At 39.3% G+C, this 144179-nt stretch overlaps 4 protein-coding genes across 4 annotated transcripts in view; 2 read left to right on the forward strand and 2 right to left on the reverse strand.

Moving 5' to 3' along the window:
* Positions 1-19196: 19196 nt before the first annotated feature.
* KLHL42 (kelch like family member 42) lies at positions 19197-31918 on the reverse strand. The gene is made up of 3 exons (XM_068402261.1): positions 31011-31918; positions 23596-23789; positions 19197-19648 (listed from the first exon to the last, which is right to left on the reverse strand). Exons 1-3 carry the CDS (start codon positions 31916-31918, stop codon positions 19197-19199), a joined length of 1554 nt encoding a protein of 517 aa, XP_068258362.1.
* A 10654-nt stretch (positions 31919-42572) lies between these two features.
* MANSC4 (MANSC domain containing 4) lies at positions 42573-49210 on the forward strand. The gene is made up of 3 exons (XM_068402386.1): positions 42573-42801; positions 47423-47557; positions 48522-49210. The coding sequence occupies exons 1-3, from the start codon at positions 42573-42575 to the stop codon at positions 49208-49210; spliced, it is 1053 nt and encodes a 350-aa protein (XP_068258487.1).
* A 9640-nt stretch (positions 49211-58850) lies between these two features.
* Positions 58851-84413, reverse strand: MRPS35 (mitochondrial ribosomal protein S35). The gene is made up of 8 exons (XM_068401600.1): positions 84200-84413; positions 82155-82198; positions 80780-80947; positions 80308-80368; positions 77268-77407; positions 72510-72619; positions 70673-70742; positions 58851-59360 (listed from the first exon to the last, which is right to left on the reverse strand). Exons 1-8 carry the CDS (start codon positions 84351-84353, stop codon positions 59082-59084), a joined length of 1026 nt encoding a protein of 341 aa, XP_068257701.1. The 5' UTR covers positions 84354-84413; the 3' UTR covers positions 58851-59081.
* A 13577-nt stretch (positions 84414-97990) lies between these two features.
* LOC137663876 (potassium voltage-gated channel subfamily KQT member 1-like) overlaps positions 97991-144179 on the forward strand; it is a 526688-nt gene continuing 480499 nt past the window's right edge. Inside the window, exons 1-2 of the mRNA XM_068401506.1 lie at positions 97991-98373; positions 125300-125390. Of these exons, the coding sequence (XP_068257607.1) occupies positions 97991-98373; positions 125300-125390 (474 nt within the window). The remainder of the gene's footprint in view (positions 98374-125299; positions 125391-144179) is intronic.

The following is a 144179-nucleotide window of genomic DNA, read 5'->3' on the forward strand; positions in this document are numbered from 1 at the left end:
TTTGACTAAAAAAGATTAAAATGTAGGTAAGCTGACATGTTTTGCACTGACACTAACTGAAACATTTCAAAGATTTATTTCAAAACAACCTTTTTCACTTTTAAAAAAGATAGAATTTGATAAAAAGAAGTTAAAAGTAAAAATTTCAGGCAGACCTAAAACTGGATCCCATTTTTAATATCACAGCATACCAAAACACCGTTATTTGTATAGCTTAACATGCACATACGTTTTCTTTTTTTAGCTATCAGGATGTCAACCATAACAAAACAGCATCAGACTGCTTCATACTAGTATACTGATTGCCATCTCAGTGAATCTCACACCAAGTAATCACCATCCACAGTAACAAAGACACTCGGAAATTAGTACAGTATACTTATAAACCAATACGCTGATGAGACACTATTGAAAAACACTCTGCGTTCAACATCAGCAGGAACTGCACAGCAGAGGAAAGGGGAGTCAGGGGGGAAAAAAAACCAAGAAAAGTAGAAACAAAAAAAACCCACCAAAATTTTCTTTTATAGTGATACAGGACAATAGGTCACTCAGTCATTGACATCCTCCATATGTGGTGACTTTTACCTCTACACCCTCAAGTGCTTTACTGGGAGAGGGGCTGTCACAAATAGGGCCTCCAAGGCTCAGCAACTTTCTTAACCCCACACAGCCACTCAGATTGAGAACCTACAAGAGAACCCAGCTCAGCCAGTTCCAAGTCTGGTCCCTCATCAATGGACCTATTATCTACACAATGCAGTGTTTAACATCTTATATGAAAGACCCATACATATTAAGACGCATGGCACTCAATTTATTTACCTCAAAAAGGTGAAGAGATTCAAAAATTCTGACTAGTGAGTAATTTGTGCCAAAGTAAGGAAATAAATGTGAGCTTTTCTTCCTTCTAGGTTATCTTGTTACTTTTACTGACAGCATGCACAGTTACTGACAGAAGAAAATTTCAGTGTGACTCTGCAAAATATCAAAAAATATTTGAGACACTGCTCTCATGACCTGAACTGTAAAAGAGGCCATGTCTAACACAAAGCGTATATTTAGCAGATCATTGCTTATGCGTTGTAAATTAAGTGAATTCTTTCTTTACTTCACCGTTTCATTGTAAAAGCACCGGAGTTGCAGAGAAATCATGACAAGCTTTCCTTCACGTCTGTGTTGAGAAATCAAGAAGGGGCTACGCTCACTGGACCCTCTCTTATGAAGGAGCAGGGCAGGAGTGCATGAGCACCCATGGGGGAAACTCTCCCTGCTTTGGGACACCAAAAGCTCAGAGAAACATGAGTTTCTCTGTCTCCACTTAGCTACAATCATCCTTGCACACAACCCAGCTACCCCAACATGGGTAAAGCTGACCTAGAAGACGCAGTGGGCAATGAAAGCCTCTGCTACCATTTCTTCTATTCGTCACTTTTTACTTTTGGGAGGTTTCCATAAGATCTATTATCTTTCAGCATAAGTCACACTCCTCTCACACAAGAGAAGAAAAACATGTAAATGTAGGTACACCCCCAACAGTCCTGTTAGTTTAGCAGAGTGACTCCATTAGACATAAGATCTAGTAGCCAAATTCATTGCAGTGAACCAGGATAGGCTTGCGAACTCTTGGCTTTACGTAGGTGTTGGACTGATTTTACTCCACAGGTAATGGGCATAGGCTATTTAAGAATGCCTGCACAGGCTCAAAACTTTGTTTAATATTCCATTAGCACTGAAAAAAAAAAGAGTGAGGAGCATTTTCAAAACTATTTCCAAGGTTAACATTTCCAAGGTGGTGCAATTTACTATCAGCTGTGTGTGGCTTAAGAACAGGCTGATACCTGAGTGGTATTAGAAGCATAAGCAGCATCAACTGAACTGGTTACTTGCTTTTTGTACTGCCCTTTTATTTCTCTGATCCTTCCTCTCTTTTTTCCTTCTTTTTTCCCCCCTCTCTTTTTCTCTTTCTTTTTTTTTTTTTTCTCTGATTACCTTGGTAATCAAAAAACACTGCTCATCTATTTCTCCCTCCTTCCCTTCCTGGACAGTCGTTGTGCCCTCTCAGTGCATACTTCAGAACTCAGAAGAAATCTATAGTTTACTCAGACCAGTAAGTTTGAGATGTGTAGGTTGTCCATCATGCAATCGTATCCTGAAGAAATCATTGACTGCCAAAGAGGAGCAGCCTTCAGTAGACAGCAGAGTTAACAGCACACTGAACACACAGACGCCATAGCTTGGATGTGGACCATCCATCAAGCAATACCAAATGTTATTGATGCAAATGTTAATACAGGTTGACAGTAATTTGCCAGAAGTTTTGGTTCTGTATTATTGGAGTTGACTGTACACAACTCTGAAAACTATTTGAAACAGAAATCTAGATATACATTACAGGTTTAAAACAAAGTCAACAGTTTATGAGGCAATGCTCTGCATTAAGGAGCTTTCAGAGACATTAAAGAAAGGCTTTTGTCTCAAATTTCTATGGAGAAGCTAGGGATATATTTTTTTAATAAGTTGTTTTCTATAAATTTTGTATGCGATATCCCTAAAAATCCCAAATGACCGCGAACTTCTAAAGATTTCAATCAAGACAGAGGTGGGGACAGAGAAAAAAATACATGCCCACAGCCATGCACACTAAAAAATCCATACCAGATCAGCTCATCTAGTGTTAATGAAACTAAAGCACATCAAGATTTATTATTTGATTAAAAGCATGCAGGGACCAAATGCTTGTATCTAATATTACGTTTCTCAATTACTCTGATATATTTGATATTTATAAAAATGAAATAATTCCACATACAGTGAGAATAGAGGTAAATATAGGCTAATATAATACCTGCTGTCGATTCTGATTGACAGCTGTGAAGTAAGGCCACATATGGTGGTTGAAGTTTAAAAGGATTTTAAAATTAGAAGTAGCGTTTCTGAGCCTAGTGCTGAAAAACCCTGACATTTGCAGTGCTGGGAGCAGGCTGTGAGAGGGATTTCTATCCTGGTTTCCCACCCAGAAGAATATATTTACTGTTCAAACATTTTGAGGCAGGCACCCATGGAAATCAATGGGAACTCTGCCATTGGTTTTAATGGGAGCAGAATCTGTCCCTATGTGTAAATATGCAGTAATATTTTTTTTCCTCTGACTGTTAAAAACCACCATCACAACTGGATGGAACCTGGTTTTAAACACTCAAATATGGGGCCTCTTTACCGCAGGAGTCTCCAATGATGTTCATCCTTAACACCACACCAGCTGCCAGCTGAAGGCTCTGAAATGCTGATTTTAATCAAAATCTTTCCTTTCAAATCTAGCTTACAGTTTACTCATAGCGCAAAAGTGCTTCTCAGCACTGGAATTTTCAGGATGCGATGCTGAGCCAAATACTGCAGGCACAGCTTGCTCATAAGACAGCAATCTTGTGGCCCACCTTGGAGGCTGTAATAAGGGCTACTGTACTCAGCCTCCCACCCTTGGTGAAGCCCACTAATAACATCTGTTTTATAGCATTCACTCCTGCAACCTGCTAGTTCCTTGGCTCTACTGCTGTCATAGAGAGGATGTGCTTTACTATGCTGCAGGTCTGGTGGAAAGTTGTCAGACTTCAAGCCAAATGTAAAAGCAGCCAGTGCTGAATAAATGACTTGAAGTGCTTTCTCCAGGGACTCCTTCCAGGTCCCAGATAGGCAGATTTGGCCAGTGTTTGTAGACAGTCTTGCTCAGAGGCAAATTAAAAATCAAAATACAGACACCGTTTGAAAAACATCGAAAGCTAGACTCAAACATCCACCATGTATTAAGACATTCTTATATAAAAATAACCACAAGGTTGCAAATTCATACTTTCCTACTTGGTGGGACCAACTGCAACCAGGAATAAACCTGGAAATGTGTGGGGCAGACTGCGGCACTGCCTTCAGAGAAAGCATAAAACTGGAGGTGGAAAGATGGAGTGAGAAAAACAAGGCACTGTGAACCAGGCAATTGAATCAAGCAGTGGGTGGCACAAGGGGTAGGACCCTCACCTGTACCAGCGCTGCCCATGGGAGCTGCCCCACTCAAGTCAATGGAAGCAAAGCAGGACACTCGCCAACTAAATACCCAAGCTTTAACTGGGTAAGTCTCTGGTGTACTCAATACCTGACTCACAAACACAAACTAAGCACACCCCTCACCTGGTGCATTGGCTCCGCTGTGACTGAAGCCCCCCCTGAAGTTTAGGAATCTGGATACCAGCCCTCAGTACCATGACAGCAGCAAGCTGTCTTGCTTCTGCTGTGCGGGGGTGAGGAACAGGAGGGGAAGGTTTCCAGCAGGCTGGCAGGATCCCGAGACTCAAGTCATGAGCAGATGCAAGGTAGGGCTTCTCTGCACAGTCCAAACCAACAGGACAAAGATCTCAAATTGTCATGTGGTTTGACAGGAGAGACCATCTTTTGTTCCGATGGGGAGCCATTAACAAATGTCAGCTCTCTCATTTCATTATTGTTTTTGTACATCTAGAGCATTAAGAAAGCCTGCATTCCAGCTGGCAGGCTTGGCTGCAGGATGGCTGTGCTGACACAGCCAAGGGGACAGGGGACCACAGAACTAGTATGAAGAGTAGTAAGGTGGGAAAAGTGGAGAAGTGAAAAAGTTCAAGCTAGTTTTGCTGCCAGACTTTATCTCAGAGAGCTACAACCTCAGACAAAACTAGCTAGCCATCTTTGAAATCATCAACCCCTTCACATGCCCCTTTTTCTTCGCAGTATTTTTTTAAGATTCTCTGACCAGGTTCATAGCACGGCTATGCAAGTGATTTATCAGCACAACCGAGAGGGTTGTGCGCTGTGGCACAGAGGCAGGAATATGCAGTGAGGGCTGTAAGCCAGGACTGCCGCCAAAATATTGATACGGTCAGATCACAGGCTGTGGTTGCACACACATGATTTTGGCAGCAACCCTGGCTTCTGCAGACCACACTCTCGAGCACCCAGTCATGCCCCAGCGTCACATCCTTCCTTGTGCTGGTAGCCTGGCACTTGCAGATCCAAACTGTCTCATGACAACATGTGAATGGTGGCAGTTAGGGATGACTTTGAAGCAACCATGCAATCCTTACTGCGGAAGCATGTTTATAGCTATCACTTTCCACAACACAGAAAGAGTAAGCTCAGCATATATCTCCATGAACCTCCTTTTACAACCTGCTCTCCTTCACCAGTCATCCCACCCTGTAACAGGATCATATATCACAAGTCATCTCTCTTCTCACGAACCCAGTTATCATTGGAAATATTTAGATTTCCAGGAATTGATAATTCTGCCTCTTCATGTTACTCCTCTTGCTATATGAGACTCCTTTTGCTATATGGGACAGCCAGAATCATTACAGGGCTCCCATAAGTGCCACTTATGACAGTACCACTGTCTTGATGCTGACTGTGGTTTGGGCATAGCTTGGTCATCGGCTTACCATTGCAAATCCATGCCACAATCGAAAGAGAACATCCTGACAGTCAGCACTCTATCAGCAAAACCATTCAATTCTTCTTAAGCAACTTATTCTCTATTTGACCCCAGTTCTGGTGATTACTTTCAGCCACATCTCGCTAATTCTTTTCCTGCGCAAAAGTACCATGATGTCCTTGCTTAGTTACAGAAACACCCAAAGAGCCTCTCTAATGAAGCTGCTGCTACCTTCTCAGTGTGCTGGCTTCCACTGTACATACTAGAGCTATGCATCTACTTGAGAATCTACTATCATGATGACACTTGGGATACCTTTCATTTTGTCTGCACGGTTCTTCAATATTTTCATCCATTCATCAATCTTTTTTTTTGTATGTGTTACTGTCCCAATGACACAGAAGCAGCAAAACAAAGAGCCTATGCCTCCATTAAAATAAAGTCCATCCTTACATCCATATCTTAACAGAATCTCTCTAAAACACTTTATACCTCAAGGTTAAAATCTTAAATAGGTTATTTCAGGATGTACTGTTTGTACAGTTATCATAAATGCTCACGTATTATATGGATTTGAGAATAATTTAAAATGTGTTAAAAATGCCAGTGAGGAAAAAAAAATCCCCTAAGCAGTAAGGAGATCAGAATCTGGGGCGTGTTTCCAAATCGATATTTAACATAATCTTCAGCCAGCTCACACTCCGGTGTGAGACAATATTTACCTGCTTTAAAATGTTTGCTTACGTCCCAAAAGTTAAATTCTGCCAAACAACATCACAGCTTCACTACAATGTAGTGGTGGCAGGAGATGTTGTTAGCAGCAACTTATTTTAACTATCGTCTTCATAAGAAAACTGTGAAAACATGAGCTAGGAGACAAAAGGAAGAAGTAGCCTAGAATTAACCACATTCTCCATCTGTTTAAGCACCACAGAGTTTTCAAGGGTAGGCAAGCCCTTTGAGCTGTTTAGGAGCCAATTTCTACTTTAGAAAAATAACGCCAATCTTGATTCATTTATATTTGTTAGGCATTGATAGTGCTCTTCATACTGTATCTGAGTGTTTTTGTCAGTGGGTGAGTTAAGACTAAATTTCCGTAACCATTGGGGAAAGAGATGGAAAGAAATAATCTCTTTTAAAATTAAAGCAAGAAATTGAAGATACTTTTCCTGTGCTGCCTCAGTTAACAATACACTGTTACTAGACATCAAATAATTAGTCAAAGTGGTGGTATTTTAACCCTTCTTGAAAGTTTTTCTATATTTGAAAAAAATAAAGCAAAGCTTCTCAAGCCCTTTAATGCATAAAAGAGCCTGAGAGCTCCAGAAGATGCAAGGAGAATTTCTTAATGTGCTCACTCATGGACAAATTGCTTTAAGAGGTTACACATGAAAGTCCTTCCTTCAAGAAACTGATAGGACTTCGTGTCAGTTCTGGGATAGCTTTATTATTGAAAAGAGCTGCCAATGTTTATTATTTCACATCCAATTTGTTGTCATAAACAGTTCAAAAGAACATGATTAACTTCACATTAAAGGCACTCCACCAGCAAGCCAGCAAGGGAACACAGAGCGGCAGGGACGCCAGAGCCCGGGGCTTTGCTCTTGGCCCATTGGGAACGCGTTCAAACCATGCAACATCAGACAGAAGCAGTGCTAGAGGCAAAAGCAGAATAAACTTAAAAGTTAAACAGTGTGACCGTGCATATGTGTGGTGTTATTGTGTCTTGCTGGGGTGCTGTTATCGCAAGCCTATAATGACATCATGATAAAACTGCCGGCAAATGCACCATATTTTTGTAAGTGATCTCTCATCTCTGGAATATTTTGACCAGAGAGGAGAGCAAAGTTGATCTCCCATCTTCCACAGCTAACAAGAACTGACCTTCTCTGAATTTCCTTTGAAGACTGTACAGTCCAGCAATAAACATGTTTCATGTAATATGTGTATCTTTAGTTGAGGAAGATCAGAGTCCTACCTTTAAATATAAGAGGTGAAATGGAAGCATAAGACAGGGAGAACAGACACACAGTTAAACCCAGGGTACAGTCACAACATTGCTAACACAAGTGCCAAAAATGCCAATAACATATTGCCCCGAGAACACGGGATTTGGGAGGCCAGGTCACAAATCGCCTTCCAACCCTGCTGGTGTGTTTTAATACAATTTGGTTCTCTCCTTAAACAGGGATTTATTACTGTTACTGAAAAGCTTAAGAAAAGAGATTTCCATAATGATCAAGAGCTGCATAAACATACAATTAAAATAAGCCTCCACTCATTGGAACTTTTTATTTCATACAAATAAGCTTTTAACAGAGTCAAACCCATGTATTTATTCTAGATAATAGATGCACCACTATTGCAAAAGCAGGTTGTACACTTAGTATAGCACTTAGTATAGCAACACCTAGCAATATCTTCTCCCCCCACTCATGGGGAAGTCTACATCTGTGTTGGAATAGGTTAGATAGCTACTTAAATATTTACTAAAGGAAATGTATTAAATGATAAATGTTTATAGAATGCATGGTATGCTTCTCAAAAGCAGTACACTACAACAGTGGAATAAGTGCATTGGGTTTATCCTAGGTGTATAAGTTTTACTTTTTGAAATGCTCTTAAACAATGCAAGGCATGACATTTTTATAACATCTGACAAATGGGAGTTTGTGTCAAAACCACATTTGGAATTTTAAGATTGTATGGGGCAGAGTACATACATCATTAAGAAGTCACTAAATCCATCTTACCTAGGGTGTAGATCCATATAAAATTTGAGAATTTATAAGTTTTTTATATTTCAAATGGTAAGATTATTTTAGTTTCTCTGTATTTTTATGGGCTGGAAGTGTTAAGCTTGTAATTAGGCATTCAAAATCAGCTCGAGTGAGAGCAGCTATATGGAAACGGGAATTCCAGATCTCTTTTAGATTAAATTTCCTTTAAAGTTAAAGGAAAATCTTTGAAGAGATAACAGTGTAAGAAAGATTTTTGGAGCAAGGGCCTGGATGAATGTATACACAGATTCATTTATACACATACACAGAGACCAAATCAACCATTAATGAAGCTACAATCTTCCTCCAGACTCTCACCAGCTGGAGAGCTGAAGGTATCACAGACTGACACAAAATGTAGCCTGGTGCCACAGCCACGCAGAGCTGGTTGAAACACATGCAGAAAAGAGAAATTTCACTCCTAATTTCACTGGTCTGCTTCCACCAAGGCAGGTTAATTCCTATCTGAACCCACTGAGTAACATTTCTTCATATCAAAAAAATCTGAACGTTATGCAACATATTTGACCCAGGACAGATTAAATTGTCAACTACCTGGAACAATTTCACTGTGAAACACTTGTAGGGTTATAGAAAAGGAATAGATCTTTGCCTTCCCCACCCAGCCACCTCTTACTGCTTCAAAAAAACACTTTGTGGTGCAAATCAATATGGTTCAGCCTGAGACTTCTGCTGTGAGTACTCTGTACTGGCTCCTTATTCATATAGCTCACCTGCAAACCGTGGAGACTTGTGATGGCAAAGCCTTGGAAATGGCTCTTCTGAGGTCACCAAAAAAAATACTCAATATTCTACAAGCCTGCCAGGTCTTGGTAGCAAACCATCTGGTAAATAATTTTCACAGTTATTGGCAGTTCTGGGATTCCGTCAGCATCATAACACATGACATCAAAACTGATACTTGTTCTGCAGATTTGAGTCACGAGTTCATATATTATTCCTTTCAAAAGAATGGCAGTTTTATGTGAATAATGCTAAGAGGTGCAGTAAAGAACTTTGGGTCCCAAATATTCCCTAATGGCTACCGCGTCAGAAAATAATGGAGAGACAGAAGTGCACGGCTGCCCCTTTTCCCAAAATCATCTATAACATGCAAGGAATTTCCCTGCCACAGAAAACACAGGAGATGGGAGAGGAAAACGAAGGGAGAAAAAAGAAAAGACATCTCTCAGAATTTGATAAAACTCTGTCTTAAAGGAAGTTCAAAAATGGGTGGATGGGTAGACAGACATGTGCACAAAAGGGAGTTTGCATCCAAAACCAAAAGTCTGTTTATCACTTTGTTGTACAGATATAGACCCTTTATTTCCAAGTATTTCCGTTTCTCTGTCTGTCTCTTCCTTTGAATATGCACTCCCTCTCTGTTGCTTAGCTTAATGCTTAACTAAATCAACACTGAGTGGTTTTCCTGCATCATGCTGTTCTTGTTTACTGATCACTGTTCAATAGCTCTTAATGGACAGTACAAATATGATATATTTTGCAGTCTCTTAGGAAAAATACATTGTACAAAAGCTACGGAGATGTGAACTGAAAGAACTGCATGCACTTCCACACTGGAAGTGAGGCAAGTTCCTCACTATTTCTGTTCAGATAACATGGCTGGAGGGAAGCCTACGCAATTTAATTTGTTCCATTGAGCAAACAGTGCTTTCAAAGTTGCAAAGAATTCAGAAGAGGAAGATACAGAGAGCTGCTTAGTAAAATTTACAGAAACGGCTCAGAGCAATTGACTATAACTTCTAGATGTCTATTTAGAAACACTTTAAGAAAGCACTTAGGCGCTGAACTTACAAAACATCAGAGTCCATTCTAAGGTCCCTGAAATTTAATGCCCCGATGCTTAAGGCATTGTAGACCATGCTGGAAAAACCTTTGCCCCTTTTTTCTAAGTCTGCACCTGTGTCTATTGAGTTGTCGTTGCTGTACATACCTGCGAACACTGCAATTACTGGTGTACTCTGTACCTCAATTCACATTTTTTTAACCTTTGCCTTCATTTGCTTTTAAAGCACAAGTGCATTTTAATGCTGATAAAAAGACAGATTTGAGTATTACTATGCACGGTCCATGCTTGCTACAGAGGGTGGAACTCAAATCCCGAAATTGCTGCCTCTGAAGAAAATCTTCAACTTCTGTTAAGACCTCCCACAGAAATCAGGAAAGAATTAACGGGCTGCTGAGTTCCTAATATGTCCCACCCTACAGCACCTGAAGGAAGTAGGTGTTAGACTGGCAGGGAAGAGCTTGACAGGCTGAGTATCCAGCTATTAACGGTGACTAATTGAGAGGCCTGAAGCCAAGGGAGACTGTTCCCAATTAAAGCCTCCCTTTGGTGAAGAAGGCCTGGCAGAAAATGAGTGATTTTTTTCTGGCTGCCAGTGACTTAGGAGTCCCTGATCCCAGGTGGGATGGAAGTAGTTGCTTTTTTTTTTTTTTTTTTTTTTTAACTTCTACTGACCTATGGAGGGGTGAGGAGTCTGCTGAGTGGTGGGACCAGAAAGGGTGAAAGAGTTTATGTTCCTGTATGTTTATTTTGGACTTCAGGGGCCATATAGAGAGTGGAACTTTCTATGCAACACAGCTAGCAGAAGAAGATCACTCTGATTTGAAGATATTGGAGTGTAGATGGATCAACCAAAAATCCAGAAGGAAACAATGTCAGAGTTACTATTGCATTATGCTACATGGACAGGGGATTTTCTAGGGGCATTATGGCCACACTGGTCAACAAAAATCACTCCTCAAAATCGCAGACAGTCTTTACAACTAATCTGGAACAGTACGTTCAAGACACTGACCAACTGCCCTAATGAAACCAGAGTGCCAGTAAAGCCCATGCCCAGTTCCCCATAGATAGGTACAATCATACCAGATTGATGGACACAGAGACACTCTTGTTTCATGGGCTGCGTTGCAAATACTCAGAGAACACAGCATTAATTTGAATACTCTAGTAACTGAAACAGATCTAGGGAAAACAAGGGAATTAATACATAGGAAATGCAAGCTTGAACATCTTAATTTGGGGGTGTTATATGTAGATAGCTTTGGGTAAGTATTTTATTTTCTGAAAAAATACAGTTTGATTATCCCAAATAAAGCCTGCAAAAATTTTTGGCTTAAGCAAATAACAAAAACCAGTTACACATACAAACTGAACAGAGAAAGGACTCTGTTTACCTGGAAATTTGCCAAGATGTAAGAGATTTGGGTTCAAGTCTATCCTCTTCTTGAAGGATTTCAACTTACTACTTGGGACACACCCTTATCTTTCCTATAAAGGTGTAGCCCTGAGGTGGTTTGCTCTCAAACAGTTTCTAAAGCTGTTTCACCTTGCATGCAATATCAGCCAAAGTTCCAATCCTTATGCAAATAAATCTTTCGTATTTGTATATATTGACAATGTAAAACTGGAATGATGCCTGTCTGTTCCATGTGACTATACTCTGCATTTCTGGGGGGTATGTCATTATTATAGCATGTGAGAGAAGGATCCAAATGCCTATATACATTTTTTTTTTTTGAGGTGGCATTGTGGAAAGAAAGAAAAAACAAACAAAATCTCATAGCACCATGATCTAAAATAAAACATTTCAATCTCCCATACCACATTTCTTGGTACAAGAAAACATAGAGCAGGACACAAAACAGTGCTTTGCTGTTCGGTCATGAAGTATCAGCAATGTTTTCTTAGTAACTCCCCAACAGCGTAATTGCAGAGATGTTCACTTTTCCCCAGATATTCTTAGGAAAACCCCATTCTCCTGGCTACTTTAGAGCCACTACATTTGAAAGACTTGTGTTAATAGAGATGGACAACTTCACATTGAAATTCAACACAAAAAACACAGGTGGGGCATATCAAAGATCCCACTGTAACAATATTCTCCAAGTCTTCAGTCTATGCCTCTTCTTTCATCAGCCAATTGTACAGTTAACATCTCTTCAGATTCTTTTAGAATTAACTAATTCACTGAAATATGTGCTTAATTCAAAGCTAGTTCTTTTTATTAACATCAAAAGGGTTTGGATCAGGCCCTAATAAAAAAAAAAAAAGTCTCCCTCTACAAGCCTATTGTGCATTTGCTATTAGGTACACAATAGGGCTTCTGTGATTCCTCTCCCTGCCTCACCTATCATTATACATACATCAGCAGATAACATGTCATTAAAGAGTCATAAATGTCAGTCAGAGAGTCATCTAGAAAAGCTGAAGGAAGGTTTCTTGGTCTGCCAAGTAGTAGTTCTGACAAGGGATCACCTGCCCAAGCAGTGCATTCCTACCTCACCACTAACATTTTCTTCCAAATGCACAGATGCCTTGCCACAAATTATTGTGGTTGAAAGGGTTTGAGTTGCAGGGGGAGAGATGAGAAGAGGGAAAAACGAGCTGTTATTTTAAAACCAATTAAAACTTCTGCCTGCTTCTGCATTTGAAAATTGCTTATGCCTGGAGGTTAGATAATGGCTGTTCCTAAGCATCTGTCTTCTGACTTTATCTCCACCTGTACCACCCAAAATCATGTTTTTATGGGCTTCAGAGCAGTTATCATAAATTGATAATTTACAGCTGCAAAATACACATTGTCAGATGACACAGGTCTGGTCTTCACTGTAAATCAAGGCTCTACGTATAAAAGGCCAAAATTTCCCTTACAACCAACTAAAAAGGCAATACAATGTGACACGAGACATATATAATATCCCTAGTAGAAAAAGAAAATTGTAATAATATCCAAAGATGAAAACAGAGCCCTTCTAACATCACCTCCCAAAACACTGTTCAATTACAAGTTTTTAAACCTCAGTGAATAGTGTAAATCTTGAAATTAGTCTAAGTTCCAAAGGAGACTAAGCAATGCCACTTTTTACGTTTCAGACCTTGCATAGCTGAAGTAGCATCCTTGAAGAGCTACAGATAAGATTTCCCTACCCTCAGACTGTGTAAGTCCCTTATATTGTGTATACTCACTAAGTACAAGAAAGTACACAAAATTCTACAGAATAATTTTTTGAAGCATGACAAATAAAGCAAACCAGAAAGTTGATAGGCTAAGTAATTTTTAAGATGCAGGAACTTAAAATTAGGAAGATTCTTGGAAAGAAGATTTTAGGTTTTTCTAATTATAGGAGGTGAATGGAGAAAAAAAGATATCTTTCCTTGGAAAATATTATCTGAGGAAAAAACAGCACACAGAAGACATGGATGGGCCTATGTATCCTTGCAGAAGTTGATGGGGTATCACAAAGGTGAGGAATGGGAACATCAAAACATACAGAGCATTTAATTTTAATTTTGAAGTGTAAAATTGCCAAGAATTCCCTCAGTAGGGGTCTTTATCACTTGACTTGCACTTGTTAACAGGAATCTTGAACAAGAAGGGTTGGGTATAACTCCAAAAGAGACAGGCAGCTTCCAGCATAGAGGAGGTTGACAGTTGTGTCAGAAATCTGATTTCTGAAGTGATTTGTGGACTGACAGCATCTCATAAGTCAAAGTTGAGTTACTGTACAGTAGAAGCAGTGCATCAAAGGTTTGTCCCAGGAAAGGAATTTGGGACTTGCAGTGTAACATAGGCTATTATATGATCAGCTTAGCCTCATCCAAGAGTGCTACCAGTTTGGGGTGCTCATAGAGGATAATATGGTGATCAGGGCTAATGTGGGGCAGCATTCGAGCAGCACACTGGCAGAAAAATGATAGAGCTGTGGCTGGGTAAAAAATCTTCATAGGCAAAAGACGGTGAGTCAGAGCAAACTATTTTAATTTCTTAATATTATTTATAAAGGGTGCCTTATCATAATGCACACCCTTAAAAACATCTGGAAAATATCAGAGAGTGGAAAATCAACAACAGATCAAATAATCATAAATTTCAACGGAAAAATGGAGTGAGGGAAAGAGGATTCAGAGAGTTTGCATTCACTATTGAATCTTAAATAATAGCATGAGTACCAACAAACAGGAAATACCTTTGCTCAGGTGCTGAACATCTTTCTTTCCTACTGAAGCATATATGAGTTGAAGATATGCAGCATATCATTTAACTGGATACTCTAAAAGTGAACAGTGTCTAATCTACCTTCCACTAGAAAAATACAGTAATTGCAGTGATTTCTTTACAAGAGACAGTTTGTATTTCAGAAACGAAACGTGTTTTGCTCTTCTAATTACAATAAAGAAACTGAAACTTACTTTAGAAAATACAGATATTCATAGGATATTTATGTTTACTGGTAATGTCAATGCTTTTAGACAAAAATCCACATACCATATATAATTGGGGTAGCAATTTTAAAGCTGCAAATGCATGATCCCTACCAGTTCACAAAATCCAGACTCCTTTTCCAAACCTCACTCTCCTTTTGGGAAAAAAAAAAAAAGACAGAGATTACACTAAAATAGGCCCTAAGTTGATTAGATAGAAAACATACTCAGAGAATGGCAATGTTAATATTGTAGAGAAAGACAGTTAAACTTTCTGTATCTTACAGCATTTGTTCTAGTTCCTAAGAATTACTGTGGGGATGGGGAGCCACCCTTTGGTCATTACTGTAAATGCAAAATCAATATAATGTACCACAGATGCTGACAGTTCCTGCCCTCTGAGGAGGGTTCTTAGTAACCACTTATAAATTCATCCGTAATATTGACAGATACTCCAAGGATTGTCTCTGGTTTAATGCCATTTAGGGCATGTATCTTACCTTACAGGGACAACAGGGATGAAAAATCTCTGCTTGCGTAGGGCTTTGAGCATGTTACGTGCTAAATGTTGTCGTTACACTCTGTGCCTTTTGTCCTCTATCACATTACTGACGCAGATCAGTTTCACAAACTGAACATCTATAGCATCATATCTCACTAAAATGAGGATTAAATGAAACAAAACATTTCTAGCTTCATACAATTCTCTTCCAAGAGCCCAAAATTGAATAAATGAAAAGGTGCAACTTGAATTACAAATTACTTTACTTTTTCGTAACAGTGATTGACAGTCACAAATCAATGAGAAAAGCAGACTAACAAATAGAAAAGACCGACAAACTACTTCCATATAATCTCAGCAAAACAGGCTGGACACAGATGTAGAAAGACAAAATCCTCAAAGAATGGAAAACACAGATATTAACCCCAAGTAAGGTCAACTGACAGGGCAGAAATGGAAACCTATGGAAATCAGCCAGGGAGATTAAAGTTAAGCCCCACACAACTCTTATTTCACATTGAAACCCACAAACCATTCTCGGAAAAGAAGAAACTATTATGCTCTCTCTTAGCCTTGATGTGAGCAACCTTCTTAAACGCTTCTCTATTTTATGAGAAGGGACTGAGTTCCCAGAGTTTTCCATTTACTCCTCCCTCAGGACTTTGGAGGCTGTTGTTCTTTCTTTCGACTCGGGATCATCCTCTACCATAGTCAGCTTTTGCTTGTCAGTATCAAGAGGAATCAGTCCACAAGACAGAGAAGATGAATAGTAGATACGTAAGCACTGGATAACCCAGACACAGCAGGAAAGCAGCAGCTTTGAATTTTGATACAGACTTGAGAACACCAAGATTAAGAAACTTAGATTAACTACAGGCTATTAGGTGACTGGAAAAAAAAAAAGAAAGAAACAAACAGACTGGAAATAGCCATCAATTCAAAATAAAGGTAATTAGTAGAGACCACAAGTAGATTACTAGCTGACTTCTATCTTGCCACTTTCCATGAAGCAGGTTTAATAACCAAGTAAACAGTTACAACAGTGAAAATATACGTACTTCTTCATATGCTCAAGACATCTTACAAACACTACACTACTACACCAGACAAACCATTTGTGTTCCCACAAGACGAACATTCCTACTCACGTGTTACATTTGAGGATGAAGATGCAAGAACGTGGAGTCATCTCTCCAAGCCCACATGGTAAGTTAGAAGCAACATCAGGGTAACACTGAGGAACTTCCAGTCAATCAGACCACAACGTTCTACGCTTGTATCACTGTCATTCAAAAGAAGCTTACTCGTCCTTAAGTTAAGGATCTTTTTCCTCCCACCACCAAAGAAAAGAGAGCACACTCAATCACTGAACAACTGTTCCATCAGCTAAAAAAGCAGCTTTTTAATTATTCTCTGCTAGCGACTCTCAACCAGTTTTCCTTGCCCCAAAGGGCAAAAGTTGCCCAACAGTGCCTTATGTGAAATATTAAAGTGATAAAAAGAAAATGAAATGGGCATGGGACAGTCATTACAGTGTTTGGTTTTTTTCCTGAGGCATGAGGGCCACCCACATTACATACTTTTCTGTAATGAATTTTGTCTAAAAAAATTATATTTATTTCAGCCTGTAGTAACACAGTCTGTTTAGATTATTAGCCTGGTGCCACCACTAAATTCAACACCAGTTTTGATTTGTGATTGTAGTACTGTTAGATGTCAGTATATGAGGAATTTGCACCATGGGTTGACAAAAGGGTCTGACTGTATTTACTGTCTGAGCTGTCATTCTCTTCTACATTTGAGCAGGTTCTCCAGATTTTCAAGGTAGTCGCTTGATCACTGGAAGCTGAAACCAACACGTAGATAAACCCAGTGTAGAAAGGCCTTTGCGAAGAAGAGTAATCACACCTAAAAGATGATGTCATAGCTTTTGGAATGATGATTGCACTAAGAAACGAATGGGTTTGAAAGGACTATACCACACTGCAAATCTGGGAGTGACAGGTTTCCACAGTTAATTTGCTAGGCAAGAAAATGTCACAACTCAGACGTGACTCCCTCCATCAGTATCGATCTGAGTTGACTTACGGATGACTGTAGGGTACTGATTCTGGAACTGAAAAGAAATGAAGGAAAGCAAGTAACATAATGTGACTGAGATAATTTATCACTAGACACTGACTCACTGCTTATATTTATTCTAAAACACTTCTGAAAGAAGAACCATATGAAAGCCACCTTATTTCTTCATTGCGGAAGAGCCATTGTTTGGTCTGATATTGCTGTCAGGACACAGCAGCTGCTCAGCGTATTGTGTTTTCAAAGGAATAATCACAGGCTTAACTCATTAAATTCATGCATACAGCTGAATGGTAGACAGTAGTTTGGGTCTAAGTGTAACATACTCTGCCAGGCTGCAAAAATTCCACCCAAAAGGTAAATCTTGGATATCCAAAATACCTGTATCCTAGAAGTGGTCAAACTCAAATGCCTTTATTCTGGACCAAATAGTTTCCTGGGATTTTCTGTTTGGGTTGCTGTGCATGATCAGAAGCATCAAAATTATGCACCTAAGCACGGAATGTGTGAGAGGTAATTGGCAAGGCACTTCAAGTCTGATTGCTCTTTTAGCCAGTATTGATTTCATGCAAATCCATGGAGAAGCAGGGAGTTAAAAGAACCTTGAGGGAAACATTGCTGCCTCCTCCTCCTCTGTACAACAGGCACCTGTCTTCAAAAGATGATTCAGATTCCTGAATTCCAAGTTAAAAAAACGAAGGCAAGTCCACATACTAGGAATCTGTTCAGGTGAATTAAATCTCTTGTTTTCTCATGTGAGAAACAGCTGGTGCAGAACCAGCATCCCTGCGAGGTGTTCAGCACATGCCTAATCTGGTTATCTCTTCCCTAAAGGCAGCAGCAGTGAAACCTTCCCATGGTGACCAAGACCTTCTCCTTTTCCTGTTGCGAGGACACACATTCCACATCTGGGCAGGTCCCTTCAGAAGATGCTCATGAACTTGTCAGCTACAAAAAGAAAAGGGGCCAATCATGATTAGAATTCTCTCAGGCAATAGGCAGGAACTGGGAGAAGGTCCCAGAGTATCTATTCCTGAATCCCCACAAAGGATTATTCATGGTGACCATCTTACCGCGCTCTTTGTAGAAACTAACAACTTTGGGTGACAAACTTGAGGTAATCAGGCTCCTGGTAACACAGGAGAGAGCCAACATTCACATGCACCTGCTTTGGGTGGTGTTGGCAGGAAGTCATTTACACGAACGAACCCTTCCATACCAACTGATGGATGTTCTGGATGACTGTTATCAAGCAGCATGCGCCTGGTGCAGATCACCATTTGTATGTGCTCATGAACATTTTCCTAACATGCAGCTTCTTGCTAACTATAATTTGATCTTTAAACCTCAGTACTACAAAGTACAACAAGGTAACTAAAACTTAAAAGCTTTCTGAAGATGAGTAAATTTCCTCATTTGAATTTACAGCATTTTTTTCCTCCATGTTAATGGTAGCAATAAATGCTGCCAACTTCCATTGAAGGAGCATCTAGTATCCAACCAGCTACCTTCAGCCTCTAGGCAATTCCTCCCAGTCCCTGGCAAAGCATTTAATTACAGATAATTCAATGCAAGTCCTTATTTCGTGATGGCACCCCAATTGCTGTCACCTTTGAGAATCTCACTTGCTACTGTAGAAGAGATACAAATGTGAGAGTATAAACAATTTTAAGCACTGTGCATTTGACAGGACATGGTTTGAGTAAAAACTGCATTCAAAAGAAATAATTCCTTTTGTGATTTTTCTTAGACTGATTATTTATTTTATTGAATTATTTCCACTTTTGTCATGTATACTCCTTGCTTATCTTCTACACTGCCTGTTAAGATGGAGAATAAAACTAGACTGATCAGTTTTGCCTTTGGAATTCCTTTATCAGTTACCAACACAATCATTTTATGTTTAAATAGTAAACAATACCTGGTGAAGTTTAAATCCAAAACAATACAATTTTTAAACTGAAATCCTAAAACTGTTTCTGGAAGCATTTCTCTTAATACTGGATTTTGCAACTTTTTTGAAGAACAGAATCAGTATTTTATGCCTATGTTATGCAACCAGATTACATTGTGAAACTGGAATCCTTTAGAGGGAGCAATATTTCTCCCAACAATGATTAATGAGCTGAAAAGAAAAACCTGATGCTGCTACACTTCTTGCACATCAGGCAAATACATAGAACATATCAGCATGTTTTGTCCAAAGGCTGGAAAGCGTCTTAGTGACTCCCAACTGTCCGTAAATATATTATACTTAAGAAAAACACGGTGCTCCAAGCTTGTAGATAAAGTAATATCCCTACTCAATATATAGACTCCATCATTGTGGAGAGTGCAAGTCAAGTTAAGACCCGATTTTGATGTGTTCTCTTTGAGGTAGAGCCATTCTTTGGTAGCAATGTTGTAAGACTGCACAGTTAACACGTCCTCACTTTGGCTGGATTTTTGGTTTGGTCCAAGTTCATGAATACAACCCCCTACGAGGTATATAGTTTCTTCAACAGAGAGCATCTGTTGTTTGCGAACATGGACATCACAAAGTTCAAAGTTGGTCCAGGAATCAGAAGTGGGACAGTACTGCAAAATGTTCATATTCCTATCTGAAACAGAGGAGAGATATTTACAAATAAATAAATATATTAGAAGGTATTCATGGAGGAAGATTCTTCCTCCCCACAAACTGTAACAGCCATTATTACAGATTGCTAATGTATTACAGTGCAAAAGCATAGCAGACCAGGGAAGTCTTCAAGTCTTTGCCCTTGACAATAAAGTTTGAACATTCTGTTCCTTTGCAGAGGGAAAAATTAAGCTGCTTCTGGCACATTTATGTGATGCAAATAGCCTGAGGATGCAGATTTTAGCAGAATAATCCCTACATTTTAACTTATGCTTTTAATTTTGTCTCTGATTGATATGTAAGAATTTTTTATGAAAAGGGAAATGGGGCAGTACTCTGCTCTCTAACAGTGATCACAGATGAATCAAATTATCATGAAGACAGTATGCTTCATTAATGGCTGTCAAGTGATGATTAATCAGACAAGCTTAACTTTGATACTTTGCATTTCATTCCATAAATCAAAGTTTTATGGACTAGAATTCACAAAGCTAGTTACATTTCAGCAAGTGGCATGGATGACCTAAGGGAACATGTTTAGTACCTCATAAAGAGAGAAACACATATTGTCATAATCATTTAAGAACCAAGAATTCTGTGCTCGAGCACCAGACAGAGGCACAGTAAAAAGCTGAAGCTGTATCTACACTTCAGTTACAACTCAGTGGATGCATGCGTTTGCAATACTGTTATTCTATGAAATTGTTACAATACCACCCTGATTTATGGTGCCTGGCTGTGTCCAAGGCTTCACTAAATCAACACAGAATGCACAGGACTTGTTAGCTAGTAAATTCAGTTTCAATCTCTAGAGACCTGAGCTTAAATCCAAACTCAAGTGACAAGTGGCAACAGGTTTGCAGACTCCAGCCTGGTCTTTTAATAAAATCTGCTTTGTATTACAAGTCTATCCTGCATGATGATCTCCAGATGAGCACCCAAGTGGAACTGCAGACGGTGACATACTGACAACTTATGTAAGGGTACAGGTATAAATAGCCATAAATATAACTAGATTGTCATGAATGAAGTGCATTAGCAGCACAATTAGGGAGGTGCTGCTATAGCATTTGCTTGCACTCTGATGACTTTTAGCCATTGCTTATTATTTTACATTGCCTTCTTGAATACCTAATCCACATTAAATAAAGGAAAAAAGAGGAAAAATATCACGGCAATGCTTTATGAAATTGCTGATCAAAGCTCTACATATAGATGATCTGTTTACAAACAATGTATCATTCTCTGACTCAGTAAGGGGAAAAAGCCCTACATTTCTAGCAATGTCTATCCACAGCAGTAACCTTCCCAGGAAAAAAAGGTGCTATGGTTTGAGAGGGGGCATATGAAATGGAGATCTATTGTGATATGGCCCTCATTCACTCAGTCCAGAGCCTAGGTCTTTTATATCCACTGCAACAAACAAAAAAAACCAACACAAAACATGAACATTATAGCTCCTGACATGGAGTTTCTATTAGGATCTAGGTTCACAAGTGAGAGCTGAGAACTGAAAGGGAGCTCCATTCAAGAAGTGTCACTATAATTTACAGGGGGAAATTCCAGATCCTACCATCTTTTGGCAAGTGCAGTCTCAGAAGAAAGCTCTACACATATAAAAAAAATAATCCACATAACCTACCAAAACTACACCAAAACTACAGTCTTACTGAGGTATATGCAGAAATACTAAAAAAAAAAAGAAAACTACATAGTAATTGCTGCATGTGTTTTATTTAGTGAATATAATGAAACAGCAAATGAACTTCAGCGTCTCTCAGATAGTTAGTTATGCCTTAACTCTCTCCAACATCTGCATAACTTGGAAGGTGAATCACCAGTGTAATTGCAGCAATTCTGGTTTCTAAGTCTGACAGCTGTCCTAGGCCAAGGTGTCATAGAAAACCTGGTTCTAGACTCTTTTCAGGAAAGAATCTTTATTCCTAACAAGCACAGGTGTTTGTTGTCCTGAACTGTCCTGGATTTAAACATAAGCCTAAATGTGTTAGTTATCCACTGCTCACAATTTTATCCTGTTTTACTATCCCATTTCCATTAAAAATGGCCTTTAGGGAAAGACCTAAGAAAAGATCTAGGAAAAGACCTAAGAAAAGATCTAGGAAAAGACCTAAGAAAAGATCTAGGAAAAGACAGGGGCCTGAATGTCAGTGGCAATCCGCTGAGGTGTGGAAGAAGCAAGAGGTAACTCACTGATTGTTCTTCAATTGAAATCACAGATAATAAGTACTGAATGAGGAGCTTGACACAGGGCAGCAATCCTGACTACATACACTTTGTTAATGAATTTTAAGGGAATAGCGTCTGCATCAGCAAGATGCTGATCTTCCTATCCCTGGTACCAGGAGTAGGCGGCCTGAAGAAAGAACAGTGCAAGCACCGTGGAAAAGGAACTTGCAAAGTGCATGGGAAGTAAGGAGAAAAGCTGGCACTCCCATAACCTTGTAGCACTATTAACAAAATCACAGCTTTTTCTTATTGTGTCTTCTCTTTCTCTAGACAAAAATGACAAAACCTTAACTGCAGTCTGTAGAGACAAGTCTTTCCATTACTCTCTCTTTCAGTCCCTTCTCCTTGTTCTCTGCTCTCTTGTCTCAAAGGATGTTTCCCCTTGGGTTTGACTTTTCAGCACAGCAAGTGTTGTGTGCCGGACACTCTTTACTCCTAGTGCCAGACATCAGGGAACACAAGGCACCCCAACAGGTCCTTTAGTGGGGATGACCAGAGGGCTAGGACTGCAGAGCACTCTACAGCGTGGCCCTCCATATGGACACAGGCACACTGGTATCTTTGGTTTTCCTCAGTGAAGTCACCAGGTTCTTGGGTCAGAATGGACCGGACAAAATGCTTTTGAAGGTCATCATTGCCACAAGGATCATGAGGGGTGGAAGTCTGTCTTTTATAAACCTTATAAGAGTTCAGAGCTAAAATCAGCTCAGACACTAGAAAGGACAGCTTGTTCCAAAGACTGCAGCCTTTGCTTGCAGTACTCTCTGTAAAAGCTGATCTCTCTTGTAATTTTATGCTCAACTTGGAAAGAAGTTTAAAACTACTGTGGTCAAAAGAAGTGGGCAAAGGCCTAGAGATAGGAATTTAAATTTAGGAAATCCTGGTAAATACTGAACATTTGACATGGAAAAAAAAAGACTTCTAAAATGTTGAGAAAACAGTATTCCTCCCAAAGAACGGCACTATGTGCTTAAGGAATGAACAAATGGGAGCTCTTTTTAAGTGGCTTGCTTTTCTACCGGATAAAGAAAAAGAAATTGTCAAGACAGGATGCAACTTCAAATCCTTCCCCCTGTAGAGTATCCTCAGAAAATAAGGTATAGAAAGGAAGTAAAAAAATGTTGATTCTTGCTTAAGCTTTTGATTAATTATTCAATGAAGTTATTTCAGCACTGAAAATCTTACCTGTAGCTTGAATTTGCCTGTGAAACACTGAAATGCTATAGTGAAAGGGCCATGACATCTATTAATACATGAGAAAGACTAATGCAGGTAGATATTTTCTTCATATTTTTACTTCTGACAGTCTAAAACGGGTATTTAAAAAGTAAACAAAGTGTATCTGTTGAGATGTCTCTTTCTAGTGTGTGATCAAAACCTAAAAACAGGAGAGCTAAGCTGGCTGCTGAAGTACCCATCAGTCTGTTCCCTCAGTATAATAAAGCCCCAGATCCATGTAGGCCATGAAGAAAACAAAAATCTGATTCCTCTATGACAGAGCTAATTTTTTTTTTCATTTCTCAATTGTGTTCTACCAGTGATTTATTTCTACATGTTTTAATGAGTATTATGCAGCTTTCTACATCAGTTCAAATGATTTCCTGAAAAAGAGAAGAAAATTATCTGGGCCTTAAAAGCAATCAGGTTTATTAAAAAAAAAAGTAAAAGCAAGCTTTCTACCTCGAGCAGTGTATCCTCCGATAACGTAGATCTTGCCCTTGCACTCACAAGCTGAGAATTCTGCAAGAGGGTTTGGCATGGATGCTACGAAATTCCACCAGTCGTTTTCTGGGTTATAGCACTCCACGTTGGAAAGTGACTGACCACCGATCGCATAGAGCTTTCCATTTACAGCTAAAAGCTTAAAATTGGACCTGAAAGAAAAGATTGCAGCATTAAAATAGGTCGCATAGATGTATAGAAAAATACAGGAAAGAAAGTTCTTCCTACCCAGGCTCCAACATACTCATCATCACTTAAAAGTCATACCATCACTTCATATATTACAGCATCTGATCTTTTCTGTGCAAGGCCAAAATTCTGTAATTACACTGTAATTGCTTAGGACAACAGTAACATTCTGGATGTTAATGATGTTGATGTTGAGAGTGATGAATATTTTATTTTTTATTTCAATCTGTCACGGTTTGAGATCTAAAAGTTTAGCTAACTAATGTGTTCAGTAGATGTCTTGTTTTTACTAGGTTTTTAGTAAAGTACCTTTAGTAGAGAAAAACATATTATATATACACACAGCCAAGGGCATTATTTTAGTTAGAATTGCAGGAATTTCAAACAAGGCTTGATGAATGCCTAAGAATATGTACTCATCTCAGTCTATAATACAAAATCTCTTTAATAACTGTACTAAACAGAAATCTAAAGTGGTACACATTGCATCATGTTCTGCAAAAGAGGGAAGAGAGAATCTCCTGTATCTTATTCAGCATTAATTTAAACTACTAAACATGCTCTCCGTCCCACTGAAGCAAGATGCACCTGTAAATTAATGTTCCACCCATAGCTGAACAAAATACATTGCACTCCACAAGCAATGCCGTGTTCTTTTATTTCTTATTCTGTTCCATTATGCATGGCAAAGGGCAACTTTCTAACTACTGAAGCTCAAGAAGCCTTACATCTTACACTTTTAAGATAAAACAGGCAAAACCAAATCGTCTGTGGATGTTAAAGGTGCAAGTCTGGAGGAAGAAATTGGAGGGCTTGAAGTTAAAGGGCTTGCATGCTCAGTTATTCCTCCCAGCTATGAAAGCTGGTCTAGTAAAAGATGAGCTCTTCCTCTCTTCAGAAACAGTCTCATTGCCTAGAAGGGTTGGTCCTTCTCTACTGCTGGGCCAAATCGAGATTTTACCATGCAGTATCCCAATTAATGTGTTAAAGTCACTGGAGTGCACCAGCTCAGCATAAAGCCAAATGGGGAACTGCTTTCTCTGTAAAACTGAAGTGGTGATTTAGACTTGCACTGGCCTGCTGAGCAGCAGTGTGAGTTTCACCCTGCATGAATCCAAGATTCAAAACTTACCACTAAGTAGTTTTGCAGGGTTTTGTCTGGACAAAATGAACCATGCCTAGCAGCAGACTGCCCTGCAATTTCTTTTTATTAAATATATTTGGAAAAATAATTTGTTTCCAGATGGAATCATTTTGGTCTTGTCATCCTGATATAGCTTCGGAAACTCAAATGCTCCTTTGAAGGAATTAATTGCTTTTTATTCATTTTTTTTTTTTGCTGACATTTACCATTAGGTCACTCTGTTCATCTCCTCTCTACAGCAATTATGTTTTCCATCTTAGAAAATCCAGAAAACATGGCAATCAATAGTGGGTATGAAATGAGGATAATTACTTGCAAAACATTACGATTTTCAAAGCAATGTACCTGTTCTAAAAGTTATGGTGGGAAAAAAAAAATCCACAAATTAACAGAGCAGCAAAAACCACAAAATGTAAATGCATTTTCCAAGCAATCCTTTAAAATCTAAAGTATGTTAGAAAGTCTGTAGCTCTGGCCCTATGATGGAGATGGTGCAGGATTTTTGGCTTATAAAATGAGTTCACATGCACACAGATAGCGTTTCGCTATTCTAAGATCTTCTAGCCACTTTTTAAACATGAAAGTTCAGCCACAGAGGACATGAATTAACTAAACAAGTGTGCGGTGTCAGAACATTAAAGAATTCAGGTTTCCTAATTCACACGTGCTTCTCTAGTTACCCTGCAACTGTAGCTTCTTACTATTTTATCTGAATAGAGGTCATTTATAGTTTTTGCTTGATGGCCTTCGTATCACTGAGTTGCTTCTTGCAGCACAGGGAAGACCATCTGGTGAAAGATGTACAACACAACTTTCAACAATTATTCTAGAAGGAGGCCATGTATACTGCTGTCAGTCATTTAACCACCTCCAACACTTGTTAAAATGGATGACATTCAGTGCAAGTATCTCAGATTTATGGAACACATTAACTATAAGGCTCGTTTTACTCAGAAGTAGTCATAAGTATCCATCAGCACACTTTATATGAAAGTTTGCACAATGGCTCAATATGTTATGAAAAACTACTGCCACTCACCTTTCCATGCCAACAACAGCAGGTGTTTTTATGGAGAGTGAACACTAGGAAATATTTAGTGTATTTTTACACTCTTTTAATGCGTTGGAGCAGCTGGAAACAAGGAAAGCAAACACTGAGCAACCAGCCAGCTCTCCACAAGTAACAACTGTTCCATAGACTACAGCTTGGAAACAATGGAGCTGAACAGTCTGTCAGATTCAATTGTGATATAACTCCACTCACATCAGTGAGTTATCTAAATTTGGGGGATCAAAAGTAGTTTCCAAATGGCAGGCTTAGTGAGTACCCTGCTTGTTGGGACAAGACTGGGTATGAGCTGTCTCCTCATGTCCCTCGTTTCCTCTGAAAGGACCCCAAGAACACAAGCAAGAGCGAGGTCTGGGGTTTTACCACAGTTCAAAATACAACATTTTTCATTCAATAAAGACAAATGCAAAGCACAATATGCATGAAGGAAGAAAAATCTAACACACAAATGCAAAGGATCTGGGGGTCAGAGTGCATAGCATTCTGAATACAAGACAACATGCAACGACTTGTACATTATTCTGGATTGCATTAACAGCTGTAGATGTATCTGTAGGAGACCACTGTGAAAGTGGCTCTAAAGAGGTCCACAAGCATTCTTCTTGTTCACTGACAGATATTATTCATTTAGTACACAACAAGAAAAAGTTAGCATAGATTAAATTAGAGAGGACTTCTGGATCAGAGGGATAGCTAAACATGGGAACAAGTTACCTGGAAGGAAGGAGGTTTGAATCTACATTGCTGGAGGGTTTCAAGAACAAATTAGACATGTTTTTGCAAGGTAAGCTTGGTCCTGCTGTAGAACAGGAGGCTTGAACTAACTAACCTGTGGTTCCTTCTGGCCAAATGATCAACTTTAACCTTAAAATTTCTCACAAATCAGGTTACTTCTTTATTCTAGAGTTAAAGCATTTACAACAGAGATGAAGAATCATGAAAGCACAGTTACGAATGCAATTCCAAAGCATTTTACATTTTTTGCATGAATCACTTTTTTTACATTCCTTATACGAGTCTGCAAAGCACACTGCATCAACCTTTAGCTTTGGAAGCATGTGACACGTTTGTGATAAATGTGACATGAATATTTCTAACTTAAAAAATTTTTAAGTCTATTTTCCCCCAACACAGAGAAATTTTGACCGAAAAAAAATATTTAAAATGCAGAAAGGGAAGGTCTCATAAATCACTACTATTCTCCAGGAGCATCCTCTCCTAGATTCCTGTAAGACTCCTCAGTGTGGCAGCAGTTCAGGCACAGATTGCTCACAATAACCATGTTCCACTTGCACGTGTATAATCCCAGCCAGCGGTTTACAAGGGTCTTCCAAGCCTGGAAGATTTACCTGCCATGTGTAGGAAGGTTCTGAAGGAAAATAAAAGTGGAATACACAGCTGTAACTGGCACATGCAGTAGAAATCCTATATTATTTTTAAAATAGCAAATTTCAACTGACAGCATCAATTTAGAGAAAAGTATGGAAAGGTATTCAAGGGCATTACTTGAACAGTCCCCACTGCACTTTGTTACCTTCTTGTTTTCAAAGACCACAAGTGGTCTTAGGCAACCCTTACAGGAAGTTTCTTCCACAAAAAAGTCCAGGTTGTTCTCTGAAGACACTGTTCCATGTACAGCAATATCTCTAGAATTAAAATATCTAGAAAATGTGAACTGTTATGGACTATTTGTGACAGGCATGACATTTAGCCCTCAGATGATGAGAAATTTCAGGCTCAGTCACAGGCTTTCTATATGAGTCTGAGCAAATTATTTTATCTCCCTTGCATACGCATAAACAGGGAATAACACTTTCTCAGGCTTATGGGGGTATCACAAGAATAATATATATACGTTACCTATTGTGAACAAATTTGAAACTACAGTAGTAAGACCTCTACATCTAGAAAGAAAGCTAACAGCTATAACCTAAACCAGAATGACTGCTAAGTATTCAGTATACATCTGATGGCTTTTGTCTTCTACTTAGAAGTAAGCTGGGACTAGGTCATTTATGCATATGTAGAGAATCACAGAATCCTGGGATTCCATAACATAATAGTGCAAATAATTAAAGATATAAATACCACAAAATTTACAAGGTTTGTTGAGGGCAGAGAATTTCTTATATTAACAGCAAATCAGGACAATTATTTCCATAATTACATAGCCTTCTCTCGAGGCCAACATATGCATTCATTCATACAGGCTAAATCCAAATACTCTTATTGTCTTAAGTCAAGCCAACTTCAATGGGGACTAGAACCCTCCTTCAAGGCATGTAAAAAATTCATCCATTGGCTGTAATTATATCAGCTGACATAAATTCATTTGGCAGACAGTCACATGACTATAATTCCCAAGCAGGACACTGGGCAACTGCCCTGCTTCTTTTACTACAGCACAACAAACTACAAATACAATGTCGAGCAAAGTGCAGATCTAACTGCAGCACATCTGTGCGGTAGACAGGCATCAGTGTTGCTCCTGCTGAATGCAAACTCCCTGACCCTAAAAATCTCCCTGCTCTTGTCTCCTACTGCACAGGCCACCTCTTCCTGTGCTCTGGCCACTAAATATCAAGCCAGTCATCAGAGACCTGAGCTGTTATGATGTCAGATAGAAAAAAATAATAACTTCAGAGTCGAGACTCCATGAAGATGTTAAAGTCAAAAACATGTTTTGTGAAGCTTCCGTGAAAAAAACTTCCCCTAATTAACATTTGAGGAGCAACATACTCACTCGCTGCTACCTTGCAGTCTAGAGACAGATGTAATTCTGGGTCCTTTTAGATCTCCAATAGCTACCAGGAAACATAAGAATAGAGACTATTCCAAAAATATCCATTCGCATGCTACTTTTCTGCCATAAATTGCCAATGTTAAATTCTATGCTTAGGAATACTTTGCTGTCACCTGTGATGGGCCTAAAGATTAAATCAGCATGGCAGTGCAGTTGAGAATAGTAATATAAGGAGAAAATATCCATGTGTTTACTTCAAATATAATGAATGTATTTCCTAGAAAAAAAGGGAAAGTGTGGGAGGAAAAAGGCTGATCTAAAGTTTGAACAGCCAGGTCGTAAGGTGAAAAAAGGGCCTCAAAAAAAGCATTTTTTAAAAAAACCCTCATTTGCCATGCTGCAGAATCACTGCACGTAATAGCATCTCTCTTGCTATGCACATCACACAAACCAATGCCAAAACCGTGTAACTTGATCAACGTGGGACTTGTATGTTTAAGTTAATTTCCATAGGAGACGCTGTGTGGGCTGACCCCATCATCCTTTCCTACTGAAGCCAATGTGCTCTCAGTCATGCTCATGTAGGCAAGACTGACGAAGCGAGGCCGACTAAAACCTCTCAGTTCCCACAGGCGCCTCGGTGAAGACTGCTTACAGCTCAGGCTCTAAGAAATATGTCTGCAAGAAAAGGCATTTGCAGTGTTTAAAAGCTAAAACCTCATTTTACAGATGCTATTTTTCACACCGCCTTTCCAAGAAACCAGAAATATCCCGGGTTTCCGATCAATTCTGATGACTGATTATGGAGGCGATCATTTCAGTGAAACTCTCACACCACCACAGCAAGTTAAAAAAAAAAAAGCTGAAATGAGAAAGAACTAATTTTAGGTCAAAGCCCTGTTTTCAGGGGTTTTAGCTGGCAAGCTCACTGGAATAGACTGCAGTTTTACTCCCCAGACACAAAGCATTTATGCCAATGGTTGGGGTCTCTGGATGATCCTTGAATTTACTGGACGGAGAAGAGAATTTCCATTCTACAGTGAATTTTGGTCTCCTTACTTGTTTTAGTTCTGATTCAGGCAGAGAGGATAAAAATGTAAGCACTTTTTCTAAAATGGAAACAATGAGGAAGTTGACATTGGATAAACAGAAACATTTTGTTTCAATGAAGTAAAAGGCTTTGTTTTGATAACTCTGCAGTGTGATTAAGGTAGAGCAACCACAACTTTGGCCAGGGAGACAGCCTTTCTTCTTGGGTCTCCCTCAAGGCTAGCTCTCTATTATTCTTTCAAACATAAATTATAGGAGTGTTTCTGAATACTAACTTAAACATAAAGGTCAAACAAACAATTCAAAAGGATACAGGGAAAAGCAAAATGGTCAAAATGATGAAAGTTTCCCAGATCAACATATTCTCATAAAGTGAGAAATTTCTCACAATCTTCCTGCCATTTTTCTGGTGAATATTTCACTGAAATGCAGGCCTACAAAATATTCAGATTTTTTTGAAAGTACAAATCAATGGAAAACTGCTCCAGCTAGACTTTTTCAGCCACCTCTAGCTCTGATAGACTGTACATCCCCACGAATGTGACTTACACTACTGCAGTTAAAATATACCACAAAGGAAGTAGGAGAAGAATTTTATCTTTGGGATTTTTTTAATCTTTGTTATTTTAAGGAGAATTATTACTACCAGTGAGACAGCAGTTTGGAGAGACTGGATCCTTGTTGACTACAATTTAAAGGAAAAGTGGGAGCTTATCACCATTTCACACCGAGGTGAATGATCACACATGGTGGAGAGCTGTAGAACAGTCCTCCTCTGCTGATGCCTAGCTCATGTTCTCCCACAGCCGAGGCCTTAACCACCAGCATTTACACAACAAAGTCCTGTCCTGCTCACCCTTCCCTTGCCACAGCAGCTCCTTGTGCCATGCATAGGGGACCCCTAAGCTGGAGAGAGGCTGCAGCTTTGTGCTGCGGTGGGATGACTGTGCCAGTAAAGACAAGGTTTGCCAGGCCTGTCTGGTGGCATGCTGCCAAGCCATCAGCAAGTGCTGTGGTCCTTCTCACCACACGATGCAAGAGACACAGGTGACTCACGGCACAGAGACAGGTCTGAATCACTTCTCATAACGTTGAGTCCAGTCAACACCACATGACTCAACCAGGTCTATTTTGACAATATACATGGACACACGTGTATTTCAGGGAGCAGGGGTTACCTCTTCTGGTTCATTGAAGCCAGCTGACTCCATTCATTTAGGCAAGGGTTGTAACAATGGGCAGCTGAAATCTCCTGGCTGGTGATCCTGTAGCCCCCAACTATGAACAGGTAGTTGTCCAGCGTCGCCGACCCGTAGCCTCGGACGTTCACCAGATCAGGGGGCAGGTTGTTGGCCAGGGGCAGCCACCTCTGCGCTTCCTCATCAAACCTCAGCATAGACCAGGGGGCTTCCAGCTGAGGGTGACAGCCTGGAGGCAGGCCCAGGGAGCAGGCACCCATGAAGTCCCCGATGGCCACAAGGGTGGCGGTGCCCCTCATCCGCCTCTCCTTCAAGTGCTGCTGGAGCGCATGGGGCAGGAGGAGATGTGGCCGGGCATCAGGCCTCCGCAGCACCTGGTGGTAATGGGTGGCCATGAAGTCTAGACAGGCATCGTGCAAGTCCTGGAGACCATAGACCTGAGCCAGGCGGTGCAGCTCGAAGCAGTTGCCCAGCCTCACCTGGGAGAGGAGCAGGCGGAGCAAGGGGGTGACCTGCAGGTAGGAAGCGGCCTCCACCAGCTCCTCCAGCAAAGGGGGCTCCTCATCGCCCCCCTCCTCCTGCTCCAGCCTGGCCAGGCAGGAGGTGTTGATGAAGTCCAGCACCAGCTCCAGCCCCAGAGCGCTCAGCCCCCCGCGCAGCAGCTGCTCCTCCTGGCCCTGCCCGGCCTCCCGCATGCCCGAGCGGTAGAGGGCTCGGAAATAGTCACTCTGCTCGATCAGCTTCCTCTTGCACACCGGGTAGCACTTGTCCCCGAGCCGGATCTGCACCACCTCCTCCTCCTCCTCCTCCCCCGCACCGGCCCCATCCCCTTCTTCCCCTTCCCCCTCCTCTTCCTTCCGCCGCCGCCGCCGCTCCGCCAGCGACATCGCTCACCCCCTCCCCTGGCTGCACTTCAGCCCAGCCGCTGCCGGCTGCGGACAGGCTCCTCCTCCGCCCCGCCGGCAGCTGCCGGCCTGGGAGGAGCGGAGCGGCGCCGGGCCGGGCCGCGCCGAGCCGGGCCCCGCTGGGGGAGGCGGGCAGGGAGGGAGGGATGGGGGGAGGCGCTGCCCCAGCCCCGCCGGCCCCCGCCGCCGCCGATCCGTCCCTGCAAGGAGAGAAGAAGGAGAAGGGGAAAAACAAAACAAAACAAAACAAAACACGGAGAGGGCAGGAAAAAAAGCCCTAAAAAGGCAATGTTGAAGCGCTGAGGCGATGGCCAGGCCCCTCCGCGCTGCCCGGCTGCCCGCCGGGGCCGCCAGCTCCAAACGACATCGCAGGGCACCCACCCCCCGGCCGGGCCCTGTGCTGGGGAGGGGGCGGGGGTGGATTTTCAAGCTCATGTGCGCGTCAGCGAGCGATCAGAAAGGCCGAGGCCCGGCGGCGGGGTGCAGTCAGGGGCGAAACGTGCCGCCACCCCCCGCCTCCCCCTCCGGCGCTGCCCGAATTGGGCCGGGATCGCGGCTCCAGCCGGCGGTGCTGACCTCTTGCCATAAATGTACTTCTGCATCCCTGCAGAGGGGCAATATTCTCGAACCACACACGAAGGAAAAAAAAAATTATGGTATGTGTACATGTATTGGTGCATAGCCAGGGAGGCGGGGGGAGCGCTGCAGTCAGCCTGATGCCACGGCATCTTGACACTGGTGTTCACTAACAAAAAACACCAAAAAGGATCATCTTGCACATTCAGTGCAGAAGTAGGATTTAGGAATGGCAAGTACGATACATAATTCTGCTATGACCTTCCTGATTCCTCCTGCGCAACTCCCTCGGTGTCTCAGCTCTAGGTTGGCATATTAAGATACTATATAACCTGTTCTGCTACTCTATCTTTTCTATTAAAACTCAGTTCCTGGAATAGGACATACATGTTATTCATGAGAGTGACCTACATACCAGGGCCCTGAGTTTGTTTGACATGAACAAGGAAAGAGCAAATTTATAACTGAGTATCTTGGGCATGGATAAAGTGACTGTTTTGCTGTTTGCCTGGTTGCAGTCTTGAAACATAATGACAGTCCTTTTTTTTTTTAAAAAAAAAAAAAGAACAAACTGCTGAAACAAATGAGGAAGTCTGCCATAAAGACTTTAAAAATATTTTATATTTTTTATCTTTATAAATATATTTCTTTCACCCCATGTATTACAGACCATAGAAAATCTTTCCCTTTAGCAGTAATGTGAGTCATCTCCAGTTATTGCAGATTACTTAGTTTTCAGACAACTCCCTATTTCCACTACTCAGAGGGGATCATTTGACCCAACTGTTAAAACTTTTCAGAATGGTATTAAACTGTTCGCCTTCTTTCTTCCTTTCTTTTTTTTTTTTTTTTAATAGAAGACAGTGTGGTTTGCTTTTCAGCATTTCCTCTATGAAATTATCCTCTCTCTATTTTGTTAATCTTCAGCTTCTTCACTCTAGCCCATACAGATGACATGAATGCCAAACTCAGAGTTACAGGTGTTCTCTTCTGCTGACTTTTATAAAAGCAATTGTTGAGGTGCGGTAGATTTCTGTCCATTTTTGTTTTCCACCTCACTTCAAAGCATTTTCATCATCTTGCTTTTGAAGGGCCCATTTCGTGTTCTGAAATCCTTTTATATAGGATTTCAACCAGTTCCAAAGAGCTCTCTTCAGCAGCTTCAGTCTCTAGCTAGGTTGTTTTCTCTTTCTTACTAATGAGTTTCACTCTTTGCTTGTTTTGTGTTTCTCTTTCATTCTCCCTCAATATTTAACTAATTTTCAAATTCTGCTTTCCTGTCTTCTCTTCTTGATGAAGCACTGCACCTTTTGGCTCTTTGACTTTCTTACACCTAGCTGGAGCTTCAGTCTCAGCACTGGCTGTTGGGTTTTTTTTCTGCCTCAGGTTCAGCCTTGAAAAGATCATCACACACAAGTGTCTCACCACTTCACTAAGAGTCCAACCTGTATTTCCTTCTTGTACTTTAATTCCCATAGGCAGACATTTCAAGTAATTGCAATCATTCATACTTCAGAGGTAAACAGAGCTCGTGTTTGTCGTGGCCATTAAGCTCCCCTGTTGGAATATAGTATGATTGCCAACACGGTGGTATGATTGCCATCTTTAGACATCTGTTTTGAAGTCTCATATGTTTGATGTGTTGGTAAGTTAGCTTCTAATTGGTGAGTGATTTTTTTTCATGTAGTCAGTTATGGTAAGTTCTGTTCCCTCATAGTGTTGACACCACAGCCTGGATAGATGGAATGTTTCTTCTGCTGCCTGTGTGCCTGCACCTGCCACCCTGCCAAGGATTTCAAGTCCATCTTCCTCACAGTCCATGAGGGTTTTAATAAACTGGATCAGTTCTGTCATGTGCTAGTAAGTATTTTCCTCCTGCCAGCAAACTTTTGAGTGCACTGACTTCTGGAGCTTTCATCAGGAGCTGTCACACGCACAAGGGGTCAGCAGTACTCTTTGTTGAATGGCCACTTTTGCAAAAAGCCTAAATCTGTTTCCTTAACCAATTGTTTTTACTAGGCTGATTGTCAACTGTCTGTGCTTTATCCAGGCTTAGGACTGGGCAATTGCGTTAAGTCAGAGCATGCTGACAGGGCAGTTCCCTTGTGTTTTTACTACACTAATCAGTCAGTCTGTACGGTGTGCTGATATAGTACTTACACTGCAAATGCACCAAGGCAAGGACTACCTTTGTGTTCCATATTTGTACAGATAATTTCATCTGTCTCCCAATCCACAGTTATATTGTTTTATGCTAAGATCAATAATACATATTATTATAGTGGAATCAAAGAAAAGATCTTGCTGTTTCACCAGCAATCATCTTGGTTGATCTTAAGAGAGTAAGAAGTGTATTTTCCAGAGTTAAAAATGGAACTAGTGCTAGAGCTACAAAGTCAAAATCTGTAGTTAAAAGCCATAAAAGACTTGCATGATCTTTGAAACAAATATCAAAGACCATCTATCACTCTTTAAGAACATGCTGAAGCATGAAACAGCATGAAAACAAGTTTGCATCATGGTAGCTATTAAATGAGTGCATGATAAAAGAATATACCCTGAAGAACAAGACATTTACACAGAGAGGATGACAAGGGTAACTATGCTCAGCTTTTAAATACCTAGCTTTTAGAGTTTGGCTGCTGCAGTCAAATCTTCAAGCCTATTTTAGGTACTTCAGGTCTCACTCTACACTGTCTAAGAGACAAATTTAGCTCAAGGTAAAGGATTCTGAAGTGCCAACAAATTAGCAGGAAGGCACCAGAGAGTGTCAATAAGGGCTCTCTAGAGCTGAGATGGCCATTTCTTCTTGGGATTCACAGTCTAGACACTTTTTCCTGTGCTTGGTGCCTGAATTATTTCCAAGGCTGAAGAGAGATCACTCTTTTCTTTTAGAAAGACTTGGAAATGGAAGAAGCTCTTTTATACAGAAGTTACATTGTAAGAGACCATTCAACCATGATACAGAAAACCTAAGCTTCTGACCCTTTCTCTGCCTGGGCATATTTTTCTACAGCCCTCTGACTTTTCCAGCATAACAAAAGCAAGGAAACACAGATAGGAAAAGCAAAGCCAGAGATGACTAGACAGAAGTAGCACCCTTTCTGTTTTGCGTGGCGCTCAGCTCATGCTTCCTGACTGGGGAGGGATGTGTGTAGGGGTGGTGCAAGCCTGCTCTGTGTGCTAAGACTGAAGCCTGCTTAAGCTTTAGATTCACTGCAAGTATTTAACACTGCTTAGATTTACTTAGAAAACCATTGCCACTTGTTTTTCCTCAGTGAGCCACTCAATGGCTTTATGTGGTCAGCTGGATGGGTCTCCAGTCTGGTAAGGTCACAAGACACAGCAAAGCAGGGGGAACAGAACTGCCAGTGACTGGGAAATGACAAATGCTTTTCTTGGCAGGAAACCTGGTTTACGTGTACATGAAATATAGCCTGAATTTCTTTGTGGGTCTAACCCAAGATCACACAAAAAGTCTGCAGCAGAGGAGAACCAAACCCTTAAGCACCAGTACAGTGCCTGAAGGAAGACTGCAGTGGTTTTGTGTTTGTTTTAGGTAAACCTCTTGATTCAACACAGAGACACTGGATAACATGTGAGAACCAGGAAGTAACACCAACCCGATTGCTTTAAGCAAAGGACCACATCATAGAGGGCAAAAAGCAAAGGAAAAATCGAATTCCTTTCAGCCTTATTAGTCTAAAATGTGAACTGGAACAGAATCAGGGGATATCTAAAATATACATGCTATCTAATATAAAATATAAATTGCCACATTCTTCCCTCTGCGACGCCAGGGAACTGTACTGTACTGCCAGGGAACTGTGTATTGGGTAAAAGTGGAATTACTCAAGAGAGGAATTAGTCTTTTGGAAATGATTCACCAACTGCTGCCATTATTTAGTATTTTCCTTGTCACAGGATACAAAGTAAGGATCTGTGGAACATAGGAAATATCCTGCAGTATTTCAGCATTAAAAATATCAGTGTTCTGAAGGATCTTGGCATTTCTGAGAGGAACTGACTGGAGCATAATTTTATTTCAACTGAAATCTCTATCATTTGTGAAGGATCAGGTGCTAGATAAAGGTAATTTCTTTTTTCAGATTCGCAGCCAAACAAAGCACTTCTTACCCAATGCCATTAGCTATGGTATTAAAAAAAAAAAAGCACTCATATTTCTAATAGCACTTGTTTAGACTTTATTCCCTATTATTTTCTGTTTAATTTTTCTGCTTTTGATGTACTATTTAATATTTATTCCTTGCAGCAAATATATGTTGTAACACTATTGAAAAAATACTTGGAGCAGATTTTTTTTTGAATACTGATTATTTATTATCAAATACTTAACTTATGCCCGCTTTAGTCAAATTCAATGAGTGATTGATACTAAAGTACGTGCTACTGAGCTCTCTCTGGGCAGCAAAAAGGCTGTTCCAATAGTCTGTGAGCTAGTGGGCATTCTATGTGGATGATGAGAAGAGTTCGGTCACCAGGCAGCAGAATGGAGGCATGAGCATGCAAATCACCACATTGGCATTCATCTGTTGAGGTTTTTACACCAAAGATCCAGCAAGGAATTTCCTTGAAACTCTCAGGTGAAATAAGTGACGAAACCTGAATGGGGGGGTCAGGCTGCTGGAGTGCTCTGCCTGCTGCTGAACCTCCTGTTAGGGATGCTTGTTCTGCACAAATGCATCAAGCATCCCCAGCCAGAATTTTCTTGTGAAGCTCTGTGTAGATGAGAGTAAACTGGGTGCTTTTAAAACAGCATATATTTTTAAATCCTGGTGCAGACAGGCAGAGCTGAATTTTAGTACATAATAACTAGGTGAGATGAATGGTAACCCACATGGAAGACTTTCACTAAGTATGCAGCTGTATAAAATTAATCACAATATTGAAACTCCATCCCCTTTGCCCAGTTTCAAGTTCTGTCATAAATCAGCATTCATTCATTAGAGTGTTTGCTAAACATTGTGCCTTTTGTCATAAACCTTGGCTCAAGTTTATATGTATGCCAGTAGATTTATATTTGTATAAATCTAATCTGGCTAAGACTTCTGTTGCTCTTTGTTTGAACACACAGATTCCAGCCTTCATGGAGAGGTTTTACCAGAATTATTTTGAACCCAAGCTCCAAGAGAATCTCAGGGCCTGGCAGCCCTTTTGAAACAAGGGTTTAAAAAATGGGTTGCACAAACTCCCAGGAACTGAAACTGTAATATTTCACCTCTTTTTACCATGTTGCTGGGAAGGGGCTGAAACCAGAATCTTGGACCCAACTGTCCCAAACCTTGGAGAAGGTCAGATTCATTAAAAACTTGATATATAGCTCCAAACCAAACTCTGACCACTAATAGCTGTTTTTGACAAAACAGTTCTCTCAAAAAATGCTGTTTTGTTGGACTTAAGACATTTTGCAAGAATGTTTTGATTTCAAGGAAATTTTAAAGGAGAAAGAAAGTGAGCACAGTATTTCAATAATGTCAGAAAAATTTGCTTTGATATTTTTTCAAAGTACTTACATTTCATTACATGATTCATTACATTAGTATTTTATAACTTTTACACTATAGTAGAGTTACAGTGACATATCCTGGCATTATCAAAATACTTAACGTAGGTAAAATTTTGATCTTAACACTGCTGTAATAAAGGGAAAACACATGTACATATCTAAGAAAAAATAAGATAAAGATGATTTCAACACAGGCCTGCAATTCGATTTACTCACATGGAGCACAACACAGGCACAGAGCTCCACTGACTTCAGCAGTGATGATTAGGGCTGACAGTGCATGGGATTATGCCACATGTTTGATTAAATAAGCTTACTGATGTTCAAAGGAGGACATAGGCAGGTTCAAACCTCACCTGGGAAACTGCAGGCTTTGGTCTCACTTCTCAGCTGGTAGTTGTTATCTTTCAACTGCTCTGTCAGACAACCTAAAATATAGATGATTTAAGCTAACATGCTTGACTAAGTGTAGCAGAGAAGTGCTTTACGCAGTTAGCACCGGTCTCTTCCCATGCCTGAGACAGGCTAGCAGCAGTCATTCACTGTTTACTTCTGCATCATCATGGCAGCATCAAGGAGCATTGCTTTGCCACGTTTGGGCCTTAGGGAGTATCTCTCCCTTCTGTCCTATAATCTACTTGGGAAAGGGAAGACACAGACAGGAGGCCCAACTGTCCCCTCTTGTCTAGTCTGCATTTACATGAGGGATGTGTCCTTCTGTGATCATACTGACTTCAGAGCAGAAGAAAGGAGAAACTATCAGGGACAGGCACTAGCCTTGGCTGGGACATAGCAAGTAACACCACTGTCTCCCATAGCTGTTCAAACAGCATAAATGCCTAAGCTTCAGCTTGACTCAGGGCATTGACTGTCCTCCCCCATTAGGGCTGAGAGGGGACTTCAAGACGTTCAGCAGAGAAGCATGGGACAGTAACAGTGTGGACAACAGATGACCCATGAACAAAGCCAATGTGCAGTGTAGTTTTAGACAGGCTGATCTGACTACAGAACAAAAGCCTTGGCATTTTTAGTCCTTTTCAGGAATGCTTTCCTGTACTATACAGATCCTCTTTCTGGTCTTTACATATTCTGAGTACTAGAACCATATATTCCATATAAGCTAAATATATTTCCAAATATCAATATATACCTGTTATTTTATATGGAAAAAGTGTCTGCTTTTATATTTGGCAAAAAAAGAGTTAATGCCTGATGATGAATCTTTTGTGCTAGGAAGCTCTTGGATTGTGCCATTATCACTGCCAGCCCAGGTGGAAAACTTCAGGTACTGTTTCTGTTTATAAGAAGAATCATTAAAAAGATAATTCTCTTCCATTGTGACAGGTACATTTATATCTCTTTTACTGAAGGGTCTGCGAAGACATCCATGTTCTCACAGAGAACAGGCAATTGCCTTTTTGTTTTCCAGGAAGAAATTTGAGAAGACCGATGAAAAGAATTACTGAATAACATGAAGTGCTGGTCTGATACTGGCCAGAGACTCCTGACTAACAGTAAAAGTCTCTTGATCCCTCCTTGCAGAGCACATGGAACAGTCGGTCACTGGTTTGCAGGTAAGACTCGGGTATTTCCTTCTTGCAAAATGTTTGTGATTTAAGAGTTCAGCATTAAATTCTATATATACGCATTTCCCATAGAAAAGTCAAAGTGAAATTATGGGGAAGCTGGCGTTTAATAGACAAAACTTTTCAGTTTTTAAAGGAAATTGCCTAAAGCAGCCGTTTATTTAATTATTCAATCTCTTTATATTTCATTAAATAAAAAGTTTCCCTGCAGCTATTCCTGCTCTTATGATTTATTCAGAAATAGAGAAGGGAGAAAGAATGACAAATAATGAGAAGGAAAAAAGGCTGCTTGGTTGAAGCACGCAGCAGAACAGAATAAAAACGTGAAGGTACTAAGACTAGCAACGTGTCTCTTGGCAAACAGTGGCAAACAAAAAAAGATATTCTAAATATACATTGAAAACACATAGATCTGTATACAACAGGACTGCTTACCCAAGCTTATTTTTGCAAATACATAATTAAATACTATGCATAGTGAGTACTCTCACCCTGTTTGAGGATTGCCTGAATGGAAGTAACAGGTAATTGAGAATTTGTTACTTTATTCAAAACATGGTGCCAGAGAAAGACTTATTGAATGGTCTGAAAGATGCCTAGATGCTCAGGCATGTTCACATCCAGTCTTGCACTTTATCTTAATGGCTGGACAGAGTCCCACTGAAATCAAAGAACTTGTATGGTATTTCAGGTCCATGTAACTGAAATAGGTCACAAGGCTAGTCCTTTATTTTTTTTTTCTGAAAAGGAAGAAGTAAACATATTTGTTATCTACATATACATTTTGCAAGGCATCAAACATGCAAAACCAGAGGAACTGAGACAGTGTAATCTTTATGTAACTACAAATACATACACCATTAAAGCTACCTATTACATCTAATTTTTTTCTCATGCAAGTAATTCTTTTTATTTAAATGCACTAAAGACATATTCAGCTTTGCTCAATATAAATTTTTGTTTTGTATCAGTTTAATCTTCTGGTTGCATGTTTTCCCCAAGTTATCTAGAATCTCCTGGATTTCTCTTCTTGGAGATATGGGAAGAGTAGGAGTGAAGAAAGTAATCAGGAATCAACATTTTTGTATGCAAGTCTTAAAGAACAAAATAGATCCAAAATTCATACTAAATGCTGGAGGTAATGCCAAAATACAGGCATATATTTCAAAATTCTGACCGTGTCCCATATCAAGTGATGCCTTGGAATATTTGGAAAGCTGAAACAAAAATTTTAGAAAAATGCACTGTCAATAGTGCTTGTGGCAATGGTATATAAATGCCTAAAAACATCCCTGCACAGTCCACTGAATGCAAACTAACAGCTGTATTGAAATATATTTAAGGTTTTAAGTAGTGATTTTCACACAGAGATGAAAATAAAAATAAAGCACATCAAACTATCAAAACTAAACAAAACATGTACCAAGAGCTGGTTTTCAGGACAGAGGCTTAAAGAATTACCCACTTACGCTTTTTCTTACAATTGAATTCACATACTCCCCACAACAGACATGCAAACTGCATAAAAACAGACATTTATTTGGAATCCTCCTAATTATGGCCAGTAGTTCCACTGAATAAATAAATGCCTTGGTCTTGCTATTGGATCAACAGGAGTTAACCTGCTGTGAGCTCTGCTAGCTTCCAAGAAGCTCTGTAAGGAACAAAACTGTATACATGTCGGCTCATTTCCAAACTGAGGGCCTTGTTTTGCCAAACAAACACCAGCTATAATAACTAAAGAATTAAAATGAGTTTGAGGCTCCCTGCCCACTCTATGTCACTGATCTGTACTTCATGTAGGACTGAGGAAATTCCTTGATTCTAATCTTGAGGGAAAACAATGCCATCTAAAATATTTTTATATATTCAACACACAATTTTTATTGCAGACAACCATATTTCTACCTAACTCCCTCAACCTCACTATATAGTCCATTGAATTTAAATTAACTCACGTATGAAAGGCATACAGAAGCGGGTATCTTGCATACAGAAGTGGGAATCAGGGATCAGACTGAGTCCTTTTAAGAAACAAAACACTTGGGAGTTTCAAGTTTCAGACCAGGTGCTTGAAAAATTGCCTCCCTATATTCCAACTGTATTTTCTTTCACGCTCACAGGCCTTTTCCAAGCTTAAACATAAGCAGAAAATCCCATACAGACTGCTCAATAGTCTTAAGCATATTACAGGCAGGACTTTTGATTACCCGTCTGGTCCGGAGATGAGTGTAGGTTACAGCCTTCTCCAGTCTTATTCATCTATTCCTAGATCTTTACAAATAAAATCATATTATTCCAGCAACCAAAACAGAGTAGGGAAGAGGAACGAATTTCCACCTCTGGCTGGCAGACAGAATTAGATAGTTCAGTATGTTAGTAAAGAAGGAAACTGTATTTGCAGCCACCAAATTATTCAAAAAGTGTTAAGAAACTAAGCTGAGCTGTTTCTTCTGTGTTGAGTGTAATAGTGTGCCTGAACAAAGTGGGAGGCCTACCTGCTCTCAGGCGACTGTACTGCATACTTTCAGAACTGAGGTGAAACAATATGCTGAGCTTACCATTACTCGTGACATATTAAGGCTGTCTGCCTAGTTTGGTCTTAGAAGGACAAGAAACACAAACTTGGGACCACAGAAACAAGTTCTCTGAATGACTAAAAGCAACCTGTGCCTGTTGTCTCTCAAAAACTGTCTCCAAATAATTAAGTTAGAGAACAACAACAACTATTATAATTGTATGTAGCTCATAAAATGGCTGCTTCCTTCCAGCAGCTGCCCAAACAGCATCATGGGAATTGTTTGGAAAAAACATCCCCTGGCTCATGTTCCTGGCAGAACTGGCAGTATCCTCACCACCGAAGAGATTGTCTCTTAAAATGCTGGTCCAAACTTTAGTGCATCTGTGGAGGAGAAGGTGTGCTGACTAAGCCCATTACATTGAAGAGATGGTTCTGATGGTGGCAGTAGTGGAAGTGCTGTTGGTCCTGGGTTTGGCTGTGGAGTCAGACTCTCTCTGCTCACCCACTACGTTTTACAAAAACTGCTGGATCCGGCGCTTCCCAGGTCTTCTCATTGACCTGCAGGAATCACAGAAGAGAGGAGCCCAGGTGCTGAGGATTTATGCAGAAGTTTCGCCCCAACAGTGCAGCAGAACCTGCTGCCTTCTGAGGAATGGTGAGTGTTTATTATCGAGATTGTGGCATACATTAAAATTTGCATCATAACATATGAGGAAAAACATTTGGGGTAGTTTTTGTATAAACATTCCTTCATTTGAAGAAGAAATCATGCAAAAAATTGGGATATATGTATTTTTGAGCCAGGAAAGCAGAGGCACATTTTAACTTTTTCCCCATCTTCAGTCCCATAGAAAGGAATTTGATAATCTGAATTTTCTAGAAGACTACACTAGAAATACATGAAAATCTTAGGGTCTGCTTTGAAATTTTAGATCTCTGTTACAAAGTTTGTGGGCAATGCTAACATTAAAACAATAACTCTTCAGTATCCATCACCATCTACTCCTGTAGACAATGCCAGGTGACACTGATTCCAACAGGACTCTTCTTCATGGAGTACGATACTAGACTTGGACATGGTGAGGGGGAAAGGAACACACAATTTGGCCTTGTCTGAGATACAAGAATATTCATTTCCTTGGAGAGAGCACTCTCTTGTTCTTTGTTTACACCATGCTTCTGGTACAACACAGGTATAACATTAGGATGAGCAATAAAGTTATAGTAATAAATAATAGCAGGTATTCAGCTGGCAACGCCTTTTCCCTAGCCTTGTAAATTCAGATGTGCAATAAAAACAAAAAAAACACATTGCTTGTCTTAAACCCAAGACTACACTTTCTCTACATCACATTGCATTGGTACACTACAAGAGTATAATTATGGGTGTACATGAAGTGTGTGTCTGTGGTGCCTAAATTTAACTACAAAACTCACAAGACTTGAAAGGTTTTTGGATATGGAGAATGAAAGTGAGCTACCAGTTACTAGAACCAGTCAATATACATTTTGATGAAATTTTGAATTATGAGCAAAAATATGACCTTGACAACCTGACACTGAGATAACCAACGTAACTGCCAGCAGCATTCCTAGTAAGAGTCAACTTCTTTGTTAAATATTATAAGGAAAGAACAATTATATTCATTTCAGCAATGTTTTTCCTATTTGGAGAATAAACTTTTTCTCGTAGAATATGGGACTGGACACCTTTCAAAGATAAGTAATGGTAACTTGGAATCTTGTTTTTATAATGTTACATAGTCAAGCACAAATTTGTTACAATCTTAACTAAAATACAGAGACATTAGGTGGCATTTCAAAGGTACGCTTTAAATTAGCTTCTGGTTTCCTTATAATACCAAAGAGACAGATGTAGTCACTATCACTATTGCCAATAAATGTCCTAATTAATATTTCAAGAAATGTTGATAAGAAGTTTGATATGAGAATTTTCTTTGCTGCATTCTCAGTAATAGCACAGTTACTGAAAGCTAATCTTACAAGATAAAAAATTTTGAAATAATTTAAAAACCGGAAATAAAATATGTTGTTTTTATCTCCCCAAACTAATGCAAAATATCTTACAGCATGCTTTTAAAGTTTTCTTCCTGACCAGAGAACTATCCTTCCTTACCAAAAAAAAGCTTAGTGACTTATTTTTCTCACTCGATTTTATGCAATAATATCCATCACAGATCCCTAAGAGAATATATCCACAGAAGCCGAGTTCTTCAGATGAGATTTTTTCCTACTATTTAATATTTTCATAAAGCTTGCAAAGTAGTCATTAAAATGAAAAACATTTATAATTACGTTTTGCAAAAAAAAAAAAGTTTCTAATGACAACAGAACTTTGCACAAACTTGGAAAACTGGAAAGGTTTCAAAGATTTCACTCCTCCCTTCAAACAAATATAAGTATTTATAGGTGTTTTATATATTCTTAAATAAGATAATCTCTATATCAGAAACCTGCATAGTATTAAAAAAAAACCCCAAACATAAAGTATACTATTAGCACAAAACATCCATTATTTGACAAAATTCAGAACATTGTATACCTGGGTCTGAAGGCAAGGGTACATACTGCTACATGTGATGCAAGTGAAGAACAGTTTTCTGTTGGAAGAAAAATCACCAATGTGAACAAAGACCTGAAAATTGTGATTTTTCAAACAATGACTTCAATAATACCACATTGTTAGTGTTTGCAGAGTGTTTAAGAATCCCTGAACAAACCATATCATAGAAAAGCAAGTACTACGTAGATATTTCACAGAAATATTTGAAGGGCTTTGTCTTTTAAACTTAACTTATGCTAAAAATGATGCAAAATGTTTACTGATGCCTAGAAATATTTCTATATTCAGAATTATTTTCTTAAAAATAGTCACTGGATTTTAAATTCGTTTATCTGTAGAAGCCAATTTTTTTTTATATATCACCTGTAGAAATGCCTGTAGTCCTCAGGAAGTATATTAAAATAGTTATGTACTGGCTAAATATGCTTCTCTAACACTACAAAATGTTTCTAATTTTTAAAGAAAAATGTAAACCAATTGGTATATAATAAAGCCAACGCTTTCTGTAATCCCTGTAAGATTATCATTCTGTCTTCCACAAGTTATGTTCTTCCACTGTTTTGATAATCATAACCTTCTCTGTACCAGTCTTACTTTCATAAGTATCTGCTCTAAGCTCAAGTTCCTATGACACAGAACTGTAAACTGATGAAGCCTAACTAGAGGTAAATAGGGGACATGAAAATTACATCAGTGAAAGAAAAATTGCCAGTCATCATCTTGATTTAGCTTTGATGACAAATCGTATCTTAGCCTTGCTATCATTAGAATTTAGGATACCAGTTTCACTTGTAAATATTACTGGTTTTGTTTCAGCTAGGCAGACAACCTTAATCTTTTTATGTAAGTAGCTAAAAACCACAGGACAATATAAATTCTGTAACAGCACTTCTGCCATGATTTTTTCTTCCATAGAGCCGCTGAATTTGTATTGTTTAGACAAACAGAGTGCATTTTCGTTGCAAATTTGTATTCAATTAATCATATACATTTTTTGAAAATAATGCTTCTCTCTTAGGGCAGGTAAGTTCATTATGATGGAAAAAACATTTTCAAGGTGTGTGTTTACTGTGTTAAATCTATGATGCAGTATTGAGGCTACTAGATGAAAAAATACAAGTAATACAGAAAAGATAGTAAGCACAGGTTTAGTGTATTTTCTTCCTTTTCTCATTTGTAGATAGGTTAGGGATTTTTTTTTTTTTAGTTGCACATAAAAAGGAAAGAGTTGCATGACTTTTTCTGTTGTTCATTGCAGAAGTATTACAAATTATTTTCATTACTTACAAATGTGAGAAAAATGTTTGGAATAAATACCTAAGTAAATAGAATACATTTATGAAGCTAGGTAGTTTCCTAACAATTTATGTAAAATAAAGCTTTTTCATAAGGGTGTTACACAAATATACTAACTAAAATGCTTTTCCAATATTAAAAAAAAGTCACAGAATTATTTTACAATTGTTTGCCTGAAGCAACTCTTCAGCCCTGTTAATTCACATGTTCTAGACAGTTACATTGACAAACACAGATCTTATCTTAAAAGTTCATTTCATACACAAATTTTCCAATTTAGAGTCAGAAGGTATGCTACAATTTTCTGAAGTGCAAAGCTTGAGAGTCAGAATAAGTATCAGAAAAGTTCTCCTTATCTGTTTTAATAATTTACAGTATTTTCTGCTATTGAATGTGTCCCCTGCTCTGCCAATACTTTTTTTAATTGTAGGTAGCCATTCAGGTTATTAGTTCAGGTATGGAGGTTACATTCAACGCAGGTAAAATAAAATAAATAAACCCCCCAAAACTTCATACAACTGAAACAAAACCTATCATTAATCCTGCTCCAAACACATTGATATAAAATAAAATTAACTTTTGACTTGATATTTTGACTTCAGATTTTGATGTCCGGTGAGACTCTGAAAGAAGACTTTCTTGCTATTTATATAGTGTGACTCTAACCATAAGTATTGTAGCATATATTTTCAATCTGAATCTTAAACCACTAGGATTTGGGCATCTATATACTTTTGAAAATTGGGTTTCAGTGACAAGTTGTTCAGGCAGATTTCATTATTACTTTTACCTTGATTTCCAATGTGAGAACATAGAACTGAACCTCCAAACATAAATAAAGACTTGTCTAAACTACTCTATTCACAGAAATACAATAGCCCAAAGGCAAACAAGGAAAACAAATGGGAACTGGCAGCGGGGCAGGATGGCACTTACTTACTGTAGTTCAGGATGTTTTTTTAATAGTCTGGGTGAAATGAATGGTTGTGGTCCAGTTTTAGGTAGACAGGTATATTACACAAGAGCAAACATCTCAAAGATGTCTTCCTTGATAACTTTACTTTTAGAAATGGTCCACTCACTGCAGCTGAGATGTAAAGGAAGGCAACTGGTAGGACTACAAGCTAAAGCATACAATTTTATGTTATTAGAGGCACATTTAGAATTCAGGTGGCTATTCTATTCCTTCTTCTTAATATAAGAATATAGTTATAAGTAGTTCTACTTTACTGACTAGGTGCTTAATTAGTCTGCATGATAATGAGAGAAGCACAGATTTAAAGTACTATAGAGCTGCCCAGTATTAATGATCTTCTGATGTTAAATAATGTAATAACATGCAAAATGCAATGTTTATTATGCTGATAAGCTCAACTTTATTCTTTTTGCCTTATAGTTTCCTGCAATGTAGCAGTGTTCTACCACGTAGCTATTCATGAGAATATGAATTGCCTGCACATGTCTTGTCCAGCATTGGAAAGTTGCATACTAAAGGCTAGAATCAATGTCATTTTGTACAACATCACAACAGGTAACTAAGCATTTCGTTTATAAAAGCTTAAAACATAGCAGCTATAGGAAATGTTAAAATTATACTAGGTCAGTTGCTGTGCTAAAAATGTGTAAGACTTTTTTCCTTTTTCATTAATGTACCTACTTCTAAGAATACTTCCCCCCTTTCTTCCATTCAGTATTTGAGAAAGGACCTTGAAGATACACTCTGCTTTCAGGATTCATGCTCTGAGTACCTAATCAATACTATGCTTGGGGAAAATACCATACCAGATCTGAAAGACTAAGAGGCGAGACTGCCCACTGCTCCATGTCCCCAGATCCAACCAGTAGCAAGGCTGAAAATGTATTCCCATTAGGTACACGCACAAAGAGTACACATACATACCGCAAGTACAAACATACATACAGCCAGCCACACGGGTAACACAGACAAATGCATAAAGCAGACAGACAAACACAGGCAGCACCAAGAGCCTCATCCTGCTTTCTCTGGCTGTGCAGGATGGAGATCTGCTAGTGAAAAAACATATATACACGGATATGTACAATGCAGATCCCCCCAGCAGCTGGGCTCGTTCAGTCTGCCCAGTAGCTGCCCCTGGGCCTGTCTCCCCAGTTGCTGGCACCTGGATGTACGAGCCTCTGAGGGCGCAGCCCCCCTCCAGTTGCTGGAGCAGACTGTCACACACACACACAGAGCTGGCCAGGACTCCCTACACCCCAGTAGCCTAGATCCCTCCCTTTTCTCACCTTTGGTTCCTTCTCTAAGCATCCCATAGTAAGTCCTGTGCAATCCCAAAATGCACTTCTCTTGCAGCCCATAAGGTGCCCCATACCCCTAGGCAGTGACACCCCCAGTCCAAAAAGTGTCAATGGGTAGTATTTGGGCTCCCTGACCTGCCGTTGTCTATGTATGCTCCTGTGGTGGGTGTGCAGATGAGCTTTTAGCACATCAACTAACATTGTTTATTATTTAATAGGGATTGATCCAGATCTTCTTATATTTGAAAAACTGACATCCAAAGAGCCAAATAATCACTCCTCACCAAACAAATACAAAAGGCAAAACAGCACAAAGGCCACCGAGTGGGAAAGATGCCAGCATCATAACACCACGTCAAGTTCTCTTCTGCTCCAAGCTCCATCTTCTACTGTTAGCCATGACTTAACAGCAAACGCTTACACCTCCAGTACAAGCCTGACAGTCCAAAAAAATGAAGTTACTACTTATTCCAGGACAGAAGCTTTTCCACCAGATGATCATTTTGCTAAGAGGACAAGCACAACTTCAGTAAGAACTAGGTCAATCACCAGCTCAGACAAGAAGACTGCACACTCAACTTTGATATCCAAGTCTGCCGAGCTATTATCCCACATGCCCACTCCTCCTCGTCTGAACAGCAGTAAGCAACACTTGAATGAAACCAAAGGCTACAGTGGTAGGAATTATACTTCGGATAATGAGGCACCTGCTTGGGAAGCTGCAGCTTTGGGTGTCTGGTTGATTCCTGTTGTTCTTTGCTCTTCTCTCATCTTCCTTTGCTGTTGTACTGTTGCTTTCACAGCAGGGCGTTGCAGAAATAGGAGAGGTCAGTATAAGCCCATAAGGAGAAGAAGAACAATGTCGAGACAATTCATAAAATATACTACTGTCAAAGGTAATTTGTAAAATACTGCCACCATCCTTGTTTTGGAACAAATAGCTTTTTAAAAATGAATTGTATGTACCAGCTTATTTCTTTTACAGAATCAAAGATAATTTTTTCACTGATGGTTTCAGAATCTTTCAGTTGTAATTTAATTCTCAACAGATGACACAATCCCCTGTCTCTCTAGGTAAGAAATACATACTCATAGCTCCCAGTGCATTCTCAGGGGTTTTCGAGCACATTTTGGTTCATAATCTGACCCAGACTAATGCCTAACAAACAGTATACGCTGTCCCTAATTTAAGAGAGCAGATTCACTGCAGCTGTACTTATCCTTTCCCCTGATTTTGAACTAACCTGAGAAAATTAAGTGTAAGTGCAATCAGTAAAACTGACTGAAGCTTTATAGTATCATAAAATCACTTAACTCTAATCATCCTTGAATTGCTTCAGATCTAGTTGTTTCTATAAAAACTGTCATTTTTTCTCCAAGTTCTAGATTGCCCTTTTTTCCCCATTTATCCCTAACATCAAGAGAAAACAATTTAGCCAGCACTCTTTACCCCTCCAAAGAAAAACACCAAAACAACCCGCATCCCCAGAACTACTGAATAATTCCATTAACTCATGCCAAAACATCTGATCATTCAATCTTTATGCTTTACTTTCTCCCAGCTTTTCACTTCACTCTTCTGATAACAATCACTTCAAATGTTTTTCAAGCCCTCCCCGAAGCACCCTCAGACAACTGCTTTTGTAAAGTTACGTGCTCTGCAATGCATTGATAAACCCATTCTGTTATTGGCTAAGGAAAACACAAATGCAGCTAACATTTGTTCTTGCCTTGCAATTAGCATCGATCTGTGTTGTTCACCTTGACTTGCTTTTTCTTGCCTACTCATATTTATCATTTACATCATTAGCTTTTTAAAATAGGGACAGTCATTTAATGTATGTTGCACAGGACTATACAAAATGTTTTGAAAGCTCTATGTTAGCTTTATAATAAAACCCCCTTTTTTTGTTTCCTCGTCCTGTATAGTCTATTCATAAAAGTGCTCCTCCTGAACATAAACCAAGCAAGTAGATCAACAAGGTAGCAAGGTATTTCCTTGCCTTACCTTAACTCAGGAAGTTTGCTTAGCAAAGCAAACATTTTCAACAGTAACCAGGATTGTTGTTCTTTTAAAATTGTTGACCTTTCAAGAGTTTCTCACTGTCTTTACTTGCTGTAAGAAGTTTCTATTTCCCAGACAAGTGTAAATGTTATAAACAAAACAAAATAAAAAAAAATTAAAAAATAAACCTGATTGTCACATGTCTATGTGGCAGAAAATTATTTTAAAACTAGTAAAATTCATGCAATATTCAAAAACTACAGTGATGAGGTTGTAAGGCCACATGAATACCTAATTACAGTTCAGCAGGTTGGATTCAGAGGAAAACACCTGCCTAAAATTATATTTTAGCCCAGATTGATCAGCACCATAGCTTAGGAAACTGAAGGTTTAAAAAAAATTGTTTATAGCATTTGATTGACCTTTTATGCTAATTTTTACGTAATAGAAGAGGGACTGACACAGGACAAGAACAACATTTTAAAGGAGTGGGTTTTTTTAATCAGTTGAAATAACACGAAAGCAATTCCTTCTATTTTAGCTAGAAAAATTAGAGTTAGGTATGATTTGTTTTTAAGGGCAGTTCTATGCTTATATGTAAAGTGATACAAACTCTGGAGATGTACCCACTGCATGATGTACTTAAAATTTCAACAAGCTGACTGTCACTGTTTAAGGCTGGGGTGGCTATTACACTGGTGGCAGACGCTCTCTATTAACCCTCCTCCCCCTGCCAGAAGGGGAAGGGAAAGGGAAAAGGGAGAGAGACTTATGGGTTGGAAAGTTAAAACATTTAATAAACTATAATAATGAAAAGAGTATAATAATAATAATGGAAATAATTAAATATATACAAATATATACAAAACCAAGACCGAGCTCTCCCGATGTCAGTCACATCACCCCTGGCACTGCAGGGCAGGCTCTGGGAAGGCCCAGGCTGGGCCCAGCGACAGATGGGAACTGGATTCAGGGATGCACGGATCGGGATCGGGGGCAGCAGAAAAGTGGACAGAGTCCTCTTTGGACACCGGCCATAGAAGAAGGGCCGAGACCCTTGTGATCCCTCAGCTTTATACTGAGAATGACGTGTATGGGATGCAATACCTCAGTCAATTTTGGGTCACCTGTCCTGTCCGCTCCTCCCTGCAGGTCCGACCCTTCTACGGCTCCTCACTCGTAATTAGTGAGGAATTTAGCAGTGACCTTGGTTTCTCTAAGACCAAGTACAGCAAGAGCCTTTCTGCATAACATCCCTACCGGTGCCTCAGTGATAACTATAAACTTCGAGCGTTATCAGTGCTAGAAGCAGACACTGTCTGCAAAACAGGTAGTTAGTTTCAGAAAGTGCAGTTACTTAGAAGAGACTTAGCTGAAAGTAAAAATCACTGAAAGGAAAATTGGTCTGTTTTAGGCCAAACCAGGACACTGACTTTTATTATCAAATTCCACTCTTCTAAGTCATCATGTGTCTGAATCTAGCACATAGTTTAACAATCATAAAAATTTCAACTAACAGTGATGAGACCCCAGGGCTCTTCTGAGATAAAGGAAGTTGACAGGTATTCTTTTTGAGGTTTTTAACACCAAAAGAAAGTGAGTAGGAGAGAGACACCACGATACTCTATAATGTATCAAAGGATGAATGTGGTGACATTGTAAATAAAGAATGTATTTCTCATGTGCTCATCATCTTAGGGTAATCTTCATGGATCTGACCCCGAAATGGAAAATCCTCAGATCTGACTCATTTCATTAGGAAACAAAGGCACACATATGTCAGAGGAGGAACTCGGCTTCTCAACCTGTAGATTGCTGTGATGTGCTTTATATCCTTTCACCACAACTTGCGCTGAAAATGGTGATGTGCACAGAGATCATCAGTATGATCTTTTTTAGACTAGGAGCTGCAGACCAAGTGCTTCAGGAGTGTCTTTGTACAGTGCTCTACCAACCAAATTCTGAAGGAAATGTTCACAGCTCAGTGAAACACCTTTCTGTTAAAGACACAAGGAGGCATAACTGATTTTCATTTACAAAGTCTTAATCAGAAAATGAAAAGTTTGCAAAGTTCATGTTTTGATCTCTACCTCAGATAACATTCAGATGCTTCACACATCATGACAACCTGATCAAATACATTAAATAAACAAAATAATTAACCACATGCTCCAAGGCAAGTTGTGGTACTTTTCATCTCACTCAGTACTGATGACAAGCATGTTTTGTCATAGGATTCTCCCACAAAACACTTCAGCCAGCATTGTCATGTCAATTTGCAATGAAAGTGCTTTTAAAACTATTTTTTTCTCTCCATAATTTAAAAAATAACGTAACCAAGGAAAACACATTTTAAAACCAACTTACATCTAACATCTAAAGATACAACAAAAGCAGATCTAAAATCCAGCTAGTTAACTTTCTGCTTGTTTATTCACTACCACAGGAATAAATATCCAATGTAATGCAGTAATATGTAAGCGTCTTATTTAATTGTCTCTTTGTCTGAAATGGTCAAAACAATCGAAACTGTGAAGTGTATGTTTGCTGCCAAAGAAGGGCTCAGCAAAAAACGCACTTTGAAGAACATCGCATTTTTATGTAAGAGTTAAAAAGCCTAAACCTAGACCCAGAAAAATACTTTGTAAGAAACTAGATCTGCACCCTGTGGTGCCCTTCTTCAGGCTGAGTAGAGCCATTAAAATTCTGCTTGCGTTCACATTACAGTCTCAACAGCTCCCGAAGAGGTTACCTGAGAAATTAAGGCATTTTAAACTGCACGAACTTTCAAGACCTTGCAGCACTGAATTCCAAATATAATTTCTCCTGAAAATCAGGGAACATACTAAAATTATTACTGCTACATAATTGCATATAGTTTTTAGGATACAGAATCCACATGCAGGCAGTTTAGTCCAATTCAGGTAGAAAAATTATGTTGTTTACCTAAAAATTCGCCGCCCATAGTTTCAGCTGGATAACGTGTTTCAGCTTTCTTAGGCTAGTGTTTTGCCAAGCATTGCTGAATATGAGTTATCTTCGATTACAGAGGTATATGCATTTTGTGTTATATTTAGTTGTTTCATACTTTGAATATTTTTTTTTTTTTTTTTTTGAAGATAAGAGAGTGCACGACACCTCTTTCTCCCTACTTCACGTAGTGAGATTTGCAGAACTGTTAAACAGTTTGAGGCAGTAATATTGTAACACAGTGCCCTTTACTCATTAATTTAGCATATTGAGAAGAACGCATTTCTGATTTAACTCATTATTTAATCATGCATATGAAACAGGGAAAGACGCTTAAATATGTAATATAGATATTTATAATCTACTGCTGAACATGAAGCTACTAAAGGAAGATCATTGCATGTGTAAGGCAACGTAGTTCTTACAGTATCAATACGGGTAACATTCAAGACAGGAAAGAGAAGTAAACATGAACATGGGACATCCTCTGTCTCTTCTTCCTGTACAATTAAGGTATTACTGTTTGCAGATAAATATTATGCAATTCAGCTGAAAACTGACAGGTTCTAATGTATTGCAATACCTTCATTATACGAGACTTGCACTATTTTCATTGTCCTCAGATCCTTAATATCCATTCTTATCCTGACTCTTTCTATTCAGGCTGGGCTGCTACCTAAATGCCTGACAAAGCATCTGCTAAGAATCTGGAGTGGTGCAAAGTCAATAGTGCTAGGCTTCTTCCAGCTTGTTTAACTCTTCCTTTGCTATAAATGATCCTCCATAGCAGCTTGATTCAAGAACAAAGAAGAACACCAGTGTTAAGGGACAGATACTACTATTAGGCTTTTTTTTTAAAAAAGGAAATCAATTACTGAAAAAGTGAAAATTTGCTATTCTTAACACCAGGGATGTTGTATACCTACAAACGCAAAGACTAGCAAAGAAATCCTTTCACTAGACAGGATACATTCCAACATGCCAGAAACACAAATCTCTGCAAAAAGGCATTAGTTTTAATAGAAATAAGTCATAGGTAATATACTATTGGCTTTAAAACTGGTGTTTTTTTCACCTCCTTTTCCTCTCAGAAAAGTAACTTGCATCTGATCACTGATGAGTTGTGCCACCTGCAGCACGTCCCAGTCGTCCCTGGTGTCCATGGTATCTTCATCTCCAGATTAGTGACTGTATAGTGCACTTAATAGCACCTTGATGCTCCTTTGATACTTACCCTCAATATTATGTTCCATATAATGGAACTAGGACTTCAATACTCACCAGAAAAAGAAAATGAGACAGAAGTGAAAACTTATCTGTCCCATGCACAAATGCTTCTGGGGCAGGATGGAATGACTAGAATATATAAGATCACGTTCTGGACAGTCTTCCTGGTTTGTTGGCGTAGAGAGGAAAAATAGGCAGGAAAAGGGTTATGTAAAGCACAGCAGCAGGACTGTTTTATTACAGACTAGGACAGTCACAAGAAAATAAATACATACATTTTAAGTATGAGGGAAAACAAGAAATGGATAGAAAGATGGTTTGTCCAGACAGCACATCCCTTTTGAGGCAAATGTCCCTTTATCCCTTACTTGTGTTTGTAGCAATGCTATGCATGAAAACAGGGCAAAAAGTGTCAACTCCAGTCAGGAGTATAAATTAGTTCCCTGAAGACCATAAGATTATCTTAGGGGTTTACCAACTCTTCACATGCAGCCAGTCACATTCAGGTCTTAGGGCTTGGTGAAGTTACAAGTAGTTGTAACATCTACTCTCCTTGCCAAAGACTGAATTACGTTTCTGTACAGGCCTTCTTGTCTAATCTGAGCAAGAGATTATGCTTAGTGTCTGACAGCCCTTCTTTAAAGGGCAAAACTGCAATAGAACAGACAAACAGCCTCAGGAAACTATCTAGCGACACTCTAAATTTAGTTTCACTTCACAACTCTCAGCACACTGTTTACTAAAGACATCTTATGCCAGTGATTATAGTAGTTTCTAGATACAAAAAAGTTAGTCAGAATACTGACAAAGCAAGTTCTTTTCCAGTTTAACCAAGCGCTAGATCTCAACCTTTCTTTGGAATGTCTATAATGGAGACAAAAGAAAGGTTAGTCTCCTCAACAGCACCAGTGAAACTATGCATCACAACTATTCCAGATGGCCAAGAAGTTAATCCATGTGAGTTATTTTTCCACTGGAGACAGCTTATTTTGCCTTGCCCTAGGGAACTCACTTTTCCAGTTTGCGGGGGCAAGTGTTTGTATTTGAAATGAGACATCTGCTACTTGGAGGTTAGAACAGTGACCACAATGAAGCACGTAGAGTAGTTTCCCGCTCAAGTTTCAATCTGTGATGGATAGGCTTGCCTGAGGTCAGGGCTGTCACGAACTAGCTCCTGTTCCTCTTGGCCAGTAAATACCATTAAAAGAATTACCTATGGAGACAGCCAATGCCTCTAGATACTATATGTGGTTTTGTGCTCCTCCTCCCTTTCGAATTTATGTACCAGAGGGCCTAGCCTGCTTCTTGATTTAAGTGTTATCTATCTACATTTCTATTTAAAAGTAACAGGAGCACTTCCATGTAACAAGAATGTACATACACGCAGGTATGTATAGAGGGATACACACCTTAGAGTCATGAATTTACATTGTAATGTACATGATACATTAATAAATGACCATTGCTAAGGGTGTATTTATTACTGTGCTGTACAGTTGCATAGCCTGTAAGTCTACTACTCTTTAACTCTTCACAGGTTTTAAACTTCAGTGCAGGTTTCCAATGAGATGGACTGCAAGGGTATGATACAGGAAAATAAAGATGTGTCATTCAGTTCATAAAAATATGTGCTATATTATACATCATCAAGGTTGGGAATACTCCCACTGGAGTTAAGAACCCAGTGTTCTAGGTATTCTACACAATCACAGAAATACTGCCACCCTCAAACACAAACAGTTTAGAGGGAGAAGCAGAAAAACAGAAACATAAAAGACGACAAAGAGCTCAAAATGCAATCCAGGCTACCTTTGATCCAGTCCACTGCATTACACAAGTTCCGTACTGTAACATATAAACCATTAGTAAAAGTCACAACTGTAACTCTGTATTTTACACGGCCTTTGGTTCTAGCAGCTTGATTGGGCACTTACAGGATTATAAAGGTTTTTGATTTTGCTCACGTGTTTCTTAGCAAGGAGAGGAAGTGAAGACAGCATTGAAAACCAAGGTTGGAGGTCAATCTTGCAGATCTCTTAGGCCAGCTGGCTAACTGTTCTATAGCCATAGGGTCATTAAGACAGATACTACTGGAAAACTGGTATCTTTGACAATTAATTTTTGATGGTAAGTGTTGGATGTGGTTAGGGAACACAATGAATTACTCTCAAGATTGTTCTTGGCCAGTAGGTATAATCTACTGTTGGTAGAGACATTTGAGTGTCCTGGCACTCAGTAGACAGCCACCTTTTATCCTGCCTGTATTTCTTGAATGTTTATAGAACGTATATAAGCTAAGTCTGAACACTTCAGAGGGATCTCTAGAAGCCTGTGCATTTTAGGTTTTCCATGAATTAGCTGTAAAGCTAATGAAATGCTAATACAATCAAATGAAAAAATCAATTTCCCTTGCTGTGCTGTTCTTTCTACCAGCCATTATTATTAGTAAAGTCAAATTGTTATTTTAACCACAACTTTCATACAGAGTTCTACTTAGGTCCATTTAAACTCTATGAAGAACAAAGGAAAATTGAATTGTCCTCTGTTGCAGACAGGATTTTATCAGGTGCTCATATGTCCTGAGTACATAAGGACAACTTTATAGAGAAAAGCAAGCTTATGGGGTTTTGCGTTTCTTAAAACATTTAAGGGCATTACTCATGACAGTCTGGTATAAGACATGCCACGGCAAAACAGAAGTTAGATACATATGCTTGCTAGTACGCCAGTCCTTATGCAAGCACTGGCAAAGCTAATTAAGGAAACGAATTTCTCTTGTGTACATACTAGAACCAGACTGCCTTTGGAATAAAGCCAGGCACAACTCTGCCGTCCATACCATTCTCTGAGTCAAACTGCAGTTACTTCCTCAATAATTTTGGTTCCATTGCTGCTCAAAAAAGATTAGGAATTACACAGATGTACTATTTCAAATGAGAATTTTAAACATTACCCTCATTATCCATGAATAAAGGAACAAACTGATAACAGCTAAAACTTTCCCCCCATATTAAGCTTCTGCTAAAACTTCACATTAATACAAATCTAAAAAAGAAGAACCACTAAATAACCAGGCTGGTAAGTGGAAAATTGGAATTACAGGACAAGCATTTTCAATCTTAGCTCCAGCTCTGACAAACTCTCATAGGGAATAAAAAGCTGCATTAAGCTCAGTCTCCTGCCATATGAAAACAATCTCTACCTGAGAAGAATCCTTCGAAAATTGACAATGTTTTGGAAATGGGAAAACATACACTCTTTGGCTGTATGTAAACAAAACAATGAGAAATCCTAGCAGTGAGTGAGTCGAGCCACAAAGAACACTCTGCAGAAATCAATTCCCTTCAGTTTTCAATGTTCTTATTCTTACTCCATTTCCTCTCAACAAGTTGCTGGCAGGGACACATGCCAGCTTCTTTTGTAAGTATCCAGAATCCTTAAGTCTGATGAATAAAAACTCCCTCTTCCCCTTCCAGAAAATGAAGACTTTCTCTCTAAGCTGAAATTTTAGTAAGCCAGGAAGGTACAATAAAAGCAAGAAGGGAGTTATTTATGGCCTTTGAAGCTGACATTTTTAAGGGTTTTTTTCCTTAACTGTGAGAGGGCAATAAAAGTTGCCTGTGATTCCAGTGTTTCAAATCAATTTCCTTCAAATACAAACTACCAAATATAAGCTAAACGTCCATATAATTTCTTTCTTTGTGCTTCACAGCAGTAAGCTGGATGCTACAAATGTTTTTTTCCTTGAAGAGCCTGGGTACATTCAAGAGACAACTCAGCAGGTCTCAGGGTATCCAGACTCAGTCCTCTCCTATTTAAGCTACACACTTGCCTCACTAGTCACCAGCTCTCACTTTCAGCAACTCTCATCATTCTTCCTTTTCCATGTACTTTGGTATCCTGTCAATAACTGCTAGTTCACTTTCCCACTACCATCCCATTTTCTGCCTTATTTTATTCCATCATTTTAGAGATAGGTATTTTTATTTAGGCTATTTGTTAGCCTTCATGACAACTGAGAACCTCACACTGCTCTCACTGCACTTCAACATCTCTCCAAAAGTTAAACTACTTAGGCAACATTATCTTTATTTTACAGATACGGAGTACAGACAGAGAAAAATCTGAGAGACATTTGAAAAGCATTTAGGAAGTTTAGAGCTCTTAACTTTCAGCTCTTAATTAATGGAACTGGGAGCCTAAGTCATTTTGTTGGTTTTGACATTGTTGCTCTAAGTTATGTGCCAAAAGAAGTTGGGTGAGAAGTCAGAATGTGGTTAAGCAGAGGACTAAACCAGGATCTCCCAAGCTAAAAAAGCGCAGAACAGAATGCTCAAGTCACCAGTATGACTCAAAACATACTTTATTCAAAGAACAAGATTCATGGACAGGAAAATTATGTTTACAGGAAAATCAAGTGGAAAAGAAAAATCTGATTACTGTTGAAATTAACTCATCATCAAGTTTCATATTTTTGGTTAAGGTTCTGGATAATTATATACATATATAATACAGAAACATTAACATAGTAGTTTAATATTTCTGTAATAATCAGATGTACCTGCAAAGTCTGCTCTCACAGTAATGCTTGTATATTCAGTAGTTTCTTCACAGATTCCTTATACTGAGACATGTTATTTTCTGTTTCACCTTCATTTTTAAGTGCAATTACAGAGTTTCTGTAATCCTTAACCACTTCAGATGCAAGAAGCTCTTCCTTAGTTACATTACTGACATTCTCTGAGGCTTTTATTCGAAGCAGTGTATCCAAGGCATTTTTCTGAGAGCAGCTATTTTCCCAGATATACTCTTCCATGTCTTCCTCAGTCTTCTCGCTCTCCCACATCTCAGTTTTCTAAAAGAAAATATACATCGTCTTACAAACCACTCAAGATTGAAACAAAGCTACAATAATTTGAAGAAACTTCTCTCTCATACCAATTAATTTTAAAAATTATATTCATTGTGGAAGGTATTTCTCCTCCTCTAAAGTACAACGCTTGTAAGTCAAGCCTCAATCAGAGTTCAAAAGATGCCTGTATGTCATACATTTTCTGTGCAGAATGAGTTTCTTTCCTCCCACTTACCAAGTTCTTTATGAAGCTTATGGACTGTACACAATGAATAATAAAAAACTTTGTAAAAGTAATAATTTTAAATAACCCTAAATGCTCAAGCTTTGGAAGTAGCCACTTAGCTATTATGTCCCCAGCACATGATTTTGGTATGTTTATATTGGCTATAAGATGTGAAGTGAGACAGCTCGTACCAAGTAACCTATGATGAGAGGCAGCAATCCTTCACCATTTGGGAAACATTTTAATTGTGACTCATAAGGAAAAGCACCACCAATTAATCAGTCTCCTCTTCCTGCAAAACAAACTGCTCCTCAAAAGAATCTCTATCCACAAGGTGCTTATTTTTACCTAATTGGTGTTGCAAGATTAGACAGAGTCAAAAGTTGAACACAGACAGAAAACATCATCCCACTGCCTGTAAATACTTGGCTTGTGCAGTTCTTTACAAATTTTGTCTTTGAGCATTTCTCCAATTCAGCAGGGCTTCTTCTAGCTTCACAGACTGTTTGAGGGATATTTCAAATGTTATAACCTGCTAATTTTGTATATTTAATGTTTATTGTACTTTGGTAAATATATATGCTTCGTAGATCTATTTGTATTTTTATATATTGTAGATTGTATATTTATAATCCTTTAGTACTTTACTGATTTAAACAATACATAGTATCTTTATATTATTTCAACTATATAAGAATCACAATTTGAAGTATTTTTGGTTTATTTTTAGTGGTCATGTTTTTCTTACAATTGTTGTAGAAATCATGTCTAAATAAAACTTGTATTTCTCTGGGAGCAAGTTCAAAGAAACATTATAGTAAAACATTTACATCATATGGATTTTTTTTTTTAATCCTTTGACAGAAAGGGCTCTTCAGTAAATTTTTAGCTATGCAGAATCCAAACAAACCTGGCAATCACAAGACAGTTGGTGGGGTTTTTTTTGTGTTTTTTTTTTCATTTGTTTGTTTATTTTAAAGTATGCTGTCCACTAGTCAACAAGGCTGCTGCAGTCAAACCACAATATTTAATAAACTTTAACTAAGATCCAAGATTTTTTTTCCCTGTCCTGGTTTCCTGGGAATAAAAAATTTATAGAATCAAATTTTTGTTGGATTTTGTTTCAGTTTGTGGCCAGCCATGGTGATCAAGGCAGTTAAATCCAGGGCAGCTGACGCAGGCTGGCCCACAGGTGTATTCTATATCATTAAGTTCACTATAAAAGGGAGGGTTTGCTGGGGAGGGAGGTGTCTCTTTTTGCTCTCCTCTCTCGCATTCCCGATGATTGCTATCCCTGGAGCAACTTGCCAGCAACTCTGTAGCTAAGTATAATTTTGTGTGTTTTGTATTATCGTTGATATTGGTTTCTTTATTTTATTAAATCTGTTTAACCCACGAGTCTCCCTCTTTTTCCCAATTCCCTTCCTAGGTTGGGAAAAGGACATTGGGCGAGAGAACAACTGCTTATTGTTTAGCCCCGGGTGTGGGCAAAACGTAGACATCTCCTATAACCCTGTGTGCTTGGGTCCGTCTATCTGAATTTAAAAATACTTTAGCAAATGATGCATCCTGCACCTGGTAAATGGAATCTCTTGTCTCTTAAATCTCTTAGTCCAAATGTTTAGTCAGAAAAAGTGACTAATACTGCTAAAAGGCTCACATGACTGACATTAAAACCTGGAAACAATACAACACAGAAGTAAAAGAACCTCATTCAATTTCTAGAGAGGAAAAAAAGGAAAAAGGACGTACTGTAGCCTGTATTGCTAAAACAGCAGTGGAACAAGTGGGTATAGTAAAGTATTCCTTGTGTGTTTGAAAAATACTACAATTCAATGTGGAGATTTACATAGTTTTAAATTAACACCACCACCCTGGTTTACATATCCCTTGTTTATCTACATAATGGCTATCCAAGACACTTTTTCCTACCTCCAAAAGAATTTTAAAGCAAAAGCTTCTCTCACAGGGATAGGATTTCTCAAGAGTAAGGGAATAGGGGTATCGCCCCTGGTCATTCACTGGACCAAACTCATGTTTGAAGTTTAAATGATCACTGTGAGGCTTTTAAACACCTTTGAGGTATAGCAGGGACAATAAGAACTAATTATAGTTATTACATTTATCTCTTTAGGAAAATCCTTCTTTGCACGCATTAACCTACAGGATTTTGGAGATGCATACTGATAAACAGATTAAGATTTCCCTATCTCTTGAGCTACACAGAGCAAAAAGATTTTAAAGGAGGTCAAAGAAACAGTTAACTATTTCTTTCTTGGAATCCTTCCCAGAAGAATGGTGTGTCAAAAGGTATTTTAAAATAAAATTCTGACTTCTGGTGGGAAGGGAGGCAGGAAAGCATTTGACAGTAGGGGGAGATTTCAAAATCCATTCCTCAGCCCACTACAAGAAGCCAGTATCCATTGCTGCAATGTTGGTGGCCGTGCCTCAAAATGAAAAGTTATTCTACTGTACACAGGTCCAGACATACATCACAAACAGGAAACTGAACAGAAACCAGATTTTTGCAAACTGACTGTATTGAGTAAAACTTAAATACCTTCCCAACCAGATTTATTGCAAGAGAAAAAGTTAATCTGGAATTACATTTTCATTTGAAAATGCACCCTAGGTAGACAAGTACCCATGAACTCTGAATAGTGGAAATGTTACAAGTAGTGTAGTCTCAGTTTAAAGTGTTACAGAGAAAACTAATGAGACAATGAAAGAAACTTCAAAAATGAGGTCTTCATCACTCAAGAGTTTTGTTAGTTGTTTATTTTTGTCCCCTGCAAATTTAAAATGTTAGTAAACACTGCAGTAAGAGTCTTAGAAATGAGAATAAAACCATGAAAACTGGAATACAAGTGTGGCATTGTGTAACATTTTTCTAGAATCCCCACTTAGTGAATGAGGTTAAAAATCAAGAATGTACGTTTCTTCAATGAATTAACTAAAAATGATTGCTTCATTCTATCACACATAAGACAAAAATCTCAGTAAGTATTAACCAGCCTGGCTGAAGATGCACTCAGATGGTAATTTCAACTGTTTCTCTTACCAAAACTTCCAATAAGAACTGTCAAAAAAAAAAAAAAATCACCAGAAAACAACTTTTCATATGAAGTCAAAAGGATATAAACCTATTACTAAGGAAGAGGCACAAAAGAGTGATTTTTTTTTTTTTTTTTTACACCTCCTAATGCAAATACATAGAATTACTTTTTTAATGCTATAAACAGAATAAGGATTTGTTTCTAAACAAGTCTTATGTGACAGTTTAAGTCAGTATTTTGAGAGGTTTACAAGCCTTTACAGTGCTTAATCTGAAGTGCTGTCACAGTGTAAATACTAAAATAGTACTCTGGCCAGTGAAATTGCTTTTTACATAAAAGTCATTAACAAAAAGCTTCAATATATATTGTATCCTTGAGTACAGAAAAAAGAAAAGCATTTCACCATCATATTTCTTGTTTGTTTTTTTTTTTTTTTCCAGTTTAAGTTTAACTTTCATAATTTTGCTGTCACAGCCAGGATTAGAATTGTTAGTTCTTTGGTGTTTCTTTTGAGGAAGACATTTTGACTAAAATTTGTAAGTGGCATACAGAAATCTTCAAGGCAATTAAAAACATGACTCCTGTTAGTCAATTTTCTTGTCAATGGCTTGAACAGTTAAAAATTTAATGCTGTTTAGCAAAGACCAAGTATTTTAGTGGGATTTTTTTTGAGGGGAAGGAAAGTTCTTTAAGTTGCAAGTCAAATTTCAAACTCTGTATAGTCTGGAATAAATACACCTATTTCTTAGTACTGCACTGAAATAAAAGATACTCTGTGTGGTACAATAATTACAGATATTTCAGGTAATAAATGACAGCTATGCTAGCATTTTCCAAATTAATTGGTACCTTCAAGCCAAAGAGGAGTTGCCAAAACAATTACGTACTTATTTCTTCACATATATTGCACCTTTGAACTGTACTATTTAGTACTAACTTAAACAGAAATATCAACATAAATTTGTAAATACGCAAAACATATTTGTATCTCATAAGATTGGATACAAAAATTTTAATTTCTTGGTGAGGCAGAATAGGTTAAAATACATTCTTCTGAATGAGCAGAAGGTTAGGACACAACAACAGCACAGGGCAGATAAGACCCCTAGAGCATCAAGGAATATCAGGAGAAAGACTGTGAGGACTAAACATTCCACTAAGGTACAAATGTAGAACAGAAAAGGGGAACAAGCAGCGAAGAAAAAAGAGAACTTTGCCTCAAAATATAATACTGGATGTAAGAGATGCTCTCATATGTAATGATACTCACAGGCTTAATCTGTTTCTGACACTAACTTAAGAGTCCTCAGCAGTCACCATCATCTAGATCACCTCTTTCAAAAATGAGGACAAAATCTAATTTCTCTGGGCTGAAGTGGTTGCGTGTATTTTCTGGAAAATCCAGGCTTCTGAAAGGGTCATTTGAAAGGTATTTATCTAACTCAGTTTGTGTTCTGAATGCCTATCAGATAAGATTCTGATCTCATCAAGAAAGATCAGTGATATTAACGGTCCAAACCTTTGATAATTTTCTGTTCATGTTGTTAATATCTATGCCCCATAAGACTTCATTTCACTCCAACACTTAGACTGAAAATTAAACAGCTGTAAAAATTATATTTATGCATCAAAAAGGAACCTTGTTTCTCCAGCACCTAGAAACATGGGGTTTAAACATAAGGTATTGCAAAAAGCCTACTGCAGTCTGAAATTGTACAAAGAATTGACTCAGCCCTTTGCTTGAATGTTCATCCTTTGTGGTTCCAAGCAAGAGAAAAAAAGTTTAACCTTATTTCACTGCAATACACATTTCCTGTCAGCAAAACTCTTTTCTTTGGTTTTACATGTTTGAATTCAGATCTTCAGAGAAAGTTTATTAAATTTAACATCTACTATGCCACTTAGCTTTATCTTTTCTGACTCACATTAATGATGAAGACTCTTTCAAGTTGTTAGATTTTGCGCACTTGTGAGCGCACAATGGAATGTGATACATGCTTCAAAACAAAGTATATATGCCAACATTTAGAGACCACCCATACTTCAGCCTCATTTTGTGTTACTTAAACCATGTATAATGACATAATGAGAAAGAACACTGTTGTAGGAAGGGCACAATTATATCACACATCATTATTCTAATATCTCAAATTCAGGAGGTTCACACGAAGCAGTCTTCAGTTATACTAAATGGTGCCCAGAGCTCTAAATCTGTTTCGCCCAGGTACATTCTCTAATCACTAGGCTATGGCCCTCCTTTTCAGTTGAATCAATCTTGAATTTTCTTCTGCCCAGGGGAACAGTTTCAGCAAGACTTAGTGTCTCCCTCCACCTCCCATTTTAACTCTGCAACCCATGTGTCACAACATCCTGAGTGTTCAGAATATGAAGTTAAAGTATACTTTTGAAACCTAAGTAGTCAGAGACCTGCTTCGGTTTCAGAAGTGGACTCATATCCTTTCACATATTTTAGGCTGAATTACAAAGTTAACTCCTATTACAAAAACTGCAAAATTCTACTGTTACTAAGTTCTACTGGCACAACCTGAAGTGATAAAAATTATGCTTACTTGTAATGGCTTAAAGTGACTGTAGATGAAAAAAAGGCAATACAATTTAGGTGCAAACTGAAGTCTAGAGAAAAGCTATATAATGGATTTTAGGATTATCACCAATGGTTATGTAAAAATATTCATTCAGCTGCATGTATACACAGACTCCTCACCCTACCAGTGCATTGCAGTTGAACACTCTACTTAAAAAGGAATACAAAAACAATGTGGGACACTTTCCTCAAATTCATTCAAACTACACAGCTTTGGGGTTCATAGATAAATTTTAGTTAAGCCTCTAGTGTCAATCTGTTCCACTCTTCAGTTTTTTTCCTTCCCTCACCCTTCTGCTTCAACTTCCCTGTCCTTTCATTTCAAGTACCATTAACATCTACAATGCAAGCACAATGCAAAGAGATGCACCCAGAAGACCCTTTGGCTATTACTGTACATATTCAGTAGCCACTTTCCACTTATCCCTACTTCTATATTCCTTCTTCCTTACTGTTCCTTTTAAGTCTTGAATCTTTTTTATCAGACTCCCATAACTACACTACTAGAAAAAGCAAGAGAGAGTTCAAAAGTGTGTACAGCATTACTCTACTGTTATTCTTAGTATGTCAGATTAGACCTTTTACTTTAATGTAAAAAGGTCCATTCTGACCCTGCAGAATAGAAAATGCAAGGGCAACCTTTCACTAATCTTTCAAGATCTCAGCTGTGTAATGCAGAATGATATCCTCCACTCTCCATTATCTTGCATTTGTGTATGTTGAAAATCATGTGGAATTGGACCAAGGAAAATTGATGCACCTTTTTGTAGTCTTTACTGGTTTAAAACAACTGTGAGTTATTTCCTCCTCACTCTATCTTTTCCAGATTCCTCCCCTTTATAATGACTATGAATGCCTTTCCTTACTGGAAAGTTAACTTCCTGCTCCACTTGTTTCTCCATCCTGCTTTCAACTCATAACAGAACTTTACTTTTTAAACTATTAAATCTGAGCTGGGTGTGAAGAAATCAGTTTACGACCTTTTTAACCACTTGAGGGCAGCAAACTCTTACTCTTTAAAAACCATTTAATACCATAAAAGTACATTCAGGTTTAGAGATGATGTTACAGCATTGAAGAAGTACCATCATTTAAAGGCAGCAGGAATACAATTGATTGAGCTGCTGTTTAACAATCTACCTAATATATCTCACCCTTTCATTGATTAATTCAATCCAGGCACAATCCTGGGGGGTAATTTGAAAGGAAGCACAGAAAAATTCCAAAGAAAAGTTCAATTCTTGCCAGGTGGTGCAAGTCAGATATCTACTGAATGCATTCTAAAAGCTAATAAAACACAAATATTTGATTAATAACCTGAAAACTATTAAAAACAAAGCAAAAGATCACGAACTATTTCAAAATAAGAAAAGAAATGAACACTCTTAAGTTTTAAAATCTAAATGTTTTAAAAAAACTAAACTCATGTGGCTGACATCTATCTGCATTTATCAAAACTAATCTGCCAAATGCATCAGTCTGGGATCTTAAGGTACTTCTCGCTGCTTATGCATCTCTGTAAGTAACAGACTACAACTAAACTGAGCTCTCCATTAGATTTAGGCAGCCTCATTAGCCAACCTGTAATTCAAATAGGTTGAACCAAGAACACAATATGTAGACCTGCTACCACTGTTCAGATCCATCTCAAGAAACAGCACACTGTCTTACCAAGTGACTGCTATCAATCCACCAATATGCTGCCAATATTCTGAACAGCTTCCCATAGTTGTTCTGCTTTACAGCATATCTCATTTGAACCTGTGATAACAGAGGATGGATCAAGAACCAGAGGATAAATTCATATTTTTCTCCTCTCTTCCTTCACTTCCTCTATTAAAAGAAACAAGCAAGATTTTTTTTTTTCTGGTACAAAATAACAAGCACTATAGATTCCCTTTGCCAAAAGCAAGGATAGCATTATCCACTACAGGAGTGCATTCTAGAGGATGAAAGAAAATCATTGCATTTCTTTCTTCAAAATAAAGGGGTTCTATTTGTTTAAATACAGATCAAATACCAACTGATAACACAGTGCAGTGTTACCTGAAAGGTAACACAATCCTGAAAGGTCCTGAGCGCCTCAGCTTTTGCAGGGTTTTGCATGGTCAAGTCCATTGATGTCATTTCCGTGTGAACATTAAGTAAGGAAAGAGAGGACAGTTTCAGATGCAATACTACTTTAAAATACCAATCCTTAGGGGTTATGTAGCCCAAAAGGCTACCCAGTAGTATCTCACTTCTCCAAGTAATCATATAGCTTCAGCTACTCTTCATTCCCAGGTCATGAGTACCTTTTTGCACTCCTGCCACCTTTGTCAGCTGCTTCATCTTAACTCTTTATTCTGACCATCTGATGATTCTTTTCACCTGTCCCTCCCTCCCGCAGCATGGAAACTCTGCTTCTTCATGTAACACTCACAAAACCAAACCAGACATTCATCCACTCCTTCCACAAAAAAAACAAAACAAAACACAACAACAAACAACAAAAAACCCACAACTGAAGTAAAATTGCTCCTTCCTTTCAATTCTCTCCCTTTTCCTTATTTCCCCATGCATTCAAAAAAAGGAGCTCTCTTACACACATGATTATAAAAAACACCCAAACTTCTATGAAAGCTTCTCTACATCAGGTTTAATCCTCCAACATGTCTTCCAAGCCTTTCAAAATTTGGCTAGTCTGTCTTCTTGAGTCATCTATCGATTACTAGCAGGTTAGACAGGACAAAAATGCTAGTTTCAGTGCATTAACCTATCAACATGGTTTCCTCACTTTGGCTGTGGTACTGCTCAGAAACCAGTTTGCCAAATTTGATTGGGATAACCTTTTATTCATTTATTTAAATGCAAACAAGCTCTCTTCCCCACATTGCAATTCGAGAAAAAAAATCCATTCTTAACAATATACCCAGAGTCTTGAGGCAGCGCAATACCTGTACCAATTCTTGGTGATCCTCCCCTCCTTCCTTTCTATTTTGTCTGCACACACTTATTGTATATTTCAACTGTAACTCCATTATAACAAGGATTCCTGCAAACTGAGCCTTCTAATTGCAATAGCAATAGGATTACTGAGCTGTGGATGCCCTGGGTTTTTGTTGAAGCCAAGACTGGAAAAGCATACAAGAAAATCAGTAATACAGATGTCATTGTTGACACAGTGATAAATTTTGTCTTCTAAGTATGCATACAAAGAGACAGATGAACCAGAATTAAACTCTTCATACTCATTACTTTAAGAATAACTTCCTGCTGGAAATGCATCTCTACACAATGGCGCTTCACAGCACATAGTTCACTACATACCCAACAAAATCACAGTCATTCTTTTAAAAAGGTTTCAGATTCCTAAACTATCTGGATGCTCTAGTTCATAACTGTAATAAAAGAATTATGCACCACTGGCAATGAAAATATAATTACACTTGAAATTACATTTCCTGATTTATATCTGCATACAACTTTTCCTTTTATACATTCACATGCCTGCTGGTTCACAAAATCAGTAATTCAGTTATTAGCATAAATTATAGAGTTATGCCATGTTTAGAGAGATAGTAGGCAAAGTTTTCAGGATTGAGGGCAAAATTTACATGCAGCCAGCTTTCCCTTCACTTAGTAAGAATTCAACACTGCCATCTTCTTTTTATTGAATTGCATAACACACATGCACGAAAACACTGTGGCACTACTCTGGTGGGAAAGTCATCAAATCTTGCAATTAGTTCTGTAAACAGGATTGATGTTCCTGTCTACATGAAAGGCCAGTCCCCGTCCATCCCCCTCCAATATTTAAAGTTCCTACAGAACAAAATATACCACACATTGTTTGCTTATGTTACAATATGTATCCAAACTATCTTTCATCAAGTTATTAAAAGGCATTACCACTGATCATGAAAAAAAAAAAAAACAAACCACCCACAAAACAAAACATGTCACACAAAATAAAAAAAAACATGTCTCAGGAGATCATTAATTTTTCATGGAAATCAAAGACAATTACAACTGATTGATGAACTCATCAAATATTAACATGGAAGTTGAAAGGTAATAAAAAGGCAAGAGACTTATGCATATTCAATACACACTGAACACTCATGTAGCAATATCACATAGCCCTGTCTTCTATCACTAAGTAATGCTACAGCAAGGACAGATGTGGTGTTCGTCTGGAATTATTAAAGTGAGCAGTGTCTAGCTCTCTTGTCATTGCTTAATCCTGGAAACCAATCTCTCATTAATTTAAGATTTGTAATGCAATGTAATGCTGTTGGGGAGAAAAATATCCATGCATACAAAGCACTTGAAATCTAGAGCAAATGTATCTTTTACGATGTTAGTAGAAGCTGAATTTAATTTGATGCGTTCTACAATTACAAAACATAACCTTCAAGGCAACTTCCAGTGAAAGGGAAATAGAGCTCATCCTCCTTATGTTTTTTACGTCATCACTACAATGATAAAAATCAAGAACACTGAAATTCATAAAAATGCTAAATATGGAGATTTAATTTGAATACTATAGAACAATTGAAAAGAGTAAGTGTGAATTTTGGTAGGTAATCAGCTACAACTTATTTAAAAGAGTACATCTATGGAAATATACTGATGATGAAGGCTTTCACTGTCTGTCTCAAACAATGTGACTAATAACTATCACATTTAAACAAAGTTAAGTTATTCAAAACGTAACTACGGGTTTTCAACAATAACTTAATTTTAGACTGCTAACTTGTTTTCTGTAAAAAATGGCTGTAAAATTGTTGAAGGCATTACTTAACAACCAACACAATTGACCACAAAAACAGGTAAGAGTTTGGAATCAGGCAAAATGTAGATACTGTGCTGCATGTTAGTATTCACAGCTTTAAAGCCAGTAACAGTTTTTGCTTTTTTGAAATAGTCTTGTTTTCCTCTCTAAACATGGTCACTGTTAAAAATGCATAGATAACAGGTTATAATCACAGAGTACACCATTTCTCTGGATATGCTCAATTCATATTTGAACACTCTGCATAGGCAGCCCAGCATGCTGCCAAACTAAAGGCATGTTTAGGAATCCTGAGAATTAAGGTGCTTTCTGCTAGGCTCAGGGTCAGTTTTAGGCTCGTTGTTGTGAGACACAAAGTATTGCAAAAGAATCTCTTATTAAGGTCAAAAACTAGAGAACTTCTGAAAAGAGGCGAACTATGTACACAACACAGAATAGCACTTATGAAGTTAAAGAAATGAACTCTAATTGACTAGGGAATTAAGATTCAAACATAAGCAACTTACTGTGGTTGAATTCGAAGAAAAGTGAGGTGAAAGAGGAAAGAATCTAAGGTAACGTACTTTAAGCTGCGCAGTCATGGAACTTTTTATAAGTTATGAGAGAGCGCATTAGAGAGCGTACACGTGTTAGTTATTCACAATTGCTTACCCAAGATTCATGGTACAAAACTGTGAGGAGGTGTATGCCATAATCATAGTTCTGTCTTCTTAGCGGACATCTGAAAATTCATAAACAAAGTTAGTTTTTTTGAAATCAAGCCACTGTAATATACTTTTGAACAAAATGTTAAACTTACTATCAAAATTTCTAATTTGTAATACAGTGAACTTAGGGAAATGTGTTTGATTCACACGCATTTTGAATTGCACATAATCAAGAAGAATATCATGAAAGCACGAGTATTAAGAACATGGAAGAATGGGCGTCTGCAAGTCAGTAGGAAAATGTACAAAATGCAAGAATTTACAGATCTTCAGGAAACATTAAAAACTTCTTTGCCCTCTGTGCCAAAGTGGAATCCAACATACATTAATCTGAACTCCTTGAAAATCTGATTTTTTTTTTTTTCCCAGACCTGAAGGGAGGAGGATGACTGGTGAAAACAGCCATGAAGTACAGTTCAGAACAGAAGATCTAGCCAACAATTTAAGAAGAAAAGTTTAAGTCAATGTAGCTTTAAGCCAAAACAGGATCACTGGTAAAATCTGTTGGGATAAGACACAGTCCAGCAAAAACAGTGTATTTCTTAAAACTAGTCATCAAAACCTTCTGCTCAGAATTTGATGACATTAATCCCTTCCTCATGCAGATCACCCATAGCCTCCTGTTTTTCTCACCTCTTCCTGCAGGCTCCTTCACCCTCCTTTTTGATATACAACAAACTGAATCATGTGAGACTACATCTGAGACACTCTAAAAACTCTCATCTGAATGACTATGGACCATGACTATTCTAGCAAATGAACTTTAAAAAGGACTCAAGCTTTTGACTCTTATTTCTTTCACAGTGAAAGAGCCTCAGTTTAAAAGTAATCTAAATACCAGCCTGGAAAATCCTGTATTAAAGAAATGGAAACCGTTCAGAACTTGGGCCTTAGAATTTACTAAAAATAAAGTGAAATATCAACAGGCACATTGAGAGTTCCTTCTGGAATACAGCATGAGACCAATCACAGATGGTCTAGAGGGCAAGCACCTTTCAGCTATCCTAATGTTCTAGCCACAAAATAAGTTTTGCTAGGGAAATGAAAACTGCTGGTAGCACAAATGGTCCCAGTAAACTACCCAGATTTCCAAGTCTAGTCAAAAAAAATATGCACAATTTTATCCATTTTGTAGTTATTTTATGTAGAAATAAAACATTATTTCCTATCAAAGGACAGGAAATTTAAGATGGGAAAATGAGTTCTAATAAAAAATATGCAAACAGAAAAGAGTACCAATAATGTGTTTCCTACCACTGAACACAGCTGTGAATTAAAGTGTATTGTGAATTTAGGAATATATATGTATTCTCTTAAACTCTTCAGAATTCAACACAGAAAACACATTTCTCCCATGCAGCCTTCTGAACATAACTGTAAATAACTACAGTGATTTGTTTATATCTGGAACATCAAAACATTGAGAAATGTCTGGTCACTGATGTCCCCATTTTTCTTGCCTGAAACTCTTCAGATCATTGTTAAAAATAACAGAACCCATTTGGGAAACATGACAACTACTTTAAAATAACAAATGAGACTTACAAATACAGAGCTTCAATAACTAGCAATAGTTAACAAATACTAGGTTTGACCTCACGTGATTTGTCCATTACAATTTTTACAGTTAATAACAGCAGTACTAGTACATTTAAGTCATATTTTAGCTTTAAAAATATAATAATTTCCTAAGACAATAATTGATATTACTGGAAGACACAGAGCCCTTTCCATAGTGTGAGAATTACTAAAGGCATTTTTCTTCCTTCTTGTAACCATACCTGTCCGTTGTAATTGTGAGTATATCTGTATCCTTACAGTACCGTTCTCCTACAAGTTTAATGAGCTTCTTTTTTGCATGGTCATCCAAATTCAGGTTAGAAAGTTTAACCTTCAAGTACAAGAGAAAACACTTTTAAGTACTTGGATAAATCCAATCTCTGCACCCTGAAAATATTTTGAGATAGTTAGGCACATGTTTTATTGAGATTTAAAAGGACAGCTATTAAGTATGCATTTGCAGAATTTCTTCTGATTGTATCACATGTCAGAAGTCTTAAAACAAGGCAAGCATAATCTGAATATTCAAACAATAAATTTATTTTCATCCAAATACCAGAGGGGCTGGGGGAGAATATTTCAACTCAAAATTTTTTCCAGAGGAAAAAAAGAGCTGTCAGTTTAGTTTTTAGCTGTATTTCGTATTCACATGTACTTCACATGGAATAATAAATCTTTTTTTAGATTTTTTTTTGCAAATACAGATCAGTAAAGTTAATACTAAGATACATCAAAGATATTTATGACAAGCATCCAAAAGAGGAGGAAAGACATCAAATCAGAATTCTCAAAGTCATTACTGAGAGATTAATAGAAGTATACAAAGATGCACACAGATAGCAGTGTAATGGACCAGAACTATCTGATCTCACATAACTGATCAAACAATAGTGCGAATGGCTTGTCTTCTGTTCCAACACCAGAAACCCCAAAACTATAAGATACAGAACAAGTAACTAGTATTAAAAAAAAAAACACACCTCTAAAAAGTTAGTCTGAAGCTAGTTTCTATATATAATAACAAGTATGAAAAGTAAAGCAAGCTGGTTTTAGCTATCTGTTTACACAACAGCAAATGAGAAGGCTGTGAACCTTAACAGTCTAAAGATATATGGTGCTGGAAACAAAAGCTTCTATTAAATGAGAGTTGCTGAGGAATATTAAAAACATGAAGACATAACAGTAGTGTCTTACTAATTAGTTCACTGCTTGTTTTTTCTGTATATTCTTTCTACTGTGTCATTGCTGTACCAAAGAACTGTTCAAAAGTCAAGAAACCTGCAACAGAAAAACTACCAAAAGTTGAAGGACTAAAAGAATTTAGAAGCTGCAATAAATATCAGGAAAAAGTATTACCTGAAAAGAAAAAAATCCTACTACTAAAAATAGAAACCTGAAGTACTAAACCTAAATATGACAAGGGAGGAGACAACCGGGTTTCAATACTGAAACTTCTAATCTTGAAAAAATGTCCTAACATTCATTACTCCATAGATTATATGAAAAATGTCTCCTTTTTAAGGAATTACATGCTCATTTACTACGCATGCCTGTAATACCTGTGAGCAGGAGCTCACTTAGCTTTGTTCCTTAGCTCACACTTTGTCTAGTCTAATTCTAATAGACCTGTTAGATGCATCCAGTCTTCAAGCCAGTAGCCAAGCTGAAGAAAAACCCCTCTGTTCTTAGTGCAGCCTAAAACAACCATGAAAAATCACTCTGAACTCACAATACTTCCAAGGTCCCAACACACACAGCAAACCCTTCTAAGGGTCAAGGCTACCTTACTTACAGTGGCCTTCCATACAGTGCAGCCACGTAGCCATCAATCAGTGGTGACAAGAAAAAAAAAACCTGAGCTATGAGAAGGTGGGCCTACCCCAGCTTTACTGAGAAGCTGTACCTAAGCTGAGGCCTCAGTCTCTGCCTAAGGCACAACACAGCGATGTCTGGGCCTAGCCATGGCCCACACTGACCCAAACCTGATGCACATCCTTGACTTCCTGGCTTGACCTAACTTACTGCATCTCTATGGATTTGCTTGACAGCCACCAGATTGCTGACTGATCCTAGTTACTGTCACCAGACCTAATCCTGATCTACTGACTTGTCTGTCTCTACCCCCTTCAACTTCAAACTTGCCTTATCATTATGAACTTGTCAGGTGATTAATGGGCTGTTGGATGGACGAGGCTCCTACTACCAGACCTGTCCTGCTCACCTTGCTCAGGTAGTAGCTGCACCCTTTTTGGGAAGGTCACTGCCTCTGCCTGCCTTACTGCCCCTGGATCACCTGCCCTTACAGAACAGCCTACCCTCACCGCTGCTTGACAATGCTCACACAAACTGATGAGAAACACCTTTTTGTAAAACACATTTTCTTAATGTTGTCTTTCTCCAACATTCACAGAAAGAAAGAATGCTCCAAATTCTACAGGGTTTCAGACACAACTCTCCAGCAAGCATAAAACTGCTAGTGCAAGTAAGCACTTTATGACCATGACTATCTAACTTAATGGGATACTCCAGCCCAGATGTCCAGCATTAGCTTGCTTTAACCAACAATGCAAAACTACTTCATTGAGTTGTACTTTTTGCACTGTCTTAATAGGATGGCATTATCATAGCTGTATCATGCTGTCTTCATACAGTGTGATCATCTGAAATTTACTGTTAAGAGAGCTATGATTTTATTCTACATTACTTGCTTTTCCTATAAAAAACTAAAATGCTATCTCGTCTGTTGCCTATGTTACAGGACCACAAAAAATACACTGTTCTTAACAATCCAAAGTCACACTGAAGTGACAAATATTTATACAGCTACTTGCTTCAAAATAGGGTATCAATTGGACAGCTTGTAATTGTTAGCTGGAATGCTGCAGAGTATTTTATGTTGAATTTTAGAAAAGTTAGAACTCCAAAAAGAACTGCAGTTGATTTTCAAAAAGTCTCGGTTTATGTCCTGTAGTACTATGTTGCCTGGCATGATGTGGAAAGTTCCACTTGGGAATAAACTAGGATAAATTTAATTAACAGAAATACTGGCATTAGGCTACAAGAGATGAAAAATTAGCATCTCTAGTATGGTACCTGGTAGAAAAAAGGCAAAATTTTTTAACTAAGATTTAAAAAGTTTAACTTTTAAACAAAATTTAAAAAAAGGAAATCTTACCATGAAGATCCATCAGACAGTTTATCATAGTCTGTAACACAGTAAATGCTCTCACTGATGCAAACTCAACCACTACCTGACCCAGTGCCATCTGCTTTCACCTTTAAATCTTTCTCTTCCCCCTCCCTAGGCAGGTTTTGTTGTCAGAGGATTAATCAGACAAAGAATTTATTAATGAAGTCTGGGATCAGAACACCAGTAACTGAAAAAGCGAATGGATAGTTGTTCCGTTTTTGTCTCCCACTCCAACCCCATCTTCTTTTAATATACATGCATAATACACATCCACATAATGCCTTACAAGTACCAAGGCCAGTTAACGTTAATTAACGGATATAGACAGGCTAATACAGACATGCTTATTTGTGTATCATTTTGAATTATCCTCTCCACTGCAGCATAGCCAGCCGCTAGTCCAACATCTTGTGTCTCAACAGCCACATTTAACAGAAAGACATTTGTATCTAGTAATGTTTGACACAGTTTAGAAAGCAAGAAATTCTCACAACCTACTGTTTTTAATGGGAGGAGATTCAAGGCTGTTTGAGCAGCTGAGCTCTTCCCCCTACCTATGACACCATGCCCAGCACTGACCTGCAAATGTCAGTATTACTCCATCCAAGACAGCTGAATGTGGGAGCAAGCGGTGTCCAATGTGTGCCTCCTCCTCCACACACTCACAACCCGGCATGAAGTCATGGGGTTTTGTTATTACACTGCATTTCTTTTTATTTCTAATGCACATAAATTTGTGAAAACTTGCTCTTGACTATGGATCTGAATTAGGAGACAAAAGGTTAAACTCTAGTATGCAATGACTACAAGGGGATGGTGAAGTTACTGCTAATAGCTGTGTGAAATGCCTATATAAGTCAATGACAGACCAAATTAAAATTCAACCCAAAAGGTTTTACAATATAAAGGGAAAGCGGAGACTCCTACACATACAATGAGCTACTACTGTTAAAAGCTGCCATGATTAGATGTTGTATAGGTGTTATGAGCATGTGGTATCATGCAGTATTTTAAATTCTACACTGACAAGAGTACGAACACAACTATCACTGACCCCACTGCTGCTGCTGCTCTTAAGATAGGCTCAAATCTCATCTCAAAATGCATGTTCAAAAGCTACAGTACAGTCCTAACTTTACGCCCACGAAGACAGGCAAGTGCTGGAACAGGTTGCCCAGACAGGTTGTGCAATCTCCAGCCCTGAAGGTTTTCAAGACCCAGCTGGATGAAGTCCCAAGTAACCTGGTCTGATCTCATACCTGGCTTACTTTGAGCAGAAGGCTGGAATGGAAAACTCCAGAGCTCCCTTCCAACCTCAAGTATCCCATGACCTTTCTGATCCCATGATCAGAAGGCTGCTGCTCCTACTGCACACGTACTGATGCCTGGAGGCCTGGCAACTCAATACTTATTAATAGTGCTGCATTCATATGACCTATCTTTCAATACCTGTGCACTTCTAGGGTCTATAAATTAGCAATGAGAGTGTCTAAGCAAGACACTGAGTACAAAGGCACTTACAGCCTTTTGTACAAGTAGATTCTTCAGAAGGTACACTATTTTGTTTATATCAGTTTAATCTTCATTTATAAACACACACCCATAACCTTACAACCTCAGTTCCAACATGCTGCAATATACTTAAGGAAATCCACTGCTTTTTATTCAGACATTCAGTAAACCATTTCCCTTATTTCCTTACAATATATCATATTTGCACATGTTTTTGAAAGAAAACCAAGAATTTGGGTTTTTGAAACAAAGGCTGTTTACCGAAAATACTACTTACTCTTAAAGTCACCACTCTTGCTTTGGGATTACGAATAGATGTCCCTGCAGAAACATAATCTACTGTTTCAATTTCAATAGGAAAATGCCGTTCGCATTTCTCATCACTGTCCAAAGCACTTGGCCATTCAGTGCAAAAATCTGTAAAATAAAGAGAAAACACTCCAAGTGGTATCTGTTGGGGTTTTTTTTCCATATTTATTGCAATATATAATTTTTAAAAGTACTGTTTATAGAAACCATACTCATTTAGATAACGGCAGGGTCTCTGCTAGACTTGATCCAGTACTTCAATGTCTGTCTTTGTACTCAGTTTCCCAAAACAGGATACAGTACTCCAGATGCAGTCTCACAATTGCCAAATAGAATCATAGAATGGTTTGGGTAGGAAGAGACCTTCAAAGATCATCTTGTCCACTCCCCTTGCCATGGGCAGGGACATCTTCTCTAGATCAGGTTGCTCAGAGCCCCATCCAACATGACCTTAAACACTCCCAATGATGGGGCATCCACAGCTTCTCTGGGCAACCTGTTCCAGTGTCTCACCACCCTCATCGTAAAAATGTCTTCCTTATGTCCAATTTTAATATCTACCCTCTTCCAGTTTAGAACTGTTGCCCCTTGTCCTGTCACTAGAGGCCTTGGTAAAAGGTCCCTCCCCATCTTTCTTATAAGCCCCCTTTATATATTGAAAGGCGACAATAAGGTCCCCCTGGAGCCTCCTCTTCTCCAGGCTGAACAACCCCAGCTTTCTCAGCCTTTCTTCATAGGAGAGGTGCTCCAGCCCTCTGGTCATTTGCGTGGCCCTGCTCTAACACATCCAGGTCTTTCTTGTACTGGGGACCCCAGAACCTGATGCAATACTCGACAGAGAGGAAAGAATTAATTTCCTGAATGTGGTGGCTACACTCTTGTTAATATAACCCAGTATACAGTTAGCCTTCCTTGCCACAAGGGCACACTGCTGACTCGTGTTCAACTTGCAAATGCCCAGCAGGCTCCACATAGCCTTTTCCGCTGTTTGCTCCCCCCTATATCCCCCCAGCCTGTACTGCTGCACAGGTTATCCCATCCCAGATGCAGGACTTTGCAGTTGCCTTTGTTTAACTTCATGAGGGTCCTTGCAGTAGATTTTTTCCTGCCTGTTGACATCCCTCTGAATGGCAGCTCTGCTTTCCAGTGTATCACTTGTTCCCTCCCAGTTCGTTGTTATCTGAAAACCTGCTCAGGTTGTGCTCTCTCTACCATTACCCAGGTTGTTATAAAGCATGTGTTTGCATACTTATAAATGGCTTCCAGGAAGGTTTGCTTCATAATCTTCCAGGGAATGTGGTGAGACTGACTGACCTGCAGTTTCCTGCATCTTTTGTCTTGCCCTTCTTGAAGATGGTCAGGCAAAAATCTCCTGTTCCTCCTGGGTAGTCTTTACCTGTTTCCACTTTCTGTGTACTTCCTTTTTGCATCTCAGGTCACTCAGGAGCTCCCTGCACACCCATACTGTCCTTCTGCCATACTTGCTCAACTTTCTGCACACTGGAATGGACCATTCCTTTAAGGGGAGTTGAACTTAAACATCTACCAGCTCTCATGGGCCACTTCGCTCCCCAGAAGAGTAGCCCATGAGATCTGCCAAGCAGATTCCTGAATAAACCAAAATCATTCTCGTGAAGTCCAGGCTCTAGTTCCACTGTTTGTCTTGCTCACTTCTCTCAGGATTTTAAACACCACAGTTTCATGACCACTGCCACCAAGGATGCCCCTAACCTTCCCAGACTTGACCAGTTCTTCCTTGTTTCTGAACAATAAAACCAACAGAGCATGTCTCCTAGTCAACTCATTGATTGTCTCAATTGAGAAATTGCCTTCAATACACTACTTGCCTTCCTCACTTCTCTCAAGATCTTAAACTCCATGATCTTCTTTTCACAACCAAGGCTGCCAGCAACCTCGACATCTCCAACCAGTTCTTCCATACTTGCGAGTAGCACGTGCAACACAGCACGTTCCCATAGTTTGTCCAGCATCTGCATCAAGAAATTATCTGCAACACAGTCCAGGAATCTACTAGATTGCTTCCATCCCATCCTGTTACCCTTCCAGCAGATGTTGGGATGGTCGCAGTTCCCCATGAAAACCAAAGCTTGCATTTGGTGAGGATTTTTTCAGCTGTTCACCTGCTTCCTCTTCTTAACCAGGCAGTCTGTGGCAGATGCCCACCAACACAACCTTTTTGGCTTCTCCTCTGATCCTTTCTCTTAAACTCTCAACCAGCTTGCTACACATATAGCAAAGCTCTGCATCTGAGCTCTTCTTTTGGGTACAGGTCAGCTCTTCCTCCACATCATCCCTGCCTGCACCTGAACCATGTAAGCTTTCTCTCTGCATTTCTGTGACTCCTCAGACTTCTAATTCCTCCTGTTTCCTATGCTGCATGCATTTGTATACAGGCAACTCAAGACAGGCCTCTTATCTCCTCCCTGCCCCCTCGTGCCTCCACTTATCTTTGGGCTAACCTCTTCATTAGGTTCTCCTTATTGGCTTGCTGGCTGGCAGAGATGCTCTTGGTCTTCATTAGATCCCTTATCTCCCCAGCAGACCTTGCTCTCACAGAGAGTTTCCTTTTATTAATAGCATTTTTTTAAAATGCGTGCTGGAATGGCTACTAATTAAACCCTGGTCTAACCACAGATAATCTTCTGAGAACTGAGTTACATTCATCACTCATCTTCCTTAAGACACTAAACTTGCACTACTTCAGTAAAAGCAGGTCCTAATAGAAAGGTAAAATTCAAGTCTCACTGGTGTGCTGAAAACCTCATAAAACATACTTGCCTACTACCTGTATGACTCAATGTAGCAACAAGAAAGCATTATCATACTAGCCAAAGCCTGACAACCAGCTTCAGAGGCGGACCATGTCTGACCTTCTACTTCATCACACACAGTTATATCTTGCATTGTCTTAAAAGTCCAAGAGAGATTTTTTTAAAAAGAGGAAAAAAAAAGAGGAAAAAAACTCATCAAAACCAAAAAAACCTCACCTTTAAGAGCTGCACAATGTTTCTTAATTGCAGGAGGAGTAAGATGCAAAAAATTGGGAATCTGAAACAGATGTATTAAGAGTTACGAAAATAATAGCTTTTTGTCTGTTCATAAATAAAGGGACATTACTGAAATCTGATTACACTTTTCACATTTGTTAAGGTAGCACAATAGGCTTAATAAAATACTCAGATAAGAAGACTCTTCTCAAGTCTGATTTAGCAAAAGAGTTAAGTAAAGCCCCATTAGAAAAGTGACAGGCATGATAATCCCCAAAAAGACTCCTGATTTGGTTCATTTGTATTGTTACTTACATTTGTATTTGTTACCATTTAATTTAGAAATTAAATAGAATATTATCCAATTTAATAATAGAAAACAGTATCCAATACAAATATTCAAATCAAAGCAGTACAGTCTTAGTGAATAATAATTTTCAAAGTTAACACGCACCAATGGAATGTATCTTACCTTTATAAGTTCCAAGTTGCCTTCTTTTGCTGGAGGTACTCCTCCCTTCACTGGGTAACCCATTCGAACAGGGAGAGGCACAGAGGCAGCTTTAAATGGAGCTGCTGTTGGATAAACACTGCTCCAGTCCTGATCAACAGCCATCCTCTCAGTTCTGGGAGGTGCATGCTAATAAATCGAAAATTATAAAAGTTCGATGGGAGATATGCTGTTTTTGGAGCATACACACATGCAAAGTTATTTCAGGAATAAATTCCCAAACATACAAATTTCAACGTACACCTTTACATCAAAACTTAGCGCTCATTTGTAAAGGAATTTTTAAAAGATAGCCTCTCAAAGCTTAGGTAGCAAGCGCTTCCCAGTCTTCAACTGCATTTTATTTCAGAAATCCTCAGAAAGAAGACCTTACCATTGTCTTGTGTTGTGATAAATTAGTGGGGGGAAAAAGGGAATCAAACCAGTATTTAATTGCAAACTCAATTTCCTGAACTGCCTAAGCATTTGGTGGGGGCAAGAACATGAACTTTAAAATTCTGAAAGTCTGAACAAGTTCATAATAAAAGAAATAGATATTAATAACCCTGAAATGACTTGCTATAGAAATTCCAGTATAGGAACGATGTATTACCATATTGCAGAAATAGCTTATTTCCTCTAGTAACTGACTAAGGTTCCAGTCAAATGCTCTTAAATAAAAAAAAAAAAAAATCAAGTCTTTGTTTCTTTCCCCAAAACCTTAATTTTTAATTTAGAAGGGTAGAAGACAAATGGATATACGCAGTCAGCTGGTCTGACTGATCTGGTGCATCATTAAATCTGCTATGGGAAGTTAAACGAACAAAAATTTAATGCACACCAAGTCCACATTTACTATTTACCTTTAAAAATCGTAACACATACTGCTTTTGAAATTTATGTGTGGAATAAATAAGAAAATTCTCAGTGATTAAATGCTCAGACATCAGTTTTAATTCTACTCTGCAAGAACAATTTCATTCATGCACAATATCGGATTTTTTAATTACATCAGAAAACAACCACTAGAAATCCTCTAAACCCATACTGAAAACATTAAAATGTGTGTTTTTATTTTAAATGCAACTTTAATTTGCTTTTAAGGCCTGCAGTACATGGTGGCAATACAAGCTAATTGGTAGCTTGTTACGGTTAATGCTTTTGCCTTTATGAGAATACAGACTGAAAACAGCTGGGAGATTAAAGAAGTTAGGTGCTGGTTCTGGAATTTAGTCACAGTGGATTGTTTCATCAGGTTTTGGCTTCAGAAGGGCTCCTGTACAAACTGTTAAGACAGATATCTTAGAAAACTTTTTCAAACACATCTGAGTTAACTGCAAATAGTTTCAGTGCTTACTGATCTTACGAACTGTGGTGTCCTGCCTCTTCTCCTTGTTGAAGCTGAAAGAAAAAGAAACATTTTTCAATACAAACTATTATATGGTTTTGTGGGAAAAAAAATGCAGCATAATCCTGTATGCTTTTTTCCTTTCACAAAGACAATATACACTAGTACTTCCTAGTCTTTATGTGGAAGAACAGGAAGATCAGATACTCCTACTGCAGATTGCTCATTTATTTTTTGAAACTTGAGATAAAAAAAGCTTGGAAGCAATTTCGTCTGGGTCTATCCCAGAAGCACATTAAAAATAATTTAGTGGTTACATGCCTAAATGCATTTTGCTAGCATCATATATTCCAGCTCGATGCAAGAGAAAAGAAAAATGAGATGAGAGAAAGTACACTTTTGCCTTCATAACTGTGCTTCCTTTTCTCTTTCCCACACAGATGTTAAGTCACAAGTCACTCTCCACCAGCAGTACAAGACAGCTAAATCTAATAGTTCACCATTACCAAAAACAGAATTTCATGGCTCCATCCCTTCCTTCTGACAGCACATTTTCACACCCTCTTCTGTGCCACTCTCAAGCTCATCTAACCGAAGTATAAACAGTTGGCAGATCGAAGTGTTTTTCATCTTGAGCTGGGGAACAGACTGATGGGTTTGGTTTCTGCCTTTTTACCGTGTTGATCTGGCTTATTGAGCAGTCTCAGAGAAGATACAACAAAGTGAAAGAGTTTACTCCTTTTAAGCAGGCCTGAGCCACCATCTGGCTCAACTGACTTCAGCTGGAGTTCTGGTGAGGGACTCATAGCAATGCATGAAGATACCAAATACCACTAGATTTTCAATCTAAACAGGGATCTTCACTTTCTTGTCTTCATTTCCTCACCCACCTCCCCAAACTCTAATTTAATCACTTTCATGCCCCCCACTCCACCAAAACGCCAACAAAGCAATGTTTCCTGTATCATAGTCAGACAAATAAAAGTCAATCTGATGAAATTTATTTCCAATTGCCCTGTTCGGGCTTGGTTTTCTTTGGTTTTTTTTTTTAAGTTTAATACACTGTTGCCACATTACAATACAGTATACATTTAGAAAAAAAAGAGATTGAATGGGATTTAGGAGTGGATGTTTGGGTTCTTTTTGCCTCATTAATGTGTCTTACACGTCTATTTCACATAAGGCTTGGAAAACTCATGAATTTCACAGTTCTTCTGTTTTCCTTATCTAGTTATTTTATCACTCCATTCTCTTCCATCTCTTCTTGCTACATAAATATTTAAACTGAAAAATACATAGGGAGCTCTGCAACAACTGATACCCAGTGTTTTTTTATCCCTTGACCTGCTGTTTTGTGGTGCTTTCAAAAACAGACCAATCTTATTATTTCCAATACAAACATCTACAATTTCAGGTCAGGTCACCTTTTACTCCTCCAGTGCCACAGGCCCCAATATCAGACATCACTTAATGGCCCTTTCACCATCCCAGCCTGCTCCTGAATCCGTAGATGACAAATGCACACGCAACTTCCAGAAAAAATGTTGGTACAACCCTGACCAACAGTTTCCATTTGCACTCAGAAGAGCCTGAACAGCTCAGCTTGAGGCCAGGCGTGACAGCAAATGTTTAACGCGAGTACACATCCCTCAGCAAACAATGAAATTCTCACTTCGAATACCTAAAAACAGGTAATACACTTCAAGTCCACTGTAATACTGTAATCCCGAGCTGAAACTCTATCTAGCAAACACCACTTTGCTCACTTCTTTCTTCAGACTACTCACAGTATTTACGCTGCCAAAATCTGTAACCTTTACCATAAAGATGTTTTGGTTTTTAAACATAAAGCTCTCCAGCAAATACTTGCAAACAAACCGTCTTTTCCAGAGCTGTCTACAGCCGAGGGGAGGGACACGGACGTGAGCTCCCCGCCCGCCCTCAGGGCCCCGCCAGCCCGGAGCCAGGCGCAGCCCGAGCCCTCCCCCCCCCGCCCCCGGACGGCTGCACCCCTGCTCCCGCCAGCACGGCCGAGCGGGCCGGGCCGCTCTCACCTTCCCGCTGCTGGCCTTCCCTGCGGTTCACCGCAGGCGCGGAAGAATAGGCCGCACCCCTGAAGACAGGCGCTACCACGACCCTCCCGCAGCTCCGGGACAGCGCAGCCCAGTAACCCGCACCAGCCCGCGCCGCCCCGCCGACGGGCGCCATATTCGGGGCCTGCCCGCGCACAGCCGCCCCCCTCCAACAACCTCCCGGCAGGACGGCAGCCGGCTCGGGCCAAGCCAGTTGGAAAGGCGAATCGTAGCGGTTCCCCGCCCACAAGCGGGAGGGGAGCAGCGCGGCCGGCGAGGGGAGGTGCGGAGCCGACTGAGGCGCCCGAGGCGCGACAGAATCCCGACAGTGAGGGGGCGGAGAGCGGCTTTGGGTCGAGCTCACGCAGTGACCTGCCGCTGCGTTGTGCTTTCGACATCTTAGCGTCGGGAGCTCCTGCGTGGGCCTTGGGCGCGCAGCCGGCCTCCGGGCCTGGACCGGGCCGGGGCTGGGGCCGGAGGGGTGCGATGGACTGGGGATTTCTGCCGGTGGCTTGTTCCCGAAGTCAGTTTATTCTCACAAGTAAAAATAGAACTCCTCAGTCCCTGCGTGCGTTTTGTATCGCCAAAGCAGGGACAGGCTCTTTCAGCCACCCCTGTAAGCGAGGCTCCGTGGATGTCTTCAGCAAAACGTAAATGGGTTCAAGCCTTGTCATTTGGAAACAAAATGATCGCGGTGTCATGTGGTGTCATCTGGACTAGGTAGTGCTGCTTTTCTTAAATTTCAGCTTTTTTTCAGCTTCCCAGAACCTGTTAGGTGCAGGTGTTAGGGTTTTATGTAGCAATATACTTGTACCGCGATCACGCTCAAGAGTCCCTGGATTTGTTTGTTTCAAATTACAACATACTTGTAATGTATTTTACCCTTTTATTACTAATATAGCACCTCACAATGTCTTCATCCACTTTAACACAATTGTTGGTCAGAATGTTTTCTTACGAATGATGGATAGTGTTTAATTACTAGTGCTAATTACAGTATAAACCTTTCAATTGCAAATTTCCACAAGGCTTTTGTTAATTTTACAGATTTTGAGTTATGGAATATCCATCCCATTGTTAACAGCAGGTGAGAAAAGGACAAAAAAAGATATGCCAAAATTCTTAATAACACTGTCTGCTAATTGCTCCAAACTAAGATTAATTAATTGAGTTCTATAATTTTTTTAATTCTCAAGAAGGTAATTCTGAAGCTAAAATGTCCAGTGATCAAAGAGAGCTAGGCATCCAAGTGAGGATTTGGGCTTGAGTGCCTGAAGAGGTTGAATCTATCCTGAAATAAAAAATTGAATATTACTACTAGTAAGATGCCTGGACACACCTCTGGAGACAGAGAGTATATATTCTTCATGCTATATACATGGTATATATAAAATTGCACTGAATATCATATAATATGTTCAGAAATATCCCTTATCCATAAAAACTGCTTTTCCAATTTAAAAAAAATATGTTATTGCATCTTCCTTTTCAGAATATTTGTCAGGCACACCATATTGCCTTCACAGTGATGTGTCATTGTCAAGGTTGAGAGAAACAGTCTGTGTTTGTGCACACCTACGCTCCTATCTATATCCTCATGACAGAAACCTTGCAAGTCAGTTTATGCACATGAACATGAAATGGAGGATGGTGTTAATATGTAAATTTTGATAAGTCTTAATGCTTAATATATTTAGTGAATTTTACAAATACTAAGTGATGACTTAGGCAGCCTTACTGACTTTCTCAAGTCCTGATGTATATTCTCACTAGAATGTTCTTAGTTAGAAGACACTTTGAATTTTATCTTATTTTCCACATTAGGGTAACATAAGAAGAGATCTTTTGTTGTTGAATGCATGTAGTGCCAGTAACAGAACAAGATCCAGCTGCAGGTGTTATGTGTTAGCTAGGAGTTCCAGTTTCATGACTTCGGCATGGGTCACTTGCACATGTCGGGTTGCGGTATCAAAAGTTATTAATTTATTTTAAAATCCTCTTCACACTTTTCATGGTTTTCCTAAAAAGAATCCAGTTAGTATTAATTGTTTAAACATCAGCTTTCAGTAGAATGGTCCATGTTCAACATACTGTTGCTCGTCTTAGATTTTGCTCAGGAAAGTGAACATCAGATTGTCTACTTCAGGAGGGTTTTTTAAAGAAACGTTTATGGGATGTTCTAGTTTTGAATAAACAGCTCTCAAGAGTCACAGCGTCCTCCAGAATACTTACTGTCGAGGCAGCCTGTTTTCTACAGCTACTTTTAACCAGATCAAATCGTGTGTTATCACAGATTTCTTTGTTTAGATTTCTTTGACTCAGCCAAGCTAAACACAGTCCCAGATTTCAAAAAAAAGTAGACAAAACTGGACTTAAGCACCACACATACAGAGCGTCCTTGGTGAATGTATCATATTCAGCTGATTCATCACTGTGTGTTATTACTTGTTTGTATTAGTAATACTGTGAAAACTGCAAATTGCATCAATAAGCTGGGAAATGCACTAAAATGAGAAGGATCTCTGCAGCCACCGAAGTTTGCACAAAATCTTCCATCAGGACTCTTTCTCCATTCCATCTTGTCTGGCTTCTCCAACAAATATATACCTAAAAAAATTAAAAAGAACAAACCTGCCAGCACAGGTGCAAAGAAAACTGTTTAAAATAACATATTTCTTACTCTTTCCTGGATTTGAATTATTTGGTGTTTTCATGGCAAGATATTTTAGTTCTTCACTATTTCCTCTGCTCTATTTGCTTATTTCTCTTATGTGAGAACATTAGTCAATTTTTCTCATCATTATTAGCCCCATAATACCTGAGAAAGTGATGTTTTTGAAATCAAAGAGTGAAAGAAAAAAGGAGAAATAGATGCAGGTAATAAAGATCTAGTTTTCCTATAAGTGGCCATGAGACAAAACCATGAATGCAATACAGATACAGTATTTTTCACTTTTTCGTGCACCGTCACTAGTTATTAAAAATTGCTACACTTTTTCTATTTATTTTCTATTTCTATTTATAGCTGCTACTTGTAACTGTATTTTTGGCAGATGCTACTGTTCGATCAGTACATGTCTGCGGTCATTTTTTTATTTAATCATTTTTAATCCTAGCAAGCTTTTCCAGAAATCTTAAAAAAAAAAAAAAGTAATCTGTATTTCTGTAATCAAGCACTTCATCTAAGCGGCTTTTTCATGAGCAATAGCTTAATTCTATCACAGAGAAACTAGTCAAGATTAAACAGATATTCATAACAGTACTGCTATAGCAATCCACTTACAAGTATATTAACTTTAAATAAACAGGTTTTTGTTCATAACTATGATTTTGTATAAAAGTGGTTTGTGGGAAAGAAGAACAAACATGTGATATAGAAACTCAGATGACCAGAAAGGTGTTGGAAATGTAAGATAAATGTGTGTTCACTCTATATAGTTTAATCATAGATTATGTTACTAGTATTTTCCTTCCTTTCCATTTTTGTAATTTCTTTTCCCACCTTTTTAGTAAAAAAGCCAGCATTTGCAAGGGCTCTGTCATCTTTGTCAATTGTAGCTAAAAGATTATAGTTCCTCTTTAATTTTCCCTGTCAGATTCAATTTTACATTGATCTTTCAACAAGCAAAAATTTATTGGTGGAAGAGGTAATTTGCTTCTGTGATCAAATCCCACCCCTGGTTAACATTCTCAGTGCACAGCGCAGTGGCATCGTAATTACCAGGTAATACCCTTCTGCCCGTACTAAAGCTAAGTCAGCCTGCGTTAATTTGATTGCTTGGAACACAGTGGGAAGACACTTGGCCAGCCTTTCTGCGATCGTGCTCTTCAGATCTACGCAGAATAGATGATGAATACTGAAGCCTGACTTTCTGGTGATATTGCACACGTGCACTGCATGTTACATACTCTAGAAGCAGTAAAGAATTTATAAATACCAAAGAGAATAATAGACACTTGTCTTAAAAAAATTACAGGAGGTGGAAGTGAGAAATAGGAGACTTCTCACTGAGGATATTATCCATTTTGGGAGTGAGATGTATCATTTCAGAAGAACTGCTGCCTCAGGCTCCAGATTAGTACAGGAAGAGGAGGTCATGTGGACCTGTTACATTAAGAATTTTAAGTCTAGTTTACTTCTCTTTAATATCAGCTGTAGTGATCACATTGCTAATTTACACTGCAGTTTCCTTAAGAAGGTTACCGGGGCCTTGCTAATCAATTAAAGGTTGTCTAAAAGAGCCTACAGAAAAAAGCTTTATGGAAGTTTTTAACTAAAATTAACAGAATAACTTAATTGACTATTTAAACTCATACATGTAAATGTAAAAATATACAACCTTAAAGGATTATTGTAATCTTTCCAAACTCTCTTTTCAATTCTAACACACAGCTCCTATACAAAAAGTCTCTCTGAAGCAATAGTTATATTTTGATCAATCTTTTCAAATATACTTGTAATAAGCCTCCACTTTTAATGGTGTTCTGTTACAACCTCAGTACCAATAACAGTATCCTTCTCCTCCAATGCATCACTAATGATTTAAACAAACCTAATAAAACAATGCTAGGACACTTAATGTAATTGAAGATAGGAATCAAGTAACAGTTGAGGTTCACTGTACAAGAATTTATATTGTCTCTTATTATTTGAAGGCTCTCCATGACTGCTATCTGATACCTCTTCATCAATTAGAATAGGTAGGATATTTCAAGCAGTAACTTTGTCTTCCTTTTATGCAACATAAGCATATCAACAGATGCTTTGCCCTATGTAGTAGCCGTTTATTTTAGTTCATAGAATTTATTTAATATTTTTATTCTCATTTATCCAGGTATTAAAAATACTATGGGTTTCTATGAAGATATAATTATAATTAGCTTAAGAATTTTGCTGACCTAGTAAAGAGCACTAAACTTAAAGACCAAGCACACCTTAAACTGCACAACAAGCTGTTCTCTATTGTCCAGGTAGAGTAACATGAGATAAGCAGAATTTGGCTTCAGCACATGGAATGCATACTTTATATATATATATATATATATATATATATATATATATATATAAAAAATTATTGCTTGATTTACAATAGTGCCTAAAATGACAAACAGGATCAGGGCTCTATGATATTGGCTTTCAATAAACAATTTTTTCTTAATCAGCATATAATGCCAAGTTAGAAAATGCACTCTCATCATACAAACAACTTATTCTCAATGTTTCTATTTAAGAATTCCCTTCTTTCCAAAAGCCTGCTGAAATGACAGTATAATTAACAAGGTTGCATACTTTGTCACATTTGTTTCATCATATTGCATGATTATTGCTGTGCCCAGTGAGATCAAGAACAACGATGCCTGAAGTCGTGACATCCCAGAGTTATTTCCTTTCTGCTATGGATCTCTCAAACACTTGAATATCGGATCTTGTTTTGCTGGGCCCAACATTGTCTTTACCATACAACTATTCACAAACAGACCACTGCTCTGTGCAAATGAAAGTGAGGTATGCCTCCATAGCGCATACAGCCCAGAAGGGCATTGGCAAACATCTGTCTAATAGAAATCAATGCACTTGAAACTTCACTGAACTATGATGCAAAAGTCATGGAAATGAATACTTTTCATGGTTCCTTCCTACAGAGGAAAACATGCTCCTCTGTCAACTTTTTCCTCTGATTCTCCAGATTTTACTTCTCTCCTCCTTGTAGTGGGACATAAAGTACCAACAGGATACCAAGCTAAGAGACTGAGGCACAGAATATATATTCTTCATGGCAAGGTGAAATTCATCCAGAAAGAGCATGAAACAATAGTCAAGCCACATAAGTAATTTACTTATCTGAGATTTTTCACACAAAAAAATAAAAAAAATATAAGCTGAATGCATTACATCCTTGCTGAAAGTGAAGTAGTAAAAAATGAAAATATGTGCATTTATTAAGAGTTGAGCATTGGACCGCTGTTGACCCAGCAGAGCTGATAAAAATGAGAGAAAAACTCAGAAACAGAGATTCTGAAAATTCTGATGTTTTGTGTGAGAACAAATGGACTGATAGATTCATTCCTACCGCCACGTTCCTTCTTGCAAGTATAAGGAATATCAAATCTTGCCTAGAAATAATATGCTGGTCTAAGGGTGATTAATATCTAAGGCCTTTTGTGAAACAAGGTTAGTGTTGACTTAGAAAAAAATGTTTTGCTTAACCGCTGACACAAAAGAGAAATTGCACAAAACCAAAGGGTTAACAATGAATAAAAATAATCCTTTCTGTTGCTTGTCTCACCTCTTCCTGAACCATAAACTATAAATTTGGCAAGATAAGGAGGTAAAATATATAAACTTAGGAGGCAAAATATGTAACCTTAGGAGGCATTAACTCTTCTCATATCTTCATAATGTAAGGATTTGTCTGCTGTTTATAAACAACGACCTCTAAAGTTTTTAAGTGTGCTTGGAAATGTTCCCTTAAAAGACAAGTAGTTCATAATACTAGGCCAAAAGGAGACAGGTGACATTTTGTTCCTGAGTTTCATCTTAGTGAGTGAAAAGCTTAACTGCTTGTATCTGTTTTATCTGGACAGACACCTTGTAAGGCATTGTGCACTGCTATCATAGGTGCCCCAACTGGCCTTTGAATGGATTTATTGTTGCTAAACTTGGTTGAAAGGTAAGTGGAACAGGCAGTTGCCTGATGTGGCAGATGATGGGGGACAGGGAGCAGGCTGTCTTGATACTGTCTGAAGAGATGAGGGTCTCCCCTGATCTGTATGGCTTGTGTCCATCTTCTGCCTGACCTCTCTAACAAAGTGGTGATTTCACACTAGCCCTGAATGACCATCAGGTAGCACCAATTTAAAGAACAAGTCTTCAGAATTTTCATTTCAGTTTTTAGAATTCATAAATGGTGCCATATTTAGAAATAATGAATCACACACAACATTTTACAGGGTCAACATTGGGGAGCACTGTTCTCCTTTACTCACAATGCTGCTACCTGTGCTGTCACAGAATCACAGAATCAGTCAGGTTGGAAGAGACCTCTGGGATCATTGAGTCCAACCATTGTCCTGACACCACCATGTCAACTAGACCATGGCACTAAGTGCTATGTCCAGCCTTTTCTTAAACACATCCAGAGGTGGTGACTCCACCACCTCCCTGGGCAGCCCGTTCCAATGTCTAATGACCCTTTCTGAGAAGAAATGCTTCCTAATGTCTAACCTGAACCTCCCCTGGCGAAGCTTGAGGCTATGTCCTCTTGTCCTATCGCTAGTTGCCTGGGAGAAGAGGCCGACTCCCACTCCGCTACAACCTCCCTTCAGGTAGTTGTAGACTGTCCCATGCAGTCTTGATACCCTGTTCACACGCACATTTCTTTCCACCAGAGTTGTTTGCCATAGAGACATTCAACATCATATAGATGCACTCACCTTGTGTAAGGACACACTAGCCCATAGCTCTTTAATGATGCCAATCACTGATATGAGAGTAAATAGAAGTAAGGACAGGAGTTCACAAGTGTTATTCCAGATGCTGGCCCAGTTTCCCAGGCAACCTAATCTGAAGAACCATTCTGAAAACAGGAATTCCCTTCTTTTACCAGGACTAACTGAAGAAAGCCTCATACATGCACCTTGCTTGCTTGTGGGCAATTTAGCATTTGGGAGCATGATCTGGGAGCTCTTCTGCCTGTCAAATGCTTTGTACATTTCTGTGGGAGTTCAACATGATTGAGGTTCCCTTCCTAGTGACATGCTGGTGGTTCTACATAATTTTCGGAGCCTGGAGGGGGCTGGGGAGGGGAGGGGGGGCTGGCGGGGCGGGGTCTGGTGTCACTCTCCAGGGTGCTGAACCCAATGCGCAGTGCTGAGCGTGCTCCGGAAGGGACTCAATCGGGGTGTGCTTTCAGCGTGCAAACCGTTCTGCTTGCCCCCTCTTGTCATTCCTGTAAACTGAGGACAGCCACAGCAACTGTGATTGTGGGCAATACCATTGAGGGTATACAGTGCTCTTTTATTTCCAGACCGAAGAATGCATCCTTCGAATGAAGGCACTCTTTTTGTCAATGGATACTTTACATTTATATCCTTCTCACCCTTCCCTTTGGCTTGCATCTTTGCCACATTGCCCAGTGCTTTAGCATTCAACATTTAATAGCATTATTGTACCTGCCACTGCAACCAGCACTTCTTCCCTTTTCATTGCGTGAAAAAGCAGATTTTGCCTGGATACGGTGGATAGTTGGGGTGACGGAAAAGATGAATGAAACAGAATAAGGTCGGTTGGTTGGTCATATAGTTGGTTTCAGTTTGGGATTGCTGTATGTCTGTTGCCAGTGTTTTTTATTTTAAAAGAGCAACCTATTTTTTCCCGTCTTTATGGTCAAAGGTTACTGAACAGCTTTTTAACCAAACAGCGAAAACCAGAATTAGACAGAGACTTCCAAAAGGAGATTTCAGTCCATATGCTGGCAATTTTGATGAAATTTCAAAAAATGAAAAGGATGGGTTTGGTGGGGACAGACAAACTGATCTGGGAGTTGCTACTAGTTCCCCCTATAAAGATCATGTGAATTAATTAATATTTCTAATAAGTGGACGGAATTTGCTTTAGTCAGCATAACAGCCATGTTTTAAAGTATAAGATCTAGCTTAGTTTATAGGAGACTTGACATTTTCTTCACATCACAGCTGTTACTAATTTCAGGCATTTCTTAAAGAACTTGCGTTTTCTGTCCAGTAACATTTTATTTTCAGTTTGAACAGATTAAAAAAATCTGTGTAACTAAAGGAATCGATCTTAATTTCCTACAGCAATTCCATCATGGAAATGAGAGATTTACAGAATTGTTAGATGCTACTCTGGGTCAAGCAGTCAGCCTTGTAGACTATCTATATTAATAACAAAATAATGGAGCAGTGCCTTTATGCGTAAAAGGCAATTTAGCACTTCAGCTTGTCCCCCATGTAATGAAGTGCTACAATATATTTTACTTGTCAAGCTTTTGGGAGTAAAATAGTGTCACAATCTGCTATCCAGTATCACAGTACACAAGTCTAGATAGTCTTATGTCATCTTTAGCATGTCCTTGTGAAGAAGAGTAATGGTATTCATGGTGCACTTTATATGGGTTGCAAAATGCTCTACAGACAACTGAACTATGTAACATATTTGCAAGAAAGGTATTATCACATCTTAAATCTGCAGTTCAGAAATGAAATTCACACAATATGGTGAATTTGTGCCTCAGCATGATCATTGCTAGAAAAAGATTCTGTAGCTAAACCAGAAAGGTACATGGCAGTCATCAGTGTCTAACTTTTAGACATCCAGTTCTGGAAGTGGAATTCACAAATGTTTAAGAGCACTGTAGGCAGAAAGTGTAGGTCCTGAGAATGGATTTTTAAAAGAACGGAGGAGCATGGGAATGTTTCTTAAATCTCATCTATTATTTACCATTCAAAATATTTTCTAGCATTTGAGTTCCATATTATTCCTTTATATTTCTTGCATGACTGGTTAACGCTTTTCTTCTAATACACAACCCCTGGAGGAGACAGTGATGGTGATACCAATGGAAAATGGGTTTGGTCCTGTGTTTAGGATAGTTTACTGAGAATTGTCTCCTTGTCAAGAAGGGTGTCCTGGTTTTGCAGGGATAAAATTTGTAGAATCAATTTTCTGTTACATTTTGTTTCAGTCTGTGGCCAGCTGTGGTATGGTAATCAAGGCCATTAGCAGTGAAAGCCAGGGCAGCTGACCCAGGCTGACCCACAGGTGTATTCGATAACATTAATGTTATGTTCACTATAAATGGGAAAGCTTGCTGGGAGTGGGGGAGTGCTTTATTCTCCTCTTTCTCCTTCTCAATGGTTGCTGGCCCTGGAGGGACTTGCCATGCCTCTATGAACTAAGAACAACTGGTTATTGTTTAGCCCTGGGTGTGGGCTAAATGGAGACAAAAGGGTTCAAATCTGCATCTCAAAACCAGACATTTCCCTATGCCTCCCCATCCTGGCCTTTTCGTTATAAGTTATCATGCTTGCTGTGCCTAGTGCTAAATGCAGTGCTGTCATTGTGGGGTAGATATGCTCAGAGCATGTGGGCTGCATCAGGCACATCAGGATTAAATATGAGATGAGAAGTGAGCCCAGCCATAAAAGCCACACTTTTGTATACATGCAGTTGCAGGGCATTATATGCTTACATAATTTTACTGGTGAAAACTTCAGCAGTTAGACATTCCTGAAATCGTGCGTTTCCATTTCACATAAGTCATCAATTAGTTAGATGACTAATTGCCTTTTGAGAATTTGACTCAAAGATGTGATATACTATATTTGGGAGGGGTGAAGGAATGAGTTAATGTCTTCCACAGTTCAGTCTAATAAATTCTTAACACTAAATCCATTATCTTTTCCTTGATCAAGAAATAGGAGTCAGGTGCTCTGGGTTCTATTTCTGCAGTGGTTTCAGACCTGCTGCTATTATGTTGCATTTCTGTATTTTCAATAAAGCTGAGTACTACTCTTCCCTTAAAGTAAACTGATTTTAAACCTTAAAATATCCACGTTAATTATTGTTAAATCTTTTTTGAAATGCTTTTTTCCTACATACTTTGGCTAGTTATTTAGATCTTGAACAGTTATGTTCAGGAGAGGTCATAGGTGAGAACAGACAACATTAGAAAATTACTGTCTGGAGAAGTTAATGCAGGAGAGAAAGTATTAATTGATGCAGAAGGCATTCCAAGGAAGAAGTGTGAGCAAAAACCTGGGAAAGGATTTCTATGGCTACAATCAGATATTAGTCCTTCTCAATGTTTCACCTACAGCACTGTCTGGAATACTGTATTCAATTCTGTGTACAGTGTAAACTGAGAGTCACACAGCATTCAAGGATGATGTTCTGGAGGGGTTCATTTTTAGAGAAGTAAAAACATAAGACTGAGCAGACTATATTTATAAGAAAAAGAAAGGAAGAACTTTTTTTGTCCAGTGGCATGGAAATATAACTGGGAAGCTAAGGAAGTAACTTTCTGGGATAATCTTTCCAAGGAATGAGATGTCTCAGCCCCATGAACAATTATGATAAAAGTTGAAAACCGTGTAAAATGACAACATTCTCCCACTGCCAAAACAAAAGATGAAATGGTTACCTCTGTTTCATTCTTGGCCACATGACTGTGGAAAAGTGGGAAACAACTCATGTTCAGAATGCTGGCATTTTGGACAATAGCCTATTTTCTATTACAAAAGGGAGAAAAAGAGAGAAATAGTAGTATTCACTTTCTCCTTTGTGATTAGAAAGTTCAAAAATAAAATGAGGAATTTGATGCTGGAATGGTTATGTTTGGGATTCTCTTCCTTCCCACATTAGGAAAAAAAAAATGCAGTAGTTCAGAAAGGCAACAACAATTGAGAACTCTAATTTTCCATTACTTAATGTAACATAATGAAGTGCTGCTTTTGGTTTTGCCAAAACTTCCGTGGAAAAAAAACAAACAACTGAAGCTGCCTGTTTAGATTTACTCAGTATGAAAGCCTGCTGCAGAGCTGCCAGCTAGCCACAATCAACACCTAATTCAAATTTTTAGAAGATGTGAAGCAAGGAAATGCCACTCTTAACTCATTGCAATTAAGTTAAGATAAGGATAGGACTGGGAGGGAAAGGAGGATGATCCTCAGCAGAATTAAGCTGTTGCTTGTGATTGCTGGTTTTGACAACAGGAAGAAGCAGAAGTAACTCTTCTCTGAAATCTTTAAAACTCTTCCCCAGCTCTTTCTCTGCCTTTCCCCAGGGCAGCCATATAAGGCAGATAAAAGGGAGGGACCCTGCCTTCCTCAGGGTGGGACTTGATAAGCTGGGGGTAGAGTCAGGCAGCAGCTCCCCTCCCTATACCTATCCAGGGAGTCTGCTGTATGGAGCTGAGGGAGCGGCAAAGAGAAGCAGTAGAAGGACAAGAGAAAGTAGGTACTGTTTGCCAGCTGGTTTCAGGTTGTTCTATGCTTTATGTCTGACTGTGTGGGGTCCCCTGTTTTGATTAAGTAGGCTAATAAATGTGCTTCAGGTAGTTTTTTTTTTGCAACTGCTGGGTGGCCAGCCTTTGCTACAAGCACTTGTCTATGTAGCCTCAGCACCCTAAAATGAATGATACGGAGGGAGCGTACTTCTGATAGGTGTTTCTTGTGTTCTTGTTGTAGATTGGCTTGGATGAAGGGCTTTGTATTTTAACCTTAATATTTGCTCCTTACAGCTTTTCAATGTTAAGAGACCTGATAAGGGAAAGGAAGTATTTATCTGTCTGCTATAGGACTAATGTAAAAATGCATCAGTCCACCTTACCGTGACCAGTGTCAAGAAATAAGCACATTGTAACAAGTCCACTAAGTATTTTGTGGAATAGCTTAGAGGGCTTTGTTCAGATGTACTACAATGGTAGTTCATACACTACATGTGAGGATCTTTAAGCAACAACAAAAATAAGCTTCATTTAAACAGAGGGGGTGAGGGCTGAAATTCTCTAAACTACTACATTCTGCTGAGACTAAAGTAACTCAAAATGTGGGTGCAAGTCTTTTCTGACAGAAGAGCAGTCAGCTGCAATTCCTAGGCTTGTGGGCATTATATTGCAGATAACACGTTAAAATATGACACTACAGGCATAATTTTGACATTAACATTAGCAGTGCTTTGAAGTTAAAGTCACCTCTCATGATGCTTTTAATATTCTCATATTTTCATAATATTTTCGTAATAGTTTCATTTTTTTTCTTTTAGCTAAGCCTTTTAAAAAAGGAAGATTTTAATGACTGTGTAAGAAATGAGGCAGTACAAAAAATGACACCTCAGAAAGGCAGCTACTCTCAGTCTCACAAAATGATTAATATCGCTGCTAGTATTGTGTCTATTAGCAGCAATATAATTCTGCCCCACGAAATATATGTTGATCTATAAGAGCTTTATTTCCTATTCTATTTTCTCTAGGTACTTGCTTGAGAGTAGCAAAGTTAGCAGCAAACATTAAATGGCTTGAAGAAAATAAAGAATCAGGCCAGGAGTTTTTGATCTTTTCCCTTGTAAGAGTATTAACCTCCCAGTGACAGTTACTGTTAATGGCATCCTCATTTTTATACTTGAGAAAAATTGTTCCTGAGTACCATGGACTGCAAGATCAGATCCCATGAGATGACTGAAATAATTTATTCAAGTCTTAAAATCTTCCTGTAACATTGATACTGTAGATGAGGTCTCTTGAGGTGTAGGTGTTGAAGTTCAAAACCTCAATCAGGTGTGTTTCAGGCAACAGCAAGTTTGTGAATTCCAGGAAATTTTCACAGAATTAGAGCACTTCAGGAACTGCTCAGATTAAAATAATGTCATAGGATCAGCTCTCAATACAACTCTGCTGCTGTATTAGTGTTACACTATTTAAATAGTGTGAGCTTCCTTCTTAACAAATATAACTTTAAGTCTTAATATTCTGTCTTCCTCCAGAAGTCTTAACCTCTTTCCTTTCCCAGCCTCCTGTTACTTCTGATGTCTAGCATGTGTCATTGTCTAATACATTTTTCTGATTTAATTTCAGAGGCTGTGAGTGACAGCAGGTGACAGGCTGACAGTTCACACTTCTGTCACAGAGAAGCTCTGTGATAACAGCAGAAAGTCATCAGCTGCTGGAGAACACCCTGGGGAGGGAGGACGTACAATACCTTCTTTATGATTTTAAATATTGATCAGGGTTAGTAGTACCTGTGCATTGTTACAGGATGTCCTGTGATAGCGGAGAAACTGTTGGGCACCCAACGTATAATCTCTGTGGACAGGTTCAAGGCTCCGCTTCCCAGTTTAGCAGTCTGAATGGAAATAGGAAATCTGCAGCATTGCTGGAAGTCAGGGGGAAGCTAAGCAGTATGCAGTATTCTGCTGTGGCGCTGGATTCGGAAACCCTGGTGAATAATGGATCTGGGATTCCCTGCAACCCTGAGGAAGGCACAAAGGCTGCAGCCTTGACAGAAAGTGAAGTCCGCAGGGCCTGTACAACGAAGTGTTTCCATAGCCGTTATTTAACTAAAACTAGTACACAGGGAGACGTCTACAACTTTCTGGAGAGGCCCAGTGGATGGAAGTGTTTTATCTATCATTTTACTGTGTAAGTACCTACATTTTCACATAATCTTTGGTGTAAGAAAAAGTTGAAACTGTCCACTTAATTAGCCAGAAATCATAGTACCTGAGCTCTCAGGCTGAAAACCTGTTTCATGAGTAATCCCATTGAAAGCAATAGAAAAGCCAGTTTCTTAAAGGCTCAGCAGCTATATCCATTAGCATTTTAAGAGGAGTGCTTTTTATTCTTCACTTGGTATTTGTCTTCAAAGACGTACACTGTATATTTGATATTTCTGAGGTGAAGTCCTGTATGGTCATGGCAGTTTTTATTGCTGCCTTAGCTGCTTTACATACTTCTAACTTCAGACACTGCAGTTTTTAGCATGAGTTGTGGGAAGTTCAGCTATGTCAGATATGTCACATTTTTATAAGTCCATTTTGCTCATGCTGAAGTGCCGAACAAGTAATTTGTTGGACAAAAGTATAAGCATAACATGACTAATTTGAATTAATTTACAGTCATAAGCACATAATAAATACAAATTTAGCAAAAAGCTTTTCATTATACCATGTATGTAGTACGTGCAAGGAGGAAATTAGGGCTTCCATTTACCCGTGTAAAACAGTGGTTAATATATTAATACAGCTGTTACTGTTTTCTTTGAGCTTCTTATGGGATCTGTCAAGCTTAGGAAGACCTCAATTACTGTTTTGAATGCTGCTTAACAGAATGATAATTTGTCATCTTAGCTGTAGAAAGGGTCCAATTTTGCTGTCAATGAGGCAAGAGGAAATTTTACTGGCTATAGTGAATGCAAACCGAGCCAACAGTCCTTGCTTTTATTATAAAACTAGCATATGTCTTAAAGAAATGCAGAGTGTTGAAATCATTCTGTTTGTCTCAGATGAACTTTTCTATGGCCTGACTGCATTTTGGAAAAACTGTTATCAGTTACTGCAGTAAGGAACTGCCCAGAGAAATATACGGTAATTATAAGAATGAATCATAATCCTTCTATTTGGCATAAAGTAGATGGTCTTATTAATACTTGCTTCTTTTCACTCCTCAAAATCATATATGGATCTTTCTAAAAGGACTTTTTGTTTTATGAAATTTTGCCAAGTAAAAGGATAGGGCCTTTTTCAAGGTCTATGCTTATAGTACATAATAGTTCCCAAGGCTTAAACAGATGTAATTTGTGTAGATTTAAATATGTGAATAGTCATGATTTAAGCCTATTTGAGGTTACAACTTACTAATCTTGCTAAAATGCATTTGTTTCATCTGTGTTGCTTTTATTTCAGACCTTTAATATCTACTTATATTCTGCAATGGACATAAAAATCTACTCACACACTCCCCCCGCCCATACTAGAAAATTGGAGAAAATACTGGTATTACTAACGGGAAAGCTCTTCTTTTTTTTTTTTTTTTTTTTTAACAGTACAAGGATTACTAACTTAAGTGAAAGAATATGTCATTGCTTGAAAGGAAACTTTTTAAACATAGTTTTTGGCCAGCATTTTGTCTTAAGTGTATTTGTCCTAATAATTATCCCAATAACTGCATGGTGTGTTCATTTATATAACAAGTTTCTGTTTTGGAAAGAACATACTATGCAACATTAAATATCATTAAAGGTAAACATTGTTAAATCAATAAAGTGCTAATGCAATTAATTTTATAATGAGAACAACCTGTAATTTATTTTAAAAAAGTTTCCTATGATATATGTGTAGTTTTGGGGTAATTTATGTAGAGTTGCTCTGATGATGATGGTGACTATTTTCATAACAAATCCAGTCTTCCAAGTATGTAGCTGATATTTCTGTAGCCTGGAGGAGCTGCATGTGTGGCATCCATTCATTGTCCTTTTGTCCTTCATATGCCACAAAGACCGCATAACTCATGTACAAACTTGTGGGAAGTTTCCAGCCAAGAGGGACTGGAGTCTGTTCTGATCTGGAGCAAGTTCTGCTAGAAAGAACCTAACTGCAGAAACAGGCAAGGCAAGGGAACAGCAAGTGTTTCAGGAGGTGACCTTCCTCTTGCATTCTGAAATTACCAAGATCTCATCTCCTATGACATTTGTAGTGTGCCTGATACTTCAAGTTTCTTTTAAGGGGGTAAACTCATGCTTCTTGAGGAACTTTATAATGTGTGTTAGAAAAGGGAATTATTTTTGCCTAATTAAATCTGGAATTTGTGTTATTTTAGTGGAGTTACTCTAGGCTAAAATTATGGTTTCAAAACAAAACGTTTGAAGGGGTGAGTGGGTTTGCTTGAGAATTCCCCCTCCCACTCCTGAAAACCTTCTCACTTAGGTAATTTTCAGCTTCACTGGAAGTACTATGAAATACTTAACTCCTGATATTCGCAAAAACAGAGTAGAGGATCTCACTGACAAGACAAAGAGGTGAAGGCTTGAGAAACAGCTGTGAAATGCAATAGCAATACATTGATCCTAGCCAACTGTTGGGGTCCGCGCGAGGAAGGAACTACAGCACACCAATATGGTGCTCTAGTAGCCTCTTTATTTTGGTTAACACACACTTTTATAACCTACATACTCTCTTATGTAGCGGTCACACACTAAGCTATTGGCTACAAGTATTGTCCATAATCTGGCTGCGTGCCACCTCTACTGTTCTAATTGGATACTTACTATAAACTTAAGCAAGCCACATCCCTATGCTTTCTTGCTATCTCATGCTGTTACATAACAGTGTACTGGTATGTTCTCTCTATAACTTTCCCACGGTCCAGGCCCCTACAACCAACCAGTTCTTGTGGCTATGTAAGAGCCTTAAGGTATTGGATATCAATATATGTTAAGAGTCCAGCTGCTTGCCATATGGTCCTCAGTACAGAAAACTAAGCATGTGCCTAGCTTGAATTTGATTTCTGAACTTGGCTATGCACTTGCTTAAATCACATCCAAATGTTAAGATATTAGGGTATAACCGTCATATTTTGTCTTTTGAATGAAAAGTACAATATGTATTGGTGATGAATTATGTATGGTAGTGAAGTTACTTGGCAAATCCACACATTTAAATCGTTTAATTGTAAGTGGAGTCTTATTCATGTTATGAATTTGTTTCTGAAACATATATACATTTAATTACAACTGGAATGGCTCAATTATAGTCTAGAATATTATGTTCATTTGGCTAAAATGTTGTGTTCACATATATGTGAACTGAGTGGGGAGGGGTGAAGCCAGACAGTTTTCCTGATAATAAGATTATTGACCCCTGTTTAGACACCAGGTAGCAATGATAATAAACCAAAACTAGAATCCAATGTAGGTGCTCAAAGTGCTCGAATGTATTTGTGGTGGGGAATGTCACACTGCCAAGTCTTTGCAGGCCACCTTGGCCACAGACAAAGGGTGGAGAAGATGGTCTGGCTTTTCTGCTGCGTTTGTAGAGGCAAAGAACCAGAAGCAGGAAGGTGCGGCTCAAGCCAATTGAAAGAGGATCACTACATATGTACCCACACACACTCACACACTGAAGTGGTGACTGGTAATAGAACAGTGTGGTTTCACTTGTATTCAGGGAGAAGAGGTAACTGCTGTCATATGTTACTTTGTTCTGTGAGTGATAGAGGCCACCTTGTGTCAGCCTAAGGCTATGTATGCATCACAGTGGAGCCCTGTGCTGCACAGCTGCACAGGCTCAGGTCCAGGGCAAAAAATGACTGAGTTTGCACAGGTTTGCACTGAGGCTAACTGGCCTTATATCTCAGCAAGCAAGGTGGATCCACAGTACCTTTTCCCCTCAGATACACCCTGTTGTTTTTACTCACCACAGTCCAACCGCCTTGTCCTATCTTTTCCATTTCTCTGGAACATCCATTGACTTCTAATTTTGGTCTTTTTTGCTGCTGTTGGCTGAGTAGCTGATTTTTTCTGTTAAAAGCCAGAAACTTAGAGGGAACCTGAGTGGGTAGCACTTGGACTAAGAAGTGAGGAAGCAGAACAAATGGCTGCACTGAGTCTGGTGAAACAGGGACAGAGGAGAACGTGGGACCTAGAGATAAAAGGCTCAACTGGATTGTCATGGAAACTGAGTCTGGTACCAGTGATGCTGAAACTGGAGGAAAAGCGATACAAGAGCAGGCTCGCTCAAGAACAAAGAGAAGCAGACTGAAGCAGGAAGGACAAAGAAAAAAGAACTAGCAGAGATCAGAAGGCTGGATAGGGACAAGGAGCTGCAACAGCGGCACAGCTGAAAATGGTCAAGAAGCTCAGAGAGCCACTGGGAGGAAGAAGGTGTAGGAGATGACAGCTGGAAGCTAGGGGAGAGAGGGAGCGTGGAATTCATGATGGGAGAAGGAACCTTTCACCCGTAGGCAACTGGTTTGAATCTCATCCAAGTCAATAGTGAAGAAGTAATGACTGTGGGGAGATACAAAAGGAGCTGTTGGTCTCAGTCCAGTTCTTAGCAAACAGATGTCAGCATCACTGCTGGAGTTAGCACAGCTGGAAGGCTTACTGGCAGTCAGTAGAGAAACCACAGGCTGGTTGAAAAGGGAGGCAAGTCTAAGACAAGAGGGAGGCCCATGAGAGGGGCTCTTGGACTGTGTTCTCAGGCCTGCCACTTTCTTGTCGTGTAGCACTGCGAAAGTTTAAGTGAGAACTTACAGCTGTTCCAGGTTACTTTGTGCTGGTTTCGCCACTTGTTAAATGAGTGTTAGACCTTGTTCTCATTTAAAAGTTAGACCAATCTTTATATCCTATAACTTCCCATGGGATGGGGTGAGCTGATCTAACAGCCCATTGCTAACAAAACACCTCCAGTTCTGCTTCCCTCATCTGCCTTAGCCATTCAGCTTGCTTCTGCCAGGTCTGGTTGTCCTTGGATGTCCTTGGATCACTGAGCCAGTTCAACTTAGTATGCCAGCAGAAACCTAGCCCAGCAGGAAAAAGTGCATGGCCTGTCAGGTTAGTAATACACATTCAGCATCCTGAAATACTGTCCACTATTGTTCTCTTAGTGCTCCTAGTGGATCATAATCACCTGTTAAATTTCATATAAAATTGTACAGAATAATTGCAAAGTAACACTGCAAATCATCTGGCAAGTACTGCAGACCACCTGGTTTGACTGCAAAACATTTCACAAATGTAGAGTTTGCCTAGCAACGAAGTCTGCTCTCCAGACTGCCTTATGATTTATGGGGAAACAACTCCTCCAAACGGTGACTCAGAGAGAATAATGGCTATTGCTCTGAATGATTCCTAGGGGATGCTGTCTGTGTCTGTTGACCACATGGGAAAGATAAGGAGAATGTCCTCCTTAGAGTATGGGTTTACAAGATCTGGCATAATAATTTACCAGTACCAAAACGGCAAGGTTCCCTCTCTCACCTTCTAATCTTCTCTCCTGGCCACACATTTCTCCTACGTAATGTGTTCTGCTTCTGCCACTCACTGTAGCACTCTTAAGTGAAGTCAACTTACTGTAATGGCAGAAATCTAGCCCATCAAGAAAGTGAGTAGCTTTTGATACCTTAAGGAGTTATAGCATCTCCGCAAATGGTCTGATGGTGCTGGAACCAGTACTAACCAGTTGGCCAAGACTGAAATGGGACGAAGGAGAGCTTTTCTTTTTGCCACCAGAGAACTGTGGTGTTGGCTCAGTTGCATATGAAAACATGCCCTAAGTTTGCGTTGTTACCTCTCTCCTCTTTCGTACTGACTCCCATAGCTTCATAGAGAGGCACACATGGACACACACATACGTTCTCCTGGCAGCTTGTTGAAAAGAACTCATTTAAGGAATTACTGATGAGTAATTTAAAAGTGCATGATCCTTACAAAACTATGAACAATATCAATAATGTCGCTAACTTACAACTTTGGGAAGAAAGTACAGAAGATCAAGAACATATTTGTAAAATGGCGGCTGGCCAGCTAAGGGTTTTTTTCCTTTGGAAAAGATTCTATGTGCTGAAGTCTGTGTCACCATGAGTAATACAAAAAGAAGAGTGTTCAGATTATTGGGACAAATTAAAAATTGCAATTTTCTCTTATTATTTCTCTTCAAAATTTGCTTTCTCAATTTTTTTTTTTACTTCCCTCAACTTAATGTAAGAAATGCTACAGTCTTGTTCTGTTAATGCAATTGAAGAAGTTAAGAGCCACCATTCTGGCTGATACTCCATTTTTGTTTGGCTTACAACTGCTGGTGGTGTAAAGAACATTAAAAGGCAAAAATATAAGGGTCTAGTGGTTCCTTTTAATGACTGTGGGGCACTTGCCTGCATATCTTTTGGTTCTTTGGGTGTAGCAGCTCAGTTAATGAAACTAAATATATATAGCAAATCAGTTAGCATAGTGTTCTACTGCTTCTGTTTTTTTCTGTAAATGGGGCCTATAGCCTATTATTTATAACTGTTTATCTCAAAGGGACTGTCAAATTCCCATTTCTGTCCTTTCCACGATTATCTCTAGAATGCAAGCAGATATTTTGCTTTTTCCAATGATGTGATTGTAATATGACCAACATGAGCAACAACTAAAGTTCAGAGTAATTACAAGCATATGACTGCTTTTGAGATTCTGGTTTTGACCTTGATGTCACAGCTTAGGTCTGGACATGATGTGCTTTCATAAGGGTAAGTTAGGGCTTTTTATTATTATTATTATTGGGTCCAGAATGTTTCTTTCCAGCATAACAGTTACTTATTTGGACATTTTATACAGAAATTGAACTGACAAGTTTTCCAATTTAGAACTATAGTAGTTACTTTTTGTTTATATACTAGCTACAGAGAGGTACTAAGCTGATGTCTTGTCTATCATGATAAACTTCAGGTACCAAATTATGAGTGGTATTAAAGGGAAGAAACTCAAGAGCTACTAATTTTATTAAAGTGGAATGTTCTTCTTACTGCTTAGGGTTGCATGTTCAACTGGATGATATGGTGGAATGGCTTAAGTTGCTAATGGAGGTGCACTAATATTAAACAGAATTATCTTTAGGATTCAGTAAAGTCCCAACTTTGGGCTGTTCTAAAAACAGATGGGGACAGTTCTAAATTTTTAGCCTCTTTTCCTAAGGAAATGAGGTTTATGCAACCACACTGTCTGAGTGTGTGCTTGTCTGAAAGTGCCTTACCAAAAACTTTTGAGCCAGTTGGCAAGTTTCAGCTAATATTGACAGAGGATGAGACATGTCAGGGATATTAAGTTTCTTCATGTTTTGTTAAAATAAGCATTTGGGTAGAGAAGAGATAAATGAATAACCCCAAAGATGAAAACACTTCACTGAGCTCAATTAGATTGTTTGGCACCAAAGAGTCTTTTCAGGAGAGAGATGTTACGAAAGTTCCTAAGGAAGAGCTTTGATCTGAGCATACTTCACTTTATGCACAGAATAACCTAACCACAGGGCACAAAACCACAGGCTACATAAGTTTTATTTTCATTTTTTGAAATTATTGATTACTTTTTCCATCGTTTATGTAAGAAATTCAATCCATCTTATTCTAGAAGCTCAATTTTCTAATAGACTGTGCAATGAATATGCATTAATGTCCCCACAGGCTAATGTTGTTTCTATAGTGAAACCATTTGTTTCTATAGTGAAAACAAATACTGTAGTGTGGCGTTGATATGGTGCTATTGATGGAATTTGGTTATGCTTTTGTGGAAGAATGCTCTGTTCCTACAGAAACCAGCAAAATAGAAATATATTCCTTGATGTTAACATTACAATTGCTCATTAGCTTATGGACTCCACATGGTATCATATTCAAGAAGAAAAGTGTTTCAGTTGTCTTCATGATAATCAAGCTGGCGTTAACATTATTGGATGTATTTGCGCAGCATTATTATATGCATTTATTCTTTCCCTTTTTTGATACTGAACCTAAGAAACGTTAATTAATGTGAGTACTACAAAGAGGTTGGTGTTACTTTGTAAATGGTGGTAGTCATTTCCTGTCCTTGTGGAGATGTGTCATAGATCACATGACAAAACCTACCCTTGTTTTTTCTCAGTCAAGGTCTATGATAAATGTATCAGAATCATGAGCACTGATCATGAAGTCATGATGAACTGTTTCTGTCAATGTTTAAAGAACTGATTAGGTCTCTTCTAGAAAGTGTTAGTGATACAGAATCAAAATGGAAGCTTGATTGCTGTGCCCGGGGAAGGAGATGACATCCAGACGTTCTGGTAATAAGACATATGGAGATATGAGCAAAAAGACAAACACAGCAGCACAGACATTAGTGGAAGATACAGGCACTCAACTGAATTGGGGAGCTTAAACTCTAGGAATGGCAAGGCACTGAAAAAAAGGTTTCTGTAAGATCAGTGCTTCTGGTGATTGTAATGGATGCATGAATGTAATTTGTCAGTTCTGGACTCGTGCCAGCTAACTCAGAGAAAAGGCAAAATCCAAATCTTAGAGCTCTTTAAAGAGCAGCAAATATGTTAGGCTGTTAAATGCTTTGAAAATGTGAAGTGCTCATTACTAGTAGAAGCTGTGGATGTTTTAAAAATAACATATCTTCAGGCAGTTGATTCAGAAAGTTGGTTTGAAGTGGGAGATCTTTTTGTATCATGTGTGGCTCATGCTGTGATTTGAACAGCATTGGTATTAGCTATTGATTCAAACTGGTTTGTGATAATTTATATATATGCAGGTGAAACGTCTCAAGAAAAATACAGAATAGTAGTGTGTGTTTGTAAATTACTCATTAAATTTTCTAGGTGTAGAAATATTAGCTAGTTACTTCTGGTTGGAGCCAGCTGGACAACTTCATGTAATATGCAATTGGGCTATCGGGCATTTCTGGATGCAACCTAGAATGAGCTGAAGAAAAAACTGAAACCAGGTATCTTCAGTATGCCCATGTGTACTGGTTTCATTGGGATTTTGTTTCACTTTGTGGCCAGCCATGGTGATCAAGGCCCTTAGCAGTTAAATGCAGGGCAGCTGACCCAGGCTGGCCCACAGGTGTGTTCTATATCATTAACATCAAGTTCACTATAAAAGGGAAGGCTTGCTGAGGAGAGGTGGGGCTGGTTTTGCTTTCCTCTCTGCTGGTTGTTTTTTTTTTCTTTTCTTTCTTCTTCTTTCTTTCTTCTTCTTTCTTTCTTCTTCTTTCTTTCTTCTTCTTTTCTTCTTCTTCCTTCTCTTTCATTGCCAATGATTGGTATTCCTGGAACCTTCTGCAGCTCTGCAGCTAAGTATACTTTTGTGTGTTTTGTGTTATCCTTTGTATTGGTTTCTTTATTTTATTCAATCTGTTTAATTTTAACCCCCGAGTCTCCCTCTTTTTCCCAATTTCCTTCCTTGGTTGGGGAAGGGACATTGGGTGAGAGAAAAACTGTTATTGTTTAGCCCTGGGTGCAGCTAAAAGAAGACACTGTGTTATAGATGGAATTTTCCTTTGGTTGAAGGCTTGAAATCCTTGAAAATATTTTATTCTGAGGCAAAACAGAAAGTCTGATATGCCCAAACTCCCTGCCAGGCAGGCTGCCTGTTAATAGAGTCCAAAGCTAGGCAAGCTTCCATTAAAACCTGTCTGGTCTCCTTCTCCAGTTCTGCTGAAACCAACACATTCCCAGACTACTTTCTAATTTTAACACATTAGTATTTTCAACAGAAAAAATTGTTCCTTTACCAAAATTTCCAACCAACTCTAATTTGTGTATGATCACATATGTATAAGCGCAAGACCTTTTGACAAAGCATCAAGCCTCAGGAGCCTGGAAATAGATCTATGAGAGAACTGAGGAACATCAAAACTTGCCTACAAAGGCACATGGACAACCTTCTCTTTATGACTTAGTCAGAAGCTCCTTTGGATAACAAAAATATATAAGCACCAGGAATGAGGTTTTATTCAGACTAGCAGGAATGTTTTGTGGAAGCACATGGCTATTCAACATAAAACAGTATAATCCCATTTAGAAGAAAGTGAAGCACTTCATGCTCTCAGGAATGAGAATATCTTGCACTTTTACAGCATGAAAAAATAGAAATGCCCTCCTTAATTTTCCTGCCACAAAATAACCATGTAAAATAAAAAGCAGCTGATGCCGCTGGAGCCCCCCAAAGAACTGCTGGCTGAACTCATTTATTTTCCCTAACAACAGGCTGTCTTAAAGCTGTCAGTCTCTGCTGGACAACTCTGTAGTCTATCATCAAGAAAAAGGCTGAAGGCTGAAGCTCCAATGGTTGTAGTTGCACATAGAGTTACTGGGACATATTAGCCTCAATCTAATATCTTTTTCTTGTAATTTAACTCCAGCTGAAGCAACTGGATTTTTCTGTTGCAGTGTCTTAGTAGAATAGAACATTCTGGCTTCACATCTTGCTAGAGCAAACAGTATATAGGATAAAAAAAATTATCTAAGAATTTTAAAAAAATAGGTTTTGGATATAATTTAAACTGGAGACATATATAAGCCATTTGCAATTATCTAGCTGAAGGGCTTTCATATAGTGAAGTAAGTCACAGCAGCTCAGTTTTGAGGAAGGAGCACAGCAGGGGAAAGACATGCCTGGTTCTGTTAAGAACATCAGTGACCCACGATCGAGGCATCTAAATACTACAGAGCATAGGTTTCAATAGCTTTTCTGTAATAATTTTTGTTGATTTTCACTATAGAGCTCACATTTTTCTAAAAATGTTTTCTTCTCTCCAAACAGAACTTTGCAGAGTCAGTTAAGTTTAGCAAGCCCAAAAGGCCACAAAGCTACTATTTTGTATTTGGTTGCCAAGGAGTGTATCTCTGTCTTCCAGTTTATAAGTTTGTCCCTTCCTTACCCATCCCTTTTTTGTAACATTCCCACAAGCATCTCATATATCAACAGTTCAAGTACACTTATCTGCAGTAGATAAACACAAAAAAACACATACATAGTCTTTGTTAGAAATGGCATTATTTGATGTAAAACTTAATAGGAGGAATGATTAATACTTCTCCTTTAAGGGAATAATTTTGTTAGGCTTGTCTTCCATGGAAAATGAGATGGTTATAGCATGTCCTTGAAAGAGTTCACCCTTGATAAAGTACTTGACATCATTTTGCCCTCAGTGTTGTAGTTAACCTACTAGTTCCAAGTGTTTGTATGCTTCAGTAGAGCATGCTCATAGCCAATTAATCTATTAAACAGAATTTGTCCCTGTCTACAATAACAACAGAAACATGTTTACAGTTGAACTATCTGCTCTCCAAAACAAAGCAATGTTTAGGAAGATCAGGACACAGAGAGGCACTCATCTGTAACCTTTAGCACCAGCTGATCAACTGTCCAGTGTGCAAGTAGTGCCTATTTAAATTTGTTAACACATGAAACAGATTTAAGGATGATGGTTTAAAAGCATTGATGAAAAAGCATTTGTATTTTGTTGTATGCATAGGGCTTAAGGAATTTAGGAGAAATCAAGAAATACTAAAATTTAGTGTACATTAGCAAGACCTCTCTTCGGAAAGCATGGCACCTCCATCTTCTGTTGGTGTGAACTGCATTGAGAATCCAAAACCACAATGAGAAATTCTCATTCTTTCCTCTGATAAGTAAAATTCCTTTTTGCTTTTTAAAGAGAGAGCAGGAAGAGTCTGCAAATAGGAGATTTGGGGTAAGTTTCTGTCTTCAGAAAAGTAAAAAAATTGAAGGAAAAGAAAGCCGTGTGTTTTGAGGGGAAATAGTTTTCTATTTTTAGCATCTATATGGTAGAAAAGGAAAACAGTATTTGCTGAAGTAATAGCTCAAACGATGGCTAGACATCCTCAGGAACCACAGAAAGACTCAAAGAGGACTACAAAATACCAGAAAGCAGCACCTCAGTTCTTTTAGGATAGGAAAGAGTAGACCAGCTCACTAGTTGGTAATTATTTATGTCTCCTCCTTATCAGCTTCTTCACTTTAGAAACTGAACAGACGCCAACAAGTGAAACTGTTCTCTGTTGATGTAAATACTTGCAAGCAAGCAAGTAAACAATCACAGCCTGTTTTCACCCCCTTGCAGCACAGAGAACTGTCAGTTGCAGGAGAGAGTATGGATAGCAGCGAACAAGAGAAAGCCAATCTGGCAGCTAGTGGGGAAAGGGAAATTGCCAGATGACAAGCTTTAAGTACCTTCACCCCAAGCCAACAAAATTTAACTCACACCCATCCACTTATCCTTCCTATAAGCATCCCAGAAATCTAATCAGAAATATTTAGGGAGACCTAGGACCTGGTGGTCACTTGTTGGCAAGTTAACACTGGTGGATTTTGCCATTGCATTTTGAGGAGCAGCTTGTTTCTCAAACCAAAACATGAAGTGAGACTTAAAGACAAACCGGTGGTATTTAGTGGTGAGACTTGCTAAAGGTTTGTATCTGGTACCACATATTCACTGTTGTCCTGCTCTTTATAGGGAGTTTGTCGCTCACCCAAGTTTTTTTTAATCCAGTATGTTTAAAAAGGTCATTGGTTAGAGCTATATTTAGCATCCCAGAGGCTGTTAGGAGCAATCCACAAGGAGGTTTCATGATTGTCTAAGAGGCAACAGAGCTATAGCTTGTTGGCTTCTGCAGATTAGTTGGCAATTAATTAAGCCATTTATCTTTAAGGTTAGACTTCTCAAAACTAACCTGCATTCTGGTGCATGGCTCAATGACAGAGATAGTAACCTTAAAAAAATATCAAGGCAGTATGCGCTGACTACCGGTTTGAAGATACCAGAGGGAGAAGAAAGTGCTATTCCACTGTATTAGAGAAAAAGGTGCAAAATGATTGATTGTTTCTATGGGAATGGATTTACTTGGGGGGCAGGGAGGGCTTGACCTTTGTTTCCGCTACTTGTCTCCAGCACTTTTGTCATAACAGAGATACCTCTTGCTCACCCAGCTTAACCCTATGGCTTCTTTCCAACAGCCTGTGGTGGGCACTGAGTATAAACAGCTCCACTGCTATGGCAGAGGCATTACCAGCAATAGCTAAAACCTGCCTCTAGGACTGCTATGTAAACTGTGGGTCCTGAATGGCACCTCAGGAGTCTCAGCTCCAGCCCTTTCCTGTCTCCCCCTCCAGGACACACATATCCAGTGAGAGGGGAAAGCAGTCCCAGCTGCATCACACTGAGATTGGGTTCACCCATGAATGTCTACCTGTGTTAAATGAAAAGGAAATTATATACTGTAAGATCACTGCCTGGAACAGTACCATTTTGGTTTTTGTGTATGTTTTTATACCTAGCTTAAAATGCTCCAGTTACTTTTGCCATCTTCAGTCTATCTGACTGTGACTGATAATACCAGAAACTATCCCTTACCTGTTTCGAGTTCAATGTCTAAACACTTCAAGTAAAGAATAGGAAGATCTACTTTCATGTTGGTTGTGAGGAGTAGAAATTAGGTACTTGCCATTCCCACTCTCTTCAGCAGACTTTTCTGTCCTCGAGGAGGTGACAGACTGCAGCAGCCCACAGACTACAGGAAGATTATTAGAGCATCTCAGGTCTAGGTCCTCTGTTTGAGATTACTTGGAAAAAGGAAGAACAGCTGTGTTTGAAATGTAAAGCATCTCTAATGTGGGAGGTTTCCAGCATTTTGGAGAGTTGTGATCAAAAAGGAGCTCTTGATATTGGGAAGGCCTTGGTTTGAGGCATCTCTTGCACTCAGAGGAACCTGTCTTCTGGGACTCAAAACTGCAAGGTGTAAGACTGTCGCAGAGCTTGGAGAAAGCTGATGGAAAATTATCCCATGTTCAGTGCATGTCTGAGCAGTAGAACTGAGAGTCTTGGTTGGTTCACTACTGTCCTGGTTTTGCAGGGATAAAATTTATAGAATAAATTTTCTGTTACATTTTGTTTCAGTTTGTGGTCAGCTGTGGTATGGTGATCAAGGCCATTAGCAGTGAAAGCCAGGGCAGCTGACCCAGGCTGGACCACAGGTGTATCCTATAACATTAACGTCAGGTTCACTATAAATGGGAAAGCTTGGGAGGGATGGGGGGGATTTTTGCTCTGGTCTCCTCTCCCTCCTTCTCTCTTCTCAGTGGTTGCTATCCCTGGAGGGTCTTGCCACTGCTCTATGAGCTAAGTACAATTTTGTGTCTTTTGCATTAATATTGATATTGGTTTTCTGTTTTTATTAAATCTGTTTAAATTTCAATGTACGAGTCTCCCTCCTTTTCCCAATTCCTTTTCTTGGTTGGGGAGGGGATGTTGGGTGACAGAATAAGAGGTTACTGTTTAGCCCTGGGTGTTGGCTAAACAGAGACAACTACTTTCAGCTGATAGATAGTACTGGAAAGACAGAGCTTTTTACTGAGATTATACACACTAGAAAAAAATATTTGTTTCTGTATTCTGAATCTTCTATGTCATAACTAATGCTGTATATGTTTGTTGAAAAATTTTTTTCATGTTTTTCATGCAAAGAATGAAATGTAGATAATCTTGTACAGTATTTCCCAGTGATACTTGAAATTTAATGGATAGCAAAATGTATTTTTTATCAATGCAGAGTGGTTTGTTCCACATAGAAAGGACTGTGGAACACAGCTGCAAAAATGGCACTGTTGTTGAAGCTATTCATTTCCATACAATTAGGGATTATTTTTTATAGTTCTGTGGGATAGCACAGCGAACAGAGAGTCCAAGAAATGTGCTGGTCAGGTGGTGGTAGGGCAGGTACCAAGCAGGATGCAGCTGCAGGTAGGTAGCACCAGGAGATGTACAAAGAGATGCTAGGTGTAAAGAGAAACTTGAGAGCAGAAATGCTGCTTTGTTTAACATCTGACAAAATTGCATAGCTATTGGACTGCAGGTTTCCGGAGATCCTCCCTGAGAACATGTTGCTCCAGGATATGGCAGCACACAGACACTCACTTTAAACCAGCTAGAACAGATACTGCTACCACAGCAGACCAGAAAGCACACCTAGCATTTTAGGCAGCTAACCTGTGCTGAGACAGTCTGCCATCAGTAGTTCCCAGGCTAGCCAGTTCAAAGCTAGCTCAGGTGTACCTGTTTTGGTTCCAGTAACATTTGTGTAGACATGTCCTGAGGTGAATGTGGGAAGTAATCACACATGTTGCCAGGGCACTGAGTGCACCAAAAGGCTGACCAGAACAGAGAGCCCTAAGAGCAACCCTCTTCCTGTCAAAGTGTGTCCCTGCACGGTGCAAGGGTCTGGTTTTGGAGGAGGACTTGTAAAAAGCCCTTGTTTTGGCTTCATGCACGTTGTCCACCAGTTCCCAGGAATGTTAATCATCTAGTCCGTAACTCTGGCAGTTGATGAAGTACTGAAGCTTTCCACAAAGTAGTTCAGTAATCAAAATCTGCTTCACATGATATTCTGGATGCCCTTGTACCATGACTGCAGGTGGGGAGTGTATTGCTCATGGAAAGTGGGTGATGAGGCATTAGCAGGAAGACCTGGTCTTCATGGATCATGAATTTTGGCAATTAGAGCCTCTTGGTGCCCTTAGAGCCCTGACACATCCTTTCCATTGTTTCAGGTTCTTTGTAGATTCAGATGGACAAGGCAACATGTAGTGTATTATTTTTAAGGTTGTGTTTTCAAGTGGGAGGTTATGGTGCAGAGCTGAAGTCAGGAGCAACTTCGGCTGTCGTGAAATCAGCATGTTTTACAGCTTCTGAAATAGTCATTGCAACATACAGGCAAAAGACATTTTTATTTATTTTTTTTTTAACTCATCAGGAAGTCAACAGGTAATTCTTATTTTTCTCTTTTATAGTATGGAAAAATACACAGCATTTAACTTGAGTATGAGCTCTCACGAGCACAAAAATTAACATTTGGATACAGAAAGCAATAAGTGCCATCTGCTTCTCAAGATGCCTTTGCTAGTAAGCAGCTTAACTTTATTTCAATATATTTGAGTGTGTTTGTGTTCATCATCTAAATTGTTTACAACTAATTGCCCTTTCAATCGTTCGATTTTGGGATTCTTACCTTTATTTTATCTTGATATTCAAGATAAAAATCTGAATCTGTTTTATGTCTTAGTGTACTGATTCCTACAGTCAATATTATACTAACAGGACAGTTATTTAAATTTAATTGTATTTTTTTTAACTTTCACTGTTTCAACTCTAAAACATCAAAAATAAAAAGACAGATAAAGAACCCTCCAAATGTTGTTAAATGTTTGTGATTTTTAGTCTAAAAAAGTTAAAGATATAAAAATATGTTAGTATTGGCAATATTAGATTTAATAATTTATTTTATAATCTTAATTTTTAGGAGTAATGACTGTTTATGGTTATAACAGAAATTAAAATGAGCTTCATGTATTACCTGCAAAACAGGTTCCTGTTGTCTCCTGTTTGGCATCTAAAATGGTGTCCAGAATTCGCTCGCCAAAACTCAGCCATTTTAGCTCAAAAACTGTGGAAGGAAATGAGTTGAGAAAACACACCGTGAACAGAAAAGAATCTTTATCATCCAACAAGACAACAGAAGCACAAGAAATTATCAAATGAGCAAAACCCCAGTTGACAGCTTGAGGCACTTCAGTCAGATTTTATTTTGGCATGGCCATTTTACACATTAGCTTCCTCCTGTAGTCCTCCATCATAGCCCTTTGCCAGTTTGTGGAATTACTCTCCCTTCATATAGAGGAAAATACAGCACTCCAGTCCTTTGACCAAGTGTATGTTACATGCTTAGAATGATGTAAAAAGCATCAAATAATATTTCTGGATGGAAATTCTTGTATATAAGAAGACCATCTTAAAGACTAAAACTGGCATATCTCCTCTTTTCCTTTTTGCCTTTTTTTTCATTGTAATGAACAAACTGAGATATGAACAGTCTCCAGCTGCCTTCTTCAATCTGAGCCCCACTCTTAATTTCTTAAGAATCCCAAGTCAGGCTTGATTTATAACATATTTGTCTGTCTCACACTCCACAAAATACTCTCATTTTGAATGAATAATCACATTAGCAGTCATTCAGTATTGGCAAAACTGGGTCAGATCATGGGCTTTGTGCTTTCTCTCACTGATACATCAGGAAGCAAAATAATCTGTAGCAGTCTGGGTGATCTGTTGGTAATATGTCCCCTAATTCAGCTCAAGATGTGGATGTGCTGCCGTCACTCAGTTAGGTTTGGCATGTGAAGGGAAATACATTCCTGCTGTGGGCTACAACCTATTTTAGAAATGCCTTAATCCAGTGGTGGCTAAAGCAGCAGTATTTTTATAAAGGCTTCCATAAGATTGCTATGTAATTTTGCTAACTTGTAGGACTTTTCTCTCCTGTGTATGCATGGTGGTTTCTTTTTATTTTTTATTAAAATGGGTTGCATGTGCTCTTTAGGTATCTTTTTAAAATCCTAAATCCTTAGATACCAGCACAGTTGGTATAGTCAACAATTAAAACAGCTGTTCAGCAAGGACAATGCTAGACTAACCTACATTATGGAAAAATCACAGCTGTGAAAAGTCATTTCTAGGTTCTGGTATCTAACAGTACAGATTCTACCAGGCAACCTGTGAAGAGGCTCCTCGTTAATCCATGAGATACCTTGGAGCTAGGAGGGTGTGACCAACCCCAGATCATGTCTTCACTTTTGTAGCATTTTGTTATTACTCATTTAGGAAAACTCAATTCACCTTTGGTGTAATAAATAGCAGCTGCAGCATAAAACAGCAGGTGAGCATTCAGGGAGCACAGTTTCATATCTCACTGAAAGGCTTCAGGATAGGACAGGGGGTTTAATACAAAAGTACTTGTTTCAGTGCAATTTGAAAGCTTCACATGGAAGCAGTAACACAGTGTTACAGTGCAGAAAGGGGATCAGCAGGAGCAGTTAGTCCTCCCCTGCCTGGTGAGGAATGGTTGGATACTGTCAGGGCTCAGTGGGGGCTGGCAGCTCCCTGGGGGCTGGGAAGCATCGGGGGCTCCCCACGGCCAGCAAGGCCAGGACCTTGCAGCCGGAGCCCATCACATCACTCCAGCCAAGGAGCAGGGCAGGCTGGGGGGCGGGCAGACAAGGCAGCCCCAGCCCCAGGCATTGGGCCTCTCCCTGAGGACTGGGACAGGCTGAGATCAGTGCCCACAGGGCCTTGACAATTGTCTGGATAATTGTTAGCAGTTTTAATGTCTATTAACACTTTTTTCCTCCTGATATAACTTGCCTAGCTGGAAAATAAATATGGGCTTCCGATCAGATAAAAGGGATAAAAATCACAGAGATTGTTTTAGGACTTATAACTGAGGACATTTGATGGTTGTCTCTTTCAGCCAAGGTGGGCTAAATAAGAAGAGAACTTTGTTTTTATAAAACACAGCTTTCTCTGGTGACAAACTACTTGCCAGAATGCTGCCACTGCAGTTTGCTGCTGAGCTGCGCAAAAGACTGATACCTGCTCTCCCTTCCTACAGCATATGTCTCTAATTCCATACAAATTATTGTATAGTCTTCTTTTCTAAACCTATTGTCTTTGTGCTAGAGCTTTGCTGTGATTAGAGATTACTGGAACAACGTCTTTTCTACCAGTTCATGGCATGCTGGTTGAGTAGGTGAACTGCCTTTGAACTGAACTTTCTTTCTTTTTTTTTTTTTTTATTTGTTTGGGGTTTTTTTGTTGTTATTGCTGTTCTTGCTATTGGTAATTGTGGGGAACTTGATGCCCTTACTCACTCATTAGTCTATGTTTATCTTTGACTTTGTCCTTGCTGCAGCTTAATTTGTACTCACCTCATGTGAGCTGCCCTCATGCTTATGGTTCAGTTGCTTTTGCCACTGCTTAGCATGGCTTTTTGTCACTTGGACAAGGAAACCACTAATTTCCACATCATGATGTTAGTTGCTAAAGTCTCCTTGTGCTTTCTGGCGTTCAGGTTGAATATCAGGCTTTCTGACATTACCTAACTTTTCTATGCCAGACTTGTTATTCTTCTAGCTTCCAATAAACAGGCTGTAATAATGTCTCCTTTTTTGGAATCAAGGTCAAGAGTCTTCAGCCCACCCATCCCGACTTTGAGCTGTCTTGGAATAATACAGTATGGTAGTCTAGTCTTAGAGCTGACACTATCCTTGCCTGACAAACATGGTCACTAGATATGGGCACTTCAGTGCTTGAAGTTGTTACTAGTGTAGTATAAAAAGAGAAAAAGCTTTCTGTTTGGCATTACCAGGAGGGTTTTACATTATGATTTGGATTTGGGAAAGGAGATTATTGAAACTGGAATATATCCAGGTGCTCTGAAGCTAACCCTTACTCTCTTGCAAAAAGCAAGTCTTGATCTTTTATGACCAAAAGTGATCAGCAGTGATTCTACATTTCAAATAAATACATTTTATATGAGGACATGATACTTTATCTGTAGAATATCCAGCCTATCCTGTGCTAGCAAAATGATGCCTTTGTTATTCACTGGGAAGGAGTGACACTCACTGGCCAGAATATATAGTACCATAAATTAAGTGAATTTAAAGGGTCCTTTGAATGATTTTAATGTGTGTTTTGGAAATGGAAGAAGAGAGAGAGAGATTCTCAACAAATAAATACAGGAGGGAAGGAACAATTAGCTGGAAGTTACAAAACTTGCAGGTTGTATTAGTAGCCGTTGGACAGTTCTGGGTCCCTTAAATAAATGGCACCAATTGTCCTCTTTTACACATCCTTATGGACATACATCTTTGCACTTTGCATCACCTTTTTATCGATTTTTTTGTGAACCTCTTTTTTTTTGAGTTCTTCTCTTTGCTTAACTTAGAGTAGAAAAGGAGAAAGGGTGTAAAGTGTACTGTCTTCCTCAGTACCTTGATAGACAACACTTAGAATGTGAATTACCCCTGTTTTTTATTTATTACTAGTGAGGGCAGTAAAAGAAGACAAAGGGATTTTGAAAGAGGGTAACTGAAGTGGCAGGGATCTGGAAGACATTAAGGGGCTGTACTCAGAGGAAGATTTCCATACATTTATACATGTATTTTGCCTAAAAATAATATCTGTAACAACAGTAGGAGTGGAACAGCAGTCTCGTAAGAAGGATGGCTAGTTCCAAGAAGTGCTTGGTGAATTTATGCTTGAGTTGTTTGATGTGGTTATCTGCTATTTCAGGGACCCGCCAAGTTGCTGTGTTCCTATGACTATTGGCTGGAGGATGGTCTGAGCTTTGAGAGATCCAAGTTCTATATGCTTTTGACACTGTCAAATGGACAAGTCTGTTCACCTCTTTGTGCCTTTCTCTGTTTACCCAGTATTGGGTAAATACCCAACACTCTGATTACTAACTGGAAGTGTAAGCTTGTCTGGATAAAGAAACTGCCTGATGAAGCACAGCATCTAACAGAGTGGGGTGCCCCGTACCTGTGAGGGCTTCTGTGTAATAATGTATTCCTCTCATCCTAAATGTAAGAAGAAAAGGAGAATCATATAACCCTGGTTACCTTACTTTTGTATCTGCGTTTTCTTTACATGGAAAGCAGCCCTACTGTGTTAAGGAAAGGCTAAAGATTTGCATATTCCCATGTCTAGACTCTTCTAGTGTTGGATGCTGGCGATACACTTGTGCTGTAAACTCCTTACCGACTTGCTCTTTTCCATTTGACAAAGGCTGCTTGTGTTTCAGTGTCTCGCTCTCAACGCTTTTCTCTGGTTTTCTTTTTTTTTTGGAGTATCGCCCTCCAGTAGTGCTGCCTACGGGAAGAAAGTGGGACTTTCGCCCCCTCTGCTGGCTGCCTTATCTTTGGTCAGTGTAGTGGCTCATTAAAGCAATGTATCAGTTTTATTATGACTTGGAGAGATCTCTCTTCCACCTCTAACATTCCACCGTTTTTGGAGAGATAAACATTTGGGACTGGAAGTTTAACTGCTGAATAATATACTCTGCAACGTGTGTATTTTGAAGTGAAAGAAGTAGCAGATTGGGTGATGGGCTGTGTAGCTAGTAAATCACGAGAACATGGCTAAGATCTGTCCCATGCTAAAAGTGCTGCTAACCTTGACTAAGATGTGGTATCTGGATCTCTTTTCCCTTTCAGCCTTATTTTTTCTAAAGACATTTCAGCCCCAGATATTTGCCATTAATGAAGAACTAGAAATCATTAAGATGCCCACCACAAACACATTTTTTCTTTGTTAACGCCATCAAAAGTGGTGAAACAGCTTCCTGAATATGAGAGATTCAGAGAAACCAGATTTTAATTTTCAGTAAGCATGATAAACACGTTTCCCCATCGGCTTCTTCTCTCCTTTACTCCTGGCAGCACAGGTCTGCCTTGTTCTTTTATTCTGTGCTGCTGATTCTTAGGCCTTTACCAGTGGGCTCTCAGCTAAGACAAGGCCAACGCAGGGCACCCTCAGGAACAGAGTTCAAGAGAACCAAATAGTGGCTAGGCATCAGGAGAGTTTTACTGAAGGCATCCAGGAGGCTGTTACAATTTCATGCATGGCTTGATCCCCACCCTGAGGAGAAGGACATGCCTGGTTCCACCCCAAGCGAGGCTGTGGAGTGTGGAGGTTGCCCTGCTATGGAAGGGCAGGGGGCCGATGGGCTGAGGGCTGCTTTCCTTGGGACTGTTCCTGTGGGCCATTTTCCTTGCCAGAGAGAAAGGCTGCTCCTGCGTCATGTGAACTGCTGTTAGCCTTCCCATGCGGGTCGTGTGCTCCAGGCCTGGCCTCATCCTGGGCACCCTCTGCCAGAGCTGATCCTTGGTGTCCCTGCTTGTAGGCACTGGGGAGCCCAAACTGGGGCCCAAACTGGTGCTGAGCAGAGGATAGGGCTCACTTCCCTCAACCTGCTGGCCATGCTCGAATGCCTTGGGAAGCATTGAAATATTAATTATAAATGTGCTAAGCTAGCTGCTTGATATTGTAGAACTAAAGACTCATTCATATTCTTTTGTCTGCAAAAATGTATAGATTTGCTTCACGTAATGTTTGATTATCCAGTTTTGTTAAAAATGGTCAAATGCTGAATTTGGACTCCATGGTAATTTCAAGAAACAACCACATAAAACAGATGGGGATTTTATCCTTTTTACTTTTTTAACCTAACCTTTCTCATAAGAAGTTTGTTTGATTCGGTTTCTCTTGCATCATGCGTTCCCTTTGACTTTAGGTATTAAGCAGGATTTTTTTATATCTTCAGATCCAATTTTAGGCTTGAACAAAGTCAGCTGTTGTCTGTGTGGCAGCTGAGAAACAACTGCCTCTCTTTGCCTGTGTTAGCACTTACATGCAGTTGACTTGCAGCGTGTGAATGACTGGACCAAGCATACCAGTTATGTGAATCAGAATTATTTTCAGTATTCATTATCCTCTCTTCAGTGTTCCTGGGGATCCTTGAGGCAGTCTAAAAGTCTGAAGCATTCCTACAAGAGGTAAAGAAAAGCTGAAGGGCCCTTGTGTGCCCATTGATATTAGAATTCTCCAGTTTTCCCTGGTTCTAGTTGTGGTTTGAATGTGCTGCATAAAGAATATTGGCTCAGTCTACCCTCCAAGACAAACATGTATTCTGGGTGTTTCTGTACAGAAGTAGTTCTTTGCAAGTGCTAAACCTGAATGTATGTTGTAGGTAGCTTTGTCTCCAGTCTGGCACCAGTCCCCATCTCTTGGACAGACCTTGGACCTATGTTACTGTCATCTCCCTTGCTGTTCTTGCCTGAGCTTCTTGAATGGACATTGGACCTGCCTACCTCACCTTGTATGACAAATCACTGAGGGGCTGATGGAGCTGGTTGCTCTCACCACCTCAGCCCTCCTTAGGTATTGCTAATCTGCATCCTGGTGAGTTAGGGGATGGCCTTGTCTGTGCTGTTGTCACCCTTGGTGCCTGACTTCAATGGAGCAGCCTCACTCTCAATGCTCCCTGACAGACAGTTACTTTGTTAGGAAGCTGTGTTGGGTCTGTGTGGTGGGGGAGAGGTTACAGGGGTGGCTCTTGTGAGAAGCTGTTAGAAGCTTCCCTGGTTCCAGCTCGGACCCACTGCTGGCCAAGGCCAAGCCCATCGGCGATGGTGGTAGCGCCTCTGTGATGGTAACATATTTAAGAAGGGGAGGGGGAAAGAAACTGCTACAAGACATGCAGCAGAGAGGAGAGTGGGATGTGAGAGAAACACCTATGCAGACACCAAGGTCAGTGAAGAAAGAGGGTGAGGATGTGCACTGGAGCAGAGATTCCCCTGCAGCCTGTGGTGAGATGACAGGCTGCCCCCCTGCAGCCCATGGAGGACCACGGTGGGGCAGATATGGACCTGCAGCCCATGGAGGACCATGGTGGAGCAGATAAGGACCTGCAGCTCATGGAGGACTTCATGCCAGAGCACGTGGCTGTGCCCAAAGAAGGCCGTGACTCTGTGGGAAGCCCACGCTGGAGCAGCCTGTTCCTGAAGGACTACACCCCATGGGAGGGACCCACACTGGACCAGTTCGTGAAGAACCACAACCCGTGGGAAGGACTCATGTTGGAGAAGTTCATGGAGGACTGTCTCTCATGGGAGTGACCCCGTGCTGGAGGAGGGAGCAGCAGAGACATGTGATGAACTGACTGCAACGCCCATTCCCCATCCCCCTGCGCTGCTATGGGGGAGGAGGTAGAGAAATCGGGAGTAAAGTTGAGCCCAGGAAAAAAGGAGGGATGGGAGGAAGGTGTTTTTAAGATCTGGAGGGTTTTTTCCTTATTATCCTACTCTGATTTGATTGGTAACAAATTAAACTGATTTTTTTTCCCCAAGTTGAGTCTGTTTTGCCCGTGACCATAATTGATGAGTGATCCTTCCCTGTCCTTGTCTTGACCCATGAGCCTTTTGATGTATTTTCTCCTTCTCATATCCCACTGCATGGTGCTTACTTGCTGGCTGTGTGTAAACCATGACAGAAGCATAAAATATCAGCTACTTTAATGACTCTGTTAACTTTTAGCTTTTTATTAGTAAAAGGTGACTCCCATTTGGAATTCAGAACTGGCACCATTTTATTTAGGCTACTAAAAATTTAGTGTTAATGGATATTGTCTGTAAATAATTAATCAATGTGATTGTACTGACTTCTAAGTAGTGAATTTGGCCCTAAGAGCATGCTTCATTTCTTATATCTGCTGTACCTGTTCTAGACGTATTGTTCTTGTCTTTGGGGCTTGGATGTGAAGAACTAATTCATCTCTTGTTTCTATTGACAGAAGTTTTAGTCACTAGTGTTTATTGTTATGATGGTTTGTAGAATGAATGCAGCAAAGCTCCTCAACATGAGTCACTATGTTATCAGGAACTTTGGGGATAAATCTGTCTTTCCCACTCTTTCTACTTAATGGACCAAAGAATGTTCACAGAAGAGTTGATCCAATGGTAATTAAACTGAATCCCATAATCAAGAGAATTGGATATACTGGAGAATTATTCAGCTTTGCTGGAGGAGAAAAACATACTTTTTCAGATTTGGAAAACCCAAAGTAATATTCTAGAATGGGCAAAATCAAAGTTCATCCTTCCTATACCATCAACACCACAAAGTCTTTGCAAGGTTTGCATTGCATCATTGGAACTGGGTTTCATTTGTAACAGATTTTGAAGGATCTTGTGACATACAGTCATGAAGTACTATGATTAATTACACTAGTAATTAGGATGGACCATATGGAGTGCTGGGATTTGGGGCTGCTCCATGGAATTTAGAAGGGGTAGGCTCTTGCCTTTCTCTTGCGTGGTAATTCTCACTGTATGGATTCTGGCTGATGCCGTGCTCTAGCTCTCTTCCTGAATACATGATGTCTGGATTGCCTTTCCAACTGACTGGGCTATGAGGTAGCCTTGCCTACAGTCCAGAAGAAAAACTAAGTTCTCTCTTCTCCAGGCTGATTAAGTCCAGTTCCTACAGCGTCTCCTCATAGCTCATGGGCTTCTTGCCCCTGGGGCAGCACAGGGGCAGGGCTGAGCCCAGGTGGGCAGTGATGTGTGCCACAGCCCCAGTTCCCTGGGAAGCCCTGCCCCTGGCCAGCACTCTTCCCACTGGCCATGGAAGCCCCACCCTTCTCATCACGTGGTTAACTTGCACCACTTCTACCTGCCCCTTGCAAAATGGCTGCCTGCTATATATATATATATGTGTGTGTTTGTGTGCGTGTGTGTGTATGCAAACATATATTCCTATGTCTCTATATATGTATATAAAGGAGAGTACAAATACGCATAACTATATTTCATTAATACATAGATGTACAGTTTATATGTGTGTATAGAGCATATATAGAAAACGTAAATGTAAGAAAGATAAATGTATCCATAAAAATGGTATACATATCACATATTGTATGACACATCCTTTAATAAAAGCTAATGAAATGAATAATCAATGTTTAAGTGTGAACAGAAAGTTAATTAACATGAGTAAAGTGCAGGTTTGGGGCCCCCCATTTTACAAGGCAGCTGAACAAGTACTAACATGTGTGGGCTGGGTTAAGTCCACATGGGTGGGGGACACCAGGATGCTGGGGGGACAGGAAGAAGTTGGAACATGCCTGAGGACTACCCTTTGCACAGCCCCTTCTGCGTGGAAAGCAGAGACCCAGCCCCAGACGGTTGGGGGTTCCCATTTTTACAGTTAGCGTTGCCCAAGCCATGCAGCACCATGCAGAGCCCAACACCTGCCCCAATTACATGAGGTGGCCATGGCCATCCTGGCTGTCTGGGGCTGGAAGCTGGGGTCACTGGGTGCAGCTCACAGGATGAGTCTCTTGCTTTCCACGAAAAGTGTTGACCAGGCCAAGTCCCTGGATAGACTCCGAAGGAATTTGTCTTGTCACTGGTCTCTAGGTTGAACATGAATTTTTGCCCTTCCTGAAAAGCTCTTCCTCATATATTATTCATGTAAAAACCACCAGAAGCACACTAAGTGTAGTTAGCATGTTTATTTCCATTACTGAAATGTCACAATTTTAAGAGTATAGCCAGCAGGGCTCTTAGTCTGTCATTTGCTTTGAAATTCATGGACTAGCCTTGTCAATAGTGTTTATATTCTTCAGAAGAGTTTTTCATTGGAAAAATGTCTCATCATATGCAGGACTGTTAAGGTTTTAATTGCTAGTTTCGGAGTTTAAATACAGACTCTTGCCATGGAAGGCAAGAGGAATCGGAGGAAATGACAGCTGGACGAGCTGGAATGTTTCTGGTCGTTAGTGGAAGAAATCTCAGTTTACTTATTTTTCTCTTGTTTTCTGCATGACCTTAAGAGATGGTGAAAACTGTAGTGCAAACATATCAGAAGTCTTTCTGGTCTGTCCATCAGAGTTCTCCATACATCGTTTATTTTCACCAGTTGTTTAAACGTTTAACATGTTACCAATGGTGGAAAGAAGGCTGAGGCATTGTGCGCGTCAAAGTAATGGGTATTCTGCCAGCATTTAAGCATTTAATCTACTAGGATTCGATTGCACATTTTGTTTTCCAAGTCTCATGACTTTTCAATTTTGCTTTTTTAAACTATTTTTTTTGAGGCAGGAGTATATATTTTGAGGCTTCTGAATTTTTTTCTTGATCTGAATGGTGATACTAGAAATACTGTGGTAGTAGCTGTTTCTTCTGTATTTATGTGTGTTTTGAATTTATGGAATGCATTTAATAGAACATTTTTCATTGAAGTTACTGTTCCTCACTCCAGTCATATGTCTAATTCTACTTTAATTCATGCATTATCAATTATGATACCTTTCTACTGCAGCACATAATTTATATAGCAATCAGTGAAACATGAAACATTCACTATGACAAGCTTGCATGGGAAATTATACTTGATAATGGGAGTTTTACCTATTGATATAACTGAGTTCAGCCTTTCTGTCATTTTTATTCCATGTTTCTTAAAAGTTATTAAATGCAAAATGATTATATTCAACTTAACTAGGAAGAATAAATTGATGAAACACAAAGTACTTGTAATGAAAAAAGTTATGTGAATGAGAGCGCTAAAACTAGATCTAGATTTACAGTTCAACTTGATGAGTCACTAAACCCTGTTTTCTTATTACAGATTTCTCTTGGTGCTGATTTGTTTAATATTCAGTGTGCTGTCTACTATAGAGCATTATTCTGAATTTGCCACTGGAACGCTTTTCTGGATGGTAAGTGAACTTTTTTTGGGAAAGTCACTAGTCAGTTTGACTAAGTCTAAAATGCTTTAGGTGAACAAGGGAGATAACTGTTAAAAATCCTCATGCAAAGCATGCTACCAGGACATTTAAAATATTACCTGCTTTCATTAAAGGAAGGCCATAGTTCAATGGGGATGATTATTTTCTAGATCTGTTAACTATGAGGGTACTTAACAGTTTTTATATACTTGCTTTTCATAAGGTATGAAACTATACCCTGTAGCTCTTATAGTGGACAACTAGTGTTCGTCAGTCTTACACAGTGTGAAGCAGGATATTCTATATGCAGGAATGTATTTTAAAAGCATATCTCTTCTAAGTCTTATGGTAAAAAATTGGCCAAGAACCATGCTCTTCAGAAGTATCAGAATCTCAGGGATAGGTGGTTTCTGTCAGACTAGTTTGTCAGTGTATGGAACAGGAAGAAAGAGCTCCTGTCACACTTCTAGGCACCACTGATTTGGCTTTGAAGTTGGTGTTTGTTAACTGTTGTGCCTGTTAGCAATCCACTAGGGTGTCAGGTTCTTCTTGAGTGTACATTAAATTTTGTGCCTGGTATTTTGCAAAAGCATAAAGACATCGTGTTGCTTATCTAATACCGTTTTCTTGCTATGAGGATCTTAAGTAGTAATTTAAATAACAGGTGTGACTGAAAAATCTGCTCACTTGGAGATACACAGAGGTGGCTTATTGTTTTCACGGTAGCCAGGGAACAATTATTTTATCACTGGACTGAGTGGCTAATTTACAGATGAAATATACCTGAACTGTGTTACCACTCCTGAGCTATTAAGTCTCTTAAAAATGTGAAATCACATCCAGCAACAGTCTATAAACTGTTGTAACATACATACAATATTTTTAAGTGTGAATTTGAAGTAGGTGGGAAATAAAAGTACAAATAATTTGCATGAGGACTCTAGACAATGTTCCTTCTTTGTTCCCTCCTGCCCCTCTTCACCTGTAGAAAGTTATGAATAGAGATGAAACATCCCTGATAAAAATGGAGTAAATCACTTTTAAACAGTTGCTCAAAATATCTGTATTTTAGCCACTCAAATCCTCTGATCTCAATGTGTGATAATCTCAGTATTCTCATTGTCATTTCTTTTTGCTAAGTGATGACTTCTAATGTGATGGATTTTTGTTTTCCATCTGGTTTGAAAATAAAAATCAGTTACTTATTTGCTTTCCTATGGCTTAGACTACATTAGTGTATGCAGCTTTTGCTGGAGAGAATATCATATCAAGAAGGCCCTCCAAAGCAGTGTTTGTAGTTTGAATGAAAAAAAGGGGGCTGAAGAAGCAGTTGCTGGAATTTAAAGTAAAAAAAGCCCCAAACCCTTACTCCCTCCCCAGCCCCAAGCATATGTTTTCAAGTCTCTGAAAATTCAAGTGAATTCTGGAGGAGAAAAATATGACTCTTTGGCCCTGTGTTTGGATGTTAAGGCCAATCTGTCATCTTTGAGACTATTGAAGACGTTGCGTAGCCACAGCTTCTGATACAGGCTGATGCTATGCCTCCCCAAATGCTGTAAATTGCTCTATTTGGTGTCCTTGCTTGGGCGTAAAGGAAACTTCTGTTCTTTGCATTCATGAAGAAAAGACAACATGTAAATCTCCATCTGATTATCATTGTGGTAAAATCAGTTTACTTCTGTGGTAGTAGGACTGGTGAAATTTCTTGTCTTGAACTTGCAAATGCTGTCATTTGAAGGAGGTTTTTGTTCTCATACTACCAAATATTTTGTGTATTCACTGCCACTCTTGGACAGGTTTTTGCCAGCTCTGTCTGAGACAATCTAATTTAATTTTTCCATATACATACATTGTATGATCTTGGTTAATTCCTGGTTGTTTTTTTTTTTCTCCTCTGGTTATTTAGCAAGCCAACAAATGAGGGAAGTGGCAGTGACATTGGCACAATGAACCATGCTGATAAACACCAACAGAATAAATAGTGAAGAATGTAATTCCTTCTGAATTTTTTATACTTGCAGAGAGAAGCTTAGGGTTTCAAATAGTGTATAAAATGGATCACAACAGGTAGAACAACTATGTACATGTTATTTCACAATCCACAAAGCTTAAATGCACTTGCAGTTGGATTTTATTCAGATTGCTACATGTAGTGTGGTATGATAAGGAATCTCTAGTTTCCCTTGCTTTCCTAGGTCCTGGATCTATACTGTTGGGAACTTTTTCACTTGCCAATCCATCAGTATTTAGGATCTGTTGCATGAGAAAGTTCTTGTACAATGTCTGGGGAAACAAGCACAAAGGAAGAGGCCACAGTTGTGAATAAAGTGTTGGCAACACTTAAGGCAATACTACATTACCATCTGCCTTCTAAACTTGCACTGCTTGCCTGTCTCTTCAGCTCCTGCACAGGGTTTTCCAAAATAATTGAGGCTGCTCTCAAGTTGCAGATTATGTTATGGGAGGGAATAGCATCTCCACTTGTCGTAGTATGCAAATGCTGGATCTCACAAAACTCTGGAACCATGTGCCTTGGTGGTTTCTTCTTTTCATACAGTCATAGAATAATTGGGTTTGGAAGAGATCTCAGGAGGTCTCTATTCCAACCTCCTGCTCAAAGCAGCGTCAGTGATGAGGTCAGACCTGGTTGCTCAGGATATTATCCCATCAGGTCTTGAAAACCTCCCAGGATAGAGACTGCATAGCCTACCATGGCAGCCTGTTCCAATGCCTGACTATCCCTCATGGTGAAGAAGTTTTTCCTTGTAGCCAGTATGAACCTCCCTTGTTTCAGTTTTGGTTTGTTGTCTTTCATCCTTTTGCCACAGTCTGTTTTCTTTCATCTCCCTCCCATGCACTGCTGTTAAGAACCTGGCTCCATCTTCTCAATAACCTCCTTGTATGTATTGAGAGGCAGCTCAGAGGTCCCCTGTGCATTCATTTCTCCAGGCTGAACAAGTCCAGTTCCCTCAGCCTCTCATCATAGGGCATGTGCTCCAACACTCTGACCACCCTGATGGCCCTCTACTGAACTTGCTCCAGTTTATCAAAGTCTTTCCTGTAGTAGTGGAAAAAAAAACAGGTGCAGTATTCTAGGTGCAGTCTAATGAGTGCTAAGTAAAGGGGGATAATCACTTCCCTTGTTCTCCTGTTGTTACCTTTCATCACTTCCTTGCATTTGGAGGAGATTGTCTTTAAAGACCTGCTAGCAATCCTGAGCTTGTTGACCCTTCAGAGCTGTCTCCCATGGGATCCCACCTATCAGTTCCCTGAATAATTGGAAGCTTGCTCTCCTGAAGTGTAGGGTCTGTACTCCCTTCAGGACCTTGAATTACGTTATTTTTTGGATGCTACATCCAAGGCATTGTCATTGATTATTATATCCCCAAGTAATTTTTCCTTGTGTAGCTGAACAGCAGATCCAGCTGTGTTTCATTCCCAGTTGCCCACTCAATACCTGTATCTAAAAACACTCTAGAAATCTCTCAGATTGCTTGCATCTCACAGTGTTGCTCTTCAAATAGGTTCTAGCAGAATTAAAGTCATCTCTAAGAATGAGGGCATGATCTAGAAACTTTCTTAAGTTGTTTAAAGATGACTTTGTCTGCCTTCTTGTCCTGATCATATGGTCTGTGACAAACTTCCCCCTTGATGTCACCTTTAGCGGCCTGTTGTCAGATCATGATTTGGTGCACTAAGTGCTTAATACCTGACTTCTGGAAGAAGTCTGTCATACCTCTTTTAAGTCCCCTGTCTGATGTCACTGTGCGTTTCTTCCAGTATTTCATGCCCTAAATATTGGAGCAGGTACTCTCATAAGAAGTCCTCCATTTTAATCATCAGAACAAAGTGGCAAAACTGAGCAGCATACTGAGCCAAAAAGAGCTGTGAGGGATGGCTATGGGCAGTTCTGTAACTGGGACTGCTGAAAAGAGAGAACTTATTCTATTGTATACTAAAAACAAGTTTCTGAAATAATCCTGCCCAGGATGGTGTTTATGAACTTAGGATACAGCCTCATAAATTATCATGCCATGCCTGAGTACCAGAATGTGGGTAACCAGGGTGTAAGGTATGTTCTAAGTGTAATAGTTTGGGGGTAGAGGAGGGAATGTGGCTTTCTTGCCTTTTTGTGGACCACATGATACAGCCTATTCTGAACAGGACTGTGAGCATCAGAATTTTGGAACTGGTTTAAAATTACTTTTAAAAAATGCATTAATACTTTTGGTAACAACAGGGAAGAAAAAACCCTGTTAAATAGCTGTCTTTTTTTCTTTTTCCTACTTTATTACTCTGTAGTCACTTTTGGCACTCATGGAGATACTTTTCAGGGTTCACTTGCCTTTTTAATAGCTTCTTCCAAGTACAAGTCAAGAATGGTGATTATGAGATTTCCTACAGTCAATACTTAATCTTGAGTCAACACTGTGCACTTTCTGTCTTTGATAGATTTGACTCCTAATTATTACTTGTGTTTATCTGCTACCTTCCCAATGATTTCCATAAGTGCTCCTTAAATACCGTGTGACTGACTGCAGAACGAGTTTGTGATTCCTGCCTGATCTGCAGAACTGCGTCCCCGTGCACTTTTCTGACAGGAAAGAGCTACTTGAAGAGTGTTCATCTTGAAGAAGGCAGAACCTGACAGCTGTCTTTTTGTTCCATCATCCTTACCTGTTGCTTGTTATTCTTTTTTTTTAACCCGAAATTCTTTTAAAATGCATATTCTGAGAAATTAAGAGAGCAGGCATAGTATTATTTCTTTTTAATTGGAAACCCTACCTGCTTGAAGTAATTTCATACTTCAGTTCTTCACTAATACATTTACAGAAGGTTTGGTAATAAATAATTAAAAGAAGAAAAAGTCTTTAAATACTAGAGTTGGTTTTAATCTACTTCTTAAAATAAATATATGCACTTTTATCGATACCTTAGGTTTCTGTCACAGGTCAACTCTATTTCCATTGACCATGTCTCAGAGTTCTAACCATTTTACTTCTTTTTGCTTTCACTTGTTGAAATTTTCCCTTGTGAGTTTAACAGATCAGTCAAATCAGTGCTGATTGCTTATGATGTATTTCATTACAAAAATTCTTCTTGCTTGACTCTTCTTTGACTTTTAAGATTTGTAACTTCTATGTGAGTCTTCCTTTTATATTCCCTGTTCTGTGAATGGCCCTTTAAAATCTTTTTACTGTAGTGTGTAAAGTTACGCTCTTCTTCATCCACTTTCTTCTCTGGGAGGTCATCAAACTTACATGGACATGTCTGCTTCCTGATATATCAAGCTTTCTTTTAGGTGCGTGTACTTATACAACAAATTTATATATTTTCACTAATTAGTATCATTGGGTGGTTGTTCAAAGCAAAGAATGTCCTGAGCTATTCTCAGACATTTGCTGATAGCACAGACCATAGGCAAACCTTGAACTTGTCCAAGATCACAGTAGCTATGTGACTGAAATTAAAAATAAAAAAAGTGTTTAGGAGTATTTTTACTTAAAGTTCTCATGGAAATTATTGTCTTTATTTAAAAAGTTTATGCCAGAAAAGGAAAAAAAAAATGTTTTCAGCAAACCCTGCATATGCTTATATCCATCTATTTTTTCAGGCTTCCTTCATTGTTTCATTTTTAGGTAACACTTTATCCTTCCACTTTGTCCCGAATTTTAATTCCCTAATATATACAGTTATAATTTTATCTGTCAAGGTTTAAAGCTGGGCCGGCTATTAAACCTGTGGCAGACGCTCTCTGTTAACCCTCCCCCCTGCACCCGAAGGGAAAGGGAAAGGGAAAAGGGAGAGAGACTTCCGGGTTTGAAAGTTAAAACAGTTTTAATAAACTATAATAATGAAAAAGAGTATAATAGTAATAATAGAAATAATCAAATATATACAAAACCAAGATCGAGCTCCCCCGATGTCGGCCACGTCGCCACAGGCACTGCAGGGCAGGCTCTGGGAAGGCCCAGGCTGGGCCTAGCGACGGTCGAGAGCTGGATTCAGGGATGCACGGATTGGGATTGGGGGCAGCAGGAAAACGGACAGAGTCCTCCTTGGACACTGGCCAAAGGCTCAAGCTGCAGAAGCAGCCCGAAGCAGCAACAGCACTCAAAAACAGCAGGCGGAAGAGCCAGAGGCAGAAGAAGGGGCAGGGAAGGGACGAGACCCTCGTGATCCCCCCACTTTATACTGAGAATGACGTGTATGGGATGCAATACCTTTGTTGGTCAATTTTGGGTCACCTGCCCAGTCCGCTCCTCCCTGCAGGTGCGACCCCCCTTCAGCTCTTCACTCATAAGCGGTGAGGAATTTAGCAGTGACCTGGGTTTCTCTAAGACTAAGTACAGCAAGAGCCTTTCTGCATAACATCCCTACCGGTGCCTCAGTGATAACTACAAACTTCGAGTGTTATCAGTCCTAGAAGCAGACACTGTCTGCAAAACGTGCAGTTACTTTCAGAAAGTGCAGTTACTTAGAAGAGACTTAGCTGAAAGTAAAAATCACTGAAAGGAAAATTGGCCTGGTTTAGGCCAAACCAGGACATTATCTTACTCTAAGATGATACTATTGAAAAACTATTTTTAAGAAGTTGCCAAAGCCTCTTGTATAGGCTTTTGCCTATACAGCAGGAGGCAGTAATGTTTTTTTAATGATCTAGTAGTTTGTGTGTCAGTTTTGATTTGTAAATGGCATCTAGATCTTTAAGGATATGGCATTAAAAAATAAACTATATAGTGGGCCAGGTGTAATTCCTCCTTTGAGGATTAATCTGATTGTTTTCATGGTTAGAGGTCATATATTTTTTTACCAGGAGAGGTCACCATGGTAGTTTAAAAAAGACAGATTTTTATTTTTATTGTAAAAGACCTTGCAAAAAGAGAGTTTCTTAGCTCATGGGAGTAATTTCCATGATTGTGCTGTTCTAAAAAGAAGAACAAAATATTATTTTTATCATACACATGATGTTTTTACACACTATGAGTAACAGAACACAATAAATCATCAGTTTGTATAATGACAGAGTGTGTAGTTGAAAGGGAAATTTTTCACTGTTTTAATATCTCTATGTTAATTACTTTTTAAATCTAGGAATACCAAGAGTGTTCTTGACTTTGAGAAAACAGAATATTTTTGCTATAAATTATATTGATTCAACTTTGTTAATTTAATTTCTACTTGTATGCTATGATGTGTTTAATGTTGTGGTCATTGCAATTGGGATGAAGGAGGGATAGGAAATATTGTTTATCTTAACGCACTTTCCAATTCAGAGCACATAATCCAAATGTGAAATCACTGCAAAATTTTCAGGCTAAGTGGTAATGGCAAAACTGTGTAGGAATTGATATACTGGATTGGACCAAAAGCTTAGTTATTTCAGTGTTGTATCTCTGATAGTGGTCTGTTTTCAATGCAAAAAGGGAAGACTTGCTTACAAAACTATTATCTATTAAAATAGGTAAAGTGCTTCTGAGTCTTTTCTTTTGCTTTCACCAGGGGTCACTACATTTTAGTCATTCTCCTGATGGGTGGTTTCTTATGGAGTTTTCACAGGCTTATAGGATAAGACTTGATAGTGCATGTGCTGTCCTAGAAGCTTTTTGCAGCAGAGCCACAAACGAGGTGGATAGTCTTAGTATTTCAACTGGGATCACCTTCCCTGTTTCAGCAGGGCTGAACCCTGGATTCCAGTGGTTTTTCTAGTTGAGCTCAGCTCCTGTGGTACCTCCTCCTTTGTGAGACAGACTTCACACATCCACTTTCCTCTGATGTGTTTCTTTGCTGGAAAAAGCAACAGCATATCTTCCAAACACATTAACACCTGTAGTTCATAGTGGTACAGTACTAGAGGGTACATAATACCCTTAAAGACTGTCTTTTCAGGGTCCTCACTTGTTGCCTCTATTGTAGGCCCTCACTGCCCTCTTACGTTCTTGGTTGCTAGCAATCCTCATGTAGTGACTACATTTAGCATGTAGCTTTTATTAACATTCCGGTGTTTGCAAATCCTGTTGGAGAAAAGGCTGAGGTGTGAGGTTAGGAGCTCCCACATCAGCTGCTGCTTAAGCTTTTCAGGAGGCTCATGCTGTGGCTGTATCAGGGCTTAAGGGGAGGATGTCATGAAAGAGTTCTGGGCTGCAGATGGGTCACATTGTTCTGTGTCTTTCCTGAAGTCATTGCTCAGTTTTGGCTTTATATGATTTCTTCTGCATCATATGCCATGAACACACCCTCCTGCTGTATACATAGGCTAGGCTTCTCAGAGTTCCCAAACTTGAGTACCAAGTGATAGTTGGCTTATTTAAGCCAGTTAAGGCATGTGTGTATTTAACTGCTCTGTTTCTGAACTAGACCTCAGGATGACTTTTCTTTTTTTGAAAGCAGTGAGTTGATGACACCATTTTCAAAGTGTGTGTTTTTAAAGGAGGATGCACTCTTCATGTCTACAGTGGAAGAGCTCTCCTGTTTCTTTATTTTTGTCTCTTCTTTTGTCCCTTCTCCCATTTAAGCTATGTAGTCATGTCATAAAATTCTGTGTCATCTTAAATCTGTTAGCAGAGTAAAAATAAGGCTGCATGGTATGTAAGCTTAATTTAGTCGTCTTTATGATTTGTGGTGAAGTGTATGTATTCCAATAGGTTTGAGGGCATTTTCTCCATCGCATCAAAGCAATTAGTGTTAGAAAGTAAAAACGGTGGAATTTTTATCCATTTCCTGCTTTTGTGCCAATTTATAACTCTGAATCTGTGCTTTGCCACATGGCATTAGCACTTACGGCCTTTTCCAGGTGTGTTTAATAAAGTGGTATGTTGATAATCTAATACATGAAGTTCACAGGTACTCCTTCTGGCCTCACCAGATCATTTCTTACAGATAATGCATTTCTTACAGATGATGGCATGCAGAGTAGGTCCCATAGTATTCAGTGGCATTTTGTGATATTTGTGTAGTGTGTATTACCTGTGTAACAGCAGGTGCTAATGAGGTGTCCAGTCTCTTAAAGGAACTGACAGGTAAACTGCATCAGTAGAAAAATCCACTATTTCTTTTATGCTATGGAAGAGTCAGACTATTAGTGTAGAATAGAACTGTATAAAAACAACCACATGACTCAAAAGATTTTGCTGTACTCTTTTGTTCCTTGTAAACTTGTGAGAGAGAAAACAAGGAGGAGAATCCCTGTTTCTTTCTGAGCTTCTTGTTGGTCTGTAGGAAGATGAAAAAATAGATCAGAAATATTACATTATTACAATATAAAACATTATTAAAATAGATATGGAATATTGTTTCATACATTAAACATATTAGGAAAAAATTTGAGTCCGCAAGTCTTTCAACACATTCCATAAGCTTAAGTTGTCTGCTAAGTAATCTTGCTGAGTTGCCATAGTCTTTCTGGAATTAAATGTAACTATCAAGCTTCTCAATGTGAATTATGATACAATTATTTTTGTGGCTTATCCTACCTTGTGAGTTGCCCTAATGCAGTACAGAACATGTTGTTTTGGATGATTGCTGTGTGCTTTTCGACTATCTAAAATAGAAATCATTGTGCACTAAGTATGGCTGAGACGAATTAGCAAAGGGCCAACTCATAATGCCCTTAGTCAAATTTTGCTCACTTCTTACTCTAGCTCTATAGAGTTTTCTGTGCAAAGTGGTTTCAGAATGTGACCCAAGAGACTAGAGAAACATTTCTTACTTGAGAGTGAAAGGAAGGTGGAGAGGTATATGCAGGATTTTTCCAATTCCTCCCCTCGAGATTTTGAGACCCTCCCAAATCAAAAGGTTAAGAAACATGGATATGATTATTTACAGTTCTGAAGTGGATATTCACATTGGATAAATTCCACTCCAGGAGCAAAGCTAAACCCATCCCCTCCTACCAGAGGCAGTCTCTTCAGGGCAGGCTTCAAGACATGCCGTTGAGGAGCTGGAAGGCTCCTGTGGGTTACTGGTGGATCTACCGAGAAATGAAGAACTTTGGGCACTAACTTCTTACATCTTCTTGATTCACTATTTGGTTGTGTTTGCCTTAGCAGTATCTTTCCGAATTAAGCAATTCTAGAAAAAAGTCCTGCTCAAAAATAATGGAGACTGTAGTTAATTTTCTCTGTAGAAAAATTGTTGCCTGCCTGAATAAATTAAAAAGTAAATCTTCCCATCTGAGTCACCCAGCTCACTTGAATGGTAGTTGTCACAGGTAGTGTGAGTAGAGCGCCATGTGCTTCCCTCATTAGTGTACAACTTCATTCTCTACAGGAAATAGCAAACGTCAATAGAAAGATAAAGATATTCTGGCCTGAAGTCAGCAAATTCAGCATATTTATCAGACATGCCTGGAAACATTTTTTTAAGAAATGTTAAACGAATCTATTTGTATCCAAACAACAGACTTTTAAACATTAAGTGCATTTGTTTCACCTAAGAGATGTAAGTCTGAATAAGCTAGTGATACTATGGGACACTTAGCAGCATTTGGCATCTTTTCTTCCATATATTGGTTTTTATATTTTCATATATGATGTTTGTCATCTTTATAAGAGCAAGCATGATGGTAGGAAATAAGTATTTTCAGTATCAGTAGGTTTTCATGGCATTTGAGTAACTATTAAGCTAAACAGGTCATTAAATTGACATTTTTCAACTCTAAGGACTGGAAAACCTTGAAGACAGGTTATCAGATTAAATTTTGGACATAAGTACACGTGTGCAAACATTTGGACTATTAAACCTTTATGCCTGCTTCTGAGGCTTCATTGTTTTGAGCTGCCATTCCTTGATTGAATCTTCGTGAGCACACACTATTCATTTAGCCATCCCACTTCCTCCTTTTACCCGAGCACCTAAATATTCCAATAAAAAAAGTGAAGAGAGCCTTGTGTGTGCTCTCCACCTAAAACACAGCTGCAGCTGAGAAAATACTCTTCTTTTTCATGTGTGCACTTTAATCACTCCAGCCGAACTCCTTCCCTTCTCCTGCTTCCCCCGTGCAGTTATCCATAACTGTACTGGAACATATTGTAAATTCCAGGCTATATATTTCATTTACACACACTGCTGTATAAAATGCTGATTTTCTGTGTTAATGTAAGCATTTTTCTATTTGGTCATCAATGACAGTCTTGGGTAAAAGTTGATGTCTTTTCCACAAGAGTTTCTTTTTTGACTGATTGAATTAGATATGGATGGAAGTTATTTGCATACATATTTCCCTTTAAGCTTATTTTTTAAAATTTTTAATAAAATTAATAAAATGGAGTTATACTAAGAATAATATAAACATGATTATGTATTATATTATGTTTTATTTTGTGGGGAAAAAAATACTTATGCAGTGGCTAGACTTAAGAAAAAGAAAAACAATGCAAAGATGAAACGAGTTTAAGGGCTTCCACCTGACTGGGCAAAGACTATTATAGGTGTGTGTTTTGGGTTTTTTTCCCAGACAACAGGGACAAGCACAAAATAATGGAATACTGCTGCTGACTTCAGCAGAGATATTAGTACAAGCCCAGTTTAAAATCTGTAATTATAATGTGTGTCAGATCTGTACAGTAGATAGGCAGTTACTGCATGTTTAATGCTTTCCCTAAAATTACCGTGGCAATTTGAATTGCCAAGAGTATCCTTTCCCAATAACAAAACAGGAAGAGACTAACATATGAGTGTGAAGAATCAGGTCCATACTGTTGTTTCCGTACTCTATGCTCTGCTTCCTGGAAGATAATTCGAGTTGCAGTGCTGCCTAAAGACCTTCTCCACAGGTACATTTGTCAATACAGTGTGCCCCTGGAGCAGGTTCAGTGCCCCAGACAAAGGATTTGGTTTTCCACACCTGTCTTGTGATCCTTCAATGGGTCATGGCAAATGTCCTGACAGTTTATGGCAGCTGTTCTGTTCAGAGGATGTGCAGCTTTGCTTTCCCTTTCTTTCCTCATAGGAGTTCAGAGAAGGCTTGCTGAGAAAAATGGAAGGTTGACACTCAAAGCTGATGGCTAGATAGAGTAGCCAAAGGTATTTATTCGCTCTATTTTGATCAAGGCTGATGTGGCTTGTATTTTTTTGAGGTAATAGTTTGTTTCTACTTGTTATTTTTGGTTTTGATTTCATCAGAGTTCATCCCTGGCTTTCTGTTAATGCCAAATGGCTTTCCAGGTTTATGAAATCTACTAAGAATTCTCCATCCTGTGTTTCTTCCTTCACCATGTGCAGGAGAAGGGGAAAAATACTGCTGGGAGCCTAAATAAAAATGTTTTGCGGGACCCTTGTGAGTATAATACCATTTGAAAGCAAGGATTCTGGAAAATTTCAGAAAGCTGGAGAAAGATCTCAAACTGACATAAAAATTGATGTCAATCAGGAGCATATTTGGCATACTATTTAATTTGTAGATTTTTTTTGCTGATTTTTTCTGGTTCATGTTTTGTCCACAGCAACTCCTCACCATCTTTTATTGCCATTTTGGTGAGAACAAGTATTTTTTCTGACTTTCCAGAAATTTGCTGGGTTTTTTTTTTTCTCTACCAGAAGGTAAATGTGAGGCAATAAATTTAAGGTTCTGAAAAGTGTTTATATATATAGGAGGAAAAGGAGGCAGGTTAGGGCTTTTTAAAAGGTGAATTTAGTGAGGTGAAGCTTGATCAGCCTTGACAGCCCTGGAAAAGGATGTCTTCTATCTTTCACTAGAAGTATATACAACAACAGTTTAAGTTTCATAATCTTCCTTTTTTTTTTTTTTTTTTGAGGGACCACATATAGAGCTGTGATATTTGTCCAGTTTCCATGCTCTTTTATTCTTTGGCCTGTCTGAGGCTGCCAAGAAATGTGTTAATTGCTGTGGTTTTGGTAATGTGGATACATGTCCAGGACAAAATGAACTGAGATCAGTAGTTAATTTCAAATTTATTGAAGATGTAGGTTCCTCCTTCTTCCTCGTTCCTGTCAACAATGTATTTTTCCTTTCCATAGACTATGCAACCTTATTGACTTCAGTAGGGTTTCCCGGATGTACCCAAGATGGGTTCTCGTTGGTAGCTGAAATGAAATCATAGGTTCTGGAATTTTCCTTGAGAATAAAATACCCTTAGGCCAGATATAGTTTTAATTTCAGCTTTTAAAAGTACTCTCAGAGGATCATCAAGGAATAACCTAAGTCTAAGAAGTTTTTGCTTCCTTAGCACTTATCTGCTTGTCTCCTTTCTATACGATTTTCTACCTGACACAGAGATTCTGATATGCAGTTTCTGTAGAAATGATTCTTCCACTGCCATAAGCGTTCTCTGTTAGGACTGACATTGAATAAATTGCCAGTGAGTGGCAGAAGCATGCTTTTGATGAAGTGGGATGACACGTTTGTTTTCCTTTGAATTGCTATGGGTATCTTCCCTTGTCAAAGGGTAAGTTACCAACATTGTCAAGAAAATCACATAAGCTATGCTTTCTAATTGTGTTTCTTCCTCTAAGGCTGTGAACACGTATTTCTGATGTGGAACTCAGTGGAGCACAGCCATTTTAGTCTGCAGATAAGGATGTGGAACTGTTTGGTTCAGAAATGCGCTTTCAGTTCAAGCATTGGTACTAGCTTTCTGCCTAATCACAGAAAGAAGTGCTCATGACTTCACATTCTACTGCAAAGCTTCAGTGCCATTCCTCCAGCAGGTCTATTGGGTCCATATAGACCGTGTTCTGATTCCTTTGGTGGAAATAAGAGATCCTTAATAAGAGACTTGAAAACAAATGCTACTGAGTGATGACACCAGGAACCTGCTAAAAATGTAGGCAATTTAATAAGTGAGAGAGCATTTTGCAAGATTCCTGAAAGGCAAGAATTGTTTTCATTTGAAGATTGTTCTTGAATTGTGCTTTGACTATTATGCTTGAATAAATGTTTGCATTTCAGACAGAGCAGAAATTTAGAAGTATTACTTGTAGAAGCTCTAAATAATACATTAATTAAAAAAATCAAACTTGTGGAGCTAATTTGCTATGCATTTTCTTGTGCTTCTGCCTTGAAACTGTGCTGTAAACTTTCTTAGCTTTCTACTAATCGTTGCTTTTAGTCAGGCTGAAAGAGCCATGAAAACAGAGGAATACTGCATACTTTCTTGCTTCTCATTCCAGGCAAAACAAGGAGGTAGAAGTGAATACAGAAATGTTAACCCAACTTTGTTAAAAATCAAAATTGACATAAAGTTTTGCATATTAGTGTAGAGACTTTCTTATGTGTTTTTCAGCTTTGAAATATTTTGGTCTCTTTTCAACCATTCAGAATGTCAGTTTTAAAGACATGTTGGTATTGTTATTCAGTGAAAATTGTGATTTAAGCGTGTTCACCCTTTGGGTGCTTTAGAATTCCCCAGGTGCAGATTGAAAACATGTTCAAGTTAAAATATAAATATTTTCCAAAGCTGTAATTTATATAGTAGGTGTTCAGTGGCTCTGAATTACTGGATACAGTTTGAGTTGGAACAAAGCCTACAAGCTGTATTTTGATTGTGCTAGCATATTGCAATGGTGGAGGAAAACAAGGAAGGAAGGAACAAAGATCTCAACAAATCTGTCCATGTTGTGATCTTTACTGATCTGCTTTCTTTAGAAGTATCTTGAAGTACATTGATCCTTAGTTATGCATGAGTGCTTTACAATATAATGCTATGGAGGGAAGCAATATTAAAATATAAATAATTCATTTATTTTATATGCTGTATATATACTCAGCTGCCAAGGCGAGCAGCTCCAGTGCTGGCACGATCCACAGTGGAACACTCCAGCATGGTGTACAGGGTAGGGGTCCTGAACCAGGGGAACCTCGGGGGAGTGAGAGAGCCACCAGGAGCCCGCAGCTCCCCCCACAGCGTCTGACAAGACTGGGCGGCGCCAGGAGCTACAGCAAGCAAGAGCCCCCGCACCTATAAAAGAAGCGCTGCAAACCAGGCGGGCAAGCAGGGCGTGGTGTGGCAGGGCAATTTCTGTTCAGGAAGGGCACTGAAGCTCTGCCGGCTTGACTGGGGAGCCATAGTACCACCTTGCAGAAGGCTGTGTCCTCTCTGAACTCTGCACCCACCATGACTGACGCAGCCTCCCAGACAGAGCTCTGGTGGGAACACACTGCCACCCAGGTGTCCAGCTGCAGAGCGCCTTACTCTTATGCCAGTACCGGATGGCAGTAGTGAGGACACCTGTGGGAGGTGCACCCAGGAAGAGGAACTCCTCTACTTAGTGACAGAGCTCTGGGAGGAGGTGAGTAGGTTGAGGGGTATCAGGGAGTCTGAGAGAGAGCTAGATTACTGGAACTGCACCCTACCTTCCCTGGGACAGGCCTATCAGGAAGACAGGACACATGATATGGAGGATTCCCTATCTTCTCTCCACCTGGCCAAACACAGTGACTGAAGGGGGGAATGGTGACAAGTTCCTCTCCAGTGCAGCAGGCACCTCTTCTCTGTGACTGCTTCACCTTCCCAGGTAACCTTACATAATAGGTATGAGGTTCTGCAAGTGGAACCAAACAATGATGAGGACGATGGTTCATCTTGCTTGGAGGTGTCGCCAAGGTTAAGTCAGCCTATGCCCTGTGTCAAAACCGCTTCCGTAAAGGAAAAAAGACAGGTCATTGTCACAGGAGACCCTCTGCTGAGGGGAACAGAAGGCCCGATACGCAGACTGCACCCACTTCATAGGAAAGTCAACTGCCTCTCTGGGGCCCGGATTAAAGATGTGATGATAAAACTTCCTACCCTAGTATGGCCCTTGGATTATTATCCATTACTGATTTTTCATGTAGGCAGTGATTAAGTTGCAATAAGAAGTATGAAGGCAATCAAGAGAGACTTCAGGGCCTTGTGACGACTGGTTAAGGGATCAGGAGCACAAGTGCTGTTCTCTATCCTTCCAGTTGCAAGGAACAATGAGGGAAGGAATAGGAGGACCCAGCAGATTAATACCTGGCTCTGAGACTGATGTCACCAGCGGAATTTTGTGGGTTTTGTTCATGGATTGGTCTACATGTCACCAGGCCTGCTGCTGATAGACAGGCTACACCTGTCTCAAAGAGGGAAAAGGATCTTTCTGCAAGTTAGCAAGGCTCATCGAAAGAGCTTCATACTAGATTTGAAGGGGGAAAGCGATAAAACCAGGCTCACTAGAGATAAGCGTGAGTCAGCACACCAGTGTTTGAGGGATGGTGTGCTAGCAAGGTTCTTCAGTCTGCTTCATGATGTGCTCAGTACACTGGAGCACATTTGAAATGTCTCTATACTAATGCACGCAGTGTGAGGAATAAACAAGAGGAGCTAGAAGTTTTGGCCCAGTCCCAGAGCTATGACATCACTGGCATAAGCAAACCCTGGTGAGATGAGTCCTGTGACTGGGGTGCCATGATGGACAGTTATAGGCTTTTCAGGAAGGATAGGCAGGGCAGGTAAGGTGGGGATTGGTGCTGTATATAAGGAAGGGGTGGGATTGTATGGCACTTACACTTGGTGACAACATGGTTGATGCCTCTGGGTAAGGATGAAGGGGAAAGCAAATAAAGTAGATATTGTTGTGGGCGTCTAGTATCAACCACCCAGCAAGGACAATGACACTGATGAATTACTCTGCAAGGAATTAAGAGATATCTCTAGATTAACTGCCCTTGTCCTTAGGGGTGATTTTAACTTCCCAGATATCAACTGGGAATATCATACAGTGGACACAAACAGGTCCAGGGGATTTCTGAAGCATGTTGAAGATAACTTCTTGGTGCAGGTACTAAGGGAGCCGACTAGGAAAGATGCCCTCCTAGATCTGTTGTTTGTAAACAGAGAGGGACTTGTGGGCAAAGTGGTCATTGATGGCTGTCTTGGTCACAGTGACCATGAAGTAGTTGAGTTTCAAAAGTTGGTGATAGGAGAAAAACTGCCAGCAAAATTTCAATCCTGGATATGGGGAGAGCAGACTTCAGGCTGCTGAAGGAGCTGGTGACTAAGGTCCCATGGGAATCTGCTTTTGAAGGTATAGGGGTCAATGAATGCGGATCACTTTTTAAGAGCCATCTCTTAAGAGCACAGGAGCAGGCAATTCCAAAGTGTTGGAAGTCAAGCAAGCGGGGCAGAAGGCCGGCTTTGCTGAGCAGGGTTCTTCTTCTAGAACTTAGGCAGACAAAGAAAGTGTACAGACATTGGAAGCAAGGACAGATGACACAGGAGACTACGGAGATGCTGTTTGCCACAGTAGGGAGGAAATTCGTGCAGCCAAAGCTTGATAAGAGTTCAAACTGACCAACACTGTGAAAGACAACAAAAAGGGCTTTTTTAAATATGTTAATAGCAAAAGAAGAATCAGAGATAGCATTGGGCCATTGCTTGACAAGGTCAGATATCTCACAAATAGGTACATAGACAAAACGGAGATGTTTAATGCCGCCTTCGCGTCTGTCATCAACACCGATGATGGGTCCTGGGAACCCCGGAGCCCTCTGTTGGGAGACCATGACTGGGTGATGATAACCTCCCAGCCTGAACTTGTTCAAGACTCGCTGCTCCAGCTGGATGTGCATCAATCTATGGGGCCCAATGGGATTCATCCCAGGATACAGAAAGACCTGGCTGATGTTATTGCGGGACTCTCTCCATTATATTTAGATGGTCTTGGGAGTCTGGTGAGGTCCCAGTGGACTGGAAGCTGGCAAATGTTGTCCCAGTTTTCAAGAAGGGTAAGAAGGAAGACCCTGGTAATTACAGGCCTGTCAGTCTCACTTCAGTGCCTGATAAAATTATGGAGAAGTTTTTTCTGGGAGTTATTGAAAAACACTTGAGAGACAATGCAGTCATTGGTCATAGCCAACATGGGTTCACAAGGAGAAAGTCCTGCTTAACCAACTTAATTTCCTTTTATGACAAGGTCACCCATCTAGTTGACCAAGGGAAGTCAGTAGATGTGGTGGTTTTGGATTTTAGCAAAGCTTTTGGTACTGTCTCTCACAGTACCCTTCTGGACAAAATGTCCAGCGCACAGCTAGACAAGTCCATAATACGTTAGGTGAACAATTGGCTGATGGGTCAGGCTCAAAGGGTTATAGTAAATGGAGTTACATCAGGCTGCTGGCCAGTCACCGGTGGGGTTCCGCAGGTCTCAATTTTAGGGCCAGTGCTCTTTAATGCTTTTATAAATGTTCTAGATGCAGGAATCAAACATACATTAAATAAGTTTGCTGATGAATCTAAACTAGGAGAAGATGTGGACCCTCTGAAGGGTAGAGAGGCCTTACAGAGAGATCTGGATAGACTAGAGAGTTGGGCAATCATCAAGCATATGAAATTTAACAAGAGCAAGTGTTGGATTCTCCACCTGGGATGGGGCAATCCTGGTTATACTTACAAACTGGGGGATGAGAGGCTGGAGAGCAGCCCTGTGGAAAGAGATCTGGGGATTTAGGTTGATGGAAAGTTGAATATGAGTCAACAGTGTGCCCTGGCAGCCGAAAGGGCTAACTGTGTCCTTGGGTGCATCAAGCACAGCATAGCCAGCCACTGGAGAGATTGTCCCACTCTACACTGCACTGGTACAGCCCCACCTCGAGCAGTTTTGGGTGCCTCAGTATAAGAAGGACATCAAACTATTAGAGTGTGTTCAGGGGAGGGCGACCAAGATGGTGAAAGGCCTCGAGAGCAAGACTGATGAGGATTGGCTGAGGTCACTTGGCTTATTCAGCTTGGAGAAGAGAAGGCTGAGGGGTGACCTTGTTGCAGCTGACAGCTTCCTCAAGAGGGGCAGTGGAAGGGGAGGTGT

This window comes from Nyctibius grandis, chromosome 5, assembly GCF_013368605.1.
Source record: "Nyctibius grandis isolate bNycGra1 chromosome 5, bNycGra1.pri, whole genome shotgun sequence".
NCBI lineage: Eukaryota > Metazoa > Chordata > Aves > Nyctibiiformes > Nyctibiidae > Nyctibius > Nyctibius grandis.

Coding starts and splice junctions, on each gene's coding strand:
- KLHL42 (XM_068402261.1), bottom strand. CDS start 31,918: ATGTCGCTGGCGGAGCGGCGGCGGCGGCGGAAGGAAGAGGAGGGGGAA. Junction 23,790..31,010: donor GCTTCAATGAACCAGAAGAG/GTAACCCCTGCT, acceptor CTTTTCTTTCAG/GTCCAATTTTAAGCTTTTAG. Junction 19,649..23,595: donor CGGAGGATACACTGCTCGAG/GTAGAAAGCTTG, acceptor CCTCTGTTTCAG/ATAGGAATATGAACATTTTG.
- MANSC4 (XM_068402386.1), top strand. CDS start 42,573: ATGGTTCTGATGGTGGCAGTAGTGGAAGTGCTGTTGGTCCTGGGTTTG. Junction 42,802..47,422: donor CTGCTGCCTTCTGAGGAATG/GTGAGTGTTTAT, acceptor TTTGCCTTATAG/TTTCCTGCAATGTAGCAGTG. Junction 47,558..48,521: donor TTTGTACAACATCACAACAG/GTAACTAAGCAT, acceptor ATTATTTAATAG/GGATTGATCCAGATCTTCTT.
- MRPS35 (XM_068401600.1), bottom strand. CDS start 84,353: ATGGCGCCCGTCGGCGGGGCGGCGCGGGCTGGTGCGGGTTACTGGGCT. Junction 82,199..84,199: donor GGAAGGCCAGCAGCGGGAAG/GTGAGAGCGGCC, acceptor TTTTTCTTTCAG/CTTCAACAAGGAGAAGAGGC. Junction 72,620..77,267: donor CAAGAGTGGTGACTTTAAGA/GTAAGTAGTATT, acceptor TTGTACTTGAAG/GTTAAACTTTCTAACCTGAA.